General features: G+C 40.4%; 2 protein-coding genes across 2 annotated transcripts; both read right to left on the reverse strand.

Annotated features, from left to right (window-relative positions):
• Nucleotides 1–909: 909 nt before the first annotated feature.
• On the reverse strand, nucleotides 910–61,439 carry fbxw4 (F-box and WD repeat domain containing 4). Its single transcript, XM_041788823.1, has 9 exons — nucleotides 61,053–61,439; nucleotides 57,785–57,880; nucleotides 57,437–57,622; nucleotides 54,081–54,213; nucleotides 53,906–53,991; nucleotides 19,861–19,926; nucleotides 6,695–6,835; nucleotides 1,299–1,440; nucleotides 910–1,127 (listed from the first exon to the last, which is right to left on the reverse strand). Exons 1-9 carry the CDS (start codon nucleotides 61,235–61,237, stop codon nucleotides 993–995), a joined length of 1,170 nt encoding a protein of 389 aa, XP_041644757.1. The 5' UTR covers nucleotides 61,238–61,439; the 3' UTR covers nucleotides 910–992.
• A 36,153-nt stretch (nucleotides 61,440–97,592) lies between these two features.
• fgf8a (fibroblast growth factor 8a) lies at nucleotides 97,593–104,881 on the reverse strand. Its single transcript, XM_041789989.1, has 5 exons — nucleotides 104,850–104,881; nucleotides 104,705–104,741; nucleotides 103,726–103,906; nucleotides 100,642–100,748; nucleotides 97,593–97,877 (listed from the first exon to the last, which is right to left on the reverse strand). Exons 1-5 carry the CDS (start codon nucleotides 104,879–104,881, stop codon nucleotides 97,593–97,595), a joined length of 642 nt encoding a protein of 213 aa, XP_041645923.1.
• Between the last annotated feature and the right edge of the window lie 39,298 nt (nucleotides 104,882–144,179).

Genomic DNA, 144,179 nt, shown 5'->3' on the forward strand with positions numbered 1-144,179 from the left:
AATTTGTTGAAAAATACACACGATGAGAAACCTAATAATAATCGCATATTAGGTCGAAATTTTTGGGGAAAAAAAATCACAATTTGATTATTGTTGCAAATTGTTCAGCCCTAGTCTGAACTGTTGCAAGTTTGATTTCTTCTGTTGATAAGAATGTGTAGTTTTCTTTCAAGCCCTTTTTCATGCTTGTCTCAGGAAAACCATCCTCCAAACCTGCTATTTAATTGAGAGAATTGAGAGAAAAATAAAATTTGTGCCTCCCTAAAGAATATAACTCGTTAGTAAGAGAACAGATTTTTTTCATGATAATCTCTGTAAATTAAATGTCAAACTTTCTTTAGTCCCCTTTGCTCTTAAACACTTCCTCCTGGCTGAGTGTCCTTTCAACCCATGTGGGTCCAGGTCTGTTTCACTGTGGATAATGGCGCTCTCTGACCGACTTCAGCAGCATCTTTGCAAGGTCTTTAGCTTTGTTCTAGGGTTGATACGCACATTTGGCAGCAAGGCGTGTTCATCTCAGGGACACAGAACCTGTCTCCTTCCTGAGCGCTATGATGGCTGGACATTCCCATGGTGTTTATACTGGTGTATAAATGTTTGAACGTGTCTCCTTCAGGCGTCTGGAGATTGGACCCAAGGATAACCCAGACTTGTGGAGGTCCACGATTCTCTTCCTGATGTCTTGGAAGGAAGCAGTGTGTTTAAGGTGTGTGTCCAATTAACTCAAATGCTGTTAATTAACCTTTCAGAAGCTTCCAAAGCCATGAAACCATCATCTTGGCTTTCCCAAATTTCTCTGCCTCCCTCGTCATCCATCTGTCCCTGAACCTGAGCTGTCTATCATTCCTCCTTTCTCACAGACAAATATTATAAACACAGAGAAATGATGCTTTCCCAAACCACAAACAGTTCCTTTGAAAATGTGACAAAGTTTATTGTGAAAATAGACAGCTTTATTGCACAAATTACTTTAAAGAGAGATTCTGTGTGGATCATCTGATGCAGATTGGGTTCTGTCTGAAGTCCATCGAGTGGAGGGAGGTGGCCAGGGCGGCGTACAGGTGAGAGCTGCTGAACCTCAGGCAGTACACCGGGCTGCTCACCGGGTCGGAGCTCAGCTGGAAGAACTGAACACAGAAAACAGGAACAAACACATTACAAGAATGAACATCCAAGAATAAACATAGTTCTTTATGTGGAAATCAGCTCATGAAAGAGTCTGAAGCTTTCTTTGAGCATGTTGAGCTATAAAAACTATAAACTGTCATCTATTTCATCCTGAGGAATCATGAACACACCTGCAGGCATTCACTCTGCCGTTTGTCCCACAACCGAACAACACCGTAGTACGAGGAGCCGCTAGCAATCATGTGATTTCCATCTGTCTGGATGCAGTAAAGAGCACTATCATGAGGCTCCTCCCACTCCATCACACACTTCCTGGAAAAAAAAGAGATTAAACAGGTTCAGATGGTCAAGTTTATTTTAAATAATTCGTTTTGAGGTTTTATGCCTTTATTCCTTTATTCCAGAGATGGGATGGCGAACATTGTGGTGGACCAGGAAGCGAGAGAACCTGAACCATTGGCTTCAAGGACAACAGCCTCAAATGTGGCACAGAGATGTAACCATGAGGACACTGGTGTCCCGTCTTTATCATAAACTGATATCAGATCTTTGAATGATTACAGGTAGAAAATGTACCAGTGAATCATGGGAGGAAAAATAAAGACAACTCCACCATTGATTTGAGACTTTAAAGGGGTATGTCGGGATTTTTGAGGTTGGGTTGTATGAGGTACATGGTTATAGTAGTGGCATTAGCCTCCACTCATTTCTGTGAAAGTTGATCCTGTGGTTATTACGAGCTCAGACAGCTCAGCGGCGTAACAGCTATAAATGAGAACGTTTATTCCGCATAGTAATGAGTTTTACGTAAAAATGGGCCAAGAAAATATGTTGACTGATGCAGATGCAGACCCCTAACCCTACATTTTTGATTAGAATATTTTGACATATTGACAAACTAAATAACAGGTAAGTCATGAGAATTCTTCCTTCATGGCAAAGCTTTCGATTTACCGGTCAATGTTCCTCCCATCCCTCACCGATGGTCATGAACTCTGGGTAATGACTGAAAGAAAGAGATCGTGGATACAAGCAGCCAAACTGAGTTTACTCCAGAGGGTGGCTGGGCTCAGCCTTAGACACAGGGTGAGGAGTTCAGACATCCGGAGGGAGCTAGGAGTAGAGCTGCTGCTCCTTCATATATAAAGGAGCCAGTTGAGGTGGTTCAGGAATTTGATCAGGATGCTTCCTGATGCCTCCCTTTGAAGGTTTTCCAGGCACACCCAGCTGGGAGGAAACCTTGGGGAAGACCCAGAATGCACTGGAGGGATTATATATACTGTCTGGTTTTGAAAGTCTCAGGATCCCCCAGCAGGAGAAGATGGATGGATGGATGGATGGTGAACGGGATCTTACTCTGTAAACCAGTTTTTGGTTTGGTCCACAGCTCCCTGTCACAAGTTGTTGTGTCCTTTGGTAAGACACGAACCCAGTATTGCCCCCCCCCGCTGAGTCAGTGGGGTGTGAATGTGTATGGATTACTTCATGTTAACATAGCAGCCTGCCATCAGTGTGAGTGTGATGTGAATGTGACATGACTTGTAAAAAGCCCTTTGAATAGTCAGATGTGTTACACACACCTCAGGTCCAACAGTCTGGTACAATACACCCAATGAAATGTGTGTTTTGAGAAAAAAACTCCATCTTTGTTTACGGGATAACACTATACTCCGGTTAACAAGAAGGTGAAGGTGGACTGCAGTGGGAGGCTGAGATAAGGGAGGTGCAGGCTGTGGTTAAGAGAGGGGAAGTATTTTGGGGATAAGTATTTTCTGCCAATAGACATTGATCCTCCATTAGTGCAGCCTCATCAATAAGTGATGGAGAGTCACCAGGGGCAGACAATGGGGCAGCAGAGATGTCTGGAGGCTCTCTCTCTCTCACATGCACCCATGAGCACAATGCCTACTCTAATTCTAACAAACCTTCATGGGAAGGTCATCTGTCCACATTTTTACACACTTTTACTGAAGTTTAAACATCAGATTTTTGCAAAAGTCTCCAATATGAATAGAAGGATGAAAAATAGCTAAAATTTGAACACCATTTCAAATGATTCATTAAAATAGTTAGGTTAAATTTACTTATTAGAATCATTTTCCAGCTTAAAAAAATCATATACACTGGTAGATCAGCAATGAAAACACATAAAGTTAAAACCTCTCCAGCATTAAAAACAAAAATAAAAAAGAAGTAAAACAGGACCAAAGCTTGGCTTATTACACCTGATCTTTATACTTTAATTTTCAGTCAGCTGCCTTGAAATTTTACCGAATAACAAAGAAAATGACAGAAACTAAAAGTAAAGCCTGTACATTATTTTATTATCTGCTCAAAATAATGTGGTACAAGTCCAAACTATCGAGAAAAAACTTCAATCTAAATGGAAAAATTGTTTCCCAGACCCAAACTCAACCACACTGAATCTGTAACTGTAATTTTTGTGTCTAAAACATACATGCATCCTTGTTTTATCTGAGCCTCAACTTCCAGACAACCTGCACCTCCTGGTTGACCCTGGGAGCCTTTTGAGGCCAGTAAGGTTTGACCGTATGAATTATTGATGTCTAAAGAGGGACCCCCCTCTGCCACCTTCACCCCAACCCAACCCAATTCAGAATCCCAAGAGTGTTCTGCCAATCAGATCTGATTTGTCTTACTTGACTGATCTCCCTGAAATACAGCCTGAAACCTCTTTAACCCCAAAATAAAGGCAGCCCTCTCCAACACGTTAGAGACCCTGCAGGCATATGCCGAGGTGAGGGGCTGCTGCATTTAAATGGACACCACAGAGGGCTGTAGGTTTACCCTGAGCAGACACTGCAAATAAAATAGTCATGGAATAGTATTAACAAAACGGTCTGAATGTTATGTCCTCGCTGTCTGGAAAGAGGATATAAGACAGAAAATCGACTTTTCATGTAATATAAAGAATCAAATTTAAACATGAAATGTATTTTCAGCCAGCTCAGGAGCTCAGAGGTGGTCAGGACTGGTCTGTCTTCAGGATTTACCACCTCCTTCATGAGAAATCTCCACGCACACTTCTGAAAATGTTCATCATATGTTTCTGTAGGTTCAGGGGCCCTACACACCGTTAAAAATCTAACTTAAGACTTCGTAAGACTTGAACTAAGAAATAGAGATAGCACTATTTGCACTGCAAAGGGTCAGAATTGAAAGATGTAAGATCTTCCAGTACACCGGACCAGGGCTGAGTTTCCTAATTTAATGCACTGTTATAAGAAGTCAATTTAAAACTTAAAACAAAAAGTAAGGCAATTTGTGTTTGGTACATTATTTCTTTGTTGTAACAATGCTTCTTGGTAAATAAATCTTGTACCGTTGGAAGGCTTGTTTATTACCCTTTTAAATGGTGCCACATTTGTAAGGATCGTGCATTTGTGGGATGAGCAGCAGAGCTGAGTATGTGGGTTGCACCCATGAAAAATGTGCCAAATCTTCTCTGCCAATGCTAAACAGCTTATTCTGCCATTGACTCTTGTCTGGTGTTTGGTGGATTGGATGATGGAAGTTTGAAGAAACAAGACATTTTGACAATTTAACAAATTATTCATTTAACAAACAGGAGCCTCAGTAGCGTGTGGAAGAACCATACACAACAACAACAGCCTGGCTCCTCCTCCTCATGCTGGTCACCAGCCTGGTCACACACTGCTGTGGGATGGCACCCCATTCTTCAACCAGCATTTGTCGCAAGTCAGCCAACGTGGTTGTGTTGGTCACTCTCGCACGAACAGCACACCCAAGCTGATCCCACAAGTGTTCAATGGGGTTAAGGTCAGGACTGCTGGTAGGCCATTCCATCCTCTCCACTCCCAAACTCTGGAGGTGTTCTCTGGTTCACTCCAAACAAAGCCGCAACTTGGTTTTGCAGAACACCAGCTTGAAGTTGCCCAACCGACAGGCCCTATCCCGATCAGTCAAATGTGGCATGCCGATTCTTGAAGCAGACATCTACAGACCACTGTAGCAGGGCCCATGCTCACAGGTGCTGCCAATCAGGCGCCTTACTGGATGCACCTTGAGGTACCAGAAGCTCAACTTAAGCAAACAAACCTATTACTAAGATTATAGGGATTATGGCAATGGGCGAATTTGCCAAAATGTTGAAGTATCCCTTCAACATCCCACAATCACTGAAACACATCATATTGCCAAAAGTATTGGCTCACCTGCCTCGACTCACATATGAACTTAAGTGACATCCCATTCTTAATTCAAAGGGTTTAATATGACATCGGTCCACCCTTTGCAGCTGTAACAGCTTCAACTCTTCTGGGAAGGCTTTCTACAAGGTTTAGGAGTGTGTTTATGGAAATTTTTCACCATTCTTCCAGAAGCACATTTGTGAGGTCACACACTGATGTTGGACGAGAAGGCCTGGCCCTCAGTCTCCGCTCTAATTCATCCCAAAGGTGTTCTGTCGGGTTGAGGTCAGGACTCTGTGCAGGCCAGTCAAGTTGATCCACACCAAACTCTCTCATCCATGTCTTTATGGACCTTGCTTTGTGCACTGGTGCACAGTCATGTTGGAACAGGAAGGGGCCATCCCCAAACTGTTCCCACAAAGTTGGGAGCATGGAATTGTCCAAAATCTCTTGGTATGCTGAAGCATTCAGAGTTCCTTTGACTGGAACTAAGGGGCCAAGCCCAGCTCCTGAAAAACAAGCCCACACCATAATCCCCCCTCCACCAAACTTTACGCTTGGCACAATGCAGTCAGACAAGTACCATTCTCCTGGCAACCACCAAATCCAGACTTGTCCATCAGATTGCCAGATGGAGAAGTGCGATTCATCACTCCAGAGAACGCGTCTTCACTGCTGTAGAGTCCAGTGACGGTGTGCTTTACACCACTGCATTTGATGCTTTGCATTGCACTTGGTGATGTATGGCTCGGATGCAGCTGCTCGGCCATGGAAACCCATTCCGTGAAGCTCTCTATGCACTGTTCTTGAGCTAATCTGAAGGCCGCGTGAAGTTTGGAGGTCTGTAGCGATTGACTCAGCAGAAAGTTGGCAACCTCTGCGCAATATGTGCCTCAGCATCCGCTGACCCCGCTCTGTCATTTTATGTTGCCTACCACTTAGTGGCTGAGTTGCTGTTGTTCCAAATGGCTTCCACTTTGTTATAATACCACTGACAGTTGACTGCAGAATATTTAGGAGTGAGGAAATTTCACCACTGGACTTGTTGCAAAGGTGGCATCCTATCACAGTACCACGCTGGAATTCACTGAGCTCCTGAGAGTGACCCATTCTTTCACAAATGTTTGTAGAAACAGTCTGCATGCCTAGGTGCTTAATTTTATACACCTGTGGCAAAGGAAGTGATTGGAACACCTGCTTTTAATTATTCGGATGGGTGAGTGAATACTTTTAGCGATATAGTGTATACTGTAACCATGGGTAAAAGTAACCACTAATTGAAATAATTATCATACTCATCAAATATAACAAACAGTTTAAATTCTATGGAGAATTAAACTTTTAACTGTTAAAGCTGATCCTGACATAAGATAAAAAGAGAAGTGATGACCCACCGGGGGCTGAGCCGGAGGTCCCACAGTCGAATGAAGGTATCATAACCACAGGTGAAGAGCTGGAAAGGAGACTCGAACACCATATCCAACACGCCGGCCCCACGACGGAACTGTGAGCCAAGACTGCACACGCACTCCGACCTGGACAAGGAGGAACAAAAGGAACAATGAACATGTAAAAATTTTGTGCTTACTTTAGCAGTGTGGTACTGGCAATAAAAATAGGATAAGTGATGAAACTACAACTACCACCTGAGGTTATATTCCTTCATGAGGTATAGCCAACAGTAAAAGTGCAGTGGTGGGTCGAGAAGAAGGGCTGGGTGGTTGCTGTTGTAGTGTGTTTGGTGGAAAACCTATAAGCCAGGATAAGCATTTGGCCCAAAACCTTGACCTTTTAAAAAATCTCAAATCTTAGGCATAAGGCATAAAAACATGAACCTGCTGTTAAGCAATGGGATTTTTTTTCATAAGCTAACAGAGAGCTTGGAACTTTACAAAATATGTCTGCTTGCATGTAGTCATCCATCCAAAAACATCTTCCATCTGGGCAACCAGAAATGTTTTCATTTACCCAATAAACTGAGATAAAGATTAAAACATGACCTGGCTAAGAGGTCTGCAGCACACATCATAACTAGAAAAGCACTCGGAGAGCGCAGACCTCCGCCATTAGCCCTATCTCCCAATAGTACAGAATCCTTTAAAAAATTCCTGGATCCAGATGGTGATCCGGATCACTCCCAAAATCTAGTCAGTTCTTCCTTATGCCATTTCTGACATTTCCAGAAAATTTCATGAAAATCCGTCCATAACAAACAAACCCTGCTGATCACATAACCTCCTTGGCAGAGGTAATAAATTATAGACTTAATAGACTCTATGAAGAGCACACTAAGGTCGCTGGCATGGGAGTAAGGCTGTAAATCAACGGTTCATCATGATATGATATCTATATTTTTGACAATGTTACAATTTTATTCCAGTATCACAAAATCTGCTATGATATGATTTCGATTTGATCCAATACAGGGGCCCTGATCGATATCAGGACATTTTATGCACAGATTTCACACAGTTGTAGAAAAAAGGCAGCTTCTACAATTCAAAATGAAAGTATAGCTTGAGGAAGGCGGCCCGGGTTCGAATCCAGCCTGTGGCCCTTTGACCCATGTTAGGGCTGGGCGATATATCGAGTACATCCCAGCTTTTGCCGCCCGCGATGTATAAAATGACTATATCACAAATATCCGAGTATAAATTATGTGGAAGTTTTGAGCCATCAGCGTGCATTTCTCGCTGGAGTTTCGCTTCTCCCATTGTCCCTGAACGCATCTCTCACGGCAGAGAGTTCACTCTCTCCTCCACCAATCCAGGAAACTCCTCTGCACATGTGCATCAGCGGCGAGAAGCAAGGGAGAGGAAGGTAAACACAGCAGTGTGGCTAGTTAGCGGGGAGTTAGCTGACTTTAGAGACAGAAACAGCGCTGGATCTGCAGCGTTGAGCAGTCGTTCAACTTCGAAAAGGAAAAAGTGGAACTCATGCAGTATTGATTAAAATATGCCACAAGATGACTCCAAGATAATGGCGGCTGTATCACAACACGTCACTAAAGACATGAGCCCAGTGCTGTTGAAAAGACACTTAACCCAGAATACGAGATTTGCCTGGGCGTGAGCATTTTGCTGAAAACTCCCTGCCAGAGTCGTACATGTCAGAGAGAAGACGGTCCAACAGCGGACAAAGGTGATCCACATCTCCACAACAGTGGAGACTTATCTCAGCCTTATAGTTCAAAACACCGACAATGAGAAGTTAAAATGTCCCTGCCTCCAGACAAGCTTTTTCCCCCATGATCACACAGGAGAGTTTTTTTGAATAAGGTCTAAAGATGCTCTCATATTATGAACTTGTCAGAAACTGGTCCAGCGTTCATCAGCACAGATAATGGACTAATATAATCACAGCTGTGAGCCTGAAGGGTGGACTAGACTGCAGCGTTTTGGCCATTTACTGCAAGCAGGATTGGTGAGTTCTGTGTGGGTTTGCTTCACCCTTAATGAGGAAAAAATCATTCCATAGTCAGCAATAGTAAAATATGGAGTATTTCATGATTTATGTATTTCTGATTTATTGGTAAAAGATTGAATGAAGTCCTTTTCAAAATAAAACAGCTAAATTTGACTTTATATTGATTTTTACTTTCTGCAAACAATTTTATTAAAAATCCAATAGAACAGTCTATTTTTATCATCAAACTAGTGTCATTATACAGCTGCTGAGAGGCCATTTTAAAATATCGTGATATATATCATGTATCGGGATATAGCAAAAATATATTGGGATATCAATTTTAGGCCATATCGTCCAGCCCTACCCCATGTCTCTCCCCATTCTCTTCCCTGTTTCCAAGTCTGTCCGCTGTCCTTCCTCTATCAAATAAAGGCATGAAAGGCCCAAAAATAAATCTTAAAAAAAGTGCAGCTTGAAGGTGACAATGTAGCTCAATGTTGTTTTACTTTCTATCGATCTGATTGGATAATTATTCGACCAATCAGTGAACAAAGATGGATCTTTACACCCCTAGAAGTTAGACTCCACAGCTTCTCAGATGGATACAGTTACTCTGCCTCATTTAGTGAGTTTTAGATAAAAATCTAAACTTTATGAAGCGTTTTATTTTTCTCTCAGAAAGCCTCTGTGTTTGGCACCATTACCAATGCATCTTTCAGATGCGTGTTCTTATTCTTGGCATATTGTACTGGATCAGAAAATACTCTGAAACTCACTAAATTAGGCAGAGCAACTGCATCTGTCTGTACAGCTGTACAGCCCCCAGCATATTCTCCTCAAAGATGCAACTCTCACTGAACTCTCTAGAGGCCAGTGCCTCTATTACTGCCAAGTACCTTTAACAATTCAACTTAAAAATACAGAAATAACTGTTAAAAATAAAGATTTTCATTTATGTGTCACAGAGAAGGATAAATAAAAACCACTCTTTATGTGGAACTGGAGCCTCACATAATTAGTGAGTGTGCAGCAGTGATAAATAAAGTGTCTGCTGGTTTGACCTGTGTGATTGTGTGGAAGGCGGGCTCTGTGCAGCACCATGCTCTTGTGATCACAGCTCTGTCCCGCTTGCTCCTTGCCTCTTGATTATTGAAGAATAACTTGCACTCAGCGGGGCGGATTATTGCAGAATAACTGTCTCTTTGTTGCCATTTAATACCCTCCATGACCGTGACTGTGTGCGACTCTCGCACGTTTGATACCTGCTCCGTAGCAACCATTTAAGAGAGGCTGCTGGCCTTGGCGACCGAGCTGCCCTGTGCTTCGACTCGTGCCCCCCTCTCTTGCCCTGGAGCTCAATCCGCAGGCTCGGGCTGGTAATCCCCCAGTCTTACCCCGGGAGGCCTTCTTATTGGACCAGGGCTTTCCCTGCAGGGTGCCTTATTGGGTGAGAGCTTTCTCATTGCCAGGGTCTCATGACTAAGCCTGGGCCAATGGGGAGTCTGTGATGAGGCTGAGTTTGTGTCTGTGTGGGGTAGTGACCCCTCGTTTTCCCTTTACCACTAAAACCAAGGAGCTTAGCACATGCCACACAAAAAGAAACTCATTCAAGCCAAAGGGATACGAGCCTGTTCATTCATAACTAAATAATGATGTCTCCATCACAGCACCAACACTCCGACTAAAAGAGATCAGCAATTTATAACCCAACCTCCTGAAATCCTTCGATGAAACATTCTCAAGATGCTCTGGAAAACTGTCTGAACACTTTCAAACTACCAAATGTGAGAGAAAAATTAAAGCTAGGTTTCCATAAAATAGACCTGACATCTGTGAACAGATCTTAAAGCTAGTAATAGCACCATGCAATGAGCTAGTCCTCGCAGCAAAACAGCAGGGACTTACAAATTGGTAGGTCACTGGCTTTTATGGGCGGCATGTGATTACAGGATAGAGACATAAGCATGTAATCTGTCAAAATGACTGGATCTGTAAGTGAGCGGCGGCACAATGTTCTAATCTGACCATCCTCTCTATCGCTGCTCTCTATTGCTCGTCTGAGTCGTCCATCGAGGTGAATACCTCAGTCTGGCCTCAAGTATGACTGACAGGAAAGTGTCACATGGTCGGCTCTAAAACATAGTTAACCGTCTGAGTCATAGCCACCGTAGACAGTCTGTCCTTAAAGTGATGCTCCAAGGAAAACATAAGGTGGTTAGCAGTAAGAGTCAAAGGGTGGTTTCTTACCCATAATGCTAACATCACAAAGCTCAAATTAGTGAAAATCATGAAGCATTTGTTAGCATTTTGCATCCATGTAATTTGAAAGGCTGTTTCCTTAAAGTCACTTTATTCAATAATATATTTATCATAAAATGTACATTAACTCTGTGTGCCAAGAGAACCGCAATAGTTTTATTCTCACTGCTGGAAGGACACAGCTTAGAAACAGGGATGCACAATATTATCAGCATGGTATCAGTATCAGCAGTTGGGAAATTAGCTGGTAAAAAGTACAAGTACAACCCACATTCCAAAAAAGTTGGGACATTGTAAAATAGGGGTGAGAATCACAGGGTACCTCCCAATACCATACGCGATACATGGTCCATGATACTGATATTATCACAATACTGCAATAATCAATATATTGCAGGAAAATTGTATGAAGACACATCGCAAAATATGTCTAACTAGAGAATACAAAATAGTTGTAAAATGGTCAAGTGCAAGATTTTGTAATTTATGCACTGCAATTCAGAGTGAATTTCACAGAATTTTGAACAGACTGAGCTGAAGACTGAACATGAAGTGCATAAAGGCTATACAGAATATATATATATATATATATATTAGGGCTGTGAAAGTTAATGCGTTAATATCACGTTAACTCAAATTACTTTTAACACTGCTAAATTTTTTGTCGCACGATTAACGCATGCGCGCTCTGTATGACCCTCGACCCATCCTGTAGTTTGCCAGACCAGGAAGCGGCGCCGTCGTGATGCGGTACAAGCGAGCAGAAATGGATAAAGGACAGAGACTTTTGAATGACAGGTTCAGCTTTCAGATCATGTCAGATAAAACTGAAGTTATTTTCTCCTACTGTCGACATGAACGGAGTTACAGGAAGTTCGTAGAGTCTTATATAGCCCGCACCACTTGCTAGCCATGCACACCGTTAATGCAGAGAGCCACCCCCCTCGCCATGCTGGATTTGTTTACAACGGAGACACTCAGACAACTCTGCAGGGATGGACTCGCTATCTGGCATACTGAGCATTTCCTGGTGTGCCGACGCACTTTTGGGCCAGTATGATTTATTCATTTATTTAGGCTATTATATCTGCCATGAACCGGCACCACAGCTGTGCTATTGACTGCTGACTGCTCTGATCACGTCTCCTAAAGGTCCGCTCCCATCCCCACGCAACTCCTGCTTGAAAGTGAAAGTATTCGGAAAAAATGAAATTTACTAAAATGATCGACTGTAACTGTGAATAAACACCAAATTTCAATAACAGTCAATCAAGATGCTGCAAAAATGTCAAAGCCTCTGCAGTCCCTATAGGAGATTGTCTGATGCTGGTGAATGTACAGCTGCATCATGAGGAGGAGGAGGAGGAGGAGGAGACAGAGCAGCAGAGGCTGGTGTGTGACAGGAGAGCAGAGGTTAGTGAATGAGCTCTGTAGAGTTTCATAATATAAGCTGAAAGCATTATTAGACTGTTGGTCTCCTTTATTTAGGAAGAAAAAAATGGTTTTAGATTAAATCTGTAGCTCTTCTATGATCTGAAGAATTAAGAGATGGTTAAGTCCTCTTACTTTACCTTAAAAGTTCTCAGTCATTTCTTACTGTCAGCATTTATTTTACATGTGGACTACATTTTTTAGTTTGAAAGTAAAAATGTGATAAATAATAGCAGAGATTTTTTAAGTAATTACTTGCTTTTTCTCTTGAGCGGGGCAGATGTGTCCACCTTACTCACATCAGAACAGTGAAACACCATTAGATGTGTCTGTGCCTTACTGCTGAGCTCTCAGCAGAGACTTGACTTCTTTATGTCCATGTGTGATGATGAGATCTGTTGTTCTGTGTTCAGCTGCTGAGAACAGAGGAGTTAACTTCTAGAAGTCTAAAGTCTGACTCTACATTGTGGTATTACTCAGTAATGTTACATTAAGGTCAGTATCTCCATCTGTTGTGGCTTGAGTTTACCATGTTATGCTCTCAGCAGATTTTTGCAGCGTTCAGTATCTTTGAGCTCAGACTAGAGAATTTTCTGGACTTTATCTGTTGTTGTTTTGGGTTGTTGACATGAACAAACATTTGCTTAAAGAAAGCATTTTTGTCCACTTGTGTTGATAAGGGTATCCAAATCTTGAGAAATAGTACTGTAAGGTACATTTAGAATAGACAAAAAAGTGTGATTAATTTGAGATTAATCGCGAGTTAACTATGGAATTTGTGAGATTAATCGATTAATCTATTGACAGCCCTAGTTTTTATTTTTGTTGTCTAAAGAGAGAAGAGGCAAAAGTCAACTGCCAGCTGGCTGTCAGGGGGTGAAATTACACCACAAACAGTCACACCAACAAAGTGAGTTATTAATTAATAAAATATGGATACTGCATTTTGAAATATCATACAGTCTTGCACCAGGAAATATCCCAATATTTCAGTGTATCAATTTTTGTCCCACCTCTGCTGTAAAATCTACATGAAAACAGGGCAATGACTTGCAAATCTTCTAAAGCCGTATCTTATTCACAATAAATTAACAACATACAAGATGTTTTTCTTGAAACTGTTCCACAATTTTTAAAATGCAGAAATTTGCAAGCTGGTGAACCTCTGCCTATCTCCTCTCTGAAATGCTCCAGCAGGCCCCATATGGCCCAGGGGCCAAATGGGGCCTGCTGTCCATTTATGATTGGCAAATTCTAGAAATAAAATGAAATGTGGCCCACATGAGATGATGAAGGTTGTGCTCAACTGTAATGCACTTTTTAGTTTCAGTGCTAACATGTTGATTCTGTAAACAAACATTTTGACAAGAAGATACATTGATTAATAATGTCTTGTTAGAATATTGCAGCAAATAGCAGCACCAATAGCATTTCAGAGGCAGAGCCAGTGGTAGACAGAGCCAAACAGGGCCCCCTGAAATCTGATTGGCTCTCCCAAATCCTGAAAATGCCTGACTATTTGTCTTGTCAGTCATTATCATGCCATTTAGGCGTATTCAATCGCTAAGCATGGATTCGTCATACCTCAAGGCAAGGAATATGAAAGTGGCCCCACCATACTTATATATTTCTATACACAGCCCTCAGTGGGACACCCCTGTTTTAGACCCGGTCATGTCACTGACTTGTTGCAAATTACGCTAGTTAGACCTTGCTGTTCAGACTGTAGTCACCTTGAAACTCATCCGACCTGTGTTTGACTTGGATCCAAATATCGTTATCCTCAAAATTGCCTGAGTCAATTTTTGGCCAAATTGATATCTGCATAACATAATCTTCTAACGCTGCTGATTCATTGTGTCTTTTTTCTGAAAACCTTAAAATATGACTTGGTTTTTATGCTATAAGACTAAAATTGTGAAAAGTGGCTCAAATCTGATATGTCAAAGGTCAGATTCCACATGAATTGTGCTGATCCTGTCATCATAAAAACCCCAGATCTGAGCACAAAAATCAGGTTCAGGTGGCTTTACCTGCAGTATGAATTCAGCCTCTCTCTAACTGGATGCAAACACACTGACAGTGACAATGATTCACATGGAAATTGTGAGAAAATATTTTACAGCTTGAGAACCAAACAGTCGGAGCTGCAGCTACTTTGTGAGTCGGGGAGACTGTTGGCCCTAGGGGGGCACAGACTTAGTGATTGTAATGAAGGGGCTACTGGCTGTGTGACACACAGGGTCTAAGTCCTGATTTCAGCCTGTCTGGTCTCACTGCAGGAGTCAGGTTGGCTTTAGAGGCCACACACAAACACACAAATTGTGAAAGGAATCATTAATGAATTGACATTGTTGAAAAAAAAACAAGAAGAGGCTAAGGGTATTATCCTTCAGTGCGAGGAAATAAAAGTAGTGTGTGTGTTATTTTTTGGTGACAAAAGATGTTGGAGGTTCTCGTCAAGTTAAGTCTGAGCTCTAAACAGGAGCCTGGGGACGCACTGGGAAACAGGCCCTTCCGTCAAAAGCTGTCAGACAGGTGGAGAAAAGACGCCCTGCTGAGGTTTTTACTCGCTAAAACAAACAGAGGGGAGCCCTGCAACCTGCTGCACATCCACCCAATTTACTCTGCACCTCTGCAGCAGGAATGTAAGAGACGATGGAGAGGAGGGGCGCCGGGCTGCAGGGACCGGCCAACAATGACCACCTTCAAAACGTCACAAACACACGCGCTCTGCAAAGACAATACTGCTGCAATTTGTATAACAGAACTTCCAAGCCGATGCAGACATTTCACCCGACTCTTTTCAGTTCCAGGAATGTCAGGAATCCTAGCCTGGCCATTTGATTGTAAAAAGGAGGGTTCCCTTTCTGAAGGAACAGAGGGGAATCTTGGGGAGTTGGGAGTGATGGTCTGGGTCTTTTCTCTTTGATGCTTTTTTCCCCGCTCCGTGTTTAACCATGAGCGAAGACAGTGTGAAAAGTTGGGGTGCTGCTCCATTGGCGCCACTTGTGTGGGATCGCTCTCTATATGACTGATTATAAGAGCTCTTTGTGCCAGCCACATGAAAAAGACACAGAATTAATTGCAATGAAAGGGGAGTGTTGAGTTAAAATTAAAGCAACAAGAGTTCAACAGCAGTGTTAAGACCTGTGCATCGTCTTTAGGTGAACAATTTTGTTCTACACATAAAAACACATGATCACAGAAAGTATTCAGTTACAGAAAAAAAGACCAAATTTAATTTATATGAACACTTCTACAACCACAAATTTTTGTTTTCTGATGCTCCAAATGTCTTCTACTGGTGAAAAGTCTAGACTACAGGCAAGTCAGTTCAGGACCTGGACTCTTCTACTGTGAGTTCCTCTTCCTTTCCTGTCTTCTCACTGTTGTAAATTGTTTTGGACTGGTTTTCATGTGGGAAATAAACATTGGGTTAAGCTGTGTTGGAACGTCCGACAGTCTTGAATGCACCATGACAGCAGTGCGTGTGAAGCTGTGACTGTGTCACCTTTAAATGACGTCACCAGACTCAGGTAGTGGGGAACACCGCCACTGAGAGAAGGAGAAGACGCCAACTCGGACTCTACAGCAGACCAGTTCCCACAGACTTGAACGAAATTTGTCATTGTTTTTGAATTATAACCCAACTGAACTAAACTGAACTGTAACGAAGCTTGGGCTCGCTGATCACGCAACGCTTCCAGAGTGAACTAGACTGGAGGCCCAGACGACAACGGAGTGCAGGTGAGCTTACCCAGCTTCTGTTTCTTATACTAAAAACCAGTCCAGTATTTTCTTCCTACCTTTTCTTTAGTCTGTAACAGTGGTAATGTGGTTTAGCATCCATCCGTCTATTTTCTATACCGCTTATCCTGTTGGGGGTCACAGGGCGTTGGAGCCTATCCCAGCTGTCATTGGGTGAGAGGCAGGGTAGATCCTGGACTGGTCGCCAGTCAGTTGCAGGGCTGACATAGAGAGACAGACCACCAGGCATGCTCACACTCACACCTATGGCCAATTTAATCACCAATTAACCTAACTAGCATGTCTTTGGTGGTGGGAGGAAGCCGGAGTTCCCGGAGAGAACCCACGCATGCATGGGGAGAACATACATACTCCACACAGAAAGGCCCTCACCGGGAATTGAATCAGGAACCTTCTTGCTGTAAGGCAACATCGCAAGCCCTGCGCCGCCGTGCCGCCCCTGTGGTCTAGCATTTTCTTGCTAACATAGTCAAAGTCTACCCTGAAAGAGACGTTGCCTGTATGGTATCAAATCAGTGTTAAATTTGTTGACTATGGGTAAAAATGTTTGTCGACAGTCTTTTTTTCATGAGAAAGACTAGACTAAGACTAGCCAGAACTAGATCTTTGATGACTAAAACTGGCTAAAAGTAAGTTTAGTTTTAGTCAAGATGACTGAAACTTGACTAAAATGTAATTTAGTTTTTGTCTGACATTAAAAATTCGTGATATTTCTCTACTGTGGGTAAATCTGTCAAAATACAATGCATTCGTAGCTATTCTGCCTCAACTGTAGAGAGCAGGTTTTGTAGGATGCAGAGAACACACTCCCATGACTTGGTACCAGATTTAAGCAAGAGATTAAATGCTTGGACTAAAAGTAAAGACTAAATGTGAGGACTTTTAATGGACTAAAACTAGACTAACATGTTTTTGAGGTGTTGTTGACTAAAACTATAAAGCGCTGATCATCAACTGGTGGCCCTGGGGCCATATCAGGCCCCCCAAAGCTTCCCGTCTGGCCCCTGAAAGATCATTAAATTCAGAAAAGGAGGAAAAGAATATGCTGTGGTTTGAAGAGTATCCTTTGGCTTTAAATGTCTGCAGCTGTTAAATCCATACCATAAACAATCAATATTGAAATATTTTAAGAATGACTTAACATTTGATCTGCTTTTACCGAAATTTACTGTCATAATTAGTAGATATTTAAAAATAGGGTTGAGGCTGGCAGAAATGCTGCAAAAATGACCAGATAAAGATGTTAAAATGTAGCAAAAATGGTTCAAGAGGGAAAAAGGGGCAAAAAGTATCAAAAAGTAGTTACAAATGACAAAAATAGTCTAAAAAAGTAATGCAAAAATAGAAAAAAAGTGGCAAATGTGGATAAAAGTGCCACAAAGGGCATAAAACATGCGGGAAAAGTGGTTTAAATTAAAGTTAAAGAACTGTAAAAATTGGGTTAAGGAAGCAAAAAGGGGCAAAAAGTATCAAAAATGGGTTAAAAGTGGTGAAAATACAGCAAAAATGGCCTGGCAAATTAGTGAAAGGTGTTCAAGAGTGGCACACAAGGAAAATAATTGGCAGGAAAGTTGCAATATGGGGTTAAAGAGTGTCAAAATTGGGTGAAAAGTGGCAAAAATTGGTTAAAAGTTCCAACTATTGTTGAAAAATGTTGTGAAAAGAGGTCAAAATTGGGTGAACAAAATGGATAAGAGTGAGACAGAGGGGATAAAACATGCAGGGAAAGCGGTTTAAAAGGTTAAAAATGGCAACAATTGGGTAAATGAGGCAAAAAGGGGTTAAAATGAGTTAATACTGGTGTTAAATCACAATTGTAGAGGATCCAGTCTCTGGGATTTTCAGGGGCTCAGCCAACTCTGTTGTCAGGCCTGCTGCATGATAGATAATTGGGATAGATCTTACAAGTAATGCCTAAAAAATATAAATACTACTACAATTATATGTTAACCAGAATAAAATATTAATTTAATTTTTGTGTATTTGAAAGTCCGGCCCCCAGAGTTTCTGTCGAGACTAAATCTGGCCCTTGTGCAATGAACTTCATGACCCCTGCTATAAAGGGTAGAAATGACTCAAATGTGACTAAAATTAAAAAGGCATTTAATCTACAGACTAAGACTGAGACTAAAATCAAAAATAGCTGTTAACGTTAACACTGGAGCATATGTTACTCTAAAATCTCTCTAAGCTGCCCATGCCATAGGCACTAATGCAGCCCTATACCATGAGAGATGCAGGCCTTTGAACTGAGCCAGGATAACAAGCTGGATGGTCCCTCTCCTCTTTAGTCTGTGGGACACACCGATCATGGTCTCCAAAAAGAATTTTTGATTCATCTGACCACAGAACAGTTTTCCATTTTGCCTCAGTCCCTTTTACATGAGCTTCGGCCCACAGAAGACGGTGGTGTTTCTGGATTCTGTTCACCAGTGTGGCTTCCTCTTTGCATAATTCATCTTTAACTTGCAGGGTTTAGATAGCACAGCCGACTGTGTTGACAGAGTGTTGCAGTGATTTCCAGTACAGTCATGCCTGTTTTTAATGCAGTGGCCCCTTAGGGCCCCAAGATCATGTGACCTTTAACCTTGTCCCTTGCTCACAGAGATTTCTCCAGATTCTCTGAGTCTTTTGATGATATTATGAACTGTAGATGGTCGAGGAACATTGAGAACATTTTTCTGGAATTGTTCCACAATTTTTGGATGCAATTTTTACAGATTAGTGAACCTCTGCCCATCTTTACTTCTGAGAGACTCTGCCTCTCTGAAATGCTCCCCAGTCATGTTACTGACCTGTTGCCAATTAACCTAATTAGTTGCAAAATGCTCCTGCAGCTGTAGTACCAATGAAAAGCATAAGCAGTGAAAAGCTGCTTGACAACTGATTCAAACCACGTTCACTTTACCTGTATTGAGGTTCGTTCACAACAAACCATGGAGAAGACCAAACCACCTGGACTAAAGATGAGCTTTATTGAGCTCTGCTAAATCTTATAACCATGTCCACTTCCATCACCAGCTGCACCCTCCAGAACAACGTGCCCACCCATCTCTTCTCTCACTCTTCCTGTGTCTCCTATCTTCTCCCCTCCTCAGATTTCCCAACCATTCTGGAGCAGGAAGCAGCTTTCTGTGCTGGCCTCTTTTAATTGGCTCAGGTAAAGCTGGGAATTACAGCAGCCTTGGCTTGGATGTATCAGGTTTAAGTCCAGCCTTTCAGAAACAGGAATTTTCACAGACTCCCTGTTTTGAGCTCTTCCTTAACCATGATGTCCATGTGCTTTCAAACTAAAGAACAGCTTTTCTCTGGTACCCATGAAGGTCCAGATCCTGCCGTTTTACATGAATGGCTATTAATATAGGAGAGAACTTTTAGAGGAGGGACTTAAATCCATAGCTCAATCAAAGAGTGATTAACCTCAGTATGCACAGGATTCTGCTGACTTGGAACAGAATGGGAAGTTAATTGCACAGATATTTCTAACAGATGAGGATAATGCATCTGCGAGAAACACTCTTGAAAATTTGGCAGAGAAAAATGTTCATGTCTGGACTCAGTGCGTCTGTGGAGGCTTACATATGGAGGCTTTAGCAAAAGCGTTACTGGGGACCTTAAATGTGATGTACAGCGAATGTTTTTATGCATAACATCAGAGGTTATGATCTGTTGAAACATCCACTAAACTTACCGCTCAACATCCCAGATGCGGAGAGGGGAGAGGTTCTCACAGCATGCAGTGCCCGTCACAAAGGAGCTGAAAAGAGATACAAAGAAGGGAGAGGGTTAAAAAAATGATTCATTCAAACATCAGCAGCAAAACAAATCTAATCTAAAAATGGGAATAAAGAGTATTCAATCAGACAACTTCAGCTTTACATATTCTAGGGCTGGGAAATTAATCCAAAATAAGATTAAACTGCTACAATTTTCAAACTGCAGCCAGCGCAGCAGTTCTTTAACATGAAATGTTAACAAGGATGCTATAAAAATGATCATCCCCTTCAAAATAGCAACTGATATCAAATTTGCAATAAGCTCCAAAATAATCACAATAATACAGATTTGGCAAAATTGGTCACCCCTACTACAAATTATTAAATATTGTAATATGAAATGATTTTTTCTTGAGGAACCCTAAAATAATTAGATACAAAATTGCAATACTGGAAAATGCATTTTGCCAGTTTCTGACAATTTCTGCCTCAGTTAATCCTTTTTTGCCAGTTTATATCAATTTTTATCCCATTTCACAAAATTTCCACCTATTTTTGCCACTTTAATGCCATTTTAGCCACTTTTGAATCCCCTTTTACCACTTATTATGCCCAATTTTGCCACTTTGATACATTTTTGCCATTTTTTTGGTATCTTTTAAAACTTTAATCTAATTTTTGGCATTTCTAACCCATTTCTACTACTTTAAAAATCTAATTTCACCACCTTTCCCTCCATTATTTGCCATTATTTACATATTCTAGCAATTCTTAATGTGTTTTTATTCTGTTTTTAACAAAAGGATTTATATTTTTAGGAGGGCTACTTTCTACACAAATGAACTGAAATTTGTTTCTTTGATAAGAGTGGTTATCATTCAAGTTAAATATAAAATACCAAGGCTTAAATTTACAATAGACCATGATTCTGCTGGCTCCTAATTTTGCTAGGCCTCTGAAAGCTCTCCCATTTTCCCCTCCTCATGGGCAGCTTTGTCTGCATGTGACTATCCTTGAATGTGCATGGCTGTGGTCAACCACCTTCAGGTCCAGGGGGGTCCCCGGTCACTGGCACCTTTATTTTTGGGGTCGCGGGCTGAAATGGTTGAGAACCTCTTTTATAACCGACACAATATTAGATAAACCTAGAGCTGAACAATTAAGAAAAAAAATATCTAATTGTGATGATTTTAACTCTTTTTGCAAATTCGATAGAAATGTATGTATTGAGGGGAATTAAAATTTAATTTTTATGTCGATCTTTGTGTCATTGAATGTGGATGACTGCATATGTAGTGCATAACATCTCTGCTGCAAAAAAATAGTTTTAAACTGGTATTTTGACACAAATTTCAGGTCAAAGAAATACTGCACCGTCTGCAATTTGAAAATGGCAGCAGGCCAAATTCTGATTTTATCTAATTTTCCATTAATTGCCCAGCCCTAATAAGGAAATCAGATTAAAGTGTTTACTGTTGTAAAGTGTACAACAGTAATGAACCATTCAGTGGTAGGACCAGTGAAGATGCACAGCTCTAGCACGCAGACATGTTGAACCTTTAACCAGAATGTTGCTCATTTACCACAGCACAAAGATTGATTATGGTGTTAGAGAACAGACCTGAAGTGCACTGGAGCTACAGTCTCTACCTTAGAAAACAAATACTTTTAAAGAAATTACACTGATTCTGTTTGCAGTTACATAGCGGCTCACACACCCACACACGCTCACTGCTGCTGCTTTCATCCACCACACATTGTTCCTCAGCAAATGAAAAGAAAAGTAACTACAACCGCCGTGATCCTTTGATTGGAGTGGCAGGTTGGAATTAGCAGCCTAGGTATGCACGCTGAATGTTATGCATTTAGGAGGAGGGGGAGCGGTGAAAGGAGAGGGGAGGAGCGCTGTGGGAGTGGGATGATGGGTGTGTTTGGGTGTTGGGAGCTATGTAGAGGGTGGGGTGATGACCAGGGGTGCCAGTGGTAGGGGGGCTTCTGTTGGGTCTCAGGGCTTAGTGCCCTCCTACAGGGTTGACGGACAAGGGGGACGACCCGCCTTTTACACACAGAGAGATACTGACAAGTGCTGTAGGCTGGAGGAGAACACTGTAAATGGTCTCATTATAGTAATCTTATTACAGCTGTTAGAGGCTAGAACTAGTCATGTTTTTACTGTTTTATATGAGCAGTGCTACATTATCCTCCTGAATCTCAGTGATGTCAAGCTGAATCAAGACTAAGGCTGGGCAATTAACTGAAATTTAGATTAAATCACAGTATGACCTGCTCTAATTTTCACTTAGCAGAGGGTGCAATATTCTTACCCACACAAAGTAGAATAACAAGCCATCACCATGGAATGGCATGAATAAATAATAAACTGTAGATATTTATACCGAGATAAACTATGAGTCATAGGCAAATCTCTGTAAAATCAGACATTTAACACACCTGTTCAGCTGGAATGGACCGATCCTAGATTGATACGCAGGTGCTGGACTGTGAGAGCGGCAGTGATCTGGCCCTTTCCAACCAATTATGATAATTTAACTACAGTCATGGACGAAAGTATTGGCACCCCTGGAATTTTTCCAGAAAATACACCATTTCTCACAGAAATTGCTGTAATTACAAATCTTTTTGGTATACATGTTTATTTCCTTTATTTGCATTGGAACAACACAAAAAACAGAAGAAAAAGCCAAAATTGACATAATTTTACACAAAACTAAAAAAAATGAGCCGGACAAAATGATTGGCACCCTTTTAAAACTGTGGGTGAATCATTTTATTTGAAGCATGTGATGCTCATTTAAACTCACCTGTGGCAGTAACAGGTGCTGACAATCTAGAAATCACACCTGAAGCCAGTTAGAATGTCTAAAAGTTGACTCAACCTTTGTGTTGTGTTCCTGTGTGTGTCACACCAAGCATGGAGAAGAGAAAGAAGAGCCCAGAATTTTCTGAGGACTTGAGAAGCAAAATTGTGGAAAAATATGAACAATCTCAAGGTTTCAAGACCATCTCCAGAGATCTTGAGATTCCTTTGTCCACTGTGTGTAATATAATTAACAAGTTTATAACCCATGGAACTGTGGCTAATCTCCCTGGACGTGGACGGAAGAGAAAAACTGACAAAAGAATGCAACGCAGGATAGTTGGAGTGGTGGATAAACATCCTCAGTCAACTTCCACACAAACTCAGGCTGTCCTGCAGACTCAGGGTGCAAAAGTGTCAACTGGGACCATATGTGGTCATCTGAATGAGATGAAGCGCTATAGCAGGAGACCAAGGAGAACCCCACTGCTGACAAAGAGACATAAAAAAGCCAGACTGGAGTTTATAAAAATGTACCTGAGTAAGCCTCAATCCTTCTGGGAGAACATTTTGTGGACAGATTAGACTAAGGTAGAGCTTTTTGGAAAAGCACAGTGCTTAACAAATTTTTCAGACCACCTGTCATATTTGTCTCAGAGACCATCCAGCATCATGAAGTGCTTTAATGCGGACTCTTTCATTTTCACTGAGCTCTCCACATTTTACCATTTTGAACAGGAATGAGGGATTTCAAACTGAATTCACCCAAATTTGAGCCGGCTCACTGGGCTTCTCTGAGAAGTCAGAAATTAATCAAGCATAACATTCAACCACTAAAACTCATTTTTCTGTTCAGGAATGCAAGTAAATAACTATAATTTGACAAATCAATCAAGAAATATTAATGTGCTTTACTATGTTTTCAGTTTTTTGTAAATCAGTAAATTTGAAACTTCATGGATAACAATAACAATGATATTTTAGCATTAAAAATATCATTTGGGTTAAAGAGCTTCTACATATTGGTGTATTAACCGTTGCAGAAACATCAAAAATGATTTTGGTAATTACCAATGCTGTTAATTTAGGGCAGCTGTGGCATAAACCTTACTTTAGGTGGTGGTCTAATAAATTTGTTATGCACTGTACGTCATTCTACTGTTTACAGAAAACAGAATGAGGCCTACAAAGAAAAGAACACAGTACCTACAGTCAAACATGGTGGAGGTTCAAAGATGTTTTGGGGTTATTTTGCTGCCTCTGGCACTGGATGCCTTGACTGTGTGCAAGGGATCATGAAATCTGAGACTATCAAAAAATTTTGGGTCACAATGTAGGGCCTAGTGTCAGAAAGCTGGGTCTGTGTCAGAGGTCATGGGTGTTCCAGCAGGACAATGACCCCAAACATACCTCAAAAAGCATCAAGAAATGGTTGGAGACAAAGCTGGAGAGTTCTGAAGTGGCCAGCAATGAGTCTGGATCTAAATCCCATTGAACACCTATGGAAAGATCTCAAAGTTGCTGTTACAAGAAGTCACCCTTCAAATCTGAGAGACCTGGAGCAGTTTGCAAAAGAAGAGCGGTCCAAAATTTCAGTTGAGAGGTGTAAGAAGCTTGTTAATGGTAATAGGAAGTGATTGGTTTCAGTTATTTTTCCCAAGGGCGTGCAACCAAATATTAAGTTGAGGGTGCTAACAATTTTGTCTGGCTCATTTTTGAGTTTTGTGTAAAATTATGTCAATTTTGTCTTTTTTCTTCTGTTTTTTGTGTTGTTCCAATGCACATAAAGGAAATAAACATGTGTATACCAAAAACATTTGTAATTGCAATAATTTCTGTGAGAAATGGAGTATTTTCTGGAAAAATTCCAGGGGTGCCAATACTTTTGTCCATGACTATATGTGGGGTCAGGATTTTATCCTTCACTGTTAAAGCTGATTAATCTTGAGTGTACATTAGACAAACTGACACAGGGCATATTCAGCCGACTGCTAATCCAGATGGTGTTATGCATTTGTTTGGGTATAAGTAAATTCCAGAGATTGTTTCAGGGAATGACTGTATGTACATTCAAACCAGAGACCACATTTATGTTGACCCCAAGGTTAACTCCCTGCCTGTAAACCACAGAGAAGGGAAGGAAGCGATTAGCTCCAGCTGTGGCGGAGCACAGGTCAGGAATGCTGTCAGAAGGTGACGCAGGTCCGTGTCTTCATGTTACTGTTCAGACAAGATGACAGCTTCAGACCGTCCCATTGGGATTTGTCTCTTCTTTTCTCAGACAAAACTGTCATGGTTCCGACCTCATCTCTGTTTTCAGATAAAGATGGAGACGTGGACACAGAGGTCATGATTTTAAGCATATAAAGTCTCATAGTTTCTGTTGGTCGAACTTGCGCGTTTGTACTGTAAGCTGTGCTGACCAGTCATAAATCAGATGGCTTTGGGGCTACACAGGAAAAAACACCCAGTGTGAGAGTCAACAAAGAGATGATAACTTATCTGCTCTAATGACACACCAGAGAGAATTTATTTGTCTCTGCAGATGGATATCTGCCTAATGGTGCTGCTAATGATCCAATACAAATCTAAAATTCAATCTTCAGCCATAAATCTGCAGAGGTAGGGGTGGATTTTTGCCAGTATCCTATATGCCAATATTTCCTTTTTTTTCAGACCTAAAACTTTCGTCCTTAAAACACACTTTAAAGTTTGAGGAATGAGGCTGAACAAAGAAACTGACTGCAGCTGATGAAGGTCTGCTGGTTCTGCATAAATCCTGGGTCAATAACATGACGTGCATACATCATGGAGTACATCCATTTGTTCAATGAAACCTTTGTTTGAATACATTTTCTGTATGGCATTTATGGAGCTATTAGGGCTGGGCGATGTATCGAGTATACTCGATGTATCCCGGCTTTTGCCGCCCATGATGTATAAAATGACTATATCGTGAATATCTGAGTATAAATTGTATGGAAGTTTTGAGCCATCAGCGTGCATTTCTCGCTGGAGTTTCACTTCTCCCATTGTCCCTGAACGCTAGGGCTGGGTATTACTAAGAACCTCATGATTCAATTCAATTTCAATTCTTTAGGTTGCGATTCAATTCAATTTCAATTCTTTAGGTTGCGATTCAATTCAATATCGATTCGATATCGATTTAAATGCTTTGAAGTTGATCCAGTAAGAAGCAGAAATACACAAATGACCTGTTGAACATTTTTAATAATTATTTTCATGCCCATGTGAACATATGTGGCAGGTCACCTCACATTTTTTAGCAATAAAACATTCGAAAATAAAAATTTGCACAATCATAACTTATTTGTGCATAAGGAGTACAAAAGTAAAAAACATGCTAGTTCTGTATAAACACTGATGCATGTAAACTTTAATAATATTTCATCCACATGGTTATGGTTGGTTGTTATTTGGTCGAGTGCGGCCTCCGTCCATACAACGCAATTCACACGCACAGCGACCCCCACTGGCCAGGAGGTGAATTGATTCAGAGGATTTGCTGAATGGATATTGAATTGAGGGGGGAAAATTTGTAGTGCATCGATTAATCGATATTTTTACCCACCCCTACTGAACGCATCTCTCACAGCAGAGAGTTCACTCTCTCTCCTCCACCAATCCAGGAAACTCCTCTGCACATGTGCATCAGTGGTGAGAAGCAAGGGAGAGGAAGGTAAACACAGCAGTGTGGCTAGTTAGCGGGGAGTTAGCTGACTTTAGAGACAGAAACAGCGCTGGATCTGCAGCGTTGAGCAGTCGTTCAACTTTGAAAAGGAAGAAGTGGATCCCACGCAGTATTTGTTAAAATACGTCGCAAGATGACTCCAAGATAATGGCGGCTATATCACAACACGTCGCTAAAGACATGAGCCCAGTGCTGTTGAAAAGACACTTAACCCAGAATACGAGATTTGCCTGGGCGTGAGCATTTTGCTGAAAACTCCCTGCCAGAGTCGTACATGTCAGAGAGAAGACGGTCCAACAGCGGACAAAGGTGATCCACATCTCCACAACAGTGGAGACTTATCTCAGCCGTAAAAGTTCAAAACCCCGACAACGAGGAGTTAAAATGTTCGTGCCTCCAGATAAGCTTTTTCCCACATGATCACACAGGAGAGTTTCTTGAATAAGGTCTAAAGATGCTCTCATATTATGAACTTGTCAGAAACTGCTCCAGCGTTCAATGGACTAATATAATCACAGCTGTGAGCCTGAAGGGTGGACTAGACTGCAGGATTTTGGCCATTTACTGCATGCAGGATTGGTGAGTTCTATGTGGGTTTGCTTCACCCTTAATGAGGAAAACAATCATTTCATAATCAGCAATAGTAAACATAACCCAGAAAATATTTCAGGACTTTCCAAACACTGTAAAATACAGAGTATTTTATGATTTATGTAGTTTTGATTTATTAATAAAAGATTGAATAAAGCCCTTTTCAAAATAAAACTGCTAAATTTGACTTTATATTGATTTTTACTTCCTGCAAACAATTCTATTAAAAATCCAATAGAACGGTCTATTTTTATCACCAAAGTGGTGTCATCTGGGCCTGAATTAAACATTATACAGCTGCTGAGAGGCCATTTCAAAATATTGCGATATATATCCTGTATCGGGATAAAGCAAAAATATATTGGGATATCAATTTTAGGCCATATCGCCCAGCCCTAGGAGCTATTGCTGTTGCAAAACTATTTGTAAATGCGTACAAAGATCTATACACAAATCTGCAAAGGCACAGATGGATTTTCAAATGCGTGCACAGATCTGTAAATACAAGCACATTATGGCAAATGCGTGCAAAGATGGACGTATCTGTAAAACGATTTGCAAATTTGTACAAAGATCCACAAATGCGTGCACAAATCTGCAAATTTGTGGACCAGTTTGAAATTGTAGGTTGTCAGAATACTCACAAGCGATCAGCTACAACTGAAACCTGCCTCTCTATTGGCTGTCATTCACACTGGACTTTTGGAACACTTCTGCTGCAAATGTGTACTCAGATTTGTAAGTGTAAGCACTGGATTTGTTACCCTCAGTGCAGGCTCACAGGCAAGGCAATTCTATGCACAAATTTTCAGATCTGTGCACCCATTTGCAGATTTTTGCATACATTTTTGCAGCATTTAAATCAAACGTATGGACCTATTTTGGATTTTTCAACAAGCAGGGCATGAATGAGATGGATATGACAGATGGGGTTTGCTCAGAGTGACGCAGGAAAATAAATTACTGCGGAAATATGACAAACAAGAGGGCTCACCACCCAGAGACAGCGATAGCTGAAGAGGACGAGGCTAATGCTAAATCACCTACCATCAGAAAAATGGTATAGATTGCATTAACTGCTATGTGTGGTCTCACAATACTCAGTGCATTGCATCGTGATCAAGTATCATGATAATATTGTATCATGGAGACACTAGTGATTCCCACCCCTCGAGTGACTTTGTCATCAAAATAAAGCTGAAGCCATCTTTTGGGCCGCATGAGATCAGGGAATGAATTTGGCTTGACAGCAAATTTGTCTAAACCATTGAGAACGTGATCATATTTGTACTGTCTAAAGGAACTGTGGATCTGCCGTTCAGCAGTCAAACACTAACCATTGTGAGATGTGATGGAAGGATGCTGTTGGCATCAAAGGCTGGTGGGGGCTGGGGCTAAGCGGGGCATAGAGGCAGCTGTCAGTCCCATTAAGCAGCGCGCCCATTGGCAGTCCCCCGGTAATTAGTGTTGGGTAAACTCATTTACAGCCCAAATGGGTCGAGCAGGGCCAGGACCAATATGCATGGTGGGTGACCTCTGACCTGCTAGGGTTATGGTCACACTCACTATCTGGACCCTATTACTCTCCATTACTCACATTACTCACCCCTCACTAGTCTTTGGCACTGGCAGAGGCAGGACAGGGGACAACGGACATACAATGAAAGAATAACTCCCCCCTCATCTCCTCCAGCTCTCTCACCCTCTGAAGCGCCAACCAGGCCTGGTCTGGGGTCAGGGCTAGCACTGATATTATAGCTGCTAAGGTCAGAGCCTCTCTCGCCTAATGTGGGGCAGGTGTCCCCCCCTAAACACACTCACATCTTCACTCACCCACACACAGTCATCTCTGCCCAAACACAGGCACCCTCCTCTCCCCCGACCTGTGGCCCACCTCCCCCTCTCATCATTAGCAACACGCTGGGCCTCCGCCGCGGTTTGGGTAACCTCATCAGCCCACTGTATTATCTAAGGGCCTGTCAGCAGTGTCACACAAACTTACCCCAGTGGGAACTGAGCCACACACAGACCCCAGATATGAAGAAACACGTCCACACACACTCTCCTGTGTGCAAACACTCTCATTCATATAGGCTCATTCAAACACGGAGTGTGAGAGCCCCTGCTGGGGGTTGAGTCCAACAGTACCAACATTGTTAGCTCCAAATCAACATGCTGGCACCACAGGGAACACTTTCCCAAGACCATCACCGGCTAACTCACTGCTGCTGCAGACCATCACTGTGCTCTGATCCCTGATCAGCTGTCCTCACTAATAAAACACTCTTCACTCTCTCTCTGTAGCACATGTCTGTATATCTGCATCCTGTAATTTCCTGCGTCAATACTGCAACTCACCACTGGCACAACTCCCTGCAGGCACATTCAGACTTCTGCAGATGATCCAGAACGCAGCAGTGTATCTGGTCTAAACCAACCCAAGACAGCTCATGTCACTGCAGTGTTCTTCTCTCTCCACTGGCTTCAGGTTGTGTCGAATTCAAAACCCTACTCATTACTTACAAAGCAGCAACTGAAACTGTCCCGTTTACCTGGAATCCCTCATCCAGGTCTACACTAGGCTCTCATGAAGCACATTTATGGATGATTTTCATGCAGTGTGGCACTGCATTGTTCAAATCTGATTGACTGACTGTACTTCATTTCTCTCTCTGTATACGGGACAAAAATGCAGACATGTATCTGCTCATTAATTCACAAATAAAATCTGATATGATAATATTTACAAAGGACAGTTTATCTGTGTGAAAAAAGGGGCTTATGTGACATAGAAACCTACTATCAGTAGGTTTCTATGTCACAAACTCTATATAAATGGTAGAGCGTTGCCTCCTCTAACGGACCCGAAATTTCCACATAGGTCGACTGCACCACGCACCGATGACCTGCGGGTTTGGTCCGACTGAAGATGAGCGAACTCGCCCACTGGAAGCGAGTCTAGAGCGCTGTGCTGTGTGGCACGGTGTGCAGCACTGATCAGCAGGAAGAGATCACGGGAGAACTGCGAGTTCACGCAGGAATAATATGTCAACAGTGGACTATTTTACCTTTTGGGGTTAATTGATCATCCTTTCTGGCGTAAGTTCAAGTATGAGTACATTAGGAAGTTAATGGGTTAATGTTTTCTTAAAGGATCTGCGTTTTTTTTTTTGTAATTCTTTGGCTAAATGTCCTCAAAAGTGAACCTGTCCTTGTCAATGGCGCCGTTGTAGCTCTGTGACCCACTGACCTCTCGGTGACCCTTGACTCTCATTGTAGGATGAGACATAATGTTGATATAGTGATGATTTACGATCGGGAGTCCATGCATTGTGTTGTATTTTGAAAGAACCGGATATTCTACACTTGTGACTTCCTCTTCTGGAACTTTCTGATCACTGGGTATTGACGCGGTTTGGCAGCAGTCGGCGCTGAAAATAGACCTGCAGCATATCTCGAACGAAGTGGAGCCAAGTGTCGGTCCAGACAAGCGCTGCTGCCGGTCTGGAGCCCCGGCTGTGGAAATGCTCTGATAGAGTGGAGGGGAAGCGATGTGCTCCGCAGTACGGTTCGCCGGCGGTTCGTGGTGCGTTTGCTATATGTGGAAATTGGAGGTGACTTTACCATTCAGAGACCACTCCCATCCTCTCCTACACCTGCACTACCTTGGATCTGAGAACTCAGACTTTAGTAAGGCCGGTGATGGAGCAAACGGCCCAAACAGGAACACCATTCTCCACCACCACACTACAGCCTGCTTCAGGGGACTCTGGAGGGGAAAAATCGAAAAAGATCGCTCTGAGGCAGCAGTGCTGTGGGACTCTGTGTCACTCTGTGACATCACTGTCACTCCCGCTTCATCTGGAAACCCCGTCCGTTTCCCCTCCCTCCTCTCAGTACCAAACTGCCCATTTTTTTGTGCATTTTTCAAAAGTTAATAAACACAATCACACAAAAGCATAAATACCCATACAGAATATTAGAATGAGCTTAACACATCAATACATGCTGTATCGTGCAATTCTTGATTCACTATACAAACTTAAGTCCACTTAGAGCTGCACTGCACATAAAAAGCAACAATCAACATAGAAAGAGAGGTGCTATTGTCTGGTTTGATTTTAGCTATTCTTTCTCCAACTCTAGAAGCTAAGATATTCCACCTTAAAAGACAGATCTGTGGTGTGTCCATGTGGTTTATGGAATCACCTCTTAGCGGAGGGGCTGCTGTTAGCTCTCACATGATCTTGGCATGATCAGACAAATTCAACTGGTTGGATATCTAAATATTGATATTTGTAAAACTCACTAGATATCTGCATTTTGAGAATATTTGAGCCTCTAAAATCACCAGGAGACTGCCATGTTTGGGTCTGCACTGGCGGTGTGACGTCACTTAGCCAGAGCACTCCTCACCATTCCTATGCCTTAACCAGCCGTTTCAGACTGGCTGCATGTTTTTCTGCTTGAATCTGCTGCATGTGTCTGCTACGGCATGCCCCGTAACAGCTTTCATACCAGGCATGATTTTGCTGCGTGCTAGTTCTGTCTCTCTGCTGTCAAAGCTCTGTCATTCCTCCTAAGTTGTACCTCAATAAACATCCCTACAAGTTACAGAGTTCAGTGTATAGTGTAACCATTCCAGGAGCTTTTCAAAATAAAAGCATTACGTACAAACAAAGGGAGTTTCTCCAAATAAATGCAAAAATGACTTTGAAATTACTTTGAAAAGCACAACCAGAAGTGTTTCCATACTGTGTTTATCTTTACCTGCAACATTTTGTCGTATGTGGAAACGGAAAGCTTCATAGCAAGAATATTGATGCAAATATTGGCATATTTTCAGAACTTCAAATACAATATTTAACTTTTTAAAGCTAGTATCTGATGATATTGATGTCATGCCGATGTTACCCTGTGAACCACAGTGGGATATTATGGTTTATATTTAAATAGTTTATATCAAAAATAGCAGATTAAGTTGAATAGATGCCAGGCCTAATAGATCGAAGCCACTGACAGTTTTATGTTTAATTGCCATAAGATTTCTGATTTAAAATGCCTAGTTTTAATGGGTAGCATTTAACTTAATTAGTTTTTTCTGATGTCATTTTAATAGTACATATTATCACCCAGCAGCTGGATGTTTATAAAGTGCTGGTGTGATTTGGAATGCAAACTATTTGGCAGCAAACTGAATAGAAATTTCCCTGTTATCACAATAACAAATGGTAAAGGTCTGAATTTATTGCAATAAATGGATAAAGAATTTATGCAAATAAACACTGCTTCACACTCAGTCTCACATCATTTTCATGCAGGAAGAACTCAAGCTCACAGAATCCCAGATACTGAGATAAATGCAACAAAATTAGCAGTAAAAATGTAGGTGATGTAGGTGAAAATGTTTGCAGACAGCAATAATTAAAGCTAGTGTGAATGTTTAAGTTTTAGTCTATTTATCATACTAAACCTTATTACATGAAGACTGTAACATGACTACATCACATTTCTTTCTTCATACAGTGTAGGCCTGACATGACTTTAAATCAAAAATACTGAATTTACAACTTTAAGGTCTGAATATTGTTTGTTTATCTTCCTGTATTTGCATATTACCCGTGTATATTTGGCAGAAAGAAGAAATATTGCAATGCCACTCTATCCAGTAATGTTCGGCCCGACACGTGGATTGACTCTAGAACTGTTTAGTTGTTGATTATTTACAGAAAAAATACCAAGACATATGACGTGTCACCAGTCAGCTCAAATATATCCCAATAGGGGGTGTAACGGCAAACTACGATAAATATCTCAGTTTTGAAGTCATAGTTTTTGGTACAATGATTATAGCAAACACAACACAGAATTTCTTTTTCTTAATTTTGAGCTTTTATACATTTGAAAATATGTATATACTAAAATAAATAGGCTGAATAAATTGCTTTAAAAATAGGAGCAATGCTGCAAACCTCCTTCCAAAAGCTCTTCAATGAATAAGAATACTGAAATACATTTTTCAAATACTAGATTATTTATTTCTAATGATATATTGACATATTTATTCCCTTTCATCTAATACTCAAACTTCCAACCTTGAACGAACCAACATACAACTGTAAGTTAGCTCGTCAAGTGGGCTAATTAACATCCATCCTGCCAAGTTCAGCACCAGCGTCATCACTGGATTATTTTTTAACTGACTGGACCTACTACAAAGTTAGGGAGCATGTCTTTTTTTTTTTTTTTTTTTTTTAAGATTTATTTTTGGCCTTTTTGACTTTATTAGATAGGACAGTGGATACAGTCGGAAACAGGGAAGAGAGCGGGGAGAGACATGCAGGAAATGGTGCCACGGGCCGGATTTGAACCCAGGTCGCCTGCGTACATGGCGCACGCCTTAACCACTCGACTACCAGCACGCCCCGGGAGCATGTTTAACAGCCCAGCTGAGCTGATGAAGAGGATAGAGGCCGTCTGAAGTCTGAGGATAACCGTTACCGCTGCTGTGACCCAGCTGCATATATGATAGAGACCCCCTCTCCCCTGAGGCTGACATTTGAAGGTACCACATTTAGGAATAATTTGAGTCACAAAACCTGAACACCAGTGAAGAGACCTAAAATCATGAGGATTTCATAAAGGACTGGTGGGACTTTTTTTTGAAAGGTGAAGGATTAGGATTTCTTTAGGCTACAGTTAACCTTAACAGGTGTTTAAATCCTGTTTTCTCGTCAGCTTATATGATTGTAGATCAGCTGCTTTAAAACAGGAGACTGATGCTCAGTCTTTATAATCGCACACTGAGGTTTTATTAATTAAAATTAGGATATTACCAAAATATTAATCAAATAATGCATTACCATGCAGCACCACCCAGCCCACATGTATGGGAGAGACAGAGGGAGTATGCATACATTCAGGCAGCGTAGAAACAGATCCTACATGGACTTTCAGCGGAGAACAGCAAGTGCAGGGAAAGGTGTGTGTTCACCCTGAAATATTTTAAAGCCCTTTGTCTACTCTGCTGAAGAGTAGTTCGTGTCTGTAGCACCACATTGGTCCACACTGTGAACTCAGAAGCCATTTGTTCACACAGCACTAATGGCTCAGGTTCATCCAGGACCACTGCTGACCGGCCTGATAGAAATAAAACATTAGTAGGGCAAATCAGACTATGGCAGAAGAGATTAGACTATGGGGGCCCGTCATAGTTAAGATCATTAACAGGAATCTCTGTAAGTGCTGAGTCAAGGAAGTTTTTTATTCTTTTAAGGCAGAAGAAATAGAAACAGAGTTTTCTATGATAGAAAATGTTGGCAAAGTGGGATTCTTAGATAAAGGAGCTAATGAAAAAACTTGGGTGTTGATATTGCTATTGGCTAAATTGTAATTTTAAACATGCATATTGGCCAAAATGTTCCCAATCAGTGCATCCCTTCTATAAATCCCCACTGATTCCAACATTAGATCCTATTTATAGGAATAATTCTGTTAAATGTTAAAGTGAACTATAAAGTTAAAAATTCTGAAAGGTTTGGGTTTCAATGCGGGGAACCCTGGCTGTGATTTCACCCTGACTGACAAATGATTAAAATTCTTGCCTTCCATAAAGGCCCTCTTGACTTTAGTAGGAATTAGGGAATTCCAAACAAGTCTTCAATTAAGAGGACATAATGCAAACACAAAAAGTAAGTCAGTATTTATCTCAGCCTCTGCCCCTAGGACCAATTACACATGAATGCAACAGAACAGCCCACATCCCCACTCTGGGAATGTGGAGGCATTTGGCTCTGGACTCCAGGGGCGGTTTAGCTTTGCCCAGTCACCCCCCCACACACCCCCAATCCCGTCAGAAAGAGGGTTGTTAATTTGTTGCGCTTGACCCCGGGCTTTGTGCCTGACGTGTATCTAGTTTGTAAAAAGTGCTTTTATCTGCTTTCTAAATATGTCTGGGCTCAAAGGGTTATGATGCTTTTATATCGGTCAGGGAGGGAGACAATGGCCAAAGGGTGCAAGTGCTGACCCCCGCTGACACACTCTCTCTCTCTCTCTCTCTGTCTTTCACTCCCAGCCTCCTCCACCCCGATCCCTCTCGCTCTTTCTTACACACCAAATAAACGGGTTAGCACGGGCAAACATATGCATGCACATAAACACGCACTTTCTCTGTGTTACAGATTCACACTGTTATGCATGGACACACAAACACGCACAGACCCTGCTGTCCCTGCCCCACCCCCCCGTGGTCCTTTTGGCTTCTGTTTGTGTCTCCTGTGTGTAGGGTCACAGGGACATTCCTGGGCTGGCCCCTCAGCTCTGTTCACCCGGCTGGAACAGACCGGGACCCAACACAACCGTCCACACTGGTCCCACACACCAGACACAACAACAGGCTACATGAACGTGATGACTCCAGAATCACGCTCGGTTCTGATTAGACCTGCCCTCAGAATAGAAAAGGGAGAAAAACTCAGGTAAGTGGTAGGACATGACACTAAGGACAGTCCTTAAGATACACTGGGATATTTTCAAATGAGAAAAGAGAGACAGTGCCATTAAAATCAATGTATTGTAGTTAGTGCTGGGGTTGTACAATTCATCGAAAATTAGATGAAGTTGCAATATGGCCCGCAAATCACAGAGGGTGCAATATTTCTTTAACCTGGGATTTGTGTCAAAATACCAGTTTAAAACTTTTTTCTGCAGTAGAGACATTATGCATTAAAAATCATGCAATTATTCAAGTGTGGTTTTTCTAGAATAGTCTACAAATAATCCTACTTTCTTCATTTCTGTAAGTTTTTCTTATTAAATATGAGAATTAAATAAAAATGATCCCTTCCTTTAATGCAACAATTCATATCCAATTTGCAATACGAGTCAAAATAATCACAATATTTTTGACAAAATAGTTCAGTCCTCGTAAAACACATAAAAGGAGGAATTTAATAGTGGCTAATCCAATTGCAATCGCAATATTGGAGGAAAAATTGCAATCAGACTATTTTCTCAAATAGTTCAGCCCTAGTTAGTACTGTCAAAAATTTAGATTATTTTCAATTAAGGCTGTCAGATTAACTGATTAACTACGATCCACAACCAGTGCATGATTTTTTTTATAATCAGGATTTTCTCATGATTTATTTTCCATTTCAACACACTTTGATTAAGCAGCGTCTCCCTGCAGGTACAGTCAAAAACCATCATCATACAGCTATAAAACATTTTCACTCTTCCCTTCTTTCCATTATAAATTCCTTTTTCTGTGGTTAAGCTAAATCAAAGAGTGACTGGTAGGAAGTAGGACTGCTAAATAAATAAAAAGCGTCATTTTTAGCAACATTCTGTCATGTTTTACACCTGTTAGAATAGATAGCAAAGAATAAGATGCAAGTTCTGATTTTTAGTTTTGAACAGTCATATAAAGGTATTTGGAGGTCTTATTTTTCTTATTTCTTTCAGAATATTATCATAGGGATCATATTATTTTTCACTGACTCCTTTATATTTTAGATTTTATAATCTTCTACTGTAACTGCCATTCAAGATCTACATGTGTCATTTTCATTTCTTTCATTTTTGTTATTTTTCCTCTGTGTCCACATCATGTTCTTCCCTTCATGTTTGAATTTACAGAGCTCCTCTTCTGCCCTGATTGTTGAGTAGGGCTGAAGGACCCCCCCCCCCCCCGAGTTCTTGCTGTTGCTGTGTGTAAAGCACTGTGTAAACAACTGTTTTTTCAAAGGGCTATATAAATAAAGTTAATATTATTATTATTTTAGGAGGGATTTAAGGAAAGTGATGATGGGCTAAACGAGCACCGGTGGCAGAATGCTTCACTTTCAGTGGAGCTGGAATCAACATCGATGCTTCTTTTAAACATAGGGAGAAAAAAATGAAACTATCATTTATAAATATTTATAATAAATGAAATTTAACCCAGCTGCTTGATTTCTTTCTCAAGATATTCAAGAAAATCTTGCATTTTAATACGTGTCTGTCATTTCTGAAACTATACGTTTATGATTGTATGCTTTTAATCTAAAGTCAGAGCTAACACCAGTGCACAGCTTTGATACACGGGCTAAATTATCAGAACGACCAGATTTCATCAATGGCTGCTTCATAGATTTGCTCTGACTCAACTGGTAGACAGCTTTTCCATCAGAACTTAAGGTCCCAGTCCTTCAGAATTTGGTGATATTTCTGGTGTGAACCAGTGAAAAGGGGTCTCTGTGACAAGTGTTTGTATTGTCGGGGTCAGTGAGGAGCGCGACTGACAAGTTTTAAATTGGGATCCACTAGAAGCAGAGCTTCAGTGATCACAGAGCTTCTCCTGCTCAAAATGTGGTGGGAGTGACGCTCATTAGGATAATGTGCTGTATGAAGAACACGGCTGCCACTGCCACGCTCTCAGGGCTCCACGGTGCCTGGATTAATGCATGTGTTCAACTAAATACTATAAATCTATACCCATTTATAGCTAAGAAACAGAAAAGATCTACTGAGACGCTCCGCAGAAACAACTTCAAACAGATATCCTGAACTTCTGATGGTGTAAAAGCATAAAAAACAACAGTTTAACTGAAACAACTATCTAATAAGCCATTTAAATAGAGGAAAATCAAGTTACAAAACAATTTCTAGAATTAAATTATCATTTGAATTGTAGGAAACACTAAAACTCTCAGAAACCAGCTTCATAACGTTGAGAACATTCTTATCTGAGGAACTTCAGTCTTCTGAATTCTCTAAATCAGTGGTTTCCTACCGTTTCTTTCCCAAGACCCCCCGACCACCCCCAATCGTGTCAAATAAAAGCGGAGCCCCCAGGATCCACTAGGAAGAATTAAACATTAGTTTTAATTGTTTTCCTCGACACAATCCCACCAAAATAGGCCTTCAGACACTATAAAAATCTTTATATCCATTATTACAACAGCATACAAGGGCCACATTAAAAACATGAATCAAGAAAATCTGTTAAATCTTTAGAAAACATGCCAAAGTTTTTAGGTTTGAAAAGTAATAAATTAACAAGAAAAATCTTTACATTTTTTACTGTTGTTTTTTAAGTTGTTAGTTAATGTGAACCACAAGTTAAACTTTTTGAGATTATAAAGTACAATAGAAAGGTTGCTTGGCACATCTCTTTCTCAGGACAGGTGTGTCAGAGGTCAAGGTGTCCAGCAAACATTTGAAAGTCTTTGAAATGAGATTAAAAATTAGAAAAAAGCTGATTTAATGGAATAAAATCCTCTCAGATAAAGCAGGTTTACTTGCACCAGTACTGCAGCTGAGAGCCTCATCAGACGATACTTCCTACGGAGACTGATCACTGAGGAAAAACTTGTGGTTTTAGACCAGAATCATCACATTATCATTATCATCAGGACTTGGAATAAACATTTCTGTAAACTGGGTCCAACCGCTGTTTCCAGTTTGCTCTTTAAAGGTTTGATTTTAAAATGTTGGGACTTTGTGACTTTAAAAACTTGACATTTCTGAGTTTATAAAACCAAAATTTAGTACAGCTTTTTGAACTCTGAAATTCTTAAAATGTTTTCTTGTAAATAAAAAGTTTCATAATCTAAAAAATTTCAAACAGATCCTAATTTTCTTAAAATTTAGGCCTGCCTTTATATGTTGTTGTGCATTATATTTCTAATCATGATATAAAAACATACATATATATGCACATCTAATGTTGACAATGCAAGAGAAGACCCCCCCTACACACACTCACACAGACAGAGACACACACAGGTTGAGAGCCAATGCTCTAAATCATCATCAGAATATTAAATATTAAAATCAGATAAAAATGCACGCTGACTTTATCACAGTAGAAACATCCTGTTCAGTTGCCTAGTTTGGTAGATTTAACCAGCTTATTATCAGCCTTGTTCCTGTCCTCTTTTCTGTAGATATCAGTGATGGCGTGGAAGCAGGAGAAATATATTTCTCCCAGTGGCTAGCAATACCATTTAAACCACCAACTTTTAACCACCACTGATATTTGCTGCTGAACTGCTTTTTATTTGTGTTGGACTGTGCGTGACCTTCAGAGGTCAAAGACATCATACAAGTAGACGCTGGCTGGTTGTATGTTGCCACAATGTTGGTTGTGGCAGCTCTGCCATGTAGGGCAATACAAGACAAGGAATATGTTAGTTTGGGGATAAAAAGCACAGATGTTTGGACTGAAATGATTCTTCATTGACATTTTCTATACCAGTGTTACTCAACACCGCTCAACCAAAGCGCCTAAGTGTTGAAAAATACCTCTGCAAGAGCCATAATCAAAGTGGTGAAAAGTGGTGACAAATGGGTTAAAGTGGCAATAAAAATAAGTTAAAGCTGGTAAAAATAAGTCAAAAAGCAGCAAAAATGTTGCTAAAATGGGAGACCAGGGTAACAAATGGAGAGAAAAGTGACAGAAATGGGTAAGAATTGACAAAAAAATGTGTTACAGGTGGCAAAAATGGTCCTAATGTGGCAAATAAGGTGGCAAAAAATGAGTGAAAAGTGTTTAAAATGGGCAAAAAGGTGGAGAAAATGGGCAAAAATGGGGAAAAAAGTGACATTTAATGGCAAGAGGCAGCTTAAATGGGAAAAAGAGGAAAAAATGTAAATTGCAAAAAGCAGGGTAACAGAAACAAACTGATCAATGCTACTTGCTATGGATAATTTCTAAAGTCAAAGTTTCCCTTTTTTAAGGTTTCCTGGGGGAATAATATTTTAAATGAAGACATAAAAGAGCCACATGTTGAGCATCACTGTTCTATACTGTGTGTAAATGTGAAGACAACCTTCAGTTTTAACTTGATTTCTTAATTTCTGAGCACTACAGAGTTAAAGCCCATCACTGACAACAATGGTTAGTGATATGACTGAACAAACAGTTCAGTCCTAAAGTGGGCGATGATTTCAATCCTGGTAGTTTTTAATGAAATAATTTTGTTTCGGTGTGCAAAGTTAAGTAATGGAAACAACCAAAATAAAACTATGATTTTTGAAAAAGCTATGTTAAAATTCCATGTTCTGTTCAAAAGCACTTGAGAAACACTTAAAAAATTACATTTCATAGGGAGGCTAAAAATGTTGTCCTCATCTGTATATATAGATATGTCCACCCATCAATCCATCTATTAGGGCTGATTGATTTGCAAAAGTAATCTAATTGCAAGTTTTGTTCCCAATATTGCGATTGTGATTTAATATGCAATTCTTATTAGGTTCCTTAACTTATGCATTTTTCAACAAATTCAAGCAATAAATCATTCTATATCATAACCTTCAATCAGTCAGGAACCCTCATTATACTTTTAACCTTTTTATTGCAAAATGGATCTACATTTTAACTTGGTGGAGAAGGCTCTGCTCTAAAGATGCTCCCTGGGTTAGTCATGCAGCTGCTTTGACTTTTCAGGAAGTGCATGGCAAGGAACCCTCATATGAATGGACACATAAATGACAATGTGTATTGAAAACAATGACTTTTTTTTTTTAGACGCAATTAATCTACAGTAGGATGAATCTGAATATGAGGGTACAACAAGCTATAAGCTATAAAGGAGACGGCTGGGGTGGGGGAGGTGAAGCTGGCTTTAAGCTGACCACATCTGGGGGTATGAACTAATGCAAGCTTCATCAATATTAGATAGAATAGACTGGTTATTTCTGCTCATATTGCAAATTTGATACCCATTGCTTTATGAAAGGGGTTATCATTTTTATGTCACTCATTTTTACTAAAACAAAAAATACATAAAAGGATTCTTGTAAAATATATTTGAAAAACTGACATTTGAATTATTGCATAATGTGCATAAATCTCTGCTGCTGCAAAATATGAATGTATTAAACTGCTATTTTGACACATCTCAAGTTAAAGTAATATTGCAGCTTCTGCGATTTGTAAATTGCAGCAGGCCATATTGAGATATATGCAATTAATTGCCCAGCCCTACTATCTATCTATCTATCTATCTATCTGTCTGTCTGTCTGTCTGTCTGTCTGTCTATCTATCTATCTATCTATCTATCTATCTATCTATCTATCTATCTATCTATCTATGTGGAGGCAGCCTTGGAAAGCTGAGTGTCTGCACTGATGTTTCTGTATCTTGTAAGGCAGTGTCTTGCAGAGCAAACAGTCTTCTCCAGTAAAGCAGGGAGCGGAGCACACCTGTATGAGGCCAGCATGTAATGAGAGGTCTTTCTGCTCAGAGTGTGCGCGTTGCACTGGAAGTGTTCCTCATGTATGTTTATGTGTGTAGCAAGTGTGAGGCATCTGCAAGGTGTGTTTTCAAGAGAATGTCTGCCTGTAATACGTGTCTACATGGAGCTATCTGTGTGTAAGGAATGTAAGGTGTGTGTGAGTGTGTATGTGTATGTGTGAGTGTAATGAGGGGGTTCAGAGGGAGCTGTGATTATTCTCGCCTCCTGCGGTGTGGGTCCTCTGGCTCTGTGGGCCCCAGGGAAAGCGCCCTGTATTTAGCGTGTGGGAACGCACATTCTGCCCCCTTATCGCTGCATTGTTGCAGCCTCGATCTTTTCTTCTCTTTTTTTAACTAATTGAATTCTTGACTCCTGAGCCACAGGGACGGCTCGGGAGAGACCAAAGAGAAAGACATGAATTTCAGGCTTTTTCTTGCGGTTGAGTGGGGCAGAGCAGTGGGGGTGAAATTGGAGTGTGTGAGGTTGGGTGGTGGCGGAGGTGGTGGTGGTGGGGGGGGAGCAGAGAGAGAGGGCCGGCTTTGGCTGGCTGGGTGGCTGCTGTGGCGTCACCCTGTACTTTGATACTGGAGGTCAAAGGTCGTCCTCCCCCAGCGATGGTGAGAAAGTGGCGAATTGGGGACGGTTTATCCAACAATCATTTTCTCCTTTTGGAAATTTTCAAAAGCGCTTTTGGCCCCTGCAACATCTTTGTAGTTGTGGTTGAGGAATTCTAGACAAAACAATTGGAACCCCCTCCCTGTTCTCACCTCTCTTCAGGGTAGCTTCTCCCTTCACTGGCTTCTGCCCAGCCCCCCTTTCTATACACTAGTGGTCAGTGTAGCGTACACCCCATGCCAAACCCCACTCCGGCTTCATGTCAGGATACCCACCTAGTCTGGCAGGGAACCAGTGCAAGGCAGTGTGCAGAGATCTCTGACCCTATGCCGCTAAGCAAGACCGACCATCACAATAAAACAAAAAGCAATAAACCCAACATCAACACAAACACAAAAAAACGAAGATTCTTGCTTGTTAGCGTAGCCAAGCTGCAACGATATAAAGCCCAACTATCCAGCATGTTGGCTATCATAAATAATTCTAACAACTATATACAGACGGTGAACAGCACTACAGCTGGATTCACATCAACTCTGTTATTTCTGTAAATATTTAATGGCTGCACTGGTTCTCGTTCATCCAGGTCATGGTTATCCAAATCTTGGTCCAATGGGAGTAGCTGGTTTCTAGAACCTCAACTGGGTCCCAGTTTTAGCCTTTGGACCAATATTTGCCTATTATTTAATGTATGATAGAGCATGCTAAATTACAAGATTTGTCATGGCTGCTGCTACAATACAACCCTAAATTAGGGCTGCAGTCAGTGCAGGCAGGCCACAGAGTCAAGCGCTGCCATAAAACATATAATCAGCTGATCTCACACAAGCCCTCATCAGCTGACAGCAAGCTAATTTATTCTTAGCACTTACTGGCAAATCACTCTCATGTTATACTTAAACTGCTCTTGCCTGGCTATGCTTTGCTGCTTCCTCTGCAAGCCTCTTTTAACAGCCCTCCTCCGCCCCAGCTCCTCCTTTATTCTGCCTCTGACTTTATCAGTGTCATAACTGCGAATAAAGAAAAACTATTTACAACCACACATCATATGTATCCTGACTGAACTTCAGTTACTGTATAGTTGTAGTTATTATGTACGGTTGTACGTATTCACACAGCACACCAAGACTTGGCTCAAGCCCCACCAGTGTGCCTTGCCACACCATTTCAGAACCACTGCTCTAGACTAACCTAATCAGTAACAGTGTAGTTATTCTACCCTGGTTGGTAGTATAAATGAATAAAATTAACGCTGAGTCAGAGCCGACCAGCGTACACATGCTTGTTCCAGCCTGTGAACGTCCTGAACATAGATTCTGTTAAGAGAGCATGGAGTGTTAATTTACTGAGGTCTACAGGTAGGAGTACGAAAGACAACTTTCAGGTTCCAGGAGACTTGCTGTCTCTCTCCTCTGCTCTCTACATAGGAGATCTGTCTGCAGCTGTAAAGCAATTAGAAAATAATAACTTATTACTCTGCGTCATTGCTTTTGTCCACCAGCTCTCTCTCTCTGCCTGGATCACCCACTGCTGCGTTCTTCATTCTGTCTCACTCTCTCTCTCTCTGAGATTGTCTAACCAATAAGACTTCAATTAAAAGAGGGCCATTAGACCAGCTGGTTGACTGTTTGGTGTCAGCCCTACCATAAACATCTGGATTTTGCTTTAAAGTGCATCTTCAACAACTGTTTTGTTTTAATTCTGACATCCTCCAGCAGAATAAGTCATTATACCCGGGATCTGTCTGCTTCTCTGTCTTTCTCCACCACTAGGATTGGGCAGTATGTTTTTTTAATAACGCCATACCCTCCCCAAATTTTACTGGGGCTATACAGTATTGCCACCAGGTATCCAAAAAAAAATTTTTTAAAAATGATATAAGCACTTGTTGGAGTGCACATGCAAGCAGAGTGCACGCCTCCATAGGGACTTCATTTAATCCTTTATCAAAACACTTCAACTAAAAAAGAAAAAAAAAAACAAACAAACAAACAAAAACATTGATATCACTGGGGATCAGAGCTATGGGGATGCTTGACTCATGTACATTAAATATTTCACTGCATATGTAGTAGGGCCGAACTATTTTAGAAAATAATATAGTTGTGATTTTCCCCCAGTATTGCAGTGTCATTTGCAATTATTTATGAAGTTCCTAATTTTTTTCTCGACAAAAAATAAATCATTCTATATCATAACAAACACGATATTTAGTGATTTAACTGAAATTAAAAAACAAAATCCAAAACATTTATTTTGACTCATTGCAGATATGATTTGAATCGTTGTAGTGAAGGAATGATGATTTTACATCTTTATCATTTTTAATGTGACAAACCTGTACAAAAACATGGAAAGAGGGAGTTTTTTGCAGATAATTCTAGAAAAAGTAAACTTTTGAAAGTCTGCATAATGTGTAGAGCATCATGCAAACATGTTCTCTGCCTTAATAAACTGGTATTTTAAAACACATTTCAGGCCAAAGAATTACTGCAACTTCTGCAATTTGAAAATTGCAATGGAACATTTTGCGATTTAATCTAACTTTTAATTAGTGGCCCAGTCCTAACATGTAAGGATGTATCATATTAACAGCATGATTAATATTTGCAGAAGTTAGAAAGTGAATTATCGTAAGGGCTTTTATTAAAATCTCTGCATACATTAACAACAGATATATCAGTCCTCCATCCAAACCACTCCATGTTTCCTCTGATTTCACTTTTATAAAGGCAGCTAGCAGTTTCACAGATTAAGACTGAGATTACAGAAGGAAACAGTTAATGAGGTGTATTTCTATCCAAATCCATACCTCATGTTCACAGAGATAAGTATGAAGTGGACAAGCTCTGCCTTGTCCAAGAAACCCTATCAGCCGTGACTGAGTGAGAGAGCTGACCCGCTGCTACACATTTTCAGCTGCCCAGCCCACACCTCAACCTGTTCAATCTTGTTTAAATGGGAACAGGGACTGCAGGAAACACCTCAGTCAACTATCAGCTAACCACCTGCCCCACTTCCTTTTGCCTGGACCTGCAGAGAGCGGGTTTACAACAGTGAAGAAAACGATGGAGAGGGAAGAAAGTGGTTTGAACAAAACACTTGTCACTGAGGTTTTATCACACAGTCTTCTAAGCGACAGAATTTAATGCCACGTAGTTTTGAGCCTTAATTACCACAAAATATGAATAGAGGAAGTGCTAAATAATGATATTTATTATATTACAGTATGAAATAATTTGCCTGTCTGCTTTAAAAGTTGGGATAGGTAACAAAATCACTGATTTGTCCTGAATTTTTGCACTCTGTTGAGTGAAAGAAAACCATCTTTACTTCCTGTGCTACAGCGGCAATAATGTACAACACAAAATGCATCATGTTTTGTACAGAGCTGAAAAACCTCTTCTTCCTCAGTTTGTCTTGTGATTTTTCCTCCATTAAACTAAAAATAACGGATTAATACATTTTTCTTTATTGAAATCTAGGTTGCAGAAGGTGGAATTTACTGACTGATCTTTGAGGTAAAATTAAAACAGAGAAAATTCAAAGAGAAGACTAAAATACTCATATTTTTTTTACTATGGTCAAAGTTCATAAACCTTTAGGTTATTGTGAGACTGAAAACTAAACACAGTACAGCAGTATCACACAGGGGCAAACTTGGAAGAAACCGATAACATGGGGAACAAAAAGGTCTTCTTGGACCTTATATTACCTCCTGTAACCTCCTGTAGTGCCTCATCATATTTCCTTTGACCTGTCCAAAATTAGCTCTGCCAGTGGGCACAGACTGAAGCACACAATGGTGGAGAAAGGAATACGAGTGAGAAAAGCCATCTAAAATCAAAGAAAAAAAAGTCAAGGTCCCCAGCAACTGATGCGATCGATATCTTTTCCAAAGTGGGAGTGAATGTGGACAGACGTGGCAGTCTTGATCCGGCCTTGGCATTTAACCGCAACCACAACAATCCTCAGAATCAGAGCCTGATTCCAACAACACGGACATGGGGATGGAAACAGAGGTGGGAGGCCCGCCCACCTGTGCCTTCGCTGTGTTTGGATTTGGATGAGTTGTGATCGGGATCATGTGTAACATCCATACATATTACCGTATTAAATATCGTAGTCAGCGTGTTTTGAAGGTTGAGGGGAGGGAAAGAGGTCACAAGTACCAAAAAGGGGAAGCCTTTTTAGGGTTAGGCTGAATTCTGCGGTGTAAATATTAATGTGTGCCTGCAGGAATAACAGGAATCAAGGTTGATGCTTACACAAACCCACCCCTCATTTTTACAGTGCACATTTCAAACCCATGGGTCTTGTAGTTTAAGTGACAAATGCACTCCGCCTAGTGAAAAAAAAAAAAAATTGCTTTCATGAGGCAACACAACGTCACCACTGACCAAGTGGACCAAAAATGCTGATGTTTCTCCAGATCCTAACATTATTTTACTGCTTTCAACATTCCATGTCTGGAAATGCAAGATAATGACCACAATATCATGCTAAAATCTTAACACTTAAATATTCGCATAACTGTATCTCTTTAATGCAGTTACAGGTACACACGAGTCCAACAGCCAGTTTCTGGGTGCTGCCATCTTTGAATGGCCGCCATAACTGCGATGGAAACTGCGGCTGTCTGCTGGATTTGGGAGGAGGAGATTGTCGTTTTAAAAACATCAGTCAGCAGCTGATAAAGACGCCTTAAACAGACAAGCTTAAGTCAGATTTTACGCTGTGTATTCTAGAATTAGAGGAAAAATGTGGGATTAAGTGAAAGAAAACATATTTGTCAAATGTGTTCTTCACATACATACACATGCACATTTTTATCTATTTATATTGTTTCTAGTCTTAAAAACATGCAGCTCTAGCCTGATGACATTCAATAATTAAGAAGAATATTGAATATCTCTGTGTGGTAAGAGAATCTATGTAAAGTGCTCACTTTCATACAGGAAGAAAGTTTGTCATGACTTTAGGAGCAGCTTAGAAATCCACAAGTCCACAACCTCCCCATGTCCTTTAAATCTCTGTCCAAAAATAAAGTTACACACAGGAGTCATGTTTAAAGAAGAACACTCCTGCTCTTCTTTGGTCAGATTTCATTCAGACACAGTAACATTATAGTGAGACATATCCACAGTAAATGCAGCTCTTCAACTTATGATTTCCTTCTGGATTTAACTGGAGTTTAATGCTAAACTCCATAATCTATTTAAATTAGTATGAACTGAACACAAAACAAAATATGAGCAATATTAGATAATATTTGTGCATTTGAGAACTGGACACATAGGTCATGGTATTCCTGAGGAGAACATTGTTGCATCCAAACTAAAATGATAATATTTTAACTTTAAAGGAACATTTTGGGATTTTTAAAGTTGGGTTGAATGAGGTACTTGGCTATAGTAGTGGCATTAGCCTCCAGTGATTTCTGTAAGAGTTGATCCTTTATTATTAGAGTTTAGAGAATCCTCCAGCATAAACAGGCTTATATGGTATGTTCTATCCATGTAGTTTAGTGAGTTTTAATTAAAAATGGGCCAAGAAAATGTGTTTACTCATATGTATCCTATGTTGAAAAAAATACAAAGAACTTGATTTCTACCCAAAAAAGCCTTGGTGTAGGGCGCTAAGTTGATCCATACCAAACTCTCTCATCCATGTCTTTATGGACCTTGCTTTGTGCACTGGTGCACAGTCATGTTGGAACAGGAAGGGGCCATCCCCAAACTGTTCCCACAAAGTTGGGAGCATGGAATTGTCCAAAATCTCTTGGTATGCTGAAGCATTCAGAGTTCCTTTGACTGGAACTAAGGGGCCAAGCCCAGCTCCTGAAAAACAAGCCCACATCATAATCCCCCCTCCACCAAACTTTACACTTGGCACAATGCAGTCAGATAAGTACAGTTCTCCTGGCAACTGCCAAACCCAGACTCGTCAGACTCATCAGAGAGCGAGATTCGTCACTCTAGAGAACGCCTCTCCACTGCTCTACAGTCCAGTGGTGGTGTGCTTTACACCACTGCATTCAACGCTTTGCATTGCACTTTGTGATGTATGGCTTGGATGCAGCTGCTCAGCCATGGAATTCGTTCCATGAAGCCCTCTACCACTGTTCTTGAGCTAATCTGAAGGCCACATGAAGTTTGGAGGTCTGTAGTGATTGACTCTGCAGAAAGTTGGCAACCTCTGCACATTACGTGCCTCAGCATCCGCTGACCCCGCTCCGTCATTTTACGTGGCCTACCACTTGGTGGCTGAGTTGCTGTCATTCCCAATCACTTCCACTTTGTTATAATACCACTGACAGTTGACTGTGGAATATTTAGGAGCCAGGAAATTTCACCACTGGACTTGTTGCACAGGTAGCATCCTATCACAGTACCACGCTGGAATTCACTGAGCTCCTGAGAGCGACCCATTCTTTCACAAATGTTTGTAGAAACAGTCTGCATGCCTAGGTGCTTCATTTTATACACCTGTGGCCATGGAAGTGATTAGAATACCTGATTTCAATTATTTGGATGGGTGAGTGAATACTTTTGGCAATATAGTGTATGTTAACTAAGGTGTATGGAGAGTACTACATGTCACATTCAACAGCACTAAGATTAAGTGACGGCAGGGAGCAGGTCCAAATCCATGACTGTTCTAGGCTCCCATGCACATATAAAACTTTCAACAAATTAAACTAAGTAATGAAAACAATTAAGAACGACAGCAGAAAATGTCTCCATTGATGAAGAGACGGTTTGGCATTTGGCACTAAAATTTCAACATGAAAGTGTGTCCAAAGTTGTCCAAAAACTTCTGACTCCTGATCTAAAGGAAAAACCCAAGCCAGTCAATTCACTGGAAAACATGAACGTCACCAAGGATGAAGGCAGCACGGCAAAGCAAGTCCAAATCCAAGGCCATGATGACCGTTTTCCTTGACATTAAGGGGATCATTTTGGAGGAGTGGGTTCCCGAAGGATCAACATTGAATCAACACTTACAAACAGGTTCTAGAAAAAAAGCAAGAAAACATCAGAAGAAAGAGAACACAGTTGTGGAAAAATGGTTTCATTCTTCATGAAGACAACACTCCAGCTCACACTTAGCTCCCAGTAAAGACGTTTCTGGCCCTAAAACAGATCACAGTGGCCATCACCCTGCCTATTCACCTGATCTAGCACCATGGGACTTTTTTGTTTTTCCTAAGATCAAGTCTGAGCTCAAAGGAACATTTAGAGTCTGTGTCAGAAGTTTAGAAAATAACCAGAGGTTGTGAGACAGAAGAAGACCTACTGCTCTGCTTTGATCAGTGAAGACTTGAATGCAGCGGTGTGTCGATGCAGAAGGAGAGGAGATTGAAGGAGAATTCTCCCTACCTTTAAGCCCATTCACAGAGAGCATTCATATAAATTTATATACAATAACTAATAATACAGGAAAATGAAGGCTATGATAAAGGAACAGTGCATGGATACATTGGAGGAAGTTGGTGTTCCACCTCACTGGCAGGGCTTATCCTTCTGGTGAGACAGAAGTTACACCTAGCATGCTTTGTTTCAGATCCTTTTGTAACTTTAAACTACACGGCTTAGGCTTTAATGTGAAAATGTTTGTTGTCCTTCCAGGATCGAGCCTGAGAAGTGACTTATTTGGTGTGCTGGTCAGAGGAGAGTTTAATAGGTTTATCAGTGAGTTGACACCTGGTTTTCAGAGGAGTTTTAATTAACCAGGCCGCTGGTCAGTGAGAGGTAGGGAGCAGGTTTCCATTATGAGGGGGCTGCGTGCTGGAGCATGGTCTGCTATTTCAGCCAGCAAATTGGAGAATTAATGATGTGAATAATCTGCCTGTTCCTCTTAGATCTGAGAGACGCTCCCAGACCTGGATCAGACAGGCAAGGCCACCATGCTTGTATGTTGATAAAGTGGATTTCTTTTTTTTCCTGTGTGAAACTGTCACAGTTTAAGGCAAAGATGGTGACATATTATCAGCTCTCCAATTATCTACAGGGCTTCAAGAGTTAAATGAGACTTGGGCTGAAAGTGCGTAAGTAGTGAGGAATACATGCTTGTATCTTCAATGTTTTTTTGTACAAAGGCCCATATGTACTGATGGAGAGCAAAGTTCTACTGGAGAACTACTAAATCCTTTCTGTAGCAGAGAGGAAGGTAGAGGGGGCTGAGGTTTGTGCCCCATTACAATCTTACAGTTAATAGATGATCTGGTTTAACATGAAGGTGTTTCCAATTCTGATCACTTCTGAGCCTAGTCTCAGCTCTTATCCACCTTTAAAGATAATGCTGCTCCCACTGTGCAGTATTGGACTCACTGTCTACACTGTATGAGTTTAATGTTTACTTCTCAGCTTTCTTTGAAATCAATTTTAATTTGAAGGTGGAGATACAGAAGTGTTGAGGTTTGTGTTCACATGATCTTGAAGGCCAACCTTGCAAAGCCAACAGATCAGCTAGATTTAATGTCTGTCATCAGGAAAACCCATCTTACAAAGCTTGAAGCTAGAATGCTTGTTACCAGAAAATGACCGAACCAATCAGCATCGTTTGAGGAGTGAATGGTAAACAGACTCTACTCTACTACTCTGAGTGCTTTTACCACCACAGGTCACACTTACCCATTCACACCCAATCACTCCACATTCACACACTGAATACTGATGGCTGATTCAAACGCCATGGAGAATTGGTCATCAGTATTCAAACACATGTACACGACACCAACGCACAAGGAGCATATTAGGGTTAGGTTTCTTGCCCAAGGACACATCGACATGTGACTGCAGGAGCTAGGGACTGAACCCATGACCATCCGGTTTCTGACTGACTCTACCTCCTGAGCCACAGTTGACTGTAGCTACAGGTGCAGTTTTTCTTTGCAAAAACAGCAAGACTCAAGAGAATGTGAAGCAGTCTGGAGCAGCGTTTCTGCTAGACCTTTTTTGTCCCCGGTCATAATGACCGGCAGTCCTCAAGAGTTCTGGCCATTTAGAACAACTACCGGACATTTGCTTTAACATTATGTTGTTGCATTAACAGCAGCAAAACGCATAAATCTGATATTCTGTGATATATCGATACATACAATCTGCGCTAAACGGGAGAGAGGACACATTTTTTATTTCCAGACCTGACCCAAAACCGAGACAGTAGAAACCAAGCAGGCAGTAAACCTGAGTAATTATTATCCTGTTATTACAGAACCGACGGCACAAAGACTTTCTCTTATTTTTCTTTGTGTAAGTGGTTTAGAGTATCAAAATAAAGACTGCCTCTTTTCCTTACACACGCAGTCAGTTACACAATATACACCCATGTTAAACTGATAAACAACAACAGTTAGCTTTACATCAGCACCATTAGCCTGTTAGCGCATTGGCTATCATAACTTAGCTTACAACAGCCAAATACCATCCTCCACCAGCATCCAAACATAACTCCCCAGTGCTCTGTTAACTGGACACTGCGTTAGAACTCTACATTTCAAATGAAAAATGAGTCTTATCGTCAGCTGCTAATATCAGTCCTCAAGATGATATCACTGTAGCATCTGCTAAAGCTGGAAATCCAACCATCCTAGTTTATTTGGACTAGTCCCGAAAAGACAAAAGCCCCACAGCAGATAGTCCGGTCCAGCCCTACTCTCATTAACGGCTTATCCAAGACTACTTCTGCTAATTAGCCGGCGTAGCCCTCTCTCTCTCTCTGCTGCATTGGTGTTTTAGCCGCTCAGCGATGACGCACTCAAAATTCCTCTGTACCGCTGATGATATTAAGCCTTTGGTAAACCAGGAAAACCTCATTGAGACTGAAATTCTGTTTTACAGTATGAGAAAGTTCTGGTCAAACTTTCCCACCTTCCCTGCATAGTCCCCAGGGATACCGAGCACGCACAGAGATAGGCTTGCTTTGACGTCATCGTGCATACATAATTAGCCATGTGCTTACCGTCTGAGGAGATAAACAACCCCAGCAACGCAGGACAGTAGATGTAGTAAGATTAGACAACTTTTAGTTTATATTAACGCATTCTCACAACATATCGTCTAGGTTACACAAAATATAATATGCAAGTATTCAGTATTTACTTATCTGGTCATTTGCATGTTTTCTGCCAGACATTTTGACCGGTAATATTCTTATCTGCCGGACTTACGTCCTTTTTACCGGCCAATGACTGGTAATTGCTGGCTAACGGAAACTTAGGTCTGGAGTGTCATTTTGGCATAAACGGACTCACTAATTATAATGTCTCGTATCAGAGAAACGAATAGCGTTTTACTTCATTTGTGTAGTAGGTAGCCTTCTTAAAAAGGTAAATCCTTTTCAAACAGAATTGAAATACAGTAAAAATAGCTAAAATGGGTTAATAATGCCAAAAAATGGTGGCAAAGGTGGTAAGATTAGATTTTAAAATTAGCAGAAATGGGTTAGAAGTGCCAAATATTAGATAAAAGTGGCAAAAACTAACCAAAAAATGTCAAAAACGGGTTAAAATGGGAAAAAAAGTTTAAGTTGCAATAAAAGGTGGAAATTAGGGATGAAAAATTGATAAAAATTGGCAATAAAAGGGTTAGCTAATAGGCAGAAATGGGTTAAACCTGCAAAAATGGGTATATCAAATTGTGAAATGGGGTGTCAAAAGTGGTAAAGAAGGGTAAATATTGGCAATGATGGGTCAACAGAGCCAACAACTGTGTGGCAAGATTTGGTTTAGAAGTGGCAAAAAACAGGCAAGCAGAAAAAAGTTGTGGAAAGTAGGGGTGCACAGATTGCAATTTCCTGGCCGATCACCGATCTTTAAAACGCATGACCTGCCGATTCCGATTTTGGCCGATACCGATTTGTTTTTTATAACCGACAGCATACACCTTCAATGTTCCAATCTTATTTTATTGAAAAACATTGAACAATACCCGTGAAACAATACAAACTTGTTTTAACTGCACATGAAGTAGTTCTCTCAAATATAAATGAAAAGTTTAGAGCATTGCTGTCCAAACTACTAAATTATATCAGTTCCTTTAGTCTTTCATTTTTCACATTTTAGTAGGTAGAGGTACATATGAAACCGATCTTATCTAAATATCGGCCAATCACCGACCCCCCAAAATTAAGGAAATCAGTGCATTCCGATTCCGATTTTGGCCGATCGATCGGTGCACCCCTAGTGGAAAGGGTTAAAGAATTGACAAAAAATGGGTTTTAAATGGCAAAAATGTGTTAAAACTGGCAAAATTGGTGGGAAAAAGTGACAAAAATGGGTTAAAATTTAGCAAAAAAGGTATGAAGTAGCAACAGTGAAATTTAAATAAAATTCTTAGGTTTTTTTATGGCATCTGGAGACCCCCTCTCACTGTCTCACAACCCCCAATGGGGTCCTGACCCCAATGTTGAGAACCCCGCGATAGAGAACTGGACAGAGCTTATTTATTCTCAGTGAGTCAGATATAATCGAAGAGGGGTCTGGGGTCCTCATCAGAACATCCAACCCTGAAATCCATTAATTATAGAGGATATTTACGCATTAATTTGTTGGGGGAGGTGATTAACAATTGTATAAGGTTGGCTAGAAAACAAGGGTATATCTTACTCAAGGTGCCTGCTAAAGTTTAAGACCTCTCTCTCACTGGTAAAAATCGGACTCTTTAAGATGTTTTATGGCCTTAAATTGTAAATGTGCAATTTAAGGCTATTGAGGACCTTTCAAGGATCTGCAGGAGCTCTGTATAAGGTGAACCTGTATTTTAGGTGTTCAATAGCATGCACATATCAAATATAAATCAATAAAAGCATAAAAAAGGAAAGTCTATGATCTCCCAATTGTAAAGGGTGAGGCGACTGCAACCATGCATCAGTGGATCTTCTGAACTTTAAGTTCTGGCATATTTGACTGTACTGTGCAGATTTTCTGGACTCGCACAGACATTCTGCCAAAAGAAATCCTCTCTGACTGACAAATCCCTGCCACAGTAGTCCACCTCTATCTAAACAGGCCTGTTAACTAAAGTCTGGAGAGCGAGGATGAGGAGAGGCTTACCTCAGTGCAGGACTGATAGCGACAGACCACACTCTGTCGTACATAGGAATTATGTTTCTGGTGCAGCTGGAAGTCAAAGTCCAAATCTGGAAAACCAAAAACACCAGTCAGCACCTTTTCAACGTGTGCTTTACTTTTATGCATGTTGTGGCATGAGCTGTGTTTGTTTTCTGACCCGGGCCGTTCGGTCTCTGGAGCCACTGATGATGAGTCCGTCCTTAGAGTCCAGACAGTTGACCTCCTGGTTGTGACCAGATAACTCCATGGACGTGTCACTCTTCCTGCTGTGGACCAGGATCTTGCCATCACTGACAAAGACAAAGAGGATTTTTTTTATGAATAGCCAGATGTGGAAGTTATAGCCTTAATGAACACAAAATAACGGTTAAAATGGTGACCATCTGACAACTCAAACAGCTTCATAAACTTAAAGCTATACTTAAATCCACTCCACATTCACGCATTCATTCTACACATTGTATTGTTTATTAACGGACTGTACCACTGAGCCACAGCCACCTATAATCAACTTAACACAAATACCATTGCTCAAACCTACACAATCATGTTAAATTTGTGTTATTTGTAGTTATTAAGTAAAGATGAAAATATGTTGTGGGATTTTGATGTTAGTCCTTAAAAAATTCAAAACTCAACTTTGCTCTACCAATAATTGTCAAAAAAATACGACTGAAGTGAACACAGTGTTCAGAGTGAGTTGAAAAAAAAAAAAAAGGCGAGGTAACTCATCCCACCTTACACAGAATCATCCACAGACAAATTCATGTTCAGCTGATTAGAAATGATTTTTTTGTCATTCAAAAACCCACACAAACACTGCACAACATTCATTTATGTCTGGTTGGTCGTGATTTTAAAGCATAACTCTTTCGAATATAAAACAGATGTTAAATAAAACAAGAAATTCCTCTGGGAATAAACATAAATGACCAGCTTTAACTAGTCTAGAGCCTTTTCTGCATTGACCTTTGGGTAAAATGTCATATCTTTCAAAGGTAACACTTTACCACTCTCAACCAGGGAATGCTTCAGCTTTCAAGTTTCAAGGGTAATCTGAAAGCGTGGCTCAGGACAAACCAGAATTGTGCATTTGACAATTATCAATATTATTTTAACCCCTTGTTCTCCTGTACTAGCAGATATACAGAGCTCTGTCTGTCCAAATCTCCTTGTGACTTTAAATTTGTTTTAATTTGTGCTTCTTGGGAAAATTTGATATTTAGTTTGTACTGTTATTGGGATTAATAATGCTAAGGAAATTACAAGTACAGAAGGACGAACATGTACCAGTAAAAACTCATTTTAATATTTATCTCCCAATTCAATGTCAAAGTAAGACACCTGGGTGTGATGAAGACTTTCTTACACATATTTTCAGAGTGTTAGCAAAGGAGGCCTAGCATTTACTCTGTTTTATAAATAAGATCAAATAAACTTACATTATTATGAAATTATCTTTTTTTCCCCTTCTTGGGAAATATTTGTTAAAGCAAGAACTTATTTTGATCCTATAATCAGATTGTATCGGATTGAAGTCGACCAAACCGAATCGAATCAGATTCGACCGAATCATTCTGTATTTTGAATCATCAGTGAATTGAATTGTAGTCTGTGATTCAAGATTTGAATCGAATCGTCTTGAGAAGGTGTTACTGATAGGTTTGGGGTCTTTTCTCTTTCTTACTTTCTTTTCCCCTCAATCTATGAACTGGTATTAAACAGAGATGCAGCAGCTGTGTGTAAATACATTGTCGGGTAAAGCCTGGGAAACAAAGACTACAAATCCCAGCGACACAGGTCGGTGTTGGGAGACGTCACTTCTGGTCTGTGTGTTTGAAAACTGGTTGATTGTGAAATTGGGGACACCTGTACAGAGAGCAGTGGGTATTCGCAGCAGCTGCAGAGCCATGGTATAGAGACGCCGTAAAGAACTACTTCACTCTTACATCTGATGGACCAACATGTGAAGTTGTGTAGTTCAGCACGCACTGTGCCTGCTTAGCTGCATGAGTTTAGCCCACGCGTTGTAAACCTGCACCACCGTTTCCGCCATCTCTCCGCCACAACACAACAAAACCTGAATGAAACCAACCAGACGGGGCTGGCAGCTCGTGGGAGCCAAAGACTGTGCTTGTTGGGTAACAGAGGAAGGACGCTGTGGTCGAGGTCCAGACTTCACGCCAGGCACACACAGCTGCCATTTATCCGCCTCTGGTTTACTGCTCAGCTCATGGTTGTGTTTTCATGTTTGGATGCAGTGACCGCAACTCCATTAATTGGGGTCGTCTAAGTTGCATTCATAACAATGGAGAGATTCACACCTGAAATAGATCATCATATCTATCTTTTCCAGTGCAATATTATATGCATAAACACATCTGTAAATGCAAACTATGTACAATAGGGCTATGTGCAATAATATTAGCACTTTACCTAACCAGGCCAAGGGCGATGTGCAATCTCTTCTTTAAGTGCACTCATGATCATGTGCAATATATCAGCACACTTGCACTTTAGCTCTTTACTGTCTGCCTAATGCACATTAACTGCAATGGTCTCTTTACTCCTGGTCTGTCTTAAGCTAAGGTCATTCAGCAACCTACTGTATTGTTATATTTGGGTCTTTGTATTTTACTGTCCTGTCTATGTTGTCTGGTCTCGTGGTGTTGTCTGATTTTTGTGTAGATTTTTAATGTACTCTTTGTTGTATATAGCATCAACCTGCCAGGGACTACAGATGGAAATTAGCCTATGGCTACAATCCGGCATATTTACATGTCTATGTTCATTAATGTGCATTGTCCCTCGTAATAAATGTTAGATAAAAATGAGTCTCTAAATAAGTCTCTAAAATGAGTATAAGCACCCAGAGTTGGTTAAAGCTAGTTTTATCATCAGTTTCATGCTCTGTAATGAACAGTAGCTTCTGTCACAGTAATCAAAGACTTGATCTGACAGTATGATCTATTTTTACTAGAGCTGTCAAAAGGTAAAAAACTTTAATCGCAATTAATTGAAGAATTTTTGTAGTTAATGGTGATTAATTGAACCCTTTGTATAGCGTTTTAAAATTCCACTATTTTGCATTAAAAAAAAATTGGGGGTCATTTTTTTATTTTTCTACTGGCTTAAATTAGGGGGTAATTTACTTCCTTTTTAGATACAGCTCTGTTTTTAGAGGTAGATCTAGGATTTCAGCATTAGGAACTTGTTATACAATGACATGAAGTGAGAGGTCATTAACAATGATCAGATGACTTCTGACTTGTCTGCTGAGCTGTCTCTGAGTTTTTCAGACATTAAGAAGCAGTGGTGGACTTATTTTGCATCTCTGTGGCTGCAGGGAGATGCTGACGCGCCTTAACCAAAGTGTGCTGAAAGGAACAATAAAGAACGCAATTAATTGTGATAAAAAAAATAATGCACTTACTGTGGACCTTAATTAATCAGGATTAACTTGATTAATCTAGACAGCCCTAATTTTTACCAAATAAAGAAAGTCTGAATTACCTTCCTCCACTTATCAGGTCAGACTCTGTGAGAACGAAGCGACACACGTCGCCCTTGTGGCCTGAGTAGATTTCAAATGGATTACGTTGAAGTTTCCTGGAGTCTTGGCGTTGATAATATGCTCCAATCTCAGCAGCTTGAGACAGAAACAGAATGTCCCCATCCAGCTGCAACCATGGTAGCAGTCTGTAAAGTAGACAAATGAGATTAGTGATTTAAAAACACCAGACTTTAGACCAGTCTTACTTTAATTTCATACCTATTGATCATGTTTAGCATCATTTTGCATATTTTCTTGGTAATGCGTATTAAAACAAAGTTGACACATCTCAGCCTTTTGATATTTACTTGGTTTTCCATTTGAGAAGAATCGCTCTCCTGCAGACTCCACCGTACCAGTTTTGTGCAACTTTCACTCTCTCCTTCAGTGGGATGTGGGGATATCTGCAAAGACAGTTTAACTTTACAACACCTGCATCACTGTGGACATCTAGAAGGTTGAAAATCTCTTAAATACAGTTTACCCAACTGCTAGTAAAATGTTTAACATTAGTTGATGGTCATTCCCCTAGATGTACATTTTTTGATGGTTTCTCTTTGTGCAAACTCTTCTGGTTTGATTTGTTCAGGTATTTTGGAGTGGTCTGTTCCCCACTCCATCATGTAGGTGGATTTATGCTCTAGAAATGTCAAAGGAAATACTCCCAATGATAAATTTTAATAATGATACCGATTTGAGGGGCTGGTTTCGGTCATTTGGATGCCCCAACAAAAACTACTAAGAGGCTTTTCCTAATTTAAAAGCAGTCAAATCAGTCTTAGTGTTATTTGTGTATCATTTTAGCTTAGGGGAATCAGTCAAAAATGATTTCAGGTTTATGTATTTTTTTATATTTCATGTCATATTAGATGTCTGTTGTGCAGGCTAATTTTGTGGGTGGGGTTTTGACCGCCATGCTCTCCAGCACTGAATAAAAGAATTTAAACACATTTTTGATACTTTATACTTCCTTATTCTGAGTCATCTTACAGAGATAACAATCCTGTCTTCAACACATCTATAAAGTCATTATTACATCCGGTGGGCAGGCCTGCCAAAAGAACTGGCTGGGCCCCTGACAAACCCAGTGAACGGTCCCTCCCCAGTTGTAATTTATTGATGGTATCAGTGCACGTGTGTTGGACCAGTAGTATTGGTGCTAACATGCATCCTGGCGGACAGTTCCCTTATTTTGGAGCTGAAGAGAGTGTCAAGCTATTATTGGGAGCTGATGTTGAAATATTATTCTTTGTCTCTTTTTTTATTATCTTTGAAGCGAAACTTGCCACTTCATTTGCCACTTGTCTTTCATTTTGTCACATTTTCCTCTTGCAACTTATTTTTGCCATTTTAACCCCTCTTTGCCATTTTTCAAATCCAATTTCTTCACCTCCTCTGCCCATTTTTGCCACTTTCATACCATAACTGCAACTTTATAAAACTTCTCACCACTTTTCTACCTGTTTTGCCACTTTGAATTCTGCTGTTGACACATATAACACCTTCTTGTCACTATTTAACCTCTGTATAAAGACTTTTCTACCTTTTTGCCACTTTGTCTATTTTTGCCTCAGATAACCCATTTCTACGACTTTTAATCCCTTTTTACCAATTGTCAGTGTTCTCATTTTACTATTTCAGACCCATTTTTGCCCCTTTCACTACTTTTTATGTCCCATTTTTACCACTTTTTTTTAACCCAATTTTGCCTTTTGTCACAATAATTTTATTTATTTTCCTGTTAAAGTGTCAGATTCTCCTTTATTTCCCGCCATCCTGACATTCATGCACATCATGGCTTAGCTATGAAGTCTGACTTTTCTTCCCAAATGGTTTAGTTTAAGCAAGGTAATTCTGCTTTAAGAAAAAGAGTTTACATTTCAAGAACACCAAATACTTGGGCAAAATTTACTAAAAGTTTTTTTTTTTTTTTTTTGCAAGAAAATGTGATCAGTCTAGATAGCAATGGGTTGGAGAAAAACTGCAGACATCTTTACAACAAAATGTTTCTTTTTAAAGGAAACTGAGAGTGTGAACCCCTCTGAAATGTTGATTTGTGTCAACACTGATGATAACTTATGGACTGTTTTGGTCATAATTTATTGTTCCCATTCTTTTTTTTTTTAAACTAAATCTGGCTAATCTGCAGGGTGTTGTTTGCCCCCTGCCTGATTATCTTACTGTATTTTATGGTTTATCATCCTTTTAATTCTTCTCAAAGTCACCGCTGGTTGGTTTCTGAAATTAAATCAGAAGTTAAAATATGCTTGAAAGATATCTTTTACAAAGTTACAAATGAAACTCATTATTATGAATCACAGGTTTGCTTTGGTTGATCAACTCTAGTTTTCAAGGAAACTCTAGAAAACACCCATGATATTCAGATGGACACCAGTGGGTTTACTAATAGGACACAGCAGGTAACTGCCCCAGAAGTCCGATAGTCCAAAAGCATTTGTCTTCAACTGGTGTGTCTTATTAGACACTCTGACTATAAATCACTGAGGAAATTTAGAGCAAAGCTAGTTTGTGAGATTGTATTCTTCCAATACTGAACATTCTAGGCTCGACTTCACAGTGGCAGGGGGAGGAATGGGGTGTACAGGGGTTATCTGGTCATGGATGGTTGTTGTTTAAAGTTTTACGGAATGACCTAAAAGGCCAGACAGAGGGGATGAAATTCCATTTCAGCCTGTACAGCTGGTTGTTATAGCTCCTCCCTTTTTCTGTGTTTTTAGTTTATTTAGTTTAGTTTGCATGTCTGAGCAGGAGGAATACAGGACAGTTGTCATGGACTTTATTGTGCTGATGTGGGCTCAGCCACCTTTAGCTGAAAGACCACTGATCACAATATTAGGAAAAAAAATTGCATTTAGATTATTTTCCCAAACTGGAAGTCAGTTACCCTTAGTTTAAGACAGTAGAAAAATTCCAAATGAGACAAAAAAAATAGTTTTGAGTAATAATTTAAAAATTTAGATGATGCAATTTATTGTAACTAATGACAGAAATTCTAATATTAATCGTTATAAAAATGTAATCTTTTGACAGCTCTAATCTTAATTATCATTGTTGTTGGAAATTACCTCTATTATTAGCTGTTGTAACAACCAAGTTTATCCCAATGGTAGATCACAACAAAGTAGATCTTTTTTTAAGCTGCATATTGTACTGAGTTTTACAGAACACCTACTCACTTAGCTGATAATACTGACATTTCTTTAGTTAATTCATGATAATTTTTCATTGAAAAAGCAGTAACCACTGCCCTTTAGTGTGGAGTGGCCTGATGGTCCAGCTGGATGCTCAACATGTTCAGAATAGCTGCAGCTAACATTCAGGGGGTGGGCCTCAGGGCTGGAGGGGGGGTTAGCCAGAGTCACAGGTACAAACCAGAGGAACAGCAGCCTCTACTCTACCTTCATCCAGAGGCTGTACCCAGATATGTAAAGTTCACATGGCAGGTGTCCTACCGCCTACATACAGTGTGGCTACAGTAAAAGCTGCTGAAGCTAGGCTACATGTCAGTTATATTAATAAAGTTTATGCTAACGCTAAGTGATTCAGCGTGCTTACATGTCCGTCCCATTCCGAGTAATTCCAGTGTTTAAAAACTCTTTGGCAATCTTCCTCCACACAACGTCCCGATTCACATAGTAGTAAATCCTTTTACAGACTTGAGAGAGGCGACAGAGAGACTTGTAGTCCAAACAAGACAAGATCTGGTAGAGAACATCCTCAGGTAGCTGTGATAACAGCATGGTGAGCCCTCTGACAGCGCTGGTATGCCGTCCTCAGGCTCTCTCTGTCCGGGTCGCAGCGGCCTGTCGGCCCGCTCACGGTGGTGGTTTTTAGAAAAACGTGTTAAAGAAAGTAAACAATATTCCATCTTTCAGAGAGGAATAACACTGGAGACAAAACAGGAAGCCATTCCAGCAACGATGGGAGAGCGCATGACGACAAAGTCACGTAACGCGACGTGATGACGTGGATGCTGGGTTTGGCTGGGTTTCCTCTTACAGTAATAATTTTACACATTTACGCATTTTCATTCAGCAGAGCGAATGTTATTTTGAGTGTGTTAAATTCACAAAAATAAAATAAATGTTAGAATTTAAATTACTTTCTCCTTAAACCTCTGTAAGAAACAAACCTCCTTCGCTGGGCATGAAAAGTTAATGTAAAAGTTGGCAGAATAATGAAAACTGCTCTTGTTTCATACGTGGTGTAAGTGTTTAGCCCTTTGTCTTTTTTTAAAATTATCTCAGATAATGATTTCCAATTAATAAAATTAAAAAAAAAATCCTGCAAAATGATTCAACAAACATGTGATCCTAGACAGATCTGTGGGTGAAAAAGCCAGAAATGACCAATTTTGTTCAGTAATATGAAAAAACAGGGATTAAAAAGTTATCACATTTTACAGTTTATTATCTCTCTAGGTACATGGTAGTGTTGTTAGCTGATTAACAAATTAGCTTATAGCTCATGAACTAGGTTTAACCAGCAGAGATTATATTAAACATAGCTTAAAGTTAACAAAAAGGGGGGGAAGATGTCACTTTATGTGAAACTGTAAGAACAGAAAAACAGGTATTTTAAGGGGTCAGGATTTTGACTTGATTTAAAAGGCATGCACTTCAGAAAGCTCAGTAACATCATGAATGAGGGAGTTATTTACGTGGCAGCATGGCGGTTCTCTTGCTTTTTCAGCGGTCTTTTAAAATAAAATCACATTTCATCTCACTAAAGCTTTTGTTTGTCTGTTTTTTATAAAAATGAAGATTGCTGCCGGCTTTATTTCTTACAAAATTTGACACCATGTCCTTGTGTTTATAATCTGACATTGCTGATTTTAGCAAGTAAGCCACCTACCCCTCAACAACCAACCACCTTATATGCTTTCTCATGATCTCTGGCCATCTTTAGATTCTGATTCGTCATCATTTGTCACTTATGACAGTCATTTTCCATCAAACTTTAAAACTTTAAGACTGCTGTACTTCCACCAGTATGGGATGTAAAGCATGACGAAGAATCCATTACGGTATTCTGGTTACTTTTTTGTTATAGTGAGTGATGTGATGTATTAGTTTTGCAGCTGTTATCTGTTATTGCATTTAAAAAAAATAAAAACTATGTGTTACTCAAAGAAAACTGAAATAGTTGTCTTTACCTATTACCGCCCAAATAAAAAGAATAAACAAATAAAAAATCCGTGAAGCATGGAGATGGTTTCTGTTTCCCTCCTGTGTTGGCTCATTGGCATGTAGCTTAGAGGTTAAACACAGCTGTATGCTATGGAGTTAGATTTCTGCCTCAATTCTGAGTGAGCAATGGGAAACTTTAAGTGCAGATGAATATATTGTGCAAGCACACCAATCATATTTTTAGGAAAAATTGAAATTGACCAAAGAAAGATTCCAGGTTGAGCAAACAGGAATGTATTCTTTGCTTAGTTTCATTCTCTTCCTCCATGGCCCTGCAGACCACAGCACGCTTGCTCTAACCGACTCTCCCGCTCTCAAACTCTGCCCAGTATTTCTACTCTCAACTTCCCCTGTGTGCTCGCTTAAGTTGTTTACAGTGTTACAAATGTGCAACAAAGTCAACCAGTCACAAAACTCAGGGGGTGATAAACTCTGATTGGCTGCTTCAGCTCCAATTAGATTGAAGCATCCTGGAAGTATATGTAACCAATCAAGGAGAACAAGGAGGGACACACATTTTTTTCATGATATTGTAAACATTGTGATCCTGGTGTCTAACTACAGCATGTCTTCTGAGCAAGACCAAAGCATAAACTACTTCCGTGTGGCTGTGCTCTAACATTTTGGTCTTGCTCAGAAGATGTGCTGTAGTTAGCAGCTGAGGCATACTGTACCTCCGCCAAAGTTCTTAAGTAATTTACCTTTAATTTGCTGAGGTCAGGGTCAGCCATGGGTCTGTATGTGACTGCCTGACTGAGTGACGATACTTTCAGAGCCATGCATATAGAGTTGTGCTATGGGTGGGGTTTAGTTGTACTCAGAGCTGTTTGCATGGCTGCCTCCACTCTGGAGATTACCTCGGATGTAGCTTTAGCATGGCGCGGGCTTTACAAGATATGACCACGTTTCTGTATGAAATAAGGAACAAAAACAACATTTAAAGCCTTTCATAATGTGAAAGATATTTTGCCCTTCTGCTGACCTGCTTTGGCATTAGTGATAGTTATGGGGGAAAGGGTTAGTCGTTGTGAGTGCTTGTACACAACGGCTGCTAGTGAAGAGATTAGCTAGTATGTAGCCACAGCGGCAGTTTTGTCAGAACTGGACATGTCTTTACTAAAACAAGCACAGAGAGCATCACTAAAAGCTTTCAGTGACAAAAAAGTCTTTGCTCTTCTCCTAGTCTGCTTCTGCTTAACAGGTTTATTATCATTACAGGTAGGGTCTGCCTGTGTATCCAATGGCTGTGGCCACAGTAGCTGTTAGCTCTGATGTAGCAGTCAGAAAACCCCAGTTTATCAGAAGTGGACCACATTTCTTTTTTTAAAACAAGAGCATAGAACCACACCAAAAGCTTGTCTTGGCATAGAAGGTGATTATGCACATCTCCCGACTGGCCTTGGCATCAATTTTATTCAGCGAGAAACTCCACCCTTAACAATTTAAGGCAGCAGTAGCCTGTAAACCAAAATTAGCGCATATGCACGTCATTTTGTTTTGTCGCTCTGATTGGCCCACCATGAATGTGACAGACAGAACATTCCTCCAATCACCTCCAGAAGATTTTCTGAATAGTCCTGCCCTTCCTGGATGCTTTCTATGGGAACTTTCCCCGATGAACGTGAAAGATATCCATGTAGTGGAGATATGAAACAGTCTATCTGGTGTGTCAGGTTTGCTGTTTCCTGCCAACAAGGCTCTACGTTTTAAACATTTGGGATCCTTTAATTCTGCACCCACAGACACAAGGGACAGCATAATTACAACCCCATAAACCAATCAGTCTGCCAGAACACACAGTTCAATCTGACATACTAGGATTAAACCTAGTCTCGTTTTTCACTATAGTTTAAGACAGTGGTTGCCAACCTTTTTCCTTTGACCCCCTCCCTTGAAACTTGAGCCTCCCAGGACGACACAACAATAGTGATACTTTGTGACCCAAATTAACATACATACACCACCGCTCAAAAGTTTAGGATCACTGGCAAATTTCTTTGTTTTCCAAAGAAAAACATTCTCATGCAGTTCACAAACAGTTATCAGCAACTGTCAGTCCTCTGCATCAATCTCCTAGCATGGCTGCTAATCCAAGTTCATCATGTTGCACAGCTAAAAACCATTTTAGGGAGCAAAAAGACTGGACACTGGAAGACCAGAAGAAGGTGTTGTGCATGGATGAGTCCAAGTTTGAGGTCTTTGGATCAAACAGAAGAACATTTGTGAGACGCAGAACAAATGAAAAGATGCAAGAACAGAGCTTAAAACCCTCAGTCAGAGAGGTGGAGGCAGTGTGACGGTCTGGAGGGCTTGGAGGTAGTAGAATAGGAGATTTGTACAAACTGGAAGGGACCTTAGGGAAGGAAAGCTATCACAAGATTTTTTAATGCCATGATACCCTGTGGACAGCACTTGCTTGGGGCCAATCTCATCCTACAACAGGATTATGATCAAAACACACCTCCAAAATGTCTATGAAATATTTAAACGGAAACCAATCAGCCAGAATTCTGACTGTAATGGAGCGGCCGGCACAGTCTTCAGATCTAAACCCTGTTGAGCTGTTGTGGGAGGAGCTTAACAGTACCATCAAGCCAGTCCATGTTGTGGGAGATTCTCCAGGGAGCATGGGGCGAAATCTCAACAGATTACCTTTAAAACTGACAGCTAGAATGCCAAAGGTCTGCACGGCTGTAACTGCTACAAAAGGTGTTTTTTTTCTATGAAGGTAAAATTTAAAGAACATTTTTCAATACAATCATTATTTCTAACTCTGACAATGTCAACATGTCCTGTTCATTTGCTGTATTTCTGATTCAGACTTATTTCAAGTTTTTCCATGGAAAACAAGAAATCTCTGGTGCCCCCCCAACCTGCAGTTTCCACATAGGACAACTGCGCCGCTCACCGAGGCACTGGGGGTTTGGTCTGAAGGTGAGTGACCTCACCCACTGGAAGTGAGTCTAGAGGGCTATGTCATTGCACGCAGCCCTGATCAGCGGGCAGAAATCACGGGAGAACTGCGAGTTCACGCAGGAATAGTATGTCATCAGCAGACGAGTTTACCTTTGGGGCTTAATTTATCATCCTTTCCGGTATAAGTCCATGATGTTATTGCTTCCGCCATTGGGTGTGTACATTACGAAGTTAAAAGGTTAATGTTTGCTAAAAGGATCTGTGGTTTTTGCAAAATTTTTTGACTAAATGTCCGCAAAAGTTAACTTTTCCTCGTCAATGGCACCGTTGTAGCTCTGTGACCCGCTGACCTCTCGGTGACCCTTTGCTCTCTCTGCAGGATGAGACGTAATATTAATATAGTGATGATTTACGATCCGGAGTCCGTGGGTTGTGTTGTATTTTGAAAGAACGGGATATCTACACTTGTGACTTCCTCTTCTGTAACTTTCTGATCGCCGGGTATTGATGTGATTTGGCAGCGGCTGGAGCTGAAAATAGACCTGCAGCATATCCCGAACGAAGCGGAACAAAGTGTCGGTCCAGGTACGCCCTGCTGTCGGTCTGGAGCACTGGCTGTGGAAATGCTCTGATAGACTAGAGAGGGAGCGATGTACTCAACAGTACGCTTTGCTGGCGGATCGTGGTGCGGTCGCTGTATGTGGAAACTGGAGGTAAGGATTGGACACCAAGGTTTAAGAGATGGTGTTTCCCCTGGATAAATAATCAGTACATTTGATGGCAATTTTGGTGTCCCATTCAGTGATTGTTCTTGAGAAGAATCCTGTTTGGTGCCCCCCCCCCCAAATAAAGGAGTAAGATTTCGTCCCTTGGTCATCAGCATATAAAATACACTTCACAGAATTTATACCTGTCCTTTGATTCTTGTTAGCCAATCATGAGCCAATCGTGTGCCTCTGTAATCTTAACAGTAACAATTTATGGTGGATGGGGTCAAATGCTTTTTATAAATCAAGAAATATCCCCCCCAATTATTTGTTTTTCTCAGTATTGTTTATAATCTGTTCGGTGAAATCTACTGGTGCAAGTGAAGTGGTTTTGTTTGGAAATGAATTGAAGTTTTTAACCCTTAGATGCATGACCTCCCAATACCTACACTCTTCCATGAGTGGGGTCAAAAATGACCCCAATTAGAATGAATGCGTTTTATGCTGTAAACTTAAGAAATTTCTTTCATTTTGGTTAAAGATGATTATTTTTATTATATTTTGGTCAACAAAAGAATTATTTCATGTCTGACATGTTCATTTATCTCTTTATTAACATTTTATCACAAAACAGCTTTGAGAAAGGTAAAAAAAAAAGGTAAACATCCAAAAATGATCCCAACACGAGAATGATTAGTAATAATAATAAATCTGCCTTTTACAAAGATTTGGTTTGATACTACATTATTTAATCATTTTCATAAACTACAGGAAATGATGAGATGTGATGTTAAGAGGTATCTCAAACTGTTTAACCACCGATGATGCATGTTATTGATGACTAAATCTTTTTCACTGATCAGAACACGGTCCATAAATTTCATTAACTAGAGGCTGACACTGGAACAGAGCTGTAAATCTCAAGGCCTGGTCCAGTTCTACCTGATCCAGTTTAAGGTCTGCAGATTTCCTCCAGTATAAAAACGTAAACTTAGCCTTGATTATTTAAGATATCGTCATAAAATAAGTAAAATAAAAAGTCAGGAATGTGGAAAATTGGGTAAATGTGTGTAAATGTGTGTAAATTCATGATTTTGGCTTTTTATTCATATATTGACCTTTTAATTTCACAACTTTAATTATTAAGTCATTTTTTGACCTTTTCAATTCATGATATTGAATTTTGTCACAGATTTGGACTTTTTTAGCTCGTAATATTAAGTTTTTATGTCATATTTTGAGCTTATAGAGTCTCAATTTTAAATATTGTCATCTTTTGACCTTTAAAACCTTACTTTCACTTTTAATCCTATATTTTACCTATTAGACCCACGATTTATAATTGTATTTTACATTTTTAAACTCATGATTTCAAATTTAATCTAATATTTTGACCATTATAAACCTTGATTTTGATTTTTTTTAAATCATGGTTTTATGGAATTAGATGTGTGGATTGACAGTAAACTTATAGCTGATAGTCACAGTTGATAAAAATCAAAGGTTCCTAGGGTTAACCTTTGAAATTCCATAGAAAATGCTTGGGGTCATTTTTGACCCCACGTATGGAAAAGTGTGGTACTGATACAAAAAATGCAGTTACTTAAAAAATATAACAGATACAAATCCATATGGCCTCATGTCAAAGACAACCTATTTGAGGAATACATGGAAGATTAAACGATAAAAAATTAAAATTACAAAGACATCGCAAAAAAAAAAAAAAAAAAAAAAAAAACAACCACTGGGGTCATTTTTGACCCCACTTATGCATCTAAGGGTTAAGAGCTGTGATAACAGCGAGATGGGTCTATAATCTGAGAACATGTTTTTATCACCTGTGTGTAAAGGGGAACAACTTCAGTTATTTCCATTCTTTTGGAAAAATTTTCCAGCCATGAGTGACCGGTGACAGATATCAGTTAGTGATTAACAACACAGTCACTAATGTTTCTAAACAAGGACATGTAAAACTATTCCAGTCTATTGGTTTTTATTTTCAGGTTTGTGCCCTCTATTGATCATTTCTCATCCTTTTTTATAAACATTGAAGGAGAATTTAAACCACTACTGGCTCCAGCTGTATAACCTGGAAGGGGAATGAAAGTCTCTCTCTAAGAAGTCCAGAGAAGCTGCTAGAAGTTAGAGCTGCTTTCAGGGTGTCAGAGTGTGATGTTTGAAGGTTTATGGGAACCCAGTGACGCCTCTCAGCGAACAATGACACCAAGTGTTGTTTGGTCTAATTGTATTTCATGTCACACTCGCATTAGCTTTTCCTCCCATAACCTCACACCGTGTCACAATCAAACGACTACTAAAAGTTGATTGACCTTCTGACATTTTTCTGAGGCGCTTAACCGTTTAGCATCAGTAGCAACAATTTGTGCTCATTCACATCATGAGGTTCCCCAAGCCTTCAGTTAGCAGTGGCATCCCTGCAGCTCTTTGATCAGCTGAGCACAACCGCACATAATTGAAATATGCAGATCGTTTCTCTTTCTTTCTTTTTGAAAACGACATGTCCTCTTGTTGAAAGCTGTGCTCTCCAAAGGGCCATGTCCCAAACACTGGGCCGTCGAAAAAAATCATTTATGGTTGGCTTTCCAGCTGAACTGTCATGGCTAAAAGGAAATGAAGAGGTCGGGAGGAGGGATGCGGGGAGTCGAGGGGACATTTGGGGGTTGTGGTGAGGGTGCTTCAAGGGGGCTATGGAGGGGGGGGGTCTTCCCTTTTGATCTTTTTAGGGCAGCTAAGAGGGAGGGGGGCTCTGCCTGAGCTGGCAAACACATTTAGCTGGTAATTGTTCAGATCAGACTGACAATCAGGCTTGGAAATGCATGGACAAACAAAAGTTTACAGCTCCAATTGGAAAAGTCAACAGGTCTCACATAAGGCCCGTACATAAACAATGAAACTGTCGAGCTGGAGCTTCACTTTGATCAGTTGTTTGCGTTTCAATTATCCAGCTGAGTTGGACTGGTGGCTTTTGTTAACAACGCTGAAAGGAGGCATGGCTTTAATGGGCTGTTTGTCATTTTTGTTAGAGAATAAATTCACCGCACTGTGTTTGCAATCATCTGACAGCCTAAAATCACTGCTGATAAAATCAAACCTGAATATCGGGGTAATAAACCATGCTGACCTCTGCAATGACAGCTTCAGAAACACAAATCCAGAGTGCAATACTAGGTGTTATTGTTTGTGCACAGATGTCATATGTGCAGTGTTTTATCATTTATCCTTATATTGTTTCAATCAGTACCAACCATAAACCTGCAGTTCAGTTCAGAACAGTTTGATTTTTCCAGGCCTTTTGCAAACTGTCGGAGTGTGTGTTTTAATAATTCTTAAGTTTGCAGCACTGGTGCCACTGCTACAATCTGATGTGATGAAAAGAAAACCAAACTAAAGACTGAAGGTGTACCACTGAGATGATGGTGATGCCCAGTGTGCTTCAGACAAACCGAAATCTTTCCAAGGATGACTCTGGGGTGAAAGGGGTTTTAAATGCACGCTTTTAGTGGACTCATCATTCACTACAGCAGCAGGTCTTCATGGTTTTAGGAGACATCACCTTCATTCATGCTCAAATATATCAAGTAAGAGAAATTAAATGAAAGAAAAGGTGAAAAGAATGGAGATTACCACACATGTAATGTTTTTAGGGTTATTCAGGACAGAATCGTTGACTATAGCTCAGTCAGAGGGAGTGATAGATCAGTAGAATAACTATTTCTATTTACTGCTATAATGTCCGGCACCATACACCCACAGCTGCCAGGTAATGTTTGATGACGTTCTAAGTCTGTATTGGTTTTCTGCAGTACGTTCATTTTCAAGTGTTACTGCAAAGGCTTCATTCAGGTCAGCACTGCAACAAGAAGCAATTTAAGAGGACAATTTAAATTCACTTCTGAACAGATGAAATAGATTTTTTAAAGACAGTTCAGGGAAGGTGTTGAAAAAATGTTAGTATGGAGCCTTGAGAGAAAACTCTTGGACACTCAGTCCTCTCCTGTTGACTTTTTAAAAAAATTTCACATAAACGTGACCAACAATCCATACGTGCTCAACCTTTACTTTAAACACACAGTGTGTGTGCACATAAGAACTGTTTAGTAAAACCATCAACAATCAGCCAGTGCAGACCCACTGCCAGCCTGGTGGAAGTGAAGGAGAAAGGATTTTACTCAATAAAGTGGACTTTACTGTGTGTGAGTGTTCCCCTCCTTTTTAAAAAACTTACTGAGAGTGTCAAATGAAGCTGCACTGTCTGTTATTTAATGTGATCATTAATGGCTGGAGAATCATTAAAGGAGTGCTTTTAAAAAGATGAAGAGCTTCTGTCCTGATCAGATGTTTTATTTTTTGGATTAGCTTTAAATAATTGACTACTGTAAATAAAAGAAAGAAACTTGAATTCTAGACTTTTGGCCATAAGAGAACAGCTTCTTTCAAACCCTCCTGGTAGTAGACTTTCAATACCGATACCACCAATTAACAAAAAACTAAAAAAGAAAAAAAAGAGATAGAAGGGAAAGAAAAGAAGACTTCACAAGAAAAATACAGACAGAAATAACAAAGTAATAAAGATATATATATATAAAAAAAGATAAACTGTTAGTTAAGGATGTGAAACAATACTGATCAAGTGTTGCCAATAAGAACATGAGTGTACAAACCAAAATTTATTTTTTGAAAAGCTGTATTTTTTTTTTAGATTAAATCCCCATTTTGGAAAAAGAAAACTTGATCAATTAGGGTTCAAAAATTCAGTTTGAAAAAAAAAATACTATAATTAAAAAAAAATAGATGAACTTTTAAAAGGAATAATTAGGCTTTTCCTTTCATTAATATCAGACTGCACTCTAAACAATATACCCTGGCTCTACTTAAAAATGCTGATGTTGCATGCATCTTTTTCAGGACTTCCAACTCCTGTAGTTACTGAGTGAATCCTACAAGGCTTTTATTGTTTGGGTACAACCAACATGACATCTTTGGACAACTTAAAGGAATATTTCAGGATTTTTGAAGTTGGGTTGTATGAGGTGCTTGGCTATAGTAGTAACATTAGCCTCCAGTGATTTCCGTGTAATTTGATCCTGCTGTTATTGTGAGCTCGGAGAGAGCTGGCGCATAGCGGCTGTAGATGGGAACATGCTGTCCGCGTAAATTAACGAGTTTTACGAAAAAAAGGGCCAAAAAAAATTTGTTGGCTTGCCTGTGCGCTGTATCGAAAATGTACACAGCCCTTTATTTCTCCCCCAAAAAACCCCTCTGTGTCAGGCACTAACTTACGATGCAGCTTTCACCATTTTGTATCCTTCTGCCTCCGCTCACTGTTTACATCACACATCCGCTGGTCAGCTGTGTGGGTCTGCGCTCTTCTTTAGGAATAATAACACCTCGTCAAGCTAAAACAAAGATAACGAGTGATTTCGGCATGAGTGATGATGATGTGCCGTTTACTGTGGTTACGAGAGGATATTTGTATGACCCAGAGTACACTGAAGAAGAACTTACACAGATGGATACAGACCAGACATATACAGCGGGCTGAAAGAGAGACCAGAGAACCTTCATTTGAAAGTTTAGAGCAGGAGAGATCCCGAGTTACCTGGTGGTGTAGGTGTGGAAAACGTGAATCCATGCCAACCCATTCGGAGAACTACTGTTGTCATGAGTGGGACTTAGCTGCGACACTTCTTCAGGACATAACTGAATCAGAGGATAGCGGCTCACAGACGCCTGCAGTCTGCATCACGCTCCATCCAGAATTCCCTGCCTAATCGCCGGTGTTTTGCGGACCTTCTTCAACTTTCCGAAGATAAATTGGAAAAACAGACCCCGACTTGAAGGGCCGAATGGAAATTTGGCATCCAGGTAAGCTTATGACTGTCGCCTTTTCCTCTGATGGCTGATATGTATGGTGTCCAGGAGGTGTGCTTGTTTAAACATTCTGGATAAATGCAAGTACACGGCATTTTCTGAATCTAAAGAAAACACATTAAAAAACCCAAAAATGCGTTGTAATAACCGATGCTTGACCCTGCTACACTGCAATCCACACAGCTGACCGGCAGATGTGTGAAGTAAACAGTGAGCGGAGGCGGAAGGATACAGAATGGCGAAAGCTGCATCGTAAGTTAGTGCCTGACACAGAGGGGGGTTTTAGGAGAAATTAAGGGCTGTGTACGTTTTCGACACAGGGCACAGGCGAGCCAACATTTTTTCTTGGCCCATTTTATCGTAAAACTCGTTAATTTAATTCTGGGGTGGAGGTGGGTTGAAAGCGAGAGCACAGTGCTGATCCAGGAAAGTAAGTAGCAATTGCAGAGCAGAGGAAGAGACCGGAAATCTTGCAGCCTAAATAGACCACTAATTCAGGAGGATGTGAGTCATGTGATTTGTTTAAGATGCATATCAGGTGTGAATCACTGCGCTCAAGATTATTAACAACTAACTATACCATAACTATAACTCGCCAGCTTTGTTTCATTTTTTGCATTGACCTTTTTGAGTAGTGGTAACTTAACTCACTTTATGGTCAAGGGATTTATTTAAAACCACTTAGACCAGATTTCTCTCTCCTGGATCACAATCTTTAGGCCAGCTGGTTCAAATATTATGGCAACCCCAGAGACAACAGTCTTCATCAGATTATCAGTGTCCCCACTTAATCTGAGATCCAAAGTTAAATGGTAGCTTCCTAAAGTTTTCATATTTTAATGAAAGTATAGTAAGTATAGTGTTTCTAAACTACCATGTCTTCATTGAATTTACCAGATGTTCTTTGGAGAGATCCTCCTCTTCTCTGAGATACAGCACCTGGCTACAGAGCGGCACCTGGACCTAAAGAAAGAAAGCAACAATCTTAGGGAAGAGAGCACTGACAGATTAGTATCATGTCATTTCTGATTCTATGTACAAGTTAACTAGAAATGACTGAACATTTCTATTTAAATGAGGCCAAAAGAACTTAATTAAATGGTGCTTTCCAAAACAAAGTTTAAAAAAAAAAAGCAAATGAGGCAAAATTAGATTAAAGCAAAAAATAGTCCAATTCTTAAAAGATCAAACAAATAGTTCAAATTATTTGACATAGAAAAATAATTTAGATGTCATGCCTTGTCACTGGAGAAACAACACACAAAAGAGGACATCATTGAAGACTGTTAGCTTGCTTAAAATACAGTTCTAAAAACAAGATGATGATAAATTATTATTATAGGTATTATAAATAATAAAACCCAACTGAACTAAAGCATGAAGATTTAGTTAGTTCAAGTTAAATTTATAACAGTAGAACAGAAACAGAGAATTTTACAGCTGTTTTTATGAGGGAAAGTCCAGATGTTTTCAAAGTGAAGACTCAAAAAGGATCAGGGTTGGAAATGATTTTTCTACATAGCATTGCTAATAATTGTTAGAAAAAAAAAACATTATTACAGCTAGTACAGTGAAAACGAAAAAGGCTACTTTAGTGTCTGCTGTGGCTGTTTAACCCTGGAATGGTTTACATGGTCAGAATCCTGAGAATCAGAGCTTTCAGCTGGTTTATAATATATTTGCATTTTGTAAATAACGGAATAGTTACAAAAAAATCTGCTGTCCCGCCAGAATTTTATACACATATTACATGACTTTATCATTCACATATTCATGGCAGAGGTTAGCTGCTAAAGCTTGCAAGTTAGCCACCAGTCTGAACTCAAGAGTAAAGATAAATGTTCATAATGAATCCAGCTTCTATTCATATCTGACCATTCCACTGTTATTACCTCCGCCAAGGAGGTTATGTGATCAGCAGAGTTAGTTTGTTTGTTAGAAGCATAACTCAGGGCACTTTCACATTAGACCCAGTTGTTTCGAACCACGCTGCAGCGCGATTCCTCCCCCCCCCCCCCGGCCTGCGTTCACACTAGCAAGATCGAACCGTGCCAGGGCGCACTTGCGTATTTACTCGGTATGAAACAGCAGGTGGCGGTATGCACATAGCTGGTTTACAACCCCACCAAGGAGGAGAAAGAAGAAGAAGCTAGCATGACAACCACTGGGGTCATGACCTGAGCAAAGGTAATTTTGTTTTGACCCGGTAAAAAGTCCTTCCTGCAGCCATAGATGAGTAAAATCACTTTTAAGATGCCAGCAACTTCGCTCTTCGCATCTGCATCTACTACAGCTAAGAGGATTAAATGGGCTCGCGCTGTGCAAATACAGTGGTTTTGAGGTGACAGGAGACTTTTATTGCCTTTGCACCTCCTCTCACTGACTCCAACTTGTGTTCATCTGTAAGGTGAGTCACAACAGACTGTTTATTGGCTGGATTCTGATAATTTCCACCCTTTAAGGAGGAAAAATCTGAACAAACTGCTACGCTGTGAAAAGAAGTTTAGCTTTTCCGATGAAGTCACAAAGCTGATAGGACGCTCTGTCCCAGAGCCGAGCGCAGTTGCATTCACATCTCATCCCAACTGTGCCAGAGTCCACTTGAATCGTGCCCGAGACCCCCCCCCCCCAAGCAGGCCCAGGCCCGGTGCCCAGGCGCAGTTCTTTTGCATTCACACTACCAAAATAGACCGGACTTTGGGCTCAAGCGCACTTGGATCCGGGACTGGGCCCCTAGTGTGAAAGCTACCTCAAAAAGTTATGGGCGGATTTTGATGAAATTTTCAGGAAACGTCAGAAATGGCATAAGGAAGAACTGATCAGATTTTGGGAGTGATATGGATCACCATCTGGATCCAGGAATTTTTTGAAAGATTGTGTACTATTGGGAGATAGGGCTAATGGCGGAGGTCTGTGCTCTCCGAGTGCTTTTCTAGTTTCAAGTATACCGTAAAACACCAAATAATCGCTGGGTCGCCAGGTGTGGCAGTACATTTTGACAGATAAACGCCTGTTCCAAGTAAATGCCGGATGTAATTTATTTACAGCTCCGATAAGTGACTGAGAACTGTATGGAATCAACTCCCAACTCCCCCTCCCTTCCTGTTATTCTCCCTGTTTGAGCTCTGTAGCTCCGCCCCTCTCATTACGTGCCTCCTTGCGGGTGTGAATGTCTGCTGAATTTAATACTCTCGGTGGCAAAGTGCTCATGGAGGGATTTTGCTCTGCTTTTCCACTGAAATCAATGGCTGAATCACAGGCAAGAAAACACTTCATCTCATCACGAACAAATTCTACACAGGACCGAACACCGCCGTAATTCCGCCACTGAATCAACTTCTCACTGTGCTGATACGGAAGCTCGATAGCCAATAGGAACGATCCCTCTGACCTGAGCCTGATTGGCTGCGAGTACTAGCCTCCTCATTGGCTGGGGCATCCCCGTCCCTTGCTTGTTTTCTCAAGTGAGATAGCAGCGCCATGCCCCGGTGCAGCCAAAAAATAAAAAGTACGACATTAACTGTAAACTGTCTGTTAAGAGACATTCTTTTATTTAATGTACTCAGTTGTTGTGAGATGAGACTGTACTGTTTTTAATGAGGTCCAGTATTTTATTTTTGCCACTGTGAGGTGCATGTCTGTGGGCCAGGGGCCATGCATTGTTTTTTTTTTTCCTTGAGTTGAGAGTTCATCCATCCATGACCAGAAGTAAGCATGAGGTCGAGCCGTTCCCTCAATAAACATGCCAGAAAAGGCTAAAGAGTATAACTGCCTCCGTCAAGTTATTCCCCGAGTTCAACGCTGGTGAAGCTGCAAAGCTCAACACTGTCTGTCGTCAACTTTGTGTTTGTTTAGTTCCTTACCAGTATTTAAAGTGTTTAGAGAGTGTTGAGTTGACAGAAGAAGACAAAAGTATAACTATGGTACAGTAAGCTTGTCTTAAAAATGTAAAAGTGATATTCATACTGGTGTAAATAAATAGTTTGATTAAATGTACCATATTTTTCCAATTTTTGCTAAGCAAGATTTTTTTGTGAGAAAGGAATTAAACGCCTGTTCCAAATAGCCGCCTGGTCCCAAATAAACACCTGGTCTGCTCAGTGATTGAGACTAATAAATGCCCGGGTTATTATTTGGTGTTTTACGGTAGAATAATCCATAATTTATCTTTGCACTGTCTTTCAAAATTGTTTTTAATTGAAATACTGTAAAAACTCACTGTAACCTCTCACCACATCTGGATCTCATGTCTGTCTGGCAAACTGTTATATTTCTAATCCTTTTGGTCCTGTTTATTCAGCATCTTTGCAACAGAAAAATGAACGCACATTTAAAATTAAATGTTCAGTCCCAGTACAATGAGAGCAAAGTTAACCAGTCTTATTTTCTTTGCATGTGTCAGTATACTTGGCTAAGAAAGCTCGTTCTGTTTCTGTTATTAAACATTTTTTACCTCCGCCTAGGAGGTTATGTGATCGCGTGGGTTTGTTCGTTTGTTTGTTAGCAACATAACTCAAAAAGTCATGGATGGATTTTCAGGAAATTTTCAGGAAATGTCAGAAATGGCATAAGGAAGAAGTGATTAGGTTTTTGGAACTGGTCCAGATCACCGTCTGGATCCAGGAATTTTTTTAAGGGTTTACTATTGGGAGATAGGGCTAATGGCGGAGGCCTGCGCTGTTACCACTTTACACCAGGAGATGGCAGCCATGAGTAACTTCAATCCCAGCAGCATGGTTTTGGTGTGTTTCTATTCAAAGTTTTGGAGCTTATAGAGTTTGAAAGACGAACGTCCGGTTGAGGAGATGAGTCCGAGCGTAACAGAGAAAGACAGAGAATTGTAGTGAGAATATTCACAATGCTGGGAGGAATAGAGGAATATTCACCCTCTTACATGACTTCCAGTCGTGGCCATGGGTGAGACTGTCAGTGCATCTGTTGGCACCAGCAGGCAGCGCTTCCACCATGACACTCCACATCTAGCGAAGACAATGCTTTGCCTCCCTGTGTCTCCACCCCACCAGCGAGGGAATATCGGTGAATTAGATTTTGGGAGTGACCCGGATCGTTGTCTGGATCCAGGAATGTTATTTAAGGATTCTTCACTATTGGGAGATAGGGCTAATGGCGGGGGTCTGTGCTCTCTAGGTGCTTTTCTAGTTAAATATATTATTAAAACTTTTATTCAAAAAAGAGGAAAAAGCCATTAGCTAGTCTGAGAGCTGCAGTGCATCTAGGAAACTTGAATAAGACTAGTGTGCTTCTTCCACATGCTAAAAAATCTTTCCATCCTGAGATTTCTCAGTGTGACGTCACATTTAGCATGAAAAGTATAAAAGTATGCAGTTTTGCGCATGGCCCTGCACATCAAATGTATTTTCTCTGTCTAATAGTTAAGGTCAATCTCTGTTTAGGGTTATGAAAAGGTCCTTCAGGTTTTTGTGTAAGTTTCTCTGCCCATTGATGCATGTTTGAGATGTCTGAAAATGGTTTAAAACAGAGTTTATTTAGCATAGTTTGATTGGCACATTTAAAACCCTTCAAAATTCAGATCTATCCTGGAGGAATTTGAGTCAATCTCGATATTTCTTCTCCATAACATTAGTTTTCTCTTATAAACACATTAATTCTAAGTAGATACAGATGAAGAACTCAATCCTTCCTTTTATACGATGGCTGTCCCAGTATCTCCACAGGGTCAACAGTGGCTGTTTGCTCTCTGGGAAAATCCTTATCTTACTGAATGTTTTAGAGAATATACAAGTGGCTAAAGGTTGTAAGTGGTTTTTGATGGGGGCAGCTTCTGTGTCACTTTGTGGCATTGAAGGCTGCTTAGGGAGGCAGGGTCGCGTTCTCCGGTCACCCCTGCTATTCTAGGGCCTCCGCAGGGGTTCGAGGCAGGGGTTAAATTGCTCCCTGAGCAAATGAAGAAGCTAGCTCTGTTTGTTTATCCGGGGTTAAAGATGATGCTTGTGCCTCAATAAAATGGATGAAAGCCACGTTCCCCCCCAGTCTTTTTCTCTGGAATTGCTCCACATTTGCATGGCAGCACTAGCGACATAGAAGGTGTGATTTTTCCCACAGGCCAGCTCTTCTCTCTGACTTTACAGACGCGCTGAGACAGCGGTGGGGGCTGTAATAAAGACACAGTCTAGTGTCATAATTAAATCAATTTACACCAATCCTTCTGGGCTTCTGGAAGGTCGGCTAAGGCTGGATTGAAAGACGTACATACTTTACCCACTTAGCTATATTCTCTCTTTAAACTGATGGATAAAACATATTTTTCTTTCACTTTCCAATAAACATTTGACTTTTCCTTTAAGACTTGGCTTTGATTTGATCTGACATCTTCTGCAGGACGGCTAAAGGAAGACATCCCTTTGTTAATCCAATGTGGAAGGAGTTAAGAAGATTAATGTCAAGTATTGTAGAGACCATTTAATTCAGTGCTTTTGGTCAGACCATCCTGGTGGATCAGGATTAACTAGTGAAGGAGCTCCTGTCCTTTTAGCCGAGCAGCAGTCAGAGTCACAACTTTTCCAACAGGCTAGGACTTAATGAGATAGAGATACACATGGATTTTCACAAGAGAGAACTTTAAGAAGATTATTTATTATATATAAGAAGATTACCAGAACACTGAGGAGAGAGTTTAGGTAAACATGTCCAAAAACCCTGAGATGTGGGTCTTTATAGGCTGAACAGTTCTGCACTAACATCTATTAAAACTTTGGTTCATCAACTTCACCAGCCAGTTACCATTCCTTTGTTTAATGACAGAAATGCTGGATAAATGTAGACCTGATACTATGTGAAACTCCTTAAAAACAACATCACAAACATGGAGACAGAGTTTCAAGAATAGATCTTGTTTTCATTTTGTTCTTTTTTTTAAAAAGGAATGCTGCATGATCAGATGAATTTATTGATATTTCTACCCCTCATATGTATATTGAACAGAAAAACTCACTAGATACCTAACCTTGCAAAGCAGATGGATACGCCCGTTTCCTTGTTTCTCACTGGCGAATCCACCTTGCAAAGCTTCGTCTGAACCTTTTGGGCCCAGATAGAAAGTAGCTGGGTTTCCATTACACTTGGAAATACGCAAAATCGAAATAGCGCAATAAAAAACTGGTAATGGAAACACCTGAATTTCGAAAAAAAAACCTAAAATATTACTAAAAAGTTTTTACATTTTCATGAGGAGGTTCTTCAGGCATTTTGATATAGAAATATACCACAAAAGTGTAATGGAAACACTTTTTCCGTATTTACAAGTCACGGGACGTGACGTACGGTGTCATGTGATAAGTCACTCTGAGACAACATGGCGCGGTACATGTAGACAGAAGAAGAGATGACTTTTCTTAACATCATACTTCTACCCTTATACGTAGTAGATACCTGCAATTTTAGTAAAATTGAGTTTATAAACTCACCAGGAGGCTGCCATATTTTGGTCTGCTCTGGTAGTGTGGCGCCATTTAGCCACAGTGCTCCTTAGCATACTTTGACTTAGGCCTTTTCCACATGGAGATGAAAACAATATATTTCCTTTACATTTTGAAAAACTTCTCCGTAAACACGGGATTGTTTCAGGAAATGTCTGCGTAAACACGGAATCACTGAAAACGCTGCAGTATAAATGCCCATGTGTAAGTGGCTGTAACACTGCCAAGAAAATGCACCAAAAGAGAGAAGATAACAGAAAACTGCCACAAACTTTCTCCTGATTGCCCTTCTGGTTGTTCTCCGCAGTGGATTTAAGAACATCTGGTGTCTGCTGCTCGGTGGTGGTGGTAAAGGAGCAAGATGTGGTTGGCCGTCACACAGAGATGGAATGGTAAGTGTTTACAAATTTGTTCACTCTGGAACCTGGATTCAAAGAGTAGCGTTTACAGCCTCCCATAACGCCGTTTTGGTGTGGATGACACGCCAATATGACGAAAACCTTTTGTGTATACTCCTGAATTCGTCTCTGTGTGGACAGGGCCTTAACCGGCTGTTTCAGACTGGAAGCCCTTGCGAAGGCTGCAGCTTATTGCTGATACACACGTCTCACTAATGTTGAGATTTTCCGTGACCAGAAGCGGTTATTGGTCAAAAAAGATAGGAAAATGATAAATACAGAGCCATATTTCCTTTCCTTAGCAGATATGTACATCCACATTGGTAGAATATGTTTGAAATCTGTTTTTTGATGACAATGAAGGCCACAAGCTAAAATTTGTTTAAGTTATTCTCCAAACTTTCAGTTTGTGCTTTTCTAGGTAAAAGCCTGCTTTAGCATTTCTTTGGAGAAACTCCGTTTGTACACAATGCTTTTTTTTTTTAAAAGCTTCCAGCACACTTCCAGTGTACACTAAATCCAGTCACTTGTAGGGAGGTTTACTGAAGTAAGAGTTAGGAGGAATGACAGAGCTTTGACAAAGCTAACACACAGCAAACTTATGCCCAGTATGAAAGCTGTGGCAGAGCGGACACACGCAGCAGCTGCAAGCAGCAAAACATGCTGCCAGTATGAAGAGCTGGTTACTGCATGGCTGAGGAGCGCTCAGGTCAAGTGACGTCACACCATCAGTGCGGACGAAAACACGGCGGCCTCCTGGTGAGTTTATAAGCTTAATTTTACTCAAAATGCAGATATCTAGAGAGCTTTCTTGTTCAATAAACATATGAGAGATACAAATATCTATCCAATAAGGTGAATTTGTCTGATGATGCAGGCTTCCTTTTAAATATCAAATCATGGAGATTTAAAGCTCATTGGGATAAAACTTATTCTGACAGAACTGGACATAAGAAGATGAGAGCAGAGGTAAAGACAGTGGATTTACTCCAATTTAAATAAATCTTTTCTTTCACTTTATTTAAATTCCTCTACAACAATGTTATCCACAGTTTTAACCTCTGAGAGAAAAATATAAGGATGGTGGCCTCTTTCATATACTTCACCTTTGAGATACTAATGCATGCTGAGATCTGTAGATGTAGTTGGGTTTTTTTTAGAATGCTAGTTAGAATCTGGTCAGCCTCTGACCTTTTCCCATCCTCTACAGAGTTAAAAACTTTTTTTGACTTTCATGTTTCCCACTTGTGCGATCTCATGAGCTATAGTCCCACTACAGCCAGAGATATACTCGCTTATAACGACATTTACATGTATGCAGGAGGGCTGTCACATTTTCCCTGCATCTGTTTGGTGCATCAACTGTCCACATTCTCACAAACAAGGCTGACAAGAATGCAAGATTCTAAATACAGATGAAGGAAGAGTATGCACAGAGGATCTTTCAATATAGACTGCATCCAGAAAGTATTCTCAGCTCTTCTTTTTACTACATTTTGTTGTGCCACAGCCTTATACCAAAATGGATTACATTAATCTTTTACCTCAAAATTCTACATAAGTAGTCACTGCCCTTGCTTAATACTTTGTTGATGCACCTTTGGCAGTGATTACAGCCTCAAGTCTTTTTGAGTATGATGCTACAAGCTTGGCACACCTATTTTTGGGCAGTTTCTCCCTTTCTTCTTTGCAGAACCTCTCAAGCTCCATCAGGTTGGATAGGGAGCATCAGTACACGGCCATTTATTAGGTCAATCCAGAGATCTGAAATCGGGGTTCAAGTCTGGGGTCTGGCTGGGCCGCTAGAGGACAATCACAGAGTTGTCTTGAAGCCTTTGTTATTTTGGCTGCACGTTTAAGGTTGTTGTCCTGTTGGAAGATGAACCTTCAGCTCAGTCTGAGGTCCAGAGCACTCTGGAGCAGGTTATCATCAAGGATTTCACTTGAGTTACTCATGAAACTAGCTGACACAGTCCTGACCAAAAATTACTTCAGGTTTGAGGGAGATCTTTTTCTACAGAAACAGGGAGTTTCTATGGAGAGCCCTTTCAGCCCTAATTACGCCAACCTTTTTATTGGTAAATTCGAGGACTAAGTCTGTAACAACAATCCTTATTTCTCTAAGGTTAAAGGGGCTTTAACCTTAGAGAAGATTTTTGCTTTAAAACTTCCCACTTTGAGTATATAATGGTGCACACTTTATCCCGATGTGAAGAATGAGCTTCTTTATGTCTTCCTTATTTGCCTGTATAAACCTGTGGAGTCGTTTCTCTGTGAAGAATTCGGACCGAATTTTCCGCGAAATCTCAACGGAAGTGACGTCGGGTACTACATGATGCGCACACCCCATTGCTCTGTTTATACCTGACAACTGCGTGTTGAATGGAGAAGGCTGCTTCCGCGAGTAAACGCCCGGCTGGCTCAACCCAAACACCCACATAAACTCCGCAAAAACATAAAAAACTAAGACAGTTTTATCTGCTGAAGCCCGTCAAGCTAAAACAGAGTGTGACCGACGCAGGGGGAAATCAAGGATAAATATCAGTGGAGCATTTGAGAAATAGAGGGAGCTTCGCTCAGTGCTCGGGTATATATACCGATCCAGAGATGGTCGTCTTTCTGTGGAAAAGGTAAAGCATCACTTTGGACCATGAAATACAATGTAGTGTTTTATGGTGTATAAACCATATACTACATCACATTAGCTTGCTTACAAAGATGCTATCCAAACAACGAGAATATCACGTTACTCATTTAGTGTTTTCCGGATAATATTTCATCTTTTTCTTGCTTCCTGGCACTGGACTCAACTTCCTGAGTTTATGTTTTGATACTTAGTTCGTAAAATATCTTAAACACATAATGTCAGCTATCTGATATCCGTGGTCGAGGCACCATTATCAGAGCTAAGCAATGTTAGCCCTGTTGCTTCTGCTCTAAAACGCGTCCCATTCAATACACATCACACATTACACACATAAAAAGACAATTGAATTGGTCAGTGCTGCACTAAGTCGCTAAGTTGTTCATTCATAGAAATGGTTGCAAAAATATTGTCCTTTTTTTAACAGCCTTTGTGCTGTGTCTGCACTAGAGGTTCAAATATACTTTATTCATTTTCATTTTTTAGTTCGTGGAACTTTTAAGTGTAACCTCACTTACCTCCTCTGTATACACGATGCTGGTAAATCACCTTGGTTTGCGTGTGTATCAGCTGATAAACTGGAGGCTTGTTCATGAGCAAGGAGCGTGCCGTCGTGGACGAGCAACACAATGTTGTTGTAGTTCGCCTAATGGCCGGCGGTGTTGCTACACTGATAATTTTCCAAATCTTGAATAGAGCCCCTATAAATGCTGGTACAGGTACATTGATGACTTGTTTTTTGTGTTTTCGGGTACAACAGATGACCTACAGGCTTTTCAAAGTTATCTCAACTCGAGGCTACCCTCTGTAATTTTCTCTGTAGAAGCAAGTGAGGAGTCAGTGCCTTTCTTAGATGTAAAGGTAGTAAAAGCTGTGCTGCTTCAAACCACCTTGTTCCATAAAAAGACAGAAATAACTACCTACATTACTCTAGTTTTCATCCACAGAGTCTAGAAGGGACTTTACCCTACAGCCAGTTACTTAGAGTGAGGAGAATATGCAGCTCTGTGGAAGAATTTGACAAACATGCAAATGAACTTATTGCCTGTTTTCTTGAACGCAACTATGACATCAGTCTTCTACAGGCATGTTTAGTTCAGGTTAAAGAGATAGACAGGACTAGTCTCCCAACCCCCCGTCCCCCTCACCCTAGCACTCACTCGGTTGTTTTAACAACAACCTTTTCACCTCTCTCTAGCCAGATAAAGGGTATTATTAAGAAATACTGGCATATTCTGTCTGGTGACCCTGTAGTTGGCAAGGGATTCAAGAAACCTCCTATTTGTGCTACTAAAAGATCTAGCAACCTCAGAGATAAGCTGGTGAAAACTGACATGTACATTAAACCAACTCACTTTCTTAGTTCTCCCACTCCAGGTAACTACCCCTGTTCTAACTGTGAATTGTAATGCCATGATGAGATCAGATCAGCTGACACATCCTCATACTGGTAGAAAAATAAAAGTTAAAGGCAGAATTACATGCAGAAGCACTCATGTTGTTTACCTTCTTAAATGTCCATGCAGTTTTTATTATGCTGGTAAAACAAAAAGGGAACTCAGGATCCGCATATCCAAACACAAAAGCAACATTAGGAATCATGGTGAAAGGTCACCGGTGGCCAGACATTTGAACTCTGCTGGACATGGAGAGTGCATGTTAAGGTTCATGGGGATAGAGTTGCTGGGGCCACTCCGGAGAGGGGGTGACAGGGACAAAATGCTCCTACAGAGGGAAGCCTTCTGGATTCACCATCTACAAACTGAGTATCCCAGAGGTTTAAATGAGGAGTTGGTCCTTTCATGTTTTTTATAGGTTTTGTTTTCTGGACTACGTCCTAAGTGGGATGTTATGTTTTGACTGACATGTATCTATGGAACTATCGGTGGGTTGTGTAACGTTGGAAGAGCCACTTGTATAATGATTTTGTGGTTTTTATAAATGCATTTTTTTATATATCCATTTTTGTTTGTTTGTCTTCATTTCCTGGGTTAGCGGAAACTTATACGTTTAGGCTATGAAATAATAACATATAATTATGTAACATTATGACACATGAAGCAAATACTCAGAACTACTTTCCGAGTAAACCACTGGGCGGAGTGACACAGTGCGCGCCTGTGGCAGTGCCGTAGTTAGTTGGTAGTTCCGGCTTAGCTTTGAAACATCTCTGTCTCATAATGTTCCATGATTATTTCATAGTGTGGTGAATGTGCAGGTCACAACTTGTCGACGAGAGCGTTTTGGAGTTGTTGGATTGTGTATTTGATGAGTTTGATGAGGAAAAGCCGGAATACCGTAAGATTCCATTGAGTTGGCAGAGCAGCTCTGAACTCAGCAGCGCTGATCTAAAAATAGCTTGCACGGACAACTAAAGGTAACAAACCTATTACTAAGACTATAGGAATTATGGTAATAGGCAAATTTGCCAAAATGTTGAAGTATCCTTTTAAGTAGAAGTAAAAGTACTGATTTTAAAATGTACTCAAAAAAGCACAAGTACACAAAAAAGTACTCAATTACAGTAGTTTGACTAAATGAAGCTAAGTGTTCATGTAGCTTATGGCCAGCTGATCCTAATTATTGCCTTCCAGCTCCTTCACCCAGTCACAGCTCTTTCTCTCAACACAGCAGTGTATTTAAACATGACATACTTGTCACTAATCCCTGCATACATTAATGCTGAGTTACCATGCTGCTGCTGGCAAAGCTTAACCTCCTCCACCCCATCCTCCTCCTTTGTAGCATAAAGCTTGTTGCCCTCTCATATTAATGATACACTGGATTGATGCTTTTGAACTAACTTTATTGTATTCAGTACAGATTGTCATTAATGTATCCATCCATATGGGGGTTTCTAGACATGCGCTCCCTGGAAAGTCACAGCATGCTGCTTGACTAACCCAGGGAGCATCTTTAGAGCAGAGCCTTCTTCTCCAAATAAAACTGTAGATTGATTTTGCAATAAAATGGTCAAATATATGATGAGAGTGTTCCTGACTGGAATGTATTTAGTTACTTAGCTCTGGTTTCAGTTCAAGGGTGACCCCGAACATCCCTAAACCCTGTGAACTGTCGACTTTGAACCAAATGCATTTAGGCCGCATTTTTATCCATATAGTTTTTCACTATAAACAAGTCTGGTGAGTTTATTCAAAGATTGATAACATAAAGGAAGACTTAGTTCAGTTATAATAACAGCTGAAATGACTACAACTATGGCAATATTCACCTGAAAGTCATCAATTAACATGGTCACTTATTAAATCTTAACAAAATGTTGAAAAGACATAGTGGGGTCCAGGAACCTCTTTTGGGAAGATCTCAGGAGGACAGGTGAAAGGCTTTGTCTGCTCCGAGGATGTCAAGCTGGAGATGGACTGGACTAAAGTATTTGATAAAAGTATGTATTGGCTTACTCTGTTGAGATTTTATCCATGAACAAAGGTATTTTTAAAATGTAACTATGATGTTCATTCTGATACTAACATCCCACACACCAGGTGGTTTTATGCAGCCTGAACTTTCTGCTGTGCCCCCCAGGAAAATCTGCTGTGCAATGACAAATTTGCAATAAGATTCAAAATGCAGCCCCTTGAATTTGTGATCGCAGGTTAAGCAACAAATATCCCCAGCTTAAGTCTTTAAGTGTTATTCCAGGTAGAAAGTAGAGTTAATGTCACATTCAGATAGTGCTTGACTTTTCTCTTGGTGCAAACAATAAATATCTTTACAAAACAAGAAAAAGAGAGAAGTCTAGAGGAAAACAGAGAGTGCCTGGTAAGGTAAAAGGCTGCTGTTGATCTGTTGTATGAAAACACAAAGTGAATAGGTGCATGTCCTCTGGTTGTGATAGCTGATGGCTTCAACCACAGTCCGTCAGAGCTTTGTGCCAACGCCCCCGTCTGGGTTCTCAGTTATGGCGCTATTATTGTTGCAAAACTCTTTGCAAATGCATACAAGGATCTGTACACAAAGACATAGATTTGCAAATGCATGCACGAATCTGTAAATATACTAATGTGCAAATTTGTGCAATGATTTGCAAATCTGTAAAAAGATTTGCAAATGTGATCAAAGGTCCATAAATGCGTGCACAAATCTGCAAATGTGTAGAACAATTTGTAATTGTGGACTTCAAGCTGTGAAAATATTCACAAGCTATCAGCTACAACTGAAATCTGCTGCCCAATTGGTTGTCATACAGGCGTGACTTTTGCAACACTTCTGCTGCACATGGTCTGCAAATGTGTACTCAGATCTAAAAGTGTAGGAAGTGGGTTTGTTGCCCTCAGCGCAGGCTCACAGGCAAGGCAATTCTGTGCACACATTTTTAGCCCTGTGCAGATTTGTCAGATCCATACACACATTTGTGCACGCATTTGCAAATCCAGCTACATATTTGAAAGTTTATGTACAGATCTTTGTATGCATCTGCAAATAGTTTTGCAACAGTAATAGCTCCATACTCTGAACTGTATCATCTTTACCAGTTTTCACTATCAGGGATGTAAAATCCTGTATTTCATCATTTCTAACACTTGTTAGTTGATGTCTGGTGGGTTTGCCAGTGTAATGCCAGGGCTTGTTACCATATGTGGCCCCAGGGAGGCCCAGCAGGAGTCTGAGTGGGCGAAAAGGCTCTTTACAGACGGAACATGGTTTGCACATCAGGCTCCTTTATCAGACTTTAAGGGGGCAATGCTGTAGGTATACAACCCCTATTCCAAAAAAGCTGGGGCAAAAATGTGTTTAAATATGGCATGCAATGATTGTCTAATCTCATAAACCCATTTTTTCCACAATAGAACAAAATCAACAAAACATTTTACCATTTCATGAAAAAATATTAGCAACACATCTCAAAAAAGTAGGGACAGGGCCATGTTTACCATTGTGTAGCATCCCCTCTTCTTTTACTGGGAAGTGATGAGACCAGTTGCTGGAGTTTTGGGAGAGGAAGAGACAATCTCAGCTGACACTGCCATCATATGCCATTTTTAGTGGCATGTTTTTCTATAAGCAAATTCAAGGTGATTGGGAAATATTCTGCCATGGAGTAGAACTGTCATTTCACTGTTCGCTGTCAGATGCATTGTTTGTGATTCACAGAGTTGTTTTTTGTTTCCTGGTTGTCATTTTATTGAAATGAATATAACTCCAATCAAGTTAATCCTCAATGGAAGCTTAGAAATTGCCAAAAAAAAAAAAACAAAAAAAAAAACACTCAATTTTACACTTGGATTAAAAATGGTGGACTTCCTGTTGAGAATCCACAATGACAAAAAGAGACTTTTTTGTGCATTTTGGATTATGTGTATAAAATCTCATTTCTGTATCCCATCACCCATATCAAAAACCATTAAAATTTTTGACCAGGTCACAAGCATGTGTCCAGTTCCAGACTTTTCAGATAAGGCCGCCAAATCTGAAAAAGACTCATGGAAAAATTATGACAAGGAGTAAAACAATAGGGTCCTTCACACCCTTGGTGCTCGGGCCCTATCATCCATCCATCCATTTTCTATCCCGCTTATCCTGTTGGGGGTTGTGTGGGGCTGGAGCCTATCCCAGCTGTCATTGGGCGAGAGGCGGGGTACTGGTCGCTAGTCAATCGCTAGGGCTGACATATAGAGACAATCAACCAGGCACACTCACACCTACTGCCAAGTTAGAGTCACCAATTAATCTTAGCCCTCATGTGGGAGGAAGCCGGAGCACCCGGAGCGAACCCACGCATGCACAGGGAGAACATGCAAACTCTGCACAGGAAGGTCTTGTCCGGGAAGCAAACCAGGGACCTTCTTGCTGTGGCAACAGCACTAACCCCTGCGCCGCTGTGCAGCCGTTGGCCCTATCAGCTGATTAAAAATGTCAGTGCCTTTTATTTAGAAAACTCAGTTTCTACTTTCTTCCATATTTACTTATAGAGGTGGACTTGCCACTGCCAATATGGCGGACATGCTGATGTATCCCAGCAAAAGGCTAACACAGTCAGTGGGGCTTCTATGTAATGACTACAGTTTATTCCATTTTCCTTTATTGTTAATGTAATACTAGCCAGCAACCACGCTCATTTTCTGTTAGTTTTTGCCTGCCATTACCTTGTTTTTACCATTTTACTATAAGATTAGCCCAGTGTTTCCCATTCAGAAGTGTCTGACAAACATATTGGAGGCTGAGGACACCCTCACAAACACAGCCACAGCCACACAGGGGTTGTCCAATCAGATGACACAACAGGGTGTGAAAAGGTGGAAGATGAAAGAATAACAGTGGAGATACTGAGAGTTACACAACATGAAGGAAGCTAAAGCCTAAAAACAAACATGGTGGTATCATCCCCACAACGGCAAAGTGCTCTGACACTATCTTCTGAAAGGGGGGGGGGGGGTCTCCATGACTTCAAATGACCTTGTTATCCCTGTTGGGATCAGACTAAGAATACTCTCCCTGTTAGCTTTCCCTGGTCATGTTTCATGTGGGGAGAAACCAAAGACCGCAGAGTTTCCTTCTTCGGCTGGTTTTAGGGGAAGATACAAGAACGTCAACAACAACAGTACAGAGCTTTTCTTCATGCCGTCCAGACTATTTCATGAAACACACTTTAATAATCAGACAATGAATGCAACTACAGGCCTCAAACACATTTTCATTAAAGGTAAGACTGTTTTAGACTGGTAGATTTATCTGGTGTGACAGTTAGGAGCTGAGTTATGTATCTAGTCTCACCCAAATAACCATCTCTACCAGATATTGTGTTTATTCACCTCTGCTTTGTTTCCTTTTATCTCTCACTAGATAGTTTGGTTTTTCAATTTCAGAGTGAAGTTTGGTTTAGTCATCCAACCTTTTTTTGGTCAAGGACGGGTTAAAAAAAAAATCACGATTTAGTCAGTTAGCCCTCAATTACTTTTGATTGAAGACCAGAGTTTGAATTGCAGAAAAACAAATATTGAATTTTGCTGATGTGCTCAGTTTGGTTTTTATTATTATTTGACTGACGCTACTTTCAGTTCAGATTTAAGTAGTTTGGAGACAAGTATGGCCTTTCTTCATTCAGGATAAATCCTAGCATTGATACAGTGGAGCATCTCTTGTTAGATAACAAATATAAATACCCAACAACCAAGCTCACCACTTCCTAGAGAGCATCATAACTCAAACTCACCACATCCTGATATTTCAACATGTTGCCAAGCCCGATATTCTCCCTCAGCCCCAAAAAAGTTGGGACAATATGTAAAAAGTGAATTAAAATATATTGTGATGGTTTTCAAATTGCATAAACTCACACTTTATTCAAAATAGAAGACAAATAACATACCAGATGTTGAAGCTGAGACATTTAAGCATTTGGTAGAAATATAAGCTCATTCTGAATTTGATGGCTGCAACACATCTAATAAAAAAAATTAGACAGGGCTGTGTTTACCAGTGTGTAGCATCCCCTCTTCTTTGAGCAACAGTCCAACTCTACTGTGAAGCCATGCTATTGTGATGGATGCAGTATGCCTACAACCTTTTGCAAGAGGGTAAAATCCAAGGCACAGGACATCATACAGCATCCTGATCATCCTCTCCATGCTGAATTTGAGCTCCTACCCTCTGGGAGGAGATTCGATTGCCAAGGGCTAAATCCAGCAGGATGAAAAATTCATTCATAACTTAAGCCATTACACAACTAAATTTAAACTGAAAAAATTATCAGTTGTGATGCATTTTATCTCCACCACAATGTAATTATGGTTATGCCTTTAGTTGTCTTTCAAAGTATTTGTGTAGTTGATGAGAGAGTCTCTTGCGCCTTAGCCCCTCCTCAAAGTGGAGGTCAGTGCTCACAGAAGGACCAGCAACAAACAGAAGTGTTTCCAGGGATCTATCAGGTAAACCCAATGAGGAAACTGGAGCACACGAATCACCTGATGACGTTTAATCAGTTGCAGAGGACTAACGTTTCAACGCGCACTGCATCTTTATCAGAGTCAAAACCATTTGTGTATTTGTGTACTTATCCATTTCAGTGTTATGTCTGAATTTGTGTGATTGTGTTTCACATGTTTTTGTTTTTATCCGCCTGCACAGAAAATTCCTTAAGGGGACAATAAAGTTTAAGTTGAAGAATGTGGTTTAGCACTGTCCTGATAAAAAGAAATATAAGGCCTTCCCTGAATGAGATGTCTGGATTGGGGTGTATGTTGCTCTAAAATCAATATCTACTTTTCAGTATTGACCGTGTCTTTCCAGATGTTAGAGCTGCCCACACCATGGGCACTAATGCAACCCCATACCACCAGAGATGCAGGCTTTAGAACTGAGCCAGGAGAACAAGCTGGATGATCCCTTTCCTCTTCAGTCCACAGGACATGGTGTCAGTAGTTTCAAAAAGAATTTGACATTTTGATTCATCTGACCACAGAACAGTTTTCCATTTTGCCTCAGTTCATTTTAAATGAGCTTTGGTCTAGACCAGGGCTCATCAAGTAAATTTGCACAAGGGCCAGATTTAGTCTCTGCAGAAATTCTGAGGGCCGGACTTTCAAATACAAAAATAAATAAATAAATAAATATATTTTTAGTAATTTAATTGTATTAGTACTTGTATTTTCTTTCAAAATGCAGGACATTTTTGTCATTACAGGAAGAATGGGCCCTCCCTAATTGTGATTTAGTACTAGTGTCAACTAATTTTTGACACTTGTAACCCCCTTTTGCCTCTTTAACCCAGTTTTTCCAAGATTTTAGCCCCTTTTGAACCACGTTTCCTCCATGTTTTATTCTCTTTGTGCCACTCTTTTATCCATTTTTGCCACTTTTTAATCCCTTTTCATGAATTTTTTTCCACTATTTTTTCCATTTGTAACCAATTTTGATACCTTTTGCCCTTTTTTCCTCTTTTACCAATTTTTGCCACATTTTAACCTCTTTTCACAACTTTTCTTGCCAATTTCTGTCCCTTTTTTGCCACTCCAAAACCCAATTTGCCACTTGTCACCCATTTTTGCTACTCTCAACCCCTTTTCACCTCTTTATTTGGTCATTTTTGCAGCACTTCTGCCAACATTTACCCTTTTTAGAATATCTATTAATTATGACAGTACATTTCTGTAAAAACAGATCAAATGTTAAGTCATTCTAAATCTATTTCAATATTAATTGTTTGTGGGATGGATTTAACAGCTGCATACATTTAGGGCAAAAGGATACTCTTAAAACCATAACATCTTCTTTCCCTCCTTTTCTGAATTTAATGATCTTTCGGGGGCCAGACAGGAAGCTTTGGAGGGCCTGATATGGCCCACGGGCCGTCAGTTGATGATCGGTGGTCTAGAGAAAATGCTGACATTTCTAGATCCTGTTCACATATGGCTTCCTCTTTGCATGATGCAGCTTTAACTGTCACTTTTGGATGACACGGCCAACTGTGTTGACAGACAATGATTTCTGGAAGTGTTCCTGAGCCCGTGCAGCAATTTCCAGTATAGAACAATGCCTGTTTTAATGCAGTGGCCCCTGAGGGCCCAGAGATCACGAGCATCCAGTACTGACCTTCAGCCTTGTCCCTTACTTGCATGGATTTCTCCAGATTCTCTGAATCTTTTGTTGATATTTTTATGGATATTCAAAGTCATGAGCAACATTTTTCTGAAACTGTGCCACAATTTTAAGATGTAGTTTGTTGCAGATTGGTAAAGAGAGACTCTGCCTCCTTAAAATGCACCTTTTATACCCAGTCATGTGACTGACCAGTTGACAATTAACCTGATTAGTTGCAAAATGCTCCTGCAGCTGTTTTGTATTAGTGCTGCTTACTTTTCAAGCGCTTAGTTTCCCTGTCCCTACTTTATTATATATTATGTATGTAAGCTGTACCATGCTGATCATGCACATTTATTGTATATATTTTGTAATTTTGTATACTTTATAGTAGTTCTATGTTTCTTTTAACTTTTGTTTATACTTCTCTCATTTCTTTTAACTTATGTTTATATTTTTCTGCACTGTGGGCCAGAGAGAAATGTCTTTTCAAACTCCTCTGTATGTCTGGTACATATGGCTGAAATTGACAATAAAGATGACTGACTTTTTTTGAGATGTGTTGCTGCCATCAAATTCAAAATGAGCTAATATTTTTCATGAAATGGTAAAATGTCTCAGTTCAGGATTTGATATGTTGTTTACATTCTACAGTGAATAAAATATGGATTTATAATTGCTTTCTGTTTTTTACATTTTACATAGCATCCCATCTTTGTTGGAATGACACATTCTAAAAACCAAAGCTTTATGCTTACTTTTGGTGCAATATTCATTCCTCTGTCATGAATCACACCAAATAAATTGCATGTCATTTAATGCCAAAGTAATCCTTGGTTTCACTGATTTCCTGTCTTTACCATCGTTTCCCTGACATGAAGAAATTTGGGGGTTTCAGCGACTGTTGGGGCCAGCGGTCCTCCCCAGGGACTGTTTTCGGATGACTCTTGGCCCCTTACTGACATTCAAATGTGTGTCTTAACTGTTAAAGTAATTCTTTACGTCTCATACCTTCAGACCTGTTGAGGTACAATGCTGCTTACCTTTTCCTAATGGAAGAGCTGCCTATAGACATGTGAAGACTCACTACCATTCATCAACAGTCTCTACAGCCTCTGAGGACAGCAGGACAGTGATGGATGGCTGACCACATACAGCTTACTAACAAACAAGCTGACAGTAAGTAAACAGTGAATTAATGATCTGTTGTAGATTGCAGCTCTGTCTGTTTTAAAGGGCTGCCCTAAAGGTTTGTTTTTAGCTGCAGAGGCTAACAGAGCATTTCCACCCTGGTATCAGCGTGTAGTTGACAAAAATCTTCAGTTTGATTTTTGGAGGTTTCTTCAGCCATGTAGGTTATTTTAACACAGTTATATCAGCTTACTTATAGGAGACAGGAGATATTATACATGATGTGTTGGTGATATATAATCAGGGGTTTCATAGGGAGTAAGGGGAGAAAAGAGCGGATTGTTTTCTTACTCTTCACAAATAAAAATGTGGTATTTTCTTGTTTTATTGCAATAAAAGTAACATTCAGATAGAGCTGAGATATGGTTTAAAAGAATACCAATAACTTTCCTGTAAAGAAATAACAAAGGGTTATCAAAGCCATATCCTTTGGTTTATGATTCAGAATTAATTAAATTTAACTGTTTCATTTTTAATTAGCAAAAGTTGCACACAGATTGCTACGTAGTGTTTAAATATTACAAAAACATTGGCCACATTTTCAATTTTTAAGGTGGTCAATATTTTCTACTCTTAAACAGCACAAGTTTCAAAAACAGGTATGCTGGTTGTTGGTTTGGCTGTCTTGGTGGACCTAATGTGATTTCTTTCCATGGGCCTATAATGCTTAATGTTATATAATCATTCAAACATAAAGGTTTGTTGTACATTTTTACTTTGATTACACACTTTTGTTATCAATGAAACTGTATAAAGTATGTGAATTAGGCTTTATTTTACTAGGGTTATAATCCCACTTATAAACCTCCACTTTGACAGATTCCCATTCAAGGGAAGTTACAAACTGTGTTTAATATTATACCACTCATCCTGCTCCAGATCATGATGAGGCTGGAGTCCCGGCTACCATCGGGTGAGAGGGTGGGTACAACCTGGACTGGTCACCATTCAAACACAGAACTGACATACAGAAACAAACACGCAGCCAAACTTAAACTCACACCTTTGGACAGCTAAGAGTTACCAGTTCATCTAACAAGCATGTTTTTTGTCTGTTGAAGGAAACTGGATTACTGGGAGAGAACCCAATCAGGGGAGAGCATGCAAACACAGAAAAGCTTCTTAGCAGGTTTTATAATAAATTATTTTTGAATAGTTATGTTGGGGCAGTGATCTTGTGAAGGTTCCCTTGATAGTCAAACAAATCACCTATGTATTCTAACCATCAACTATTAACATTTCCAACATATTAACATCACCCAACAGCTGGAAAAAGTGCCCCAAATCTCCAAATCTTTCACCACTCAGTAAGTTTCTCCATTGCATAGCAGCCGCTCATTTCTCAGACATTGGTCCACTGGTTGGAAGGCCTGCCCGCAGAATCTGCTGGACCCTTTAAAAACCCAGAGAACAGACCCGCCCTGTTAGTGATTTATTGTTGTATCAATGAGTGTTGGAGCAGTAGCATTAGTGCTGGTATGCATCCATGCATGTTTCCACTTTCAACCCACATTTAACAAGTTTTGCCTCTTTTCACCCGTTTTTGCCTCTTCCAAACCATTCTTGCCACTTTTGAACCCCTTTTCATGCCTATTTCAGGCATTTTGAAACTTTTTAACCCATTTTTATGACTATTTTTGTAGTTTTGCCACTTTCAACCCACATAACCAATTTTGCCACTTTTCACTCACTCTTGCCTCTTTTACCCCATTTTTGCCACTTTTTAATCTCCTTTTCACCAGTTCTGTTTTCTTACTGGCAGAAGGGTATATTTTTGTGTTACCTACCCGGACGAGCCCCACAGGTTACACAAAAATATACTTGTCATTCAACAGGAAAACTCAGTTAAAATACACACTTATCCAAAATAAATTCAGACTGTCTTCACAAACTGTTTTGTTCTATTTTCTTATTGGCAGACGAGTATAGTGTGCTGTTAGAATCCCAGATGAGCCCCCAAGGGAACACAAAACTATACTCGCCATTCAGTAGGAAAACTTAGTTATAATATACACTAATGCAAATAAATTCAGACTGTCTTCACAAACTGTTTTGTTCTGTTTTCTTATTGACAGAACAGTATATTTTGCCATTAGAATCCCAGACGAGCCCCCAAAGGAACACAAAACTATACTCGCCATTCAAAAAGCAAACAAACAAAAAAAAAACACAGATAAAATACACACTAATCTAAAATAAATTTATACTGTCTTCACAAACTATTTTTTATGTGTTTTTTTATTGACAAATGAGTACAGTTTTGTGTTACTGTCCCAGGCAAGCCCCCAAGGTAACACAAAACTACATTGTCATTTGATGAGAAAACACAGATGAAATACACACTAGTCAAAATAAATCCATACTTCACAAACTAATTTTTTGTCTTCTGTGTTTACCTATTGAGAGACCAGTATAGTTTTTCTGTTACCATCCTGGACAAGTCCCCAAGGTAAGACAAAAATGTACTCGTCATTCAGTAGGAAAACAGATAAAATACACACTAATCCAACTAAAACAGACTGTTTTTACAGACTGCATTTTCTTCTGTGTTTTCGTATTGTAAGACAAGTATAGTTTCGTGTTACCATCCTGGATGAGCCCCTCAGTTAACACAAAACTGTATTGCCATTCAGTAAGAAAACATGGATAAAATAACCACGAATCCAAATAAAATCACACCTGACCTCGCAAACTATATATTTTGTGTTTTCTTGTACAAAAGAGTATAGTCTTGCATTTGCTTCCTAGACGAGCCCCCAAAGTAACACAAAAATATTCTCATCATTCAATAAGAAAACAGATAAAATATGCACTAATCCAAGTACATTCATACCTGACCTAACAAACTATATTTTTTCTTATAGACATACCAGTATACTTTTGTGTTACTGTCCCAGGTGAGCCCCCAAGGTAACACAAAACTATACTCGTCATTCAATAAGAAAACAGATGAAATACACATTAATTCAAATAAATTCACACTGTCATCACAAACTACAATCTTTCTGTTTTCTTATTGACAGACAAGTGTAGTTTAGGTGTTGCTGTCCCGGATGAACCTCCAAGGTAACACAAAACTATACTCTTCATTCAGTAAGATAACAGTTCAAATATACACTACAGTCAAGCACGAGGTACATGTTCTAATGTGGGCCATTTTTCACTTATTTTATAGAATTAGTTGTGGGCTAATTAAAAAACTGTCCAAGGTCTGCCTTTGGCCTCGGGCCATAGTTTGGACACCCCAGTCTACACCAACATGTGTCTCATGTGTTTCACAGATGATTCCAACACAAGCATTTACCAAACAAGAGTTTAATATCAGTATTTTAATGTACATTTATAATACATTTTAAATAAATATTCCATCCTTAAAATTATTTTACACATCCTCAAATAAAAATATAGTATTTTATATATATATTTATAGAAAACAGACATTCAGGGGGCAACAAGAACACAAGAGGGTGGGGGGTAGTTTGTGTCAGGGGGTTCCTTACACATCAATGCATTTTGTACACATTAACATTACAGTCAGAACAGGAAAGCTGTGATTATCAAAAGTAGCTGCCACATTGTTCCATCACACGCTCTTTAAGTTCTGTTTGTGTCAACTGTGTGAGAAAGAAAACAGAGTGATCCCAGTCAGGATGCAGCATCTAGCAGAAGCTTTCACACCGCAGTGTTACCACCATATGCAACGTTTACTGACACCCGGCGCTCTCCAACACAGTGTGTGACAGTTTGTGTCCCTAAACGCAGCGTTCCCTGGCAGTGCGGTCAATCAGGGCCCTTCAAGTCTCCTTGAGCAGCAGGCGAGAGTCCAATAAAAGACTCCACTGGTCAAAATGAAAAAAACTAAACACAAAGCACTCTACCAAGATGTCCTTGATAAGTCAGACGAGTTATGTGCATCTAAGAACAAACTTTTCTCTGTTTTTTACACGGGTCAGTACTAAGTCTGGAGTACAAAAATAGATTTCTCATGTATTTTCGTCTATGTACAGCTTTTCTGAGAAATATAGAAAACAAACTACACATTAAGATATAGTAATGCTCAGTATAAAAATGTCTCTAGAGGTTTTTAGGAGGGTTGTCAGCTGCTGGTAGTTCAGTCTGTCAGTTTCTCCTCCTTTTATCCCAGTCCGTATTTTTCTCCCCTCCTCAGCGCTCTGACGAGTACCGTGTACGTTTAGTCCTTTGACTGAAGGGGTAATGGATGAAGTCGAATGGGCGGTGGTGGCTCGCGTGGGCGGGCTGCTGCCCCTTCGGCAGCCTCTTCATAAAATGGACCTCGCGCTGATGCTGGCGTGTGCGTGAGCCTTTCCGTGGCCGCCCACGACGTGTAAAGGCCATGTACCAGCTCTCGTAGCGGGCGTTCCTCAGAGCTGTGTAGTTGTTTTCCAGCACGATCTCGGTGAAGATACAGTCCCGGCCCTGGCCGTTTTTCTGCAGAAACACAAACGCACACGGTTAGCAAAGGCGAGACTCCTGGATGAAGATTTACAGATGGGAAATATCAGATGTAGAAAGGCTTCCCCGTGCAGCCTGTCCCCTGCATGCACACGCACACAGCCCTCCCCTCATACATGCAGCATATGCTACAGTCATTACAGATCAGAGAGAGGGGGATGACAGTAAGCAATGACTCTTCTCCCCCTTCAGAAAACATCCAGCAGCCCTTGTGGGTCAGTAGCTGCAGGACAGATCCTTCTACCATGAAGCCTCAATCAGCCCTTAAGTATCACTTCTACTCCTGGTTTGATGCCCTGTCGCATTAGCGCTGTAGCTACATCTATCCTCCCAAGTCTGTTTGAATTAAACACCAATCAATAGATCTTTAAATACATGTCTGCAGTCCTTCACTGGGTTCAGTCATTAGACCTGCACGTCAAGGAGGAGACATTAAACATAAAGTCTATGGAAGTGTTAGTAAAATCAAGTAAAAATGTCACAAAATCCCTTAAAACACAACAAAAGGTACAGTAGGCTCAGCTGACGCAGTATTCACTGGCATGGACACGCAGTGCTAACCTACTGTAACAAGTTCCCACCTTTCTGGACAAAATAGTGAGTTAAAAATAGTCACCATACACCCATGAGCTTACATACACTCCGTGTTCATTATGTCTCTCCTCAACACACCAACAAACACACACCGGGGCCAGGGCAGGCTGTGACTGGGCCGCTAGCTCAGGGCAGATGGTGTACGAGGCAGGGTGCTGGGTGGGTGAAGGGGAGTGTGTTGGGGGGGGGGGCAGCAGAGAGGATGGCAGCTCTGTTTATTAGCCATCACAGTTAGATGGTCTAAAACGCACGCCGACACAGTCAGAAAACACCAACAGCAGCTTCACAGAACCACAGACTTCTACGGTAAAAACTCAGCTGTGACAGAAGGATGGCATCGAACAAGCTGTCATGTGACCATCATTAGTCTCCATCAGCATTTTAAACACTGCAGCAGGAGTCACAACTCACAGTGTGCTTGTAATGCCTTAAACTGTATAAAAGTTGATTTAGCTGTAGTAAGAGTTTAGGAGGATTCAGTGGGAGCTGGAAAACCTCCAAACTTAATGATAATAAATTATCTAAATATTAAGAAAACTACTAAATTAAAGCTTTTTGGGAATTAAAAGGAAGCTGGTGCTAATATTAAAGTTAAGATTTATAATGTTGGCATTAGAATAGTTTATGAGACCTAATTCCTTAGGGTTGTGGTTGGCCATAATTGACCATGGAAGCAACACACTGGAAGCATGGAAGCACACTGGAAGGAAAGATTTCTAAGTTAGAACTAGGGCTGAACAATTTGCAAAAATTATCTAATTGCAATTTTTTTTAACCAAATATTGCGATTGCGATTTAATATGCCATTATACGATCATTCTTGGGTCAATCTTATGTATTTTTTGACAAATTCAAGCAATAAATAATTCCATAAATAAGACCATGTGTATTGAAAACAATGAAATTATTTCCAAAGAAATTAATCTATAGTAGCATGAATCTGAATATGGGGGAGCATCAAGCTTTAAGCTATAATGGAGGTGGCTGGGGTGGAGGAGGTGAGGCTGGCTACCAGCTGATCGTAGATGGGGTATGACTTTAGTGAAGTAACGCTAGGCTTCATCAGTTTTAGATCGAATGAGCGAACTATTTTGGCTCGTATTGCAAATGTGATGTCAGTTGTTTTGTTTAAGGGCGTTATCATTTTTACGTCACTCATTTTGATTAAGAAAAACATAATAAAACACAAAAAGGAGGATTTTTGTAAACCATTATAAAAAAATTGACACTTAAATATTTGCATTATGTGCATAAAATCTCTGCCACTGCAAAAAAAAAAAAAAAGATTTATTAAACTAGTATTTTGAGACATTTCAAGTTAAAGAAATATTGCAACTTCTGCAATTTTAAATTGCAGCAGGCCATATTGCTATTTAATCTAATTTGTGATTAATTGTCCAGCCCTAGTTAGTACCAATCTTGTATAAATCCAGGAAATATATTTAAATCTTTCCCTTGCCTATCTTTGAAATAGGCTGATCCACCTTTAAATTCAGCATAAATTCAATAGTCATGCTGCAAAAATCGGCCATGCATTTTATCAATAAGGCTGACTACTATGCTCACACTAGTTTTAAATCCCAAGTTATGAAGGTTGATGACTTGTTTTATCACAAAATAATGCAACTTATGTTCAGGCTCCCTGGATTTGTACAGTCGTTCTTTTTAATTCATGCGAGCTGATTTAATTTGAGAGGTTCACTGTACAAAAAGCTAAAAAAAGCTTTCTATTATTGGGGTTAGACTCTGGATTAATGCTGATAAATATTTTAAAACATGCTCTTTTGGAGGCTTAAAAATGTGGTCGTTATCTGTTGTCCCTCTGCACGTCTGGATGCTGGTAGCTTCATTTAAAAAGAAACTAAAATAGATTTTTATCAGCATCTTACTTCTGCCTTTGTCTTTTAATCCCTGCTCAGTGCATGATTGTTAACCTCCTGTACTGTGTGTTGGGCTTGTGTGATGACTGAATACATTACTACTATTTCAAACCAATTATCAGTGTGAAACAGAAACCTTCCAAACAGCCACTAAATCCTCCTTGAACTCCTTTGCTGCTACAACTGTTGACATCCTGACCCCACTACAATAAGCCAGTCAACCTTTTGCCTCTGTCCCTGCTGTCTGAGGTTGCTTTTCCCCTCACCTTGCCGATGAGCTTCCCCCTCTTGTTCATGCAGATGTAGAAGCCCGTCTCGGCTCCCTTGATGCGCACTCTGCTCCCAAATGTGTCCGTTTCCACGACGAGTTTGGCTAAAATGAGAACAGAAGAGAAAGTTAGCTTAGGTTGGTGGAGAGATTGTGTTCTTGTGCTTAAAACATGACTGGATTATATAACAGGGCAAAGGCATGTCTGCACAACAAAGAAGCATTAAAAACAAATAACAATGCTTGTGTTTGCAAGCATGCATGGTCGTCTCTCTCTCATTCGCTCACATACGTAGAAACCTGTGGGACCATTCCTGGGGATTTATGCAAGCTGAGATTCTTGCAAAATGATAAAACCACGTGTCTCTTGGTTCTTTGAAAGCTAAAGAGAGGATCCTGGCAGGCCCATCATGAATTCCTTTTCAAATAAATCTGCACTGACCTCACACATAAAGCTCCACATTTATCTCTATATCCTGACCAGCACTGAAAGAAACAGGAAGTATGGACACTTCACAGAGCATATCTTTATGGAGCTTATGGCACAGGTTTAAATTTTTGCTTTTCAACATTAAACTGTATGCTGTGCTGTAGCTTGTTTTTCTTTTTTACAAAGACAGAGGTCTTCTGCAAATATAATGAGTTTGCATGCACTGATTCTGATTTCCTTATGATTAAGAGCATTAAAAGCCACTGGCAGACAACCTTAACTAGATAATGATGTACAATGTCACTTAAAACTGGTTCCATTGCATGGATAGAAAGCTGAAAAAGAACTCTGAGTTCAGTCTGAGTTCAGTCAACAGTTGGAGCTTTGCTGAATGACAAAGAGAGTTTGAATCGATCAGATTCTCCTAAAATGTGACCTGAATGCTCTTGTTGTCAGACTGTAGCTGAGGCTGCAGGAACAACAAAATGTAAAGCTTCAGCCAACAAGGATGCAGTTGTCAGTGGGTGTTTAGTGGATGAGGATGGTCTTTTTATACAGTTCATACACAAAACAACAAAAGAAAAAAAAGTAGAGCAAAGGGACTTTCAAAGCTCGATTTGGCCCGTTTGGTTCTGAGGCTGGGTAAAGTATGGGGGGGGGGTTAAGCCTGGGCTGGAGGGGGGAGAAGCAGCTATGCAGGAAATGTTCTGGAGGCAGAAGCGAGATTGCTTCTAATGGCTCTTCCAGACCTGCAGGATCTCTGGAGGATCACCTTCAGCACCATCTACAATCCACTGGACAGATTCCCCTCCAGAAGCACAGAGAGGGATTACAAATGGTGAGCAGAGCGGCCAAATCCACCGGTCAGCTGTTAGGACGGGGCGTAAAGGCCCGTCCTAAAATGTTGATCACAGAGGGGGCTTCACCTCTGGTTTATCAGAGAGGCTCATCTCTATTTCACTGCAGTGAAGGCAGAATTTTGATTTAATATGTAAATGACATGTGAGGGTTTTTGCAGTATGTCTATGAAGAAAGGAAACGGCTGCAGCAACATTTTCATTTAGAGGAGGTCAGGGCTCTCTGTCAGAGTTTACTGGACTAAAGCCACACCAGCATCTAACCAACACACCTCTGCAGTTTCTCTTTAGGCTGTTATATAGGCATGGATGTATATGATCATTTATATTTATGTAGTTTCAGTTCTTTTGAATTTTTTGAATGTAACTGGTTTTATTCCTACATTATTTAGATAAAGTTTGAAAAGTACTCCTTGAGGTCCCTGATGAAGGCCAGAACCCACCGATCTAAAACAAAGAGCTTCTGATTTCTCACTCTCCATGAACCTTGAAAAACTTTGGTTCTTTGGTGCAGTGGTTCTCAACCTTGGGGCTGGAACCCCATTTGGAGTTGCAGGAGACTAAGATGGGGTCATCAGATGCCTTTAAAAATTAGTTGTTTTTTTTTTAATAACACTGTTGCCACTTTACACCAATTTGACCAAATTTTAATCACTTTTCAACACTTTATAACACAGTTTGCCAATTTTAGCACATTTTTGCCACTTGACACCCACTTGTGTGATTTTTATACCCTCTCCACCACTTTTTTCTGGCTGTTTTTGTCACTTCTAAACCAATTCTTGCCACTTTCTGCCTATTGTTGCCTCATTATTGCCACTATTAACCACTTTTTACACCCCTTTTTGCCCAATTTACCAGTCATCCCAATTTTGCCGGTTTAATTCAATTTCTCATCCCAGTCCACCTAATTTCCCCCATTTTTTTGCACTTAAAAGCCATTTCAGCCACTATTTAATCCCCTTTTACCACTTTTTGTGCCCGTCTTTGACAATTTCATCCATTTTTTAGGTATTTTTTTTGCCACTTTTAACACATTTATGTTCTTTAAAAATCCAATTAAACACCTTTTTACCATTTCTTGCCATTATTATCTAATTTAAACATTTTTTCACCCATTTTAAACATGTTTTTTAACAAAAGTTCTTTTTATTTTAAGGCTATTTACTGCACATGAATAAATAGGGATATTTGTTTTTCCTTGATAAGAGTGGTTATTATTTAGGTCAAATATGAAATATGGTTTTCACAGCTTAACTTCACTGTGGATCATGACTTTCCTGACCACCATGGGCCCCCAGTCTGGCTGGGTCCCAGAAACCTTTCCCCTTATCCCTCTTTATGGGCGGCCTTGTCTCCACATGACTATTGTAGACTGTGTTCAGCCACCTTCAGGTTCAGAGGGGGTCCTGGTCTCTGGCACCTTTATTTTGGGGGTCGCGGGCTGAAAAGGTTGAGAACCCCTGCTTTAATGCAGTATTGTTTTTTTCTTTGGCTATAAACTTATTCTAGAAAAAAAAATGCTGAACAAAAAACTGATTTATAAAAAAAATAGGACAAGCTTTGTCATGATTTGCGATTTTTTTACGCGTAAAATGTCATATTCCCAAAATCTGAGGGGATTTTTAAACTTAACCTTTTTTATTCTAACTTTAAACCCTCAAACTCAAAGAGGACCCTGAACTAAGATTTCTAGATAAAATTGTAAAAGTAAAGAATAATCCTCTTTGCTTTGGAATAAAGGGAACGTAAATCTGTGTAACGGTCTCCTTTGGGACGGAGGAACGGGGCTTACCGTGGACATCTCCATCGTCGGCCATGGCGTTGATCTTCTTGTTGGGCAGGACCTGCACGTGCTTGCCGCTGGTCCGGCTGTACAGCTGGTAGATCCGGATCAACCTGCGGCTCACGCGGTCCGTCACTTTGCTCTGCTCGCTTACATGCTGCGTGAAATTAGGCGGGGACTGATTGGTTACCTGTCAGAAATTAAGACGTCATCACAATCATCATTATGTTTGCATTCGCTCTGAGAACCTTGTCTTTCTTTTCAGAGCTAAAGTCCTGCAGAGCAGAGGGAGACAGAGAGGCTGATGTAGTGACAAAGAGGCCGGTTGCGTGTTTTCTGGTCACTGTAGGAAATGGTTTAAACACTTAAAACACAGTGGGAAAAAGATATCCCCACGCAACAACAGCTTGTTGTTGTTTTTTTCCCAGAGCGACAAGTGTAACAAGTTCCAGGAGAGCTGCTGCCAAATTCAAATTAACAGCTTCCAAAAAAGACGCACGGCGTGATTACAGGTTGTGCGCACTGGAGAATGTGCGGCACAGGAAAAAAATACTTTATGAACGAAAAAGATTTCTATTTCCATTTCTCTTATTTCCATTTTTCAGAGCTTCTTTTTTCTTTTTTTTTGACAGCTCTCAGTCCTCCGCGCTCTGTGATGGAATGGCTTCTGCTGACGGAAACATTGGCCCTGCTCGCAGCGAACCCCACGACATTTTTCACAAGACTCGCAAGCATTTCCCTCTGCCCGATGCCCCGTCTGTGCCCGCGCGCGCTGTGCCAGGGCCCGTGTGTTCAGCAGCAACCTGCCAGCAGGCCGCGCGCCCCACTAAGAGGCGCACCATGGGTGCAATCTGATATTGTTGTATCACAGAATGTTATGATGATCCTAAATGGAACTGCGCTACGTCTTAAGATTTTCAAGGCTTATCTAAGAGCGCACAGAACATTAAAAACATAAAAATGAAAGGAAACGAAGGCAGGGACATACCTGAGCATAGTAGAAAAATGCAAGCAAGTGTAGAAACCTGCAAAGAAGAAGAAGAAACACGCGTTAAGTTTCATGGAAGCTGCGTAAAAGAGCACCAACAGTGCGTAAAGGAGCACCAACAGTGCGTAAAGAGTGAAGCACTCACAGATAGCTGCGTCTGGATGGGATGAGTTGCATGTTGTATTGAGGTTGAAAAAAAAAAACGTTTCCAGGTAATTCAGAGAGAAGATCTGGTCAGAAATGCAACAGTCAAGTCCAGAGATTTCAGTGAAATCCGCAGAGGGTCAGAGGTGCTGACAGAGAAGATCACGCATGTCCCGCAGACTCATTCTCCATCAGTTCATGTCCAGCTCCTGATCGGCTAATTAAAAAGATAATCTCCTATGGAAACAGTGACAGCCTGTCTCTGTCACTGCGCAGAGTCTAAGTGCACTTGCAGGAGCAGATCTGTGCGCTAAAGTTTTTGGGTTCTCTTCTTTCTTCTTCACTTTCTCGTCCGCGCTGTCATGCTACTCCTCCAGGTTTGTAATCCCCGTGGCCCCGCAGAGGTGCGTGATCTCGGGCTGCTCTCTCTCTCAGTGACTCGCTGCTGCTGCTCCTCCGCTCGCTTGTGTCAGGACTGCAGGCAGGACGCTCCTTCTCTCCTCTCTGCTCCCATCCCACTCCGTCCCCCCGTGTCAAGCCTCTCGCTCGGCGCTAACACACCCCCGGTTAAAATGGCAGGCTGATCTGCTAAGAACAAGCCCCCTTTTTCAGCAGAACAAAAGCGCTCTCCCCCCTCCCCTCCCCTCCCTCCCCCCTTGATTTAAAACATCTCTTTACCTGAGGAGCTCTCCAAAGGGGCGAGGAGGAGCCTGGGCTGCCACCAAAAGTCTGTGAAAAGCCCAGAAATCCACAATCAACTCCTCTGATCGTGATCATACACAGTGGTGAGAGCATGTCATTTATGGATGAAACCTGGTGACCCCCTCTCTCCCCTCATACCCACTTATTCTCTGTTGTTCCAGTTCTGGGGAGCTGCTCTGCTTTGTGTATTGAGGGAGCAAAGTGTGAGACATATTAAAAGGATTACAGGCGATTAGCGTTTTTAAAACACCCCCTCCCTTCATCCGAGTCTTCTCTAAAGTCATCTGCAGCGACAAACAGGCTTTCATTCATTCATTCCTATAAATCTGAGAGAGGCTGCAGAGGTCAGGGTGAAACAGGAGGTCGTTAGGAGGAACATGACGCGTTCACACCTCACAGGTTGATTTTTCACATCAGTGATGCTCCACATTAATTATCTGCAAACCGCGCCCTCTTACTCTGACATGTCTGTCTAACATTATCACTTAGACTTTATTGATTGATCAGCTCATTAATTAGACGTCTTGGTATCGCAGAAACTCAGCGCGGTCTGGAGAGTAAACATCATTTAAAGTGTCATTACATTAGAGGGAAAGGCTTGGGATGGCCCATTGATATGTCTGTTTGTAGTGTAAAATGAGGCCATTCTGCAGAGTCAATAGCTACCGAGGACCGGGAGGGTGCACGTGAGATGTCCCAGGAGAAGAAAAAACAGCGGGTCACTTTTATGAGGCTGTTTTTATGCTGAGAAAAGAATAAATAAATGATGAGGAGTTTACATCCAGACTGATCCACTCACACCTCCAACGCTGCAGCCACTAACAGCCTGTCATGCAGGTTCTCGCCACCAGTGGGCGCTCCAGAGGAGGTGATGGGGTGTAGCCTGAGTCAGTGGGGCCCAGTGTCCTTGGCTGAGTGGAGCTGTGGATGCACTTTATCTGCTCTGATGGGCTTCATGGTGGCACAGTTAGATCTTCTGTTTGGTTCCCTTCATCCTGTCACATCCACATCTCTCTCTCTCTCTCTCTCTCTCTCTCTCTCTCTCTCTCTCTCTCTCTCTCTATATATATATATATATAAAATTACCAAAATCATTTTTGATGTTTCTGCAATGGTTAATACACCAATATGTAGAAGCTCTTTAACCCAAATGATATTTTTAATGTTAAAATAGAGTTATTATTGTTATCCATGAAGTTTCAAATTTTCTGATTTACAAATAACTGAAAAAAAAGTAAAGCACATTATTATTTCTACATTAAAATGTCAAATTATAGTTATTTACTTGCATTCCTGAACAGAAAAATGAGTTTCTAACCCTAACCCTTTTTATTTATGTATGCATTTATTATTATTATTATTTTAAATAAGATTACTAACAATAATAATAATAATTATTACTAGTATTAGTATTGTTGTATAAATAATAGGGCTGTCAAAATAATAATATTGTGTAATTGGGATTAATCTCAGGACTTCTGTAGTTAATTGTGATTAATTGCACCTATCTATAGCATATACAATTCCTCTGTTTTGCATTTGAAACTGCTTTCTGTCATTTTGTATCTTTCTCCTGTTTTAAACTAAGGGTAAGAGACTTCTGTTTTACAGGGCTGAAGATTTTACATGAACTTAACCACAGAAAAAAATAACTTGTCATGGACTGTGTAAAAAAATAGTTCAAATGTCTTCTGATTGGTCCACTGAGCTGTCTGTGATTTTTTAAAGTGAAATGAGACTTTAAGGAGGAATGGTGGATTTATTTAACTTCTGTGGCTGCAGGGAGACGCTGATGTGGATTAACCAGTTTTTGGAAAGTAACGACTGAGATCAATCACGATTTAGATAAAAGTGCACTAATTGTGGATTGTACTTAATCACGATTAATGTCATGAATCTTGAAAGCCCGGTTAAATACATGTCCAGCTTCACTCATGTGCAGGTCCATGAACAGCCCTGTTTATCAGAGTATATATTATATCATTATAATTATTAAACATCATATTATAAACACAGTATATGTACAGGAATGACCTCTGACCCGAGGATCATAAAAGGCATTTCTCAGTGAATCTCAGCCTCCGGTAGAGTATGATGCTGATTTTCATACTCATGGACATTTTAACATTCTGCATGATTCATTTGAAGAAAACGTTCATTTTCGGCACATTAAGGCCATGTTTTTGTTTTTGTTTTCTTTTAAAGTCATTTTAGCTGTTTAATGCAAATCACATACATTTTGAAGGGCAAATTTTTTTGTGATCAAATTCTGAAATATTAATATCAGACCCTACAAAAGGTCAAAAATAAACCCTGTATATTTTTTCAAACACATTTAGGTCGTTCATGACAAAACAAAACAAACCCACTCCAACCACGAGTTTGATCCCCAAACTCTCAGAGGTTAAAAAGAGAAACATGCATTAAAGATTTTGTTTGAGTCTGCTTCAAATTTATAGTGATAATTTCTTAAAAGGAAATCCAGTTTTCAGGTAGAAAATGATTTTTTGTTTTTTAACCTGAAAAAAATGAAGCCTTGCACACTTAAACTGTCATTTAAAGGGTTAAATTACCTAATTTAATTAGTATTTCTTATTTTTGACTAGATCAGGTGTTGATTAAAAAGTCCATGCTAAAAAGTGTGTATGTAATAATGTTTTTTTTTTTTTTTTTTTTATCTGTATTTTTGTATGGCGTCCATGCTTGGTAATGAGTGCAACTTAAACAAAAAAAATAGAAAGCATAAAAATCTGTTATTGATCATCAATGACACGTTCAAGGTCGGGACAGACCTTTCAAGGAATTCCAGTTTGCCGGTAGAAAATTATTATTATTTCTTTTACATGAAAACAATGAAGCTTTGTGCACTTGAACTGTCATTTAAAGGGTTAAATTACTTAATTTAATTAGTATTAGTTATTTTTGACCAGCTCGTGTGTTGATTAAAGAAGTCCATGTTAAAAAGTGGTTGGGTATTATTGCTTAATTGCTGTTTTTGTATGGCGTCCATTTTTGGTCCCGAGCATGCTCAGTGCAACTTTTTAAAAATCTTACAGTTTGAAAAAATTTAAAGGCATAAAAATCTGTTATGTGTTTAATATCGGGACATTTAAGGCTGTGATAACCTTTTCAAGGAAATCCAAAGTGCATATAGTAAATGAAAAATGTATCTGTGTTTCTGTTTTTAACATGAAAACCAAGGTTTTTCTGTGATTAAAGTTTCAATTTATATTTTTTAGTTAAAAAAATAATCAGATCTAACATTGATCAAGAAATTATGCAAAAAAAGAGGGAAAACATTCATGTATTGTATTTTTATTGCTAGTATGTATGGTGGCGTCAGTTTTTGGTTTTGAATGCTTTCAGTGTGACATGTTTTTCTAAGACATCTGAGGGTTCATTTTCATTTTTCTGCTGATTACCTTTGATTGCTGCTGCTCTTACTGCTAAAGGTATTTATAAGGCTGTCAGAGAATTACAAATTTAAATTGCAAATGAGCTCAAAATATGTGTTAATCAAATTTTTTTATATCAGATTTAAAAATTCCATTATTTTGCATTTTAAACCTTTTTTTTTTAAATCATTTTGTAATATTCTTCTGTCTGAAATTTAGGGCTTAAAGTTGACTTCCTGTTTGGATGCACAACTGTTTTTAAAGGTAGATTGAAGGTTTTAACATGAACTAAACCACAGAAAAAGGAGCTTGTAATGGATCTTAAAGGAAATAAGGGAACGGTAAAAAGGTAAATGTTTTAAAACACAAAGTTCAGATGACTCCTGACTCGTCCTCTGAGCTGTCTGTGAGATTTTAAAGTGAAATGAGACTTTAGGGAGCAGTGCTGGATTATTCTACATCACTGTAGCTGCAGATAGACGCGCCAATGGCTGAACCAAAGTGTGTTGGAGGGGACGATAAAGAAGCCATTAATCACAATAAAAATAATGCACTGTTGGTGGACTTTAGTTAATCATAATTAATGTGATTAATCTTAAAAGCTCTAATGAATAAGACTCATTTTACTGCTGCTCTCTCATGTTCTCAGACAGAATGTGTCTGCATGACAACATCAGTTTTAGAGACGTGAAGCGAGCCGCTGAGACGATGGGAACTTTGGTGTTTCAGTAAAAGCTGTATTAAAAGCTCATTGTGTTTGCATATGTGAGTGTGTGTGTGTGTGTGAGTGTGTGTGTGTGAGAGAGAGATGAGCGGCAGGTAGCTGCCACTTTGTACCCTGGCTCAGGGCCTGGCTGCCCTCCCCTTAACCCCAGGAGCTCTGCATCCATCAGCAGCCCTGCGGGGGGCAAACACCCTTCCCCCCTCTGCCTCTTCCCTCTTCTCTGTTCCTCCTCTCACGACCATCAGAGCTAATATAGAAAACACGGGTTTAAAAAAAGAGTCTGTGACAACCAGGGGCGCCAACATATAAAATTTAAGTGATTCACATGCTCCTGTCTTTGCTACGACCAGAGGCTGTGAGCTGTCTGTGTTTCACATACAAATAAAGTGAATTAAAAAAAATTAACCACATTTATTCAACAAACTTGTATGATCTGTATAACCTGTATGATCATGCCAAATTTCCCCTGGATTAATAAAGCACTTCTTATTCTAAATGTTTCCAGACAACATTATTTTTTAAAATCCCCTTTACTCACATTGAACTTTAAAAAGTATAATTTTAACCATTTCTACGGTAGAGTATGGTTCTGATTCATTAGGCCAGGCTGAGGATTTCCTTTGCATCCTATGAAATATCATCCTCTCAGTCGCCTACCTTGGTGACACCTCTCTCTCCTCCATTATTCCTGCTCTGCATTCCAATGTGCAGCCATCTGCCACCTCCTGGCCTCCCTCTGCTACCTTCTCCCTCCATGTTTGATTCACAACAGAACAAAAACAACATACCAGACGCTGAAACTGAGACATTTTACCATTTCATGGAAATACTAACTCATTTTGATTTTGATGGAAGCAACACATATCAAAAAAGTAGGGACAGGGCCATGTTTACCATTGTTTAACATCATCTCTTCTTTTAACAACAGTCTGGGAAGTGAGGAGACCAGTCCATGTAGTTTTGGGGGAGGAATGTTGTCCCATTCTTGTCTAATGTACATAGTATTCTGGCTGCTCAACAGTCCTGGGTCTTCTTTGCTGGATTTTTCCTTTTCTGATGCTCCAAATGTCTTCTCTTGGTGAAAGGTCTGGACTGCAGGCAGGCCAGTTCAGGACCAGGACTCTTCTCCTGTGAAGCCATGCTGTTGTGATGGATGTGGGATGTGGTTTAGCATTGTCTTGCTGAAACAGTCAGGTTGCTGCTGTCCACCTGTTTATGAGTCAATACTAACAAAAGATCCATTTCCTACAAGTTAGAGAACATTGTACAATTATTTTACTTCTTCTACTTTCTCTGATGGATTAGAGCAGGAGTGTCAAACTCAGTCACAGCAGGGACTGGATTCTGAATTCAGGTCTAACCTGAGAGTCTGACAGGGTCAACATTTAACACTGTCAGCCTCATTTTCACCAGCAATGAATTATGGGGGGAAAAACTCTGATGATACAGGGTTTTGAGATTAAAAAAGGTAAAATAAGATTATTAGTATAAAAGGTCAAAACACAAAATAAAGGGTCAAAAAATGTTTTTATAAGGATAATATATGACATAGAAAGTCAAAATCATGAGTTTAAAAGCTTAAAATAGGAGATAAAATTCAAAATCATGAGTTTGTAATGTCCAAATATGAGTTGAAATTTGAAATCATCAGTTTAAAAGGTCGAAAAGTGTGATTAAATGTTAAAATCATGAGTTTTAAAGGTCAAAACACATGATTGAAAGTTAAAATCATGAGTTTAAAGGTCAAAATTAGAGATAAAATTTGCAGTCATGAGTTTAAAAGCACAAAACATGGAATTAAAAGTCAAAATTAGGAGTTTAACAGGGCAAAAAAAGGGATTAAAAATGTTTAAGTCATGAGTTAAAAAACGTGGAAATAACAGATGCAATTTCAAATTGTGAGTTTAAAAGGTCAAACTATGTGATAAAAAGTCAAAGTTAGGAGTTAAAAAGTAAAAAAATGCGCTAAAATAAAAATATGGATTTAAAGGTCACAATATTAGGTAAAAATTAAATTGCGAGTTTCAAAGGTCAAATTAACAGATACATTTTTTTTTACCTGTGAGTTTAAAAGGTCAAAATATGAGAGAAATTCAAATTTATAAATTGAAAAGGTGAAAATGTGAAACAAAAGTAAAAATCATATGCTTCGGTTGTAATTGTGAGATGCAAAATTGAATATATGAAATATAAACACAGATTATTCCTGACTTTTTATCTATTTTACTCTTTACTTTCACAAATTTTTGATTTAATTAAGGATTTTTTCAATCATCAAGGTGAAGTTCACATTTTTATACTGGAGGAACTCTGCAGACCTCATACTGGTGGGCCAGTTATAACAAAAATATGATAAAAACTTGTGGGCCAGGTGTAACTGCATTATGGGCCGGATTTGGCACCCTCTGGATTAGACTGACAGGAGAGCTCTGATTATGTAACCTTGCTGAAGGTAAACACGTCATAATCATGCCACTTCATTTAGCATCCATGGACATTCAGCTGAAAACTCTTCAAATCTTTAAAAGCACCTGCAAAGGTAACATGCTAACACAGAGACAGAGCTCTGCTCTAGTGGCTGAAGGCCTCCTCTGTAATAAGAACTGAGGTGCTTTTCACCACTGTTAATGTTAATCATTGCAACATCAGTGTTCTGCACTATCATGACAGTTAGTTCTCATGCCATGTACTGATTCTGTTGATTCGCTGATCTGCTGTTTGCTGTGTCCACACTGGGACACCGCTGGACGTGTCCTGATAGGCTGCATCTCAGGGGTGTGAGATAGAAACTGCAGCTCTCAGACTTCACAATCAACACTGCTAACCGTGGACCACACACTGAAACTGACAATACACTGATGTGTACCTGCTCAGTGGTACCTTCTCTACTGAACAGAGGAAATGTCCCTGCTGTGGGGCTGCTGAATTCTGATCTTAATTTAATTTGTGATATTGGTCTGTTACAACCATGGAAAGAACCTTCAGACTGCAATAAAAACAGTGATAGTATGTAGAATGTTCCTCTTTTTTCAGCAGTTATCAAAGGTTTTGCTCTGGGTCAGGCTTTGGTGATAAAACTCCAGCCTCAAAATGTGATTTCAGTATTTTTAATGCTCTTACAATCTGTCCTTGTCATCCCGTTTCAGGTATGAGGGTCGCAGACCACCACTGAGACTCTGAGACACACACTCCTCTAATTACACACCCAGACCTGCACAATGACCTCAAATGGAAGCTGTGCTGTCAGACTCTGACCTGGTGCCAGAGGGTCATGTTGATGCAGAGTCCAGCAAAGACTTTTACAGAGAGCCTTGTGGTCTTTATGACTTGAAGTGTTCTTGTTTGAGCTCCGGGGGAAGCAGATGACCTCTGAGACTGATGTCCATGTTTCTGCTTCACTGATATGAGAACGTACCAATGTACTGATGGTCTACAGAGGACCAACTGTAGCTTGAGTATATTAATCCACTGGATCTGTTCTTCATAGTTTAAACTTGGTTTAATTACAAAAAATATTCGACCTACAAACCTCACTTGGCTGTCAGCTTAAAAACTTGAGAAAAAAGTGCCCATGCATGAGTGACGGTACCATGCCAGAGCACTCAAACTGAGCGGCACCTAGCTGCAGACATCGGGCATCCATATATGCATGCATTGTTAACATATCCAGCACATGCACAGTTTACTTCCAATTGATGCATGCACCAAAGAAAAAAGGTAATTAACAACAACCTGATGTTAGTAATTTATAAAACAGTTTTCACCAATGAGTCCTCTCGATTAACCGATTAAAAGCTGAGACCTAAATGCACACGCACTTCTGGAGGTCCAAGTGTGCATGCATTTATGGATGTCTGATGCCTGCAGCAAGGTTCACTTCTTCAAACTGAAGCCAACTGCCCTGGTCCAACACCTCCAACCCTCCTCAGGGTCCCCCATGGGCCTGCACTCACTTTGCTCCAAGCCTGAGCCTGGATAGGGCATCATGTCCACTGCATTATGACACATGCAGTTCAAGGGTGCTTTCACACGCGGCCCGGTTGTTTCGAATAGGCCGTAGCTTGATTCCTCCCTCTGCTTGCTCTCACATTAGCATCATCGATCCATGCCCACTTGCATATGTACTCAGTCTCACACAGCAGGTGGAGGTATGCATGTAGCTGGTGTACGAACCTGCCAAAGAGGAGAAAGAAGACGCTACCATGGCAACCACACGGGTCATGGCCTGTGCAGATATTGTATTTAAAATCACAATTTTAGATTTGAGCAACATCTCTCTTAATATCTTCACATCTATGTGGAGCTCAGAGGATTAAATGGGCTTGTGCTTCACAAACATAGCGGTTTTTGAGGTGACAGGAGACTTTTATGCCTTTGCATCTCATCTAACTGACTCCAGGTTGTGTTTATCCTTAAAGTGAGTCGTAAGAGACTGTTTTTGACTTGATTCTGAGGATTTCCCCCTTTTATTGAGGAAAAATGTGAACAAACTGCCGCGCTGTGGAAAGAAGTTTAGTTTTTACAATGATGCATAGAGCTGATACGATGCTCTGTCCTTTATCCAGGCAGGGTTGCATCACATCTCATCCAAACCATGCTAGAGTCCACTTAAATGCCATTCACACTGACCAAAATGAACCTGACTTTGGCCTCAAGTGCATTAGGATCCAGGACCGGGTCCCTAGTCTTAAAGTCACCTTAAAGGACAGTGGTCTCACAAAGATGGCACAACAGAGTGGTGCAGGGATAAGTCCTAAAACACGGAAGTGAGTTAGCATTTTAGCACTTTGGGTTTCCCTCGTCTGAAAGTCTATGGGATTTTTGAATTAATTTTTGGTTAAATGCCTGAAATAAGGTCCGTGGTGAACACAAGCTTTCGATCGTGTAAGCCACCTTTGAACTGTGTATCATTTCACGTTTTAAAGTTTGGGCTTGGTTAGAAAGTGACAGGACCAATTAGCGTCGAAGGGCAGTACTTTTGGGCGCGGCGGAGTCGTGACGTAAGCAAGAAGCAACAAGAGGCCAGTACAATTATGGCGGAAGACATTAGTGTGGATGTTGCTGAAGTGCCAGTTTTATCAGAACTCGACAACATTTCTTTGTTAAAAGAAGAACAAAGAACAGCATTGAGTTGTTTTCTTTTCAAAAATGACAAAATTACTTACATGTCCATAGTGCCATGGTTTGCATCATGTATTTCTCTATGGAGCTTACTCCTCTGTAGCAGCGCACCTCAGTCACTGACAGAACATTCATCCAATCACCCTCTGAGTGCTTTCCCAAATGCTGTCTATTAAAGGTTTTCCAGATCCATCGTGTCAGGTTAGCGCAGCCATGCTTGTGCAATTTGCAGGAGTAACTGCACTTTGCTAAGGAAAACCTCTTCCATCCTTGTTATAGTATTTACACTTTTCATACTAACTGGACTTTGGAGACAATGTGCGCTTCAACATGGTACAGATTGCCTACTTGAGTGCACCCTTATGTCCAGATCCAGATCCTGGGAATCCTGATAGTGGGATCCACAGTCTGGGGCTTCTGGTGTTGACTGTGGTTAGCAACAAAGAATATCTTGAAAAGACTTATCTGTTTAAAAATGTTTATAAAAGTTACATTGTCCCAAAGTAATGCTAGTGGGTTTTGGGACAGCATCTACCCCCTTTTGCTGTGCATATGGACAATTTTCACAACAACAAACTGCTGATGAAATGCTTGAGGACAATAGAAAACATACAAATGAAAACAGAAACGCATCTCATCCTACAGATTAAACATGTTCATGCTGAGTCTGGGGAATGAGTTGATTTTAAATAGTTACAGTTATGTTTTAAATCAGTGTAAAGTACATTTGCAATCTAACCCAAATACTAGGGCACTGTGTGGTACCTTTGAACTGCAAAAGCTCTGAATCTACTTCAACCATTGCCATGTTCTCCATGTTCACTTTGAATTACACAGGGCTGCTTTTCACATCCTTCACACACGCACACACACATGCACAGAGAGGTGAGGCAGTAAAAATACCTGGCAACCTGCCGCTGTTGAGAATTAGCTGGGTTAAGTGAACGTCTGAGAACACTGGGGCGATCAGACTCTGGGCATATGCACACATGCGTTCGCGATCACACACCTACGTATATGAATGTCACAAAAAGAGGAACATGCATGGGAACAAATCACACGTGTAACCTATTCTGTGAAACACTTTTAAGTTAAATATGGATAGGTAAACACCAAATCCCCACACAATCACAGAAATGATCAATTATGCATCTGCATACATACGTCAGCTTGGTTTAAATGTAAAGCCGTACTCAAATATGGAACCTGAGGACATAAAGAAACCCACACACTGCTCAGCACACCCATCGCCCCCGCACTCTTACAGGCTTACCCAAGGTGGTGAGGTAGACGAGTCTAAACCAGCGTGGGAAACTGTTCCCACAGTCGGCAAGTGGAGCAGCGTGGGTTTAAGGCGGAAGGTGCTGGGTTCACACTGATGGAGTCATGTGTGAGGAGGGTATTTGTCTACCCAACTGATTTAAATCCCAACTGCTCCTTCATTTCCCATAGCTCTGTACACACGTGCAGATTTGTAGAGAGTGAAAGATGGAGATGTGTTTTCACAGATTAAACTCTGTGAGTCTAATGAGCAAAAATAGACGCTCTTTTGCTGAGGGAAGTGGGGGAAGTTTTTCCTGAGACATCAAACTCTACCCTGACATGCCAGGTAGACTGTTTCACTTATGCATAAGTATGCCCAACAACCATCTGTGCAGCCACCCACTGAAAGTGTTGGGAAGGAGATAACCTTTAAAAAATCTCAGAAGATGATTGGGGGAAAGTTCTGTTGGTCTCGTTCATTACAGGCCAATCAGAGAAATGGCACAATGGCATACTGGGAACGTGAAGCTCCAGAGAGAACTGGCTACAGTGCAAAACATCCACCACAGTAGATTTCAGGTGGTTCTTTGCTCTTCTTTTTATTAAGAAAAGTGGTCTAGTTTGATAGAAACTGCCACTTTTCTAAAGCTTCAGCTGAACCAATCACTACACCACCAAGTACAACCAAACCCCACCTGTAGGTACCGCCTCTTTCTCCTTAAATAAAGCTGATTGGTCCAGTCCCCTATCAGACCTGGTACAGTCATTTCAGATTGGGGCTGTGAAAGATAAATCTGCCTGACGACAGACAAAGTTAATCAAACATGTAAATTCTCTTGGCACCTTATCCATTTTGATAAGAGCCAGTATATACACTCACTGACCACTTTATTAGGTACACCTTGCTACTGCTGGGTTGGACATCTTTTGCCTTCATAACTGCCTTAAGTCTTCATGTCATAGTTTCAACAAGGTGTTGGAAACATTCCTCTGAGATTTTGGTCCATATTTACATGATAGCATCAAATAATGTGGCCAGTGAGTGTACACTGAAATGCTTCTTATCACAGTTAAACTGCATTTGACAAAAGGAGCGTAAAGGCTGACATCTAAAGTTAGAGTATTTGTGTCCCTCTTATGACTTCATGTAATTCAAACCTTTATTTAATGAGCACCACTCATACGTAGACATTTAAAATGCTTTACAAAGTTAAAAACAAAACATTTATAGCACCAACAGCATGAAAAGACAGGCCAGTGAGCAAAAACAAGACAGCCATAACCTTGTAAGCAGATGGATTTGCTCGTTTCTCACTGGCGAGTCCATCTTGCAAAGCTTTTGGGCCTGGTTAGAAAGTGACAGGACCAATCAGTGACGAGGGGCAGTACTTTCAGGCGCGGCGAGGTCGTGACGTAAGCAAGCAGCAGCAAGAGGCTGGTACAATTATGGTGGACGACAATAGCGTGGATGCTGCTAAAGCGCCAGTTTTATGAGAACTTGACATTTCTTGGTTAAAAGAAGAACAAAGAACAACAGTGAGTTGTTTTCTTTTCAAAAACCACAAAAGTCGTGTACTGACACGTCTATAGTCGCCATGGTTCACGTTATTCCTCGGTAGCTGCGCACGCGCACCTGCGGTTATGTCACGTGTTTTGTTGCTCTGATTGGCCGGTAAAGATGTGACAGACAGAATGTTCATCCAATCACACTCCGAGTTTTTTTCAAATCCTCTGCCCTTTCCCAGATGCTGTGTATTGAAGGTTTTCCAGATGGATGTGTGAAACCTGGTGCGTCAGGTTAGAAAAAGAGTTCATGTCTACATCACCTGATAACCATTAAGACATTTATTCAGACTGAGTTTTTGTGATGTTGGACCCTTATACAACACAGGAATGCTATTTGAATCACTATAACTAGAAAAGTGGATGTAGATCTTTGCATAGGAGACGTTTATGTACCCGCAGTGTTGGGGGTAATGCGTTAACAGAGTAATTTGTTGGAGTTTGATTTAAAGAGTAACGGAACAGTTTTACAATTTAAGTAATCCGTTATCAGTTGCATTTTCATAAAAGTAACCCATTACTAAAAGAACAATCCTTAAGAAAAACAGGATTGTTTGTCCTCCTTTCTCTCCTGTATGTATGTTGGCACATAGTGCTGTTCCAGCAGAAGGTAAATGTTCTGTATAATGTATAATGCCATGCTCGCATCGCTAGCTTATTGAGCCAGCGAGTTGACAGAGAGGACAGCATAATTCCCCCACTATGATGGATTTTTGGATAAAAGAGACAAGAACAGCATCATGGTGAAACATAAGTTTCAGAGCACAGTTTTGTTTTCACTGAATCAGCTGTGCAGCTGTTCCAACAATTCTCTCTGCTCAGCTAGTTGTCTGATTGTGAGCATGTTAAAGAGCTGTTAAGGTTTTCACATCTGTTAGTGTTGTTCTCAGGCTGCAGAGATACAGATTATGGGCTGTAAATTACGCTGTGCATTGACATCAGAGTCTGCATATTCAAATGCAGACGTGCCGTCCTTACATGCTGTTTTGACAACTGCTGAGTGGCTAAAGGGTTTTAATATTTAGTAATGCAAAAGTACTCTAATGTGTTAGTTTTAGAAGTATGTAACGCAGTAACACAGTAATGTAATGAGTCACATACATAGAACATGGCACTCAACCAAAGATCCGCTGTGCCACACTTGTACATAGACATACAGCATCAGCACAGCTGCATGCACACAAGCAGTATAGTATGTGGTGTGGCAGAGGTTTTAATGGCTTATGTTGAGTTTCAGTGTTGGGCTTGTTTTTAGGTTAGGTCTAATCCACCAGTGGGCTATTATTTGTCACCCAGACCTGGCAACCCTGCCTTCTCCTTACATCACCTCTGCTAGGATAAAGGCCCACAAAAGCATGGACAGCTTCATGTATTTACAATGTGTTTGGGTCAAAGCTGTTTGGGAAGAGGAGGGCACAAAATTCTTTATCATTACAGCACAGGTGAGCTCTAATTAGAAAACATTAGCTGGTTCACGTTAGCTAACGATGTACTGGATCACTATCAGCCTATTGTGAAGTTTCTGGTTGTGAAATGTTAAAAAGTCATATTTGATTGCGCTCACGCCATGTTTGACCGGAGGAGACTGTCGTGCAGTAACGTGTCGTTCCCTGAAGGAACAGCAGAGCATCTAACACACAGGTGTCAAACTTAAGGACTGAGGGCCAAATCCGGCCGTGGTACAGTTACAACTGGTCCGCAAGGTCATTTCTCATTCTTATTATAACTTGCCCTAAAACAAAAGGTCTGCAGATTTCTTTGGATATAAAAATGTAAACTTAACCTTGATGATATGAAATATCCCTCAGTCATAAAAATGTGAAAAAATAATAAGAATAAAAATAATTTGAAAAAAAGGGAAAATTAATTAGTTGGTGTTTTCATTTCATATTTTCAATTTTGCATTGCAAAATTATGACTTCAATCTATTATTAAGACTTTTATTTCATATTTTGACCTTTTACATCTATCGTTTTTACTTTTTATCTCATATTGTGACCATTTTCAATTTATAATTTTCACTTTTTATCTCATATTGATCATTTCAATGTATTATTTTGACCTTTTTAAGTGCACCATTTTAACCCCTTAACGCCTGTTGTTGCATATTTGATACATACTTTTATGGTACCTCAATCTAATCAATAAGCTCAATAAATTATTCAAAAAACTTCTGAATACAATTTGATAAATGATAAAAATGCCCTCAAGTGGATTATCAGTTACCAAAAACACCTAATGAATGAAATGAGATACTAATAATATAATTGTTAAATTTTATGGAAATTTGGATTTTTCAAAATTTCAGTAGAAAGTTAAATGAACATTTCAGTCCCAAATAATTAGAATTTTCTGGCTATTATCTGTGTTTTCAGGCTTTAAGGGGTTAAATTGTAAGTTATATTTTTGCCTTAAAACATGATTGTGACTTCTTTTTTATATATTTTCCTTTTAAAAGCATTATATTAACATTTAATTTTGTGTTTTTAACCTTTTGATCTTAACCTTGCAAAGCAGATGGATATGCCCGTTTTCTTGTTTTTTCACTGGTGAATCCATCTCGCAAAGCTCCCATCTGAACCGTCTGGGCTTGGTTAGAAAGTGACACGACCAATCAGCGATGAGGGGCAGTACTTTCAGGCACAGCAGTGTCCTGACGTAAACAAGCAGCAGCAAGAGCTGGTGCAGTTATGGATGATGAGATTAGCGTGGATGCTGCTAAAGCGCCAGTTTATCAGAACTTGATGACATTTCTTTGTTTAAAGAAGAACAAAGAACAGCAGTGAGTTGTTTTCTTTTCAAACACGACAAAAGTCGAGTACTTACATGTCTATAGTCGCCATGTTGCGTATTCTTCTCAGTAGCTGCACACGCGCAGCTTGATAGCGGCTACGTCACGTGCTTTGTTGCTCTGATTGGCCCATAGAGATATGACAGACAGAACGTTCACCCAATCACACTTCAAGTTTTTTTCAAATCCTCTGCCTTTTCTCAAACATTTCCTATTGAAGCTTTCAGGTTATTTTGAACTAATAAGTTTGACTTTTTATCTCAGATTGTGAACCTTTTAACTAATCATTTTGACTTTTTAAATCTCAGAATCATTTATCATCAGTGCTTTTTCACCCCATAATTTATTACTTGTGAAAATGAGGTTACAGTTTGGTTAAATGTGGACCAAGTTAGGCCCTCAGGTTAGTCCTTAATTCAGAATCCGGCCCCTTCTGTGATTGAGTTTGACAGCCCTGATAACCGATCACTGATGGTGAAGGTTGTAGAAGCATAGCCACGGCTCGTCTCCTCGTCGTCTAGTGCATCCAGCTGAACAATAACTTCCTTTCATTCCCAAAAATAGAAAAACTGGATTAAACGTGGGTAGGAACCGAGACCGTCAACTTCTTCGTAGCGTAAAGCAGCAGGAAGCCTTTCTTACCATCCAGGGTGTTATTCCATGAGTCAAAGCAACATCATGTGAAAGTTGTGAATTCACACCGTGACACGAATTACACCGCTGTGAATGAAACGTGTAAGTACAGAGGTGTAATGATGGCAGATGTGGCTGTTGCAGCAGGACTGCAGTCTTTTAGTGGCTGGACAGTCTTGTAAAGTTGAAGGTGTACAAAAGCTTTATGAAAGACCCTAAAAAACATTTCTTCTTCAAAATCTGTCTTTATAAAGAGGAGCTTATTTTAAGAGATTGTAGTTTGAACAGTGAATATGAACACAAAAATCAGTCAGCGATTAATATCTTGGTACTGACGCCTCTTTATTTGCCCCTTACACGTATATCACTGTAAAGCTATGTCCAGTAGTTTGTCATGACAATGACACTAGTTAGCCGTACGGCCACATCAGATGACTGCAGTCTTCACATTCCTGAGAGGACGACCACCAAATGGGCCTGACGTGGAGTGGATCAGCATGTGTAACATCTCTGACAGACGTGCCACACACACGCAAGATAAATCTTCAAAATCAAAGTGGACCCAAGTTTAAAAGGCTTTAAAAATACTTAAACACTCAGGAATTTCACAAGAAGTTCTTCAGTGCTTCTGTCTGCCTGTGTATCACTTTTAAATCTAGTTGGTAATATTTGGATGAGCATGTTGGGTTGAAATAATGACAATCTGAAAAGAGTTCATCATTTAAAAATGCTCCATAGTTTTGATGTGAATTTGTGCCACCCCTGTGCAACAGATGGCAATCAAAGGTCTTCTCTTGTTTCCTCATGTGCATAGAAAACTGTTGGTTTGTGTGTTCATTTGAAAAAAAACTGAGCCACTAGAGAGAGCAAAATCAGGAGGCAGGCTAGGGTTAAGTGTAATGAGTGAGAGAATGAGAGGGAGGGAGAGATCAGGCAGCAAGCAACAGGGGAAATAAATTGAAAAAGCAGAGAGTAATACGGGGTCTTGCAGGAATTTTTTGGAAGGGGGGAGAAAAAAAACGGACTGGTGGAAAAGGGAGACGCGGCGTAGTGTTCAGAGCTGTTGTGTTTCTTTCGGTCCCCCTCTTCAAAGGGACCCTGGACCTGATGGCTTTACCATACGCTGCTCTGGGGTTAGAGCTGGAGCACGGTGCTGCACAGTACCTGCACGACTAGAGCTGCAGTGAGAGGGCTTCACCGGGGTCCGACTCTGGCTTAACAAGCAGGTGAACCTGCAGACTTAAAGCATGCTGATGGGCTGCTGATTACTGGAAGAAAGCCTCTTTACTGGATGTTTATGTCAAAAAGTGTCCACTAATGAGAATCTGCAAACATGGGGCTTTCTGAGGACTTGGAAATGTGGTTATCTGTCCCTGGAGGGCCTGGCTGCAGTGGAGCTTAAATCTCTCTTTTCACAGTTAAAATAATGTTTTGAGTTGTAGAAGAATGTCTCCTTTGAAACCTTATTCTCTTTAACAGTGCTGTTCATTTGGTTCATGCTAGCCTTAAATCAGTTTGTGTAGCAGTTAAAAAACTACAATATACCAGGGAAATGCACCAGGGCCAATGCACTATGAGGGCCCATTGTAACTGTCAGCTGATGTAATGATAGAATAACTGATGGTAATAAGCGCCCTGGTGTTAAAAATAATCATTTCCTAAATGCATAACGATACGGACGGTTTGGCATCAATGCAGATTCACTGCATTTTTTTATTGCGATGCAGATGGACCTTGCTTGTGTATTTTCCCTCACAGCTGGAGCTATGAATATCTAAAAAATAAAAATCACCACTTCCCGTTTGATTGATTTAAACTAGGGATGTTCTAATACTGTTTTTTCCTTCCATTACGATTCCGTAACCAAGGTGCTGGGTATCAGCCGATACCGAGTACTGATACCAGTCTTAACTTTCTGGACTGTGCAGACTAGCAAATTATTTTAGACCTATATTTGACTCAACTAAAAGAATCATAATGTACGGCATCTCTGTAATCCTAAAGTGGTTTTTCTACTGATATTGAGTTTCACTCCTAAATATTAAAAATATTAAAATAACAGTAATACAGTACAGGGGGCTGCATCACAGGCTCTCTCTCTCTATCTGGGCAACATGACATGATTATAGAACAGCCTGCAATTGGCTGACAGACCCTCATAAAGAGTACACAATATGGTGGTTAGCATTCCAGCTAACGAACATAATTTGGTTAAAATGGATAAAAAAGACAATCAATGTCGCGTCTACTGGTGTTGATTTAATCGTTTAAGGGCGCTTTCACATTAGGCCCAGTTGTTTTGAACCGCGCCGAGACCACCTCCCCAAGTGGGCCCGGGCGTGGTTTGTTTACATTCACACTACCCAAACGAAACAGACTTTGGGCTCAAGTGCACTTGGATCCGGGACCAGACCCCTAGTGTGAAAGCCACCTTAGTTCCCAAAAGTCACACGAGTTCCAGGTTCACTGAAAATGCTGCAGCAAGGGATTCAAAGGCATCAATAGCATAAATGGGAAGGCACAACAGCTAGATTCAAAATGAAAAACACGTAAGAGGCAAAGATTTATGGTTTAAAAATGATTTAACTTTTGATAAACTGTGTCACATTTCTTTGTGTACAATAGCGCCGTTCTGGAAGGCATTTTAACGATCACGTTCAGAGAAAAATTATCACATTATGCTTGAAAATATTAAAACCGTTTTCCAAAAGCTGCTCTTTTATTGGGGCTGTCAATATTATATAATATATTATATAATTATATTATATAATATATATTACATCTTACTACTATGATTGGTGACTCATCTGTCTGACTGTCTTCAGTTGCACACCCCACCGTTGCTCCAACTGTCCTTCTTACCTCTCAGAAGAGTTCTTGGGTATACCTGTTCAAAACTAGTGCCACAAAAGATCATAGATATGTACTTTTTTTTAAAATCCAAAATTGTCCCCTTTGCTTCAGTTTGCATCACTTCCCCTGTATAACACATGTTCACACAGCTGTAATGCAACAGAGGAGACGGCATTCACTCTCAGACACACACTAAAAGATGGAAACTACACCAGGCTCAAGGCTGTTTTTTTTCTTTATAAGAGAGAAATTGACAGAGCTGGAAAACAACTGGACTTTGTTGGGAAACGTATTTGGCACGCCTAGATGTGATGATACACCTGTTTCACGATCCCTGATTAAAGTCATTTTTTCTTTTAAGCACTTCTCCATGCTCATATTGAACATAATAACAGATGTGCCTCACGTTGGTGTTAGAAATCATGGTTTATTGGCTGCTGTTTCTCGGTTGTAGTTAGTGGTGCTGAGTAAACATGTTTGAATATGTGTCTGTTTCCATGCAGCCAAATGTCGTGATGCTTTGTTAACGCTCAACAGCAAAGTGCATACTCTAAAACTTTTTAAATAAGTCAAAAGGCACAGCTTTAAATTCTCACCGGCCAGTCACTTCAAATACGCACTGGTTGGCAGAGATGCTGAGCCATTATGCAGTTATTCTGGGGAAAAAAACACCCCTTTCATGCAAATTGGCCTTAATGCATTAAGCATCTAATGACGAGGACGATAACGGCATGAATAGAGGAAAGATTAGTCTACTGTCAGTGACAGCTGATGGAAGTGTGCTGCAGTTTTCATGATGAACAAACTTTCCAGAGATCAGGAAACAATTTCACCTCCGTATGACTTTAAGAAAAATGATACTAAATGATGTGGAAATAAGGTCAGTAAATATTAGGCACTGCTATTATTAAGCCATAACCAGGAGTTAAGTCAGTCTGTGGCTCTCAGCTGGATGAGGATATGTGTTGTTCAGTAAACACATTAATATTGCCATTCTTTTAATTAAATGCACTGTCTGTTATTGCGAATATTTAACATGGATTCTCAGAAATTGTGCAGGGTTGTGGGCGTGATAGGACACACCAGTTGCGGGTTCAAGCGGGAGTAGATGGCACACACTGCAGGAGTGGGTGGAAATGGTCAGATATCCATCCTGGGTGGGATCAAGAAAAGTGTCCCTCCCAGAGCTTTAGTTAAGTCATTAAATAGAGGTTTTAATTTAAAAAGGAAAAAAATGTGCTTTGATATTGAGGGTTTTCATTTATCTGACGATTACCCCAATTTATAAATAGTCACCATTAGCAATAATAGAGAAAACTGTGGATGAACCCATCTTGATGAATCGTGATGCATTGCGACACATTGTGTGATGCACGCCTTTCATGCAGGGGCGGCTGAGGATCAGTGGGTAGATCTGGTCACTTCTCAACCAGAAAGTTAGGATCTTGATCCCTGGCTCCTACCATCTCACCTTAGGCAAGGCACTCAATCCCAAATTAGTTAGCACTGATGGCCACTCCACAGCAGCCTCTGAACAGGGAATGAATGGACAAGTGTGACCTGCATTGTAAAGTAAGTTGTGAGTTGTTCGACTACTAGGAGAGTGCTACACAAGCTCAAGCCCTTTTACCATTGGACCAGGTATGCCTTAAGAGTACGTTTTTTTGGATCATCAGTTAGTGCTTGGTTTGATCCAGCGTCATTATGCACTCATGGACAAAAGTATTGGCACCCCTGGAATTTTTCCAGAAAATACACCATTTCTTACAGAAATTGTTGCAATTACAAATGTTTTGATATACACGTTTATTTCCTTTATGTGCATTGGAACAACACAAAGAAACAGAAGAAAAAAAAGTCAAAATTGACATAATTTTACACAAAACTCAAAAAATAGGCTGGACAAAATTGTTGGCACCCTTTTAAAACTGTGGGAAAATCATTTTATTTCCAGCATGTGATGCTCATTTAAACTCACCTGTGGCAGTAACAGGTGCTGGCAACCTAGAAATCACACCTGAAGCCAGTTACAATGTATAAAAGTTGACTCAACCTTTGTGTTGTGTGCCTGTGTGTGTCACACCAAGCATGGAGAAGAGAAAGAAGAGCCCAGAATTGTCTGAGGATTGAAGAAGCAAAATTGTGGAAAAATATGAACAATCTCAAGGTTACAAGATCATCTCCAGAGATCCTGAAATTCCTTTGTTCACTGTGTGTAGTATAATCAAGAAGTTAATAACCCATGGAACTGTGGGTAATCTCCCTGGACGTGGACAGAAGAGAACAACTGACAAAGGAATGCAACACAGGATAGTTGGAATGGTGGATAAACATCCTCAGTCAACTTCCACACAAATTCAGGCTGTCCTGCAGACTCAGGGTGCAACAGTGTCAACTGGGACCATAACCTGTGGTCATCTGAATGAGATGAAGCGCTATGGCAGGAGACCGAGGAGAACCCCACTGCTGACAAAGAGACATAAAAAAGCCAGACTGGAGTTTGCAAAAATGTACCTGAGTAAGGCTCAATCCTTCTGGAAGAACATTTTGTGGACAGATGAGACTAAGGTAGAGCTTTTTGGAAAAGCACATCATTCTACTGTTTACAGAAAACAGAATGAGGCCTACAAAGAAAAGAACACAGTACCTACAGTCAAACATGGTGGAGGGTCAAAGATGTTTTGGGGTTGTTTTGCTGCCTCTGGCACTGGGTGCCTTGACTGTGTGCAAGGAATCATGAAATCTGGAGACTATCAAAAGACTTTGGGCTGCAATGTAGGGCCTAGTGTCAGAAAGCTGAGTCTGCATCAGAGGTCATGGGTGTTCCAGCAGGACAATGACCCCAAACATACCTCAAAAAGCACCAAGAAATGGTTGGAGACAAAGCTGGAGAGTTCTGAAGTGGCCAGCAATGAGTCTGGATCTAAATCCAATTGAACACCTATGGAGAGATCTCAGAACAGCTGTTGCAAGAAGGAACCTTCAAATCTGAGAGACCTGGAGCTGTTTGCAAAAGAAGAGTGGTCCAAAATTCCAGTTGAGAGGTGTAAGAAGCTTGTTGATGGTTACAGGAAGTGATTGGTTTCAGTTATTTTTTCCCAAGGGTGTGCAACCAAATATTAAGTTGAGGGTGCCAACAATTTTGTTTGTCCTATTTTTTGAGTTTTGTGTAAAATTATGTGAATTTTGGCTTTTTCTTCTGTTTTTTGTGTTGTTCAAATGCACATAAATTAACATGTGTATACCAAAAACATTTGTAATTGCAACAATTTCTGTGAGAAATGGTGTATTTTCTGGACAAATTCCAGGGGTGCCAATACTTTCGTCCATGACTGTAAATATCAGCTCATCACTGAAATAGAAACTTGAAGCTGTGACTTCATGATAAAGTTGCCCAGGGATGATTTAATTGCTGTAGGATAGAACTCCCCAGTCATCCAGGAGAGGATAGGTGTCATAGATCATGGACAGCACTGAAGGCTCAGGTGTAAATGGACAGCACACCACTAGAATTTAGCAGCAGAGCCTCACTGACACGCTCTGTAGTGAGACTCTGACGCCTGAAGGGTGTGGAAGCTTCATTACAGTTTAGTGGGGGAAGACGAGGCTGTCAGTCGGGTGCATTATCTCCGCTCCGCCCTGTTGGCGGGCCTGTCATCCCTGGGTGGCGACAGAGAAGGTCGCTTATATCTGAGAAGGGCTGATAACCCAGAGAACCCCCAGAGAAGAGAGCCTCACTGTCCAGCCTGATGGACTGACAGCACATTCACTCCTCCACTCACACCTTCACCTCCTCCACTCACACCTTCACCTCCTCCTCTTGTTTTAATGTACAGGTGCACCAATTAAGTAGGGGCCCTAATAATGGACGAGGGTTCAGTTTCTATGATCTCAGATATCCCTGCCGTGTTCAGTGGAAAAACAGAAGCATCAGAGGTACACATACAACAGTTTAAGCAGCAACTATTTACCAGAATCAGCCATAATTGTGAATTATTCAAAGCATCTGCTGCCAGATGTGTCTGCCTCCAAGTCTTTCAACTTTATTTTACCAATGAGATCAGTTCATTGAGTTTCAACTCTTTTTGTAAATCATTCCAGGCAGAGGGAGCAGCAAATTTAAATCCTTTTTTTCCCAGTTCAGTTCTGACTTTTGGGACAGACAGCAAATAAAAATCCTGAGAATGAAGATTATAAGATCCTGTGCTCTTCTGACTGATGTAGGTCTGAAGGAAGGAGGGAAGAAAGCCAAGAATCGCTTTGTTGACAAGAATATGCCAGTGTTTTGGTCTACGTGTAGACACCACGATCCCACACGATCGTACAACAAACAGTGGTGAGTGAGGGATTTAAAGTTAGTTCTGAACCTCAAAGCTCCATGATAAGAAGAAGAAAACAGCATGACCTTTGTCTTATCAGCATTCAAGACAAGTTTTAAATCATCAAAATCCTGCTCAGTAGTACATGACAGTGTCGTCTGCATAAAAATGTAAATCTGCATTAATAAATTAGTAAGGACCCCTCTTTGGTAGGTAAAAATAATATTTTTGTCATAAAGTACTAGAAATATATTTGTAATAAAAGAATATGTTGGTTAATAAAAGCAAAGGAGTGAAACATCTGTGCAGAAGATTGTTTTTATTTATAAAATTGGATTATTTTCTTCTCTCTTGTGTGTTAAAATATTGTTTAAGATATCAGTGACAGATCATACTCCTGATGTAAAATAATAGTAATCAGGGAGTCATTGCCATCGTGATTTTTACACCCTCAACACCTCAAAAAATACGGAGGGGTGAAAGAGGGTAATCAGAGGTAGAGAGAAAGTCAGTATAAACAGTGTTACAATGCAAAAGTTGCTTTCAAAGTTAGCTTCGTGGAAAGCTAACAGGTTCGCCTTTTAAGCCGTTTTTACAGAGATTCCACAATAAAGTAGAGAAGGAATACCCGTCTCTGTTCCACAACGAGCAATTCACACAAAGGTGTAACAGATCCGCACACACCTGAGCTAACACACACACCCCGACATCCTGTAATCAGATGGCAGCTGCTGCTTTCATGAAACTCGAAACTCTGGATTTCTTGGTCGGTTCAAAACTGTATTTTCTAAATGAAATACGGGGAAAATAACATGATCATTCATTTTGATAGTTTAGATCCAACAGACTTTTTTTCCTCCATGTTTCTGAGTTGGAGGTCTTACTTTAAGCAGTGTCACAGTGCACGTATTTACGTCGGAGGTCGGAAACTTCAGAGTACCGAGCTCACTTGAACACATCATGGAACTTTTCAGCCGCTGCTGTGAGCAGAGATGTGTCTGCTCTCTCCTCTCCTGTACAGTGTCATCAGCTCTCTAACCTCCCAGTCTCTCCAGTTAATCCACATTATTCTTTGTTTTATCACGCTGTTGTTTTCTCAGATGAAATGCCGATCGATTAAACCGCGCTGGTTTTTAAATTTCCCGTGTGTGGAGACAGCAGCGCACACTTGCCGTTGCAGAATGCTGTGATGTCCTTTCACACTTGTTGCGGAAAAGTCTGTTACAGCTCTGATACTACCTCTCGATCCAGATCAGAAGTGGGGCGAGATCGAACCCCCATTGCCAAATGGTCGCTTTCATACAGAATGGCATTGCGGAAAAAAGGCGGAAAAGAGAGGCAGTGTGAAAGTAGCTTTAGGCTTCCAGCCAATCATATTAGGAGCTGAAGGCCCTGGACAGATCTGATACCAACACCAACCTGACAGTGGTGGTGTCTGACAGCAGTGGTCTGCAGAGAGGCTGTCTGCAGCCACACTGTCTTTGGGGGCCAAAAAAGTGCCTTTGAGTTTTGTCTTGTTAATTCTATGAGGACATGACTCCCATGTGAAAGAGCACCTCAGACTGTTTTTAAGTCCAGGAATCAAACCTTTCCAGAGTTTTTAAGCTTAAATCATTATTGAGAGTGATGATGATGACAAACAGAATAAAAGGAAAGAGAAAATGTTGCCTTAATGGGACTGAGCTCTTCACCCAAACAATTAGTTCTAATTTAAACAGTGAACTTTCCTGGCCTTCCCAGAAGCCGCTGTAGGACCCTCTCCATGTGTTTGTGCTTATCAGCAGACTGAAATAGCGAGCGGGGTTAACAAGGAGCTTAGTCTGACACCCGGCCTGTCTGACCTCAAACACTCACGCACTGACAGACTGGTGTGCTTGATCTTTTTAGGAGAGCTGAAGGCTTTTTTTTCTATTTTCTGAGGATCTCTTGACATTTCACTCAGCAGTCAGTATGAGAAAACCTCGGATATAACTGGGTTTATATCCTGGTATCATTAGAATACCTCGTTGATGAGGTTCACCTCCTCATATCGGATTTGAATGAACAACTTTATTGTCCCATGATGGCTGAAATAAAGTGTGAGTTTAAGTGTTAGAGAGTAACACTGGTGGCCGGGCTCAAACAGAGATAAATGGCTTGTCTGGGGTCGGTTAACTAAATGTTTTGAATCTCCTCTCAGTGTGTGTGAGTGAGTGTGTGTTGGGGGTGGGAGCGGGTTGTACCAGTTGATAAATCTGATGTGAGACGAGCTGGCTCTCTGACAGGAGCTGTCACTGAAATAGCAGGGGGGTCCTTATCAATCAACCCCCCCAGCCGCCAATCAAATCCCCTCACCATGGCAACCGGGGCCCTGTTATCTCCACAGCTGTCAGCTCTCTCCCCTCTCTCTCTCGCTGAATCAGCTTTCTCCAGTTTTTTACCTTAACAGGTAATTCATAAAACATTGTCATATTAGCAGTAAAAATAAAGAAATTGGACAACAGAGCTGACGTGGCATTGGTCGACTCACATTCTGGTGTAATAAGAAAAATGACAACATTTAAAATCTGCTTCACAACCGAGCAAACTGAGAAGACTCTAAGATCTAACTGAAGGGGATCACAAGTAATCTGCTAAGTTTGATGCTAGCGTCTTCAGCATGAGGAGCAGTATGTTTAAAGGTAGACAACCTTTAAGAAGGGGAATAAAAGGATCTGGAAGTGGATTTGGTTCATTTTTCAGTGGGCTGTTAATGTTTGCCTAGAAAATTGTGGATGTAAGGAAGCATCAAGTGAACATAAACCCTTGTATTTTATTTTACTGTGTTTTTTTCATGGTTCAATACCATGTTTTTGTGAGATCTCAACTTTCTGTACTTACAGTGCTGTGAACAAGTACTTCCCCCCTTCCTGATCTCTTATTTTTCTGCATATTTGTCACACTAATATAAGACAAACATAACCTGGGCAAATACAAAAAGCAATTTTCAATGTTCATTTTATTTATTAAGGGGAAAAGTCATTGCCTCTTTCCTTGCTAAACCACGAATAATGACTATTTTGGAGTTAAATCAGTTAAATCAGTCTGGAAAGGGTTACAAAGACATTTCTACGGCCTTGAGACTCCAGTCAACCATGGTGAGAGTCATTACCCACAAATGGTGAAAACTTGGAAGAGTGGTGAACCTTCCCAGGAGTGGTCGGCCTACCAAGAATCCATGAACAACTCATCCAGGAGGTCCCAAAAGAACCCAGAACAACATCTAAAGACCTGTAGGCCTCACGTGACTCAGTTAAGGTCAGAGTTCATGATTCAACAATAACAAGAGACTGGGCAAAGATGGCATCATGGGAGGGTTCCAGGACAAAACCACTGCTGACAAGAGGAACACAAAGGCTCGTCTCACATTTGACTACAAACATTCTGATGATCCCTGAGACTTTTGAGAAAATATTCTGTGGACTGAGGAGACAAATGTTAGACTTTCTGGAAGGTGTGCGGCCTGTTACACCTGGAGTAAAACTAACACAGCATTTCATCAAACATGGTGGTGGTAGTGTGATGGTCTGGATTAGGACCTGGACCACTTGCTGTGATTGATGGAACCATGAATTCTGCTCTGTACCAGAAAATCCTGCCCATGTCTGACCATCATGACCTCAAGCTCAAGAGCACTTCAGTTTTGGAGCAGGACAATGATCCCAAACACACAGCCAGTCCACCCTAAAAAACCTAAATGAAGGTTTTGAAGTAGTCTGGACTTTAATCTGACTGAGATGCTTAAAAAGAGGCCATTCATGCTAGAAAACCCTCCAAAGGGGCTGAATTAAAACAACTCTGCAAAGAAGAGTGGGCCAAAATTCCTCCACAGGGATGTGACCGTTTACACAAACACTTGCTGGTTTGCAGTTACTGCAGCCAAGAATGGAAGAACCAGGAAAATGGCAAATACTTTTGCACAGTGCTATAAATATCCTAAATGAGTTTTAAGCATTCTTCTTTGCTGTCCATGTCAGCACTGCCTTTAAGCCTCTTCATCTCATCTCACAACCATGAATGCATATGGAGAGAGTTATGTTGTTTTAATATTTAAAATAAACACAAACCTCATCAGATGTTTTCATCAACACCAGGACCGAGGTCTGACTGTACCAGTTCAGAATAAATGATAGCAACACGTGCTATTTTTTCTATTTATTCCTCTACTGTCATGAGCACACACGAACACAGCGCCACAGAGCATACAGTCACAGAGGGAGAAAGGCAACCTGTGGCCTTTGTTTAACAGTGGCTCAATGAATATGTAAAGAAGAGCTCATAAATAGGGAGCTGAAAGGCACCCAGCTGAGGCCGCTCTGGGCTGGGCTCACACACACACACACAAAGAGCAGCAGCACTCAATCAAAGGTCTGTAAGGGAAATAGTAGTTAACAGATCAATCACCAGTAGGATGAGACCAACAGAGGAGCCATCCATCTATCTCTGAGCTCTATAGTCACGAGGAGTCACTGTAGCACTGCTAACACGCTTCACCTGCTGCTGCTCAGCTGCTCCTGTGAGAAAAATGAGGGAGAGTTCTGGAAATATCACAGATGGAAAAGAGCCACCGGACTGATTTAGACTGAGACTACAGCAGACATCCAGATATTTTCTGATTGGATTATTTCTTTGCTTTCTATCACAGGAGAACTCCAGCATGCAGAAAGCAGGCCAGTGAAGCCTTGAAAAGGTTTTGGAAGATTTGCAAGATTCTCCAGTTTCCTCATTCATAGTGTTGGCTCTTACCATCAGAGATGGGACATATCGAGTTACACATGACAGGTTTACTGTTATTGAGGAGTTTTTTAGTGTACTCTTACTTTTTGAGTAATTTTAAAAACCAATAATTTCAGTTTTACTTTGGGAAACTTTTAGGGAGGTATGTTACTTCACATTTTATAACCCTAATTCCAAAAAAGTTGGGGCGCTCTGTGGAATGTAAATAAGAGCAGAATGTAATGACTTGAAAATGTCATAAACCTAAATAAGGTCTTAAAAAGTATCTTATTTTATTCTCAAAAGAATGTAAAACAACATCAGATGTTGAAACTGAGAATTTTACCATTTACCAATTTATTTTGAATTAAATGGCAGCAACATATCTCAAAAAAGTAGCGACAGAGGTGGTAAAATGTTTGAGTTTCAACATCGGATTTGTTGTGTATGTTCTAATGCCAATCAAATATGTGTATATGAGGTTTGTAAATCATTACATTCTATTGTTTTTTACATTTTACACAGCGCCCTAACTTTTTCAGAATTTGAGTTTTGAATAGCATTAGTTATTGGTTGGTTAAACTGCCCTGTTTTTTGGGTACCACATGGCATTCAGAAGCACATAGGCTTGATCCCAATCCACCCTGGCCCCCTTCCACATGGCTCTTTTTTTACTTTTGCATGTTCAGTTCTAGGGCTAGAGTGTCCTGATTGTTGTTGAAATGCAGGGCTAGGGTGAGGTTCTGTGGCTACATTGTCAAGCAGAGATTTTCCAGAAGCACGCTCCAAACAAAGTGTTGTGGGAAATCTCCCAGAATGCATTGTGAATCAACCCCTTTAGGTATGAAAAATAACTACTGAGTACGTTGAGTAAACTTTAAATTATATATTGCAGTAATTTTAATTCTTCTTCAGTAAATATTTATCAAAGTAACACTTGCATTAAAAATTCTCCTACTATTGCAACCCTTGCTTACAGTGTGCTGACCCTAGGGCCTGATACAGTGCTAAAGCCCCCCTTGTCTCCCCTCTCCAGTCCCCTGCTACCCTGCACTCTCATGCTCCAAGTCCAGTCAGGCCTGGGTAGTGATGTTTCATTTTTTTCACAATATGATGTTTGCTACTGCACAAGACACATGCTTAAGTTGGCATAATTGAGAAATCTGTGGATGATTCTGATCAGACACTCGGCTACTGTTTCACCGGTGTTGGGAGGAACAGTTGTATCCATGAGCATCACATCGCTGCACACCCATGCTTGTGTGCATACAAAAGCTTGCTGAGGTGAACCTCTTCCATCTGTGCCAGGACCGAGGAAGTGTACTGAGCTTGAGTGTGGCACAGCACACCCACACTGGTCAAATAAACCGGACTCTGAGGCTCAGGCATGCCTGGCTGTAGAACAGATTGCCAGGGGTGAAAAGAAGCTAATGACATTGACTCGAGTTACTGTTATTGAGTAGTGTTTTGGGACATTCTTACTTTTTTGAGTCGATTTTGAAATCAGCACTTTTACTTCTGCGTAAATATTTTTTTAACCAGAGTAATTGCACTTTTTATAGAGTACTATAGCCTACTCTTGTACTTTTTCCACCTCTGTTGACTACACAGTAACACATTAAGGGGATGTGTGGGAGAAGTTTCCCATCATGCCCTTGGGCAGAGTGTTCAGTTGTGTTTTTTTTTGTGTTTTGGGACTTTAGACATCAGTCAGTAATCAGTATTATTTACCTTGCTCTAAAGTTGAAAAGCTGAAAGTCAGACATGTTCCCGGTGCCTGTTAGCCTCTGCCAAGTCTGCCCCTTGTTTCCGATTCTCTTTGTGATTTTCATGTACGGGATCTCAAGGTGCAGCCGGGGGGGGAGGAGGGTTTTCGGTTGGGTGATCTCAGAATCCTATCTCTGCTTTTTGCAGATGATGTGGTTCTGTTGGCCTCTTCAGCCGAAGACCTCCAGCAGCACTGGTATGGTTTGTGACTGAGTACGAAGCAGTTGGGATGAGGGTTAGCACCTCCAAGTCCGTGGCCATGGTTCTCTGCCAGAAAACATTGGATTGCTTCTCTATGGTGGGGTGAGTGTCTTTGCCCCAAGTGAAGGAGTTAAAGTACCTCAGAGTCTTGTTCACAAGTGAGGCTAGAATGGACCACAAGATCAAAAGGCGGATCAATGCAGCATCTGCGGTTTTGCAGACATACCACACTCACCTATGGTCAGGAACTCTGGGTAATGACTGAAAGACTGCGATCACAGGTTCAAGCGATCAAAATGAGATTCCTTAGGAGGGTGTCTGGGCTCAGCCTCGGAGAATGGGTGAGGAGCTCGGACATCCAGAGGGGTCTTGAAGAAGCCTCTGCTCCCTCATGTGGAAAGGAGCCAATTGAGGTGGTTCGAGCAACTGATTATTGGTCACCTCCCTGTGGTTGGAAGGGACCCCGGGGTAGACCCAGAAGCTGTAGGATTATATATCTCATCTGGCCTGGGAACACCTCGGAATCCCCCAGGAGGAGCTGGAAAATGTTGCCAAGTCAACCTTGTAAAAGAAATCCTGATCTGAAAGGCTCTTCATCTGGTTAAATAAGGGTTTCAAATTGGTTTTGGCCAATCCATGGACTGCAGTGTGTTGAACTCCATCCTTCAGGACCAAAAAGGTTCATTTGGAAACCCAACAGACGGATGCTAAAAAAATCAGAGGGTGGGGATCAGTTACTTTGGGACCCTTTCAGCTTTTGACTCTGGAAATGCTAGTAGAAGTGTAGCATACTGTACAGTTACCAGAGCGGTAGGTGGAAACACACCATCAGATGACCTTGAGTGCTGTGAAAGAATCCTAAAATAATTACTGTTACTATTGGGAGTGACTGTTTATGTCCTGATTTAACTAATCCTGTGTAATGTGCATGTTTCTCCCTGTTGTGTACACCCTGATAAGCACGGCTCCATGTGTCAGCACAGTGTAATTGTGAATGGAGTCAGAGTGTCAGTGAGTGCTTCTGCCAGAGAGGAGAAGAAGAAGAAATATGTGAATGAGAGTGAGAAGGAGGGGAGACAGAGCATAGCACACATAGCTGAAATAGCTGATGTTGACTTGTTTGTGTAGTCGGAAATGCTACCAAGATGTGTGTGTGTTTGTGTGCATGTGTAATTGTGTGTGACCATGTGTTTGTGTTGAGGTGCAGCCACTGTGTGCTGTTTGTCTCCTGAGTGTTCAGCTCCGCCAGCCTCTCTGGATCGTCCTCTCAGTCTCACTCTGTCGTCTTCACTCACTTTCTGCTTCAAGTGGGATTTAATTTTCCTTCTTTTTTGTCTTTTAAGCGATATAAAGTTCCTTTTCAAACATCGATGACAGCTTCTGAATTCTTCGGATACACTGTTGAATAATGACTTCTACACCTTGAGACTGAGTTAGTTGCATATCTCCCAACATCATCACTGACTATTACATTTCACTGTTCCTAATAAAGATATTGTATGGAGCTATTATGGCTGCAAAACTATTTGCAAATGCAATAGATCTGTACACAAATCTTCAAATGCGTGGATGAATTTGCAAATGTGTGCCCAAATCCACAAATGTGTGTACAGATCTGAAAATGTGTGCACAGAATTCCCTTGACTGTAAGCCTGCACTGAGGGTAACAAACCCAGTGCTTATACTTACAGACCTGAGTACACATTTGCACATCGTGTGCAGGAGGTGTTCCAAACTTCATGTATGTATGACAGCCAATAGAGAAGCAGATTTCAGTTGAAACTGATGGCTTGTGAGTCTTTTTACCACTTACAGCAAAAAAAGGTGAGTTTTCTGAAACCCCGCCAAAAAACTAAGTCCACAAGTACAAATTGATCTACACATTTGCAGATTTGTGCACCAATTTACAAATCCTTTTACGGACTTACAAATCTTAGCACGCATTTGCAGTTCTGGGCCAATACTTACAGATATGTGCATGCATTCGCAGATTTGTGCACACATTTGAAATCCATCTTTGCCTTCGCAAATTTGTGTACAGATCTTGATATGCATTTGCAAATAGTTTGCAACAATAATAGCACCAAAACATTAGACTACGGCTGGGAAATATGTGTCAAAAAACATATCTCACTGTGTTTTTAGCTGAATAGCAATGCATGATAGATATCTCTTTTTTTCTGATGGCACATACAAACAGAAAAGTCTGATCTAAGTCAGATCCACATGGGACAAATGCCTAAAGTCACATGTGTGACATTTGGCATTTGGCCCAGATGGATTGGACTTGTCCTGGCTTCACAATGTCAATATCTGCTTTAAATATGGGGAAAAAATAGGGCTGGGGTGTTTTCTGTGGTGCTGTTGTTAGAGAGTAAGCAGGGGCTGACTATAAGGCCCAATAATTTCAGACCTTTAAAATATTATCTGTCCATTCTGAAGTCAGAGGGGACTTTTGTGCGAAGTTAAGAGAAAATCCCTCCAAGCGCTCTTGAGATATCAGATTCAAAAGTAAGGAATGAAATTGCCCATTGATCTTGACCTTTAACCTTTGACTTCTACAATCTAATGATTTGATCCTTGGGTCTGTGTGAATATTTATGCAAAGTTTGATGAACTTCCATCAAACCGCTCCTAAGAAATCGTGTTCACAAGCCTGTTCCGGATAGACGGACCTTCTGTGGGACTTGAGTAAAACCATCCGAGTGTTTAGTTGGATTTAGAAACCATTATAACAATGGAAGCATGAACAACTACACAAGCAAAGCATTTCCTACATTTTATTTTTCTCTCCTTTGTCTTCCCATTCATCCCTTTTCCTGCTCCCATTCTCTTCCTGCCCGTCCTCTCAGCTCCCACCACTTATTATTGTGGCCCGCTAGCCACTGCTGACGCCGTAATCATCATAGCTGTGGTTGGCCGCTCATTACACGAAGACTGTGCTGTGATTTGGACAAATTGCGATGAGATGTCTTCACTTCTCCAAGGGTGAAAAACACTGGTTGGGACACATGGAGCTGGATCAGGAAAAAAGAGCACTGACTGGAAATGGAGGAGAAATATTCTCTGTGTCAGTAAAAGATGAATACGATGTCTTCTTAAGTTCATTTCTATAAGGTGTAAAAGCCTGAAATCCTAAAACAGAAATGCTGGTTAGGATTAAACATTTTTTATGATTATATCTATGGTGATAAAACAGAAGAGTATTTTGTATGTCTAAAGGGGTCCCTAGAGGGTGCACTGTCAGATTTTGCTGACTCAAAGAACACCCAAGAGGGCGTATTGTTGGACTTTACTCATTTAAAAAAGCAAGCTTGAGGGAAAATTGTCAGATTTTGCCCATGTGGAGAGTACCAGCAGACCTTTGTCAGATTACACCCCCTTACAGAGAATCCTAGCGATAACTTGGTTGGTATTTGCCTGCTAAAATATCACACTAAAAGTCAAACTGTCAAACATTGTCCACTTAAAGGGCTCCTAAGATGGAATTTTTTTAAATATCACAAACTTGATAGGCACCCAGAGACACTTTGTCAACCTTCTCCCACCTACAGGGTAACCAAGAGCAGTGGTTTTCAAATGGTGTGAGCCAAGTCTCGGTTTGCTGCGAGAAAATTTCTTTATTAGCAGTTATGACACTGATAAAGTCCGAGGAGGATAAAGGAGGAGCTGGGGTGGAGGGGGCTGTCAAAGAGGCTTGCAGTGGAAGCAGTAAATCGTAGCCAGGCAAGAGCAGTTGAAATATGGCAGCACGAGTATGATTTGCCATAAAGTGTTGAGAAAGAATTAGCTTGCTGTCAGCTGATGAGGGGTTGTATGAAATCAGCTGATCTCAGTTATATGGCAGCGCTGGACTCCGTGGCCTGCCTGTGCTAATGCTATACAGTTGATTTACTGTAACATGTTAGAGGCTATTTGTTGGTTTGGTTGTGCCTTGAAATTTTGGCTTGATCTTAGATGTGCCCTCCCCCCCAAAAATGTAAAACCAGTGCCCAAGGATGCAGTTCAATATGTTTATCTATGACTGAGGGATCCAAGAGGGCACTGTCAGATTTTTCCCACAAGAGTAGATATCTATTTGAAAAAGCTGCAACATGTGCAAGAATCTTAAAGGGGCTCTATGCAAGATTTAGAGAAATATAAGTGTTAGCAACACCGCCGGCCATTAGGCGAACTACAACAACATTGTGTTTCTCGTCCACAACGGTGCGCTCCTTGCTCATGAACGCGCCTCTGGTTTATCAGCTGATACACACACAGACCAAGGGGATTTACCGGCATCATGTATACAGAGAAGGTAAGTGAAGTAACACTTAAAAGTTCCACGAACCAAAAATGAAAATGTATAAAGTATATTTGAACCTCTAGTGAGGACACAGCACAAAATTAAATATTGGTTCATATGAGGCAATTAAAAAAGCACGATATTTTCGCGACCATTTTTATGAATGAACAACTTCGCTACTTAGTGCAGCACTGAACAATTTTATTGTCTTTTTATGTGTGTAATGTGTAATGTGTATTAAATGGGATGTGTTTTAGAGCAGAACCAACAGGGCTAACATTGCTTAGCTCTGATAATGGTGCCCCGACCGCAGATATCAGCTGACATTATGTGTTAAAGATATTTTACGAAGTATCAAAAAAGAAACTCATTAAGTTGAGTCCAGTGCCAGGAAGCAAGAAAAAGATGCAATATTATCCGGAAAACACTAAATGAGTAACGTGATATTCTCGTTGTTTGGATAGCATCTTTGTTAGCAAGCTAACATGATGTAGCGTATTGTTTATACAACATAAAACACTACATTATATTTCATGGTCTGGAGTGATGCCTTACCTTTTCAACAGAAACACGGCCATCTCTGGATCGGTATTTATCCTGAGCACCAAGCATAGCTCCCTCCAGTTCTCAAATGCTCCATCGATTCCATTACCCTCGATTTCCCCTGTGTTGGTCACACTCTTTAGCTTGACGGGTTTCAGCAGATAAAACTATCTTAGTTTTTTGTTTTCGCGGCGTTTGTGTGTGTGTGTGTGGGTGTCTGGGCTGAGCTAGCTGGTTGTTTACTCGTGGAAGTAGCCTTCTCCATGTAACACGCCGTTGTCAGGGATAAACAGAGCAAGGGGGTACGCGCATTACGTAGTATCCGACGTCACTTCTGTTGATATTTCACGGAAAATTCGGCCCGAATTCTTCACAGAGAAACAACTCCACAGGCTTATACAGGCAAATAAGGAAGACATAAAGAACCTCATTCTTCACATCGGGATAAAGTGTTCGCCATTATATATTCAAAGTGGGAAGTTTTAAAGCAAAAATCTTAAATAAAGCCCCTTTAAATGAAACCAAAGGCACTAAGTTTCTGTCTGCATTAGCATGAAAGTAATCCCAAAGTGAACTGAAATATCTGCATGTCTGCTCTCAGCACCTCTATGTTTATTACTGACAAGCCTTGCAAGTTCTTGACTGAGACGTCATGTCAGGGGGAGAATACACAAACTGTCTGCAGGTGCAGACTCAACCTGCTGGCTGCAGGATCCTACTGAAGGTACAGTTTTAGTGGAACATTCAGTGTTAATAAATCAATGATAAATGTTTCTGATCTACAGTCCCCCTTAGTGTTTTGACACAGCTAACTTTGTTTTATGTTTTTTTTTATTAATAGTGTGCAGCAGAATCAGGCTCATGTTGAACAGCTGACGGAGCTGTGATGGAGATGCAGAAGAGAGAGATGAGTAAAAATAAAAAAAACAATGAAAAAGCAGTAATTCAAGTTTATATTTATGGCTACAATGGTAAAAGCATGTTCTATCAACAGTAATATATATGTATGATAATTTGCCTATCAGTCTAACACTAGCATTAGCAACTATAGAAATGGAGAGGACTGATATTGGTAAGTAAAGTATTTAAAGGTGAGTTGCCCTTAGATTAATTTTAAGGTTTATCCATCTGTCCATCCATTCTACATCACTTATCCCATAAGGCAGGGGTGTCCAAACTTTTTCCATGGGGGCCACATACAGAACTAGAGAAGCACTTGGAGAGCACAGACCTCCGTCATTAGCCCTATCTCCCAATAGTGAAGAATCCTTTAAAAAAATCCTGGATCCGTCCCCATGTGCCCCCCACCACGGCATTTGCCGATTACTCCCTCCCCAGTGAGATGGAAACACGGTGAGGCAAAGCATTGGCTTTGCTATGGGTGCCAACAAATGCACCCCTGGTCTCACCGGACGACTGGAAGTCATGGCAGAGGGTGAATATTCCTCAGTTCCTCCCAGCATTGTGAGTATTCTTGCTACAATTTGCTGTCTTTCTCTCTGTTGTGTTCCAGCTCGTGTCCTCAACCGGACACGCGTCTTTCAAACTCTATAAACTCTGAAACTTTGAATAGAAACACACCCAAAATGCTGCTGGGATTGAAGTTACTCATATCTGCCATCTCCTGGTGTAAAGTGGTAACAGCGCAGACGTCCACCATTAGCCCTATCGCTCAATAGTACAGTAATCCTTAAAAAACTTCCTGGATCTAGACGGTAATCCAGATCAGTCCCAAAATCTAATCTGTTCTTACTTACGCTATTTCTGACATTTCCTGAAAATTTCATCAAAATCTGTCCACAACTTTTTGAGTTATGTTGCTAACAAACAAACGAACCCACCTGATCACATAACCTCCTTGGTGGAGGTAAGTATATAAGGATGGTGGGGCCACTTTCATATGCCTTACCTTGACATTAAAGCTAGTGAAACCAGTGTAATGAACTTTAAGATATGTTCAGTGATTGGATATGCTTAAATGGCTGACATGGCAAATAGCCAATCATGTTAAGGATTTTTGGGAGGCCAACCAGATTTCATGGGGCCCTAGTCTGCTCTGGCTACCTCTGGCCCCGCCCCTGGAACATCACTGGTACAGCTGTGATCCATTTGGGCAGTACAAATCAAGATATCTTTATTATTTTGGTTGCCAATACGTTTACTATTTATAGTTTTGTCTCATTTTAGTCCTGAAAAATCAGCAATTAATCTTTCTTGTCAAAATGTTTGTTTAGATTGTTAGCATGTCAGCAATGTCTTGTGCAGAAACTAAGAAGAATAAAACTGCCTAGCACAAGCTTCACGCTCTATTGCGGGCCAAATTTTATTTAATTTAATGAATTACAACAGTGCCAACCACTCTGCCACTGTGCAGCCCATTTTATTGCAGATGTACAGCTGATATTAATAGTTGAAGTAATCTGGCCGATCCAAGGCAGCAGGCTATCCACACTAACAACTAGAGGAACCCATGAGACATGGGGGCTCAGGAACTCCTAGGGAGATAAATAGTTTGCAAGTTACATGGAGATTAATAGTCTCTGCCAGCAGTCTGGTATAAAGGCATACTGAGAAGGGAGAATCAGGTCCCCCAGCAGTCTAGGCCCTGTTTAGATCTTTCATGAATAATAGACTATGGTCTTTGTTTTCTAGTAAAATACAGGAGATCACATTGGCTGATAGACCGGTCTTTAATGTGTGCCAATATGCACAGGCAGTTTAATCTGGATGAAGACACCCTAGACTACCTCTGTGTGCAGTCTAAGCTATTGGACATCAAACCAACACACTGAGATGTGTCCACACAGGTAATGATTGCCACTTAGTATCAAAATGCCCAAACCCCTCGTAGTGTGTTGTCTAAATTGGCAGCAGGAGCAGATCCGAGCTTGAACCAGCTCTTACTCTAAGCTTAAAAAACTAGTATTACATCTACTCTTAAAGGTACAGTTCTTTTCCTGTCAATTTTAATTTTTCTTTTATTGGACATGAACCCCTGGCGGCGCCTCTGTCTGCAAATTTCTCCAGCCTACATAGTTGGCCTGAACCTCATACAAACTGCAACACAAGTGTTCACTCAAAGATTTTCAGACAGACTCCAGGGCTAAAAGTTGACCTAGGTCAACCTCAGAGATCAGAGCTGTGTCTTCCTGTCCGGGTCCAGAATGTGGCTGCTGCAGAAATCACAGGTTACAGATGGTCACTTTGAGCTGTGCTCTACGTGGACAGAGCTCCACCCAGCAGGACTGGACACACCTCTGACCACAGCTCCCGGGGCCGAGCACAAGCCAAACCCGCCCTTGTCACACAGGTTACCCTCCCCTACAGACCAAATGTTACTGGGACGTGAAACCTTGTTTAAAGTACAAACATCAAGAGTTAGTTGGACTCCTGTAAACCAGAGAGAGACTGCAGGCTGCTAAGTTGAAGAGATTTTCTGCCATAATGACTGCTGTGGGTTTGTTTCAGGAGTTTAGCTGAAAACTGATTTGGTGTGTCCACTTCCCCCCAGGCTGATTGGACTACACTCACTTTGGTCAGTGGTTTCCAGTCGACCTGCATCCTGTGAAGAACACAACATGTCTTTGTGGCTATAAGACATCCTAGTTCACTGAGTTAACCAGCAGAAGAGGAAATTGATACCTCTTTTTTCAGGGTTTCTCTCTGCCTGGAGAGTGTAGCACTCGATTCCAACTTCACTTCCTGTACGGTTGCTATTCTCCAACTTCAGTCAATGTGGATTTCTCTCATATAAACCAGGTGCAACTTTAACAGCAAATAATGAGCTAAATTTAGAAAATCCTTGCTGCCTCTGCAAGTATGACCCAGTGACACCATCACTGACAGTAATGGATTAACTTGGTTAGATTGTGACAAAACCACTAAAATATACACATAACTATGGACATATTTATTTTTACTGACTTATTTTTAGGGAGTTTTGTCCAGATTATTTGTCTGAATTGTTGGCATTGAAATCAACGTGTGTCGATGACCGTGTGGAAAATAGTGCATAAAACTGCTTGCTAACCAAAATATGTGTCTGGACCATCCTAAGTTTGGGCTAAGCCCCAGATGTTGGACACATTTGGCTCTGCCCCTGATAGTTATCACTAAGACAAGAAAAGTCATATTTGACAATGGGAAATAAAGAGAGCCAAACTCCTTCCTCTTCCCACATCCAGCCTGTGTGATAAAGGGTATTCCTGCAGTTCTCGATTAAGACAGACAGATCTCAATCTGTGAAAATGAGCAGATTGCTAATCCAGTTTGATTTAGGTGTATTAATGTGCAAAAGTAAATAAATAACCAAATGCATTGTTTGGATGAGTCTGACCCACTCAGAGAAAGATGATTTACAACAGTTTCAGTCTGATTACAACACTTTGCAAGTCCAGTTTATTCTCACTTCAGCTTTTTTAAACCTGCCCAGTGTCA

This window comes from Cheilinus undulatus, linkage group 6 (assembly GCF_018320785.1).
Source record: "Cheilinus undulatus linkage group 6, ASM1832078v1, whole genome shotgun sequence".
NCBI lineage: Eukaryota > Metazoa > Chordata > Actinopteri > Labriformes > Labridae > Cheilinus > Cheilinus undulatus.

Coding starts and splice junctions, on each gene's coding strand:
- fbxw4 (XM_041788823.1), bottom strand. CDS start 61,237: ATGCTGTTATCACAGCTACCTGAGGATGTTCTCTACCAGATCTTGTCT. Junction 57,881..61,052: donor ACTCGGAATGGGACGGACAT/GTAAGCACGCTG, acceptor CTGTCTTTGCAG/ATATCCCCACATCCCACTGA. Junction 53,992..54,080: donor CCAGAGACCGAACGGCCCGG/GTCAGAAAACAA, acceptor TTGGTTTTCCAG/ATTTGGACTTTGACTTCCAG.
- fgf8a (XM_041789989.1), bottom strand. CDS start 104,881: ATGCAACTCATCCCATCCAGACGCAGCTATCT. Junction 104,742..104,849: donor CCATCCAGACGCAGCTATCT/GTGAGTGCTTCA, acceptor TCTTCTTTGCAG/GTTTCTACACTTGCTTGCAT. Junction 103,907..104,704: donor CATTTTTCTACTATGCTCAG/GTATGTCCCTGC, acceptor AATTTCTGACAG/GTAACCAATCAGTCCCCGCC.